Source organism: Lynx canadensis, chromosome D2 (genome assembly GCF_007474595.2).
Source record: "Lynx canadensis isolate LIC74 chromosome D2, mLynCan4.pri.v2, whole genome shotgun sequence".
Classification (NCBI taxonomy): Eukaryota; Metazoa; Chordata; class Mammalia; order Carnivora; family Felidae; genus Lynx; species Lynx canadensis.
In genome coordinates, this window is record NC_044313.2 from 10,611,294 (window position 1) to 10,755,472 (window position 144,179).

Genomic DNA, 144,179 nt, shown 5'->3' on the forward strand with positions numbered 1-144,179 from the left:
CTAAGTGAAAGAACCCAGACACGAATGGCCCTCCGATAGGAAATACCTAGCACAGACAAATCCATAGAGACAGAAGGAAGATTAGCGGCTGCTTAGGGCTCGGGGGTTAAGGGTCAGGAAATGGAGAATGACTGCTAATGGACACAGGTTTGTTTTTTTTTACTTGGGGTAAGAAAAATGTTCTCAGATTGATTGTTATGGTGATTGCACAACTCTGTGAATATACTGAAATCCAATGAATTGTAGATACAAAGTATACGGGCAAATTAATTGCATGATATGCATATTATATCTCAAGAAAGCTGTTAAAAAAAAAAATCATGCCACCGGTCAAGGGCAGAGCACAGAAGCCAGCCAGGGTTTTTCTGACTTCACAGCCACACTCCCCCTCAGTCAAAGAGGATCCCCAGCTTCATCGGGTGGAAGGATCACATGGAGAGCTTGTTAAAGCATATGGATTCCCGGGCCCACTTCCTGGATTGTGTAAAGGTTGTGACGTCAGCAATCCTGCTACCATTGGGCACTACTGGTCGGACTTCTGCGTCCCAGAGCTAAACGTGGGCATTAGTCAACGACGTCTGAGCGAGTGGATGGGTAGAGGGGAAGGAGAAAGAGACATAGAAGCTCATGGACTGGGTCACATGTTGGAGGGAGAGGCAGTGGAAGGCACGTCAGAGGTGCATCCAAGGGAGGGCACGGCAGAGGGCAAAGGGATGTCAAAGGCGTGTGGCAATTTCTCCGGAAGAGAGAGAGCACAAATACACCCTGGTCGAGTTTGCCACCTGCCTGGGGTTTCCGGGATGTGAACCCACGCGTAAACCTTGAAAGAGAATTTCAGTGAACTTGAGGTAGCCCGTTCTCTAGGCCTTCTTTTTGAAGAACTAATCTGAACAAGCTTGGAAAGCACCCAGCGGTGGTTAAATTTCAATCTTTTTTGTGCTGTCACATCTTTGTTCCCTTTACCTTCTCCTTGAAGTGGAAATGATTGATGCTTAAGTAACTTGGGCTGTTGAGTAATGTTTATTCAGACTGACGAGGAACAAGATAGGGCTTAAAAATGAGGTGGGCATTTTTCCTTTGAATGGCACAAGTTGAGCCTTTGAAAGTCAAGTGTATTCCCCATTGCGCAGTATAATAAAGAGAGAGGGGCCAGCGGGCAAAAGGTCTCCCTCGGATGATCAACGTCCAGAAGTTAAGTGGAGCTCAAGCAGACTCGTGAAGCCACTTGCGCCAAAGCCCCGGGTTATAAATGTTGACTGGGGCCTGGATCGTTTTGAGGACACCTCAGGTCTTGCGGTGAGTGCCTTTGACCCAGGAACTGGAGGGCTTTGTAAATAAACTTCCAAGGTTCTGAGGAAAGAAGCAAGTCTTGTTCCTGTATTTCAAACTCTCTGCAGATGATGGCGATCCTACCCCTACCCACCGCCTCAGAGGTAAACAGAGACCAGCCAGAAAACCTCCCCCCAACACCAGTGATGGTGGTGACGGCCTCCGGAAGAGCCGGAACCCCTCCATGTGTGGGCTTCTTCCTGTCCGTTGGCTCCAGTTGGCCCGTAGTAGCAGCCAACGGGGCTCAGACCATTCCAACACACATCCAAAGATTTGGCTTGGCACGCTATTATTTGATCTTAAAATCCAAAAATACACGAGCAAAAGCAGGAAAGAGAGTAATTGCTTGTTTTCGTTTTGCTAGGATAGCCTAACGATTGAATTGGGCATCTTCGGACCTACGGATGAAGACGGAGGGAGGGACCTACGTTCTCCTGGGAAGTGACGGGAAGGTAGAATTTTCTGAGCCCTGGGTGAGGGCTCCATTCATAACAAAACAGCCCTCTCCTTTTCAGGGGTGTGGCGGGCGGAAGGAAGAACTGAGGCCTCCAAGCATTCTCCCCTGGAGCTTCCAGGAGGAGCGCCACCCTGCAACACCTTGAGTTTAGCCCGAGATGGCCGTGTCGGACTTCTCACCCACAGAACTGTAAGATGGGTTGGTGTTGGGTCAGGCCACGACATTTGTGGTGATTTGCTGCATCATGAATAGAAAACTAATACACGGGTTAAAAGATCATGGATGTCCGAGTCCTTTGGGAAATGCTCTCTAGATGGAAATCGGAAGTGCTCAGAGGTCAGGAGGGGTGTGGACGGCGGCCGACTTGATATCACATCCCTGCAGGGGAATCTGTCAGACCCACCCACCCGACCTATTTGGGTCCCTCTATGGGTGGATAAAACTCTCAAAGACCTAGGTGTTCAAAATCTCCCCTCCTGTACCCACAGAGGCATGTGCCATCGCCCCTGGCAGAGGGGAAGGTCGCGGGTCAGAAACAAGGAGCCTGTCCCCTCTCCTCCCGGTCTGGGGACCTTGGCCTCAGCCAGTGGTTCTCAACCCTGTTGCCACATGAAAATCGCCTGGCGAAGCTGTAACTCAGAACTTGGTCTGTGGTGTGGCCCGGCCATCAGCATTTTTGAAACACTCCCCCAGGAGCGTCCAATCCGCAGCTAGAGCTGGGAGCGGCTGGCCGAGAGGGGCCACCTCGCGGTCTGCGGGAGAGTCGTCTCTCTCATTCACAGGGACGCTGGGCTCCAATTTCTCCCAGCCTCCGCAGTCTGCTCCTCCCAGACGGGCAGGCTCAACCATAAATTTTAATTCAAAACTTTTCCTTTTTCTTATTTTCAAGTGCCCAAGGCCCTAAAAGTGGCGAGAAGCTTCTCTCGTGCTGAGACCTGCAGAAAAGCAGCGTTCCTCTGCAACAAGGTGCGTCCTGTGTCGGCAGCCCCGCCCCCTTGCACACACACACGCGCAAGCCCCCGTGCACATACACACTCGACTGCTTATTCTTTGCATCCGCGGATACTGTTCTATCCAGTGCGAAGTCAGTGACTTCACTCTGCTAAACTCGTTGTGTGGCGGCTCCTCCTCTGGGGCCAAATGGAAAGAAAATCCAGATAATCGTGGATAATGTGAGCGCTGACAGGTACGGGCGCATGACTCCACCTGTACAGGCCGCCTCCCCGGTGAAACGCACATAACTTGTTACAGCACGAAGTCCTGCTGCTCTACGGCGGCATGAGCTCACCTGCATTCCCAGGGTGTTGTGTGTCTTGACTGGGCGCCTGACGCCGTGTGCCTGGGAGTGACCGAGCCCCCTTTTTCCGGCTGGCCTCCTGCCTGGAGTATTGGAAAACCTAAGCTGCAGCCTTGCTTAGCACCTGGAGAGAATGCGGGGTTTGGCCCCTGCCCTGCCCTGCGTGGCCTGAGCTTGGGAGTGGGAGGGTCCGTCCTCGAGGTCACATTGCCCCCAGGCAGTGGCCACTGTTGGCCCAGAAACCCCTCGGGAAGTCACATGGCTCCGGTGAGCCAGAGAAATCCGATGCGGTGGGTGTGGGGCAGGCCTGAGGTTCTGCGTTTCTAACAAGCTCTCTGGGGATGCTGATACTGCTGACTCCTGGACCACGCCTTGGGTAGCAAGTTCGGGGGGGCTGGGTTCCAGCTGGCTCTGGGTCTAGGTCCAAACCCAGCTAGAGCTTCTGTGGGAAGATCTCTATTTTACAGGCAGAAAGGTACAAAGAAAGGGAGCCCAAGGGCTCGGTGGAAGGATGCACAGCGGTGTGACCACTCATAGCTGTGGCCGACAGGTCGCCATGATGTTGCTGCCAAGTGGTCAGTGGAGGTGACCCTCCCTTCACCCTCCCCCCCTTCCAGCCTCCACTCTGCAGACTGGTCACCAAACACCGTTCCCTTGTTGGCTCCGTCTGTAGCTCCTGTGCACAGACGATCCCCTCCCAGTTGCTGGAGCGACATGCAGGCCCCCCCCCCCGCCCTGAGGTCACAGTCCACCTCTCCGGCCTCAGCCCCTGGCCCACAGTCCACTCTCTCTCAGGCCCGAGCCCAGGGACACGCCGTCATCCTCGAGCCCCAGCGGCAGTCACCTCCCCTGTGTGGTCTCCCCACTTTCGGCCGGAGTCATTCTCACGTTCTCCAGGCTCTGGGACACTTCGTACGCCCGCCCGCTCTGGAGCTTTCCTTGGGGTGCTGCAGCTGTCTCCCCTGCCAGCCTCTGAGCACCTCCGAAGTAGCACCCGCCAGGCATATGGCCGGCATGCAGTCAATGCCTGTTTATAAATATTGCGAGCATCTAGTCACTGTGGCTTCCGGCTGCGGGGACCTCTTTCCCTCACCAGACAGGGAAGTGCAGCCCGGCTCAGCGCTGGAGGACACACAAAGGGCATTCTCAGTCCAGGGGAGCAAGCAGGGCGGAGAATTCACTGCCCTGAGAGGAGAGGAAATGGGTATAGAGCTCTTTCGGTCACCCCAACACTCCCCCTAAGTCCCCTTTTCCTCAAAGAGAAAGTCCCAAGTCTGCGGCACAGGCCCGGCATACCTGGCAGGTGTGCGGACACCTGTGAGCTCAGAGGATCCCTTGACCATGAGGTGTATCCCCAGAGGCGAGGTCAGACCCTCACCTGTAATATCAAACAGGTTAAACACATCTCTGCCGATACTCGAACATGTATGTACATAAATACCGAAGTAGAGGGATGGTGAATTCTAGACGTGACAGGATGCTTCGTAGGCATTAAATTCAAGATGTATTCATTTCAGTTTTGTATTTCACTCCCTCTCTTTGAAGGAGGGGTGTGGCTTAAACCCTTTCAGAGGGTCTGGGTCCTAAGTAAGCCCCATGCCAAGAGAGCCTCTGCAGACACGCCCGGCTGAGGGGCCCGGGGGTGGGGGGGCGGTGGGCAGGGAGGCAACACTATTTTCTTCTGTCGTCTTAGACAGGCATCAGGGCCCAGCTAATGTCTTTTCTGCCTCCAAGGTGGATTCTTCTTCCAAGCTCCCTCCTCTCCGGGAGGGAAGAGAAGGTCTCTTTAAGGTAGAGTAATGTAGTTGAAGCCAGGAATTCGGTGACGGCCACCGGGAAGCCATGAGGACCAAGAAATTCAACTTACGGTGTGCACTTTGCTTTGACAGGGGCTCTCCGGAGGTGATGGTACAGAGGCTTCTTGGTGTCGCAAAGCCCGAAGCCCTTTCCAGAGGCCTGTGCTGTCCAGGGTGCTCACGCTCAGGGGCCGCCCCTCCCCCACCTCGCCCCAAGGGTAGGAGCCCCTCTAACCCCAGGTGTCTTCAATGCCCGGCCCCTGCCAGGCGCCCCAGGAAACACACCTGCAGCCTGCAGCCTCCTGACCTGGGCTGGGCCGGGCAGGTGCATGTTCCTGCAGCCTGCGCCGCTCCACATTCCACGGTGCCTCACCTCCGGGCTGGCTCAGACAAGCCGCAACCCCCACCCCCAGCTCCGGATGCCCAGACAGAGGCCTCTCCCTCTCCTCTAGGCTGGGCCTAATTGCAACCTGGATGTGAGCTTCAGGAGGGACCGGGGAGAGCGTGTTAACCAGCCAGGAGGCTCCTGCTCTGAATTCTTTGGCAGTCGGGACTCCTGCACCAAGCGTGAGGCCGAGAATCAGAGACGGTGCAGGGACGGGAGCTAATTAAGCTGTAAACCATCCCCAGAGCCCCAGTGCATTTGTAATTATGCTCTCTGATCTCAGAAGCGCCTCCGGCGCTCTGGGAGAGCTGGGGGGGGGGTGCGGGGGGACGGAGAGCAGATGATTGAGAAGTTCATCGGGGCTTTTAGAATGGATTTTCACGAAACTGACATTTACACCGTTCTTGGAGAATCTGCTCCCTGAAAAGAACCATAAACCGTGCCTAATTCTGCCACGTGATCTGAGGAGCTCCAATCGGCTGGCCCCAGGGGGTACTGACTTGTTTTATGTAGGTCGGGGGACCCCTGTGTCATATGATTTCGGAAGCCCCTCTCCCTTGCTCCTGCCTGCGGAAATACTCCAGCTAAATGCACTGGTGCTGAAAATCGCGTAGCTCTTTAATTCTGGTGCTTGCAACATGGCCCAAAAAAAAAAAAAAAAAAAAAAAAAATCCAAACATTGTGCTTGCCTTATTGGAGGCTGTACCTCAGTAGGAAGGGAAGATGGGACCTCATCGCTATATCCCCAACCTATACTTTTTTAAAACAGTCAACAGACCAAAACATGACCTAATATTTAGATCTAATTTTTCAAGTGGGCAAACTGAGGGCCAGAAAGAACCGGGGACTTCACTGTAGGTCACATAGGCAGAATGTGGCAGAGTAGGACTTGCATCCAAGTCTGGCTTCGGATCTAACAGACGCTGCAGTTCATAAGAAATGGAGGAAAAAGAAAAAAAAGCTGAGGGCTCGTCAAGCGTCCTATTCCAGAGGCCGGTACTGAGCAGGGGTGCCACGCACAAAACTGGAGCCCGAACTCGGTTCGCATTATCACCTTTGGTCATTTCTTGATTTGTTGACTGTTAGAAAAGTCCAGGTTGGGGACGTAGCCTCGCTCCAAAGGATAAATTACAAGCAGAAACGCTCACGCCCACGAGCTTGCATCTGTTAAGCACATCCCCGTGGGTCGATGGGCCCGGCTGACAATGGACTTGGGTCTGGGCTGAGCACACCCTCTCCCAGAAACCCCGTTCCCCAGACAGTCCCACATAACTAGCAGCAGCTCGTCCGTGCTCAGCCTTTGAAGAAAACCAGATAATACTGGGCTCAACCCAGTTTAGGCCGTGGCCATTTCTTTTAAAAACAAAGAGGGAGACAGGCAAAATGCCTGCTTGAATCCGTTCACCCTGCCCCTGCGGCCAAGCCCCAGGAATTCTGCCCTGGCCGGGAAGACTCAGGCCTCAGCACTTTTCCGAGCGGTGGGGACTTGGCCCAGAGTCTCCTCCCATGATTCTGGTTCCCAGAGTGGCAGCAAGGCATATCAGCGGGAGCCGGGCCTCCAGAGCCTTCCAAACGTGTGGAACGAAGCTAGGGAATCTTGAGACTTTTTTTCTATTTTTATTACAAATCATAAAATACAAACAACTGCTTTCTACGTAAAATTTTAATAAAAATTTTAGAGTTGAGGAACTCAGCCCAGTGCCTGGCATAGAGTAAGCACCCCCAAAATAGTCATTATAAAAATAATACCTTTCTGGTTATAAGGGTAGCTCTGAATTAGCAAATAAACAAATTTGTAAAATGCCGAGAAGAACAAAGAACATAATTAAATGCATCTATAACCCAAACTCTCAGACATGGCACCTGGTGGATATATATCTATATCCTTCCAGAATTTTTTCTACCCATAAACTCAGTATGTCTATAATATAAACTGGTTATGTCGATCTCACACATCATAAATGGGATATATCTATTCACACAAGTGGGGCCGTGGCCTATGTGTTGTTTGACTGTGTTTTCACTTTACGGCATTTCATGAACTTCTTTTCATAGTAACAGTAGTCGCCTAATTCATTATTCTTCACATCTGCAGGGTATTCTGTTACACCATAACAGCTCTCCGATAAGCATCCTTGCATCCTTCCCCCACCTGCCTGATGATTTTCTCTAGATAATTCCCAGAAGATGAACTCTCAGAGTTAAAGATTTTAGGGACACGTGGGGCTCCCCTCCAAAATGAGACACCAGTTTTCTTCCTAACATCTTTTCAGGCGTCACCAATACGTCGACACGCGTCCATTCTCACTATTCATGGATTCCATGTTTGCGACTTCACAAGAATTGTTCCAGAAAGTCTCTACAGAAAATACAATTCAATTGTTTTTTATCTTTTAACTTGCAATACCCCTCGTACATTGCAAGCACTCTCTAAAGACAGTGTGTGTTGAATGAGTGGGAAAAAAGTCAGAGGTTGTTATACAATTTGGACCCCAGGTCAGGATACTGTATTTTCTTTCTCTTTCTTTCTTTCTTTCTTTCTTTCTTTCTTTCTTTTCTTTTCTTTTCTTTTCTTTTCTTTCTTTTCTTTCTTTTCTTTCTTTCTTTATTCTTTCTTCTCTTTTAACATGTATTTATTTTTGAGAGATAGAGGGACAGAGTGTGAGTAGAGTAGGGGCAGAGAGAGGGAGACACAGAGTCTGAAGCAGGCTCTAGGCTCTGAGCTGTCAGCACAGAGCTTGACGTAGGGCTCGAACTCACAAACTGTGAGATCATGACCGAAGCCAAAGTTGGACGCTTAACTGACTGGGTCACCCAGGTGCCCCAGGACACTGTATTTTCTATTTCTTCTTTTTTTAACCAGTATCTCTCCCTGTCCTGCCTTTAGCTGGTTCTTAACAGGCACTTCTCTGAGGCACAAGCATCCCTCACAGAAAAGCAAACTCCAGATCTCACCCTTGATCTTTCACCACTCATTAAATTTGAAGGCCACCAATGGCCTTGAAAAAAGTGGTGATGTAGCACGGATAATCATATTTTCCCAACGAAAGAGTGGGAACCGAGGATGTTTTCTGATTTATAAATCTATTTATGTGGAAGAAGAAAAACATTTGCAGAAGAATAATATTTTGTGACACATGAAGATTATACAGAGTTCAAATTTCAGTGTCCATAAATAATTTTATTGGAACGTAGCCACGCCCATTTGGTACCCATCATCTATGGCAGATTCTGGTACATTACGGCGGAGTGGAGTAGTTGCTAAAATATTTACTCTCTGGCCCTTACAGGAAAGTTTTCCAACTTCTGGCCTGCAGGTAGGAAAGGATATTTGGTCACAACGTACTTTGAAGTCTATATGTGTGTGCACCCAGTCACCAGTGGTGCAAAAACTCTTTGGTTGATTTGCTCTCCAATTACTTGGCCTCAGAACCCTTTTTAATCTTGAAAATCACTGAGGACCTAAAAGAAGTTTGGATGAATGTGGGTTGTACGTGTTAATATTTGCCACATTTGAAAGTAAGCCTATGAAACATTAAAAAAATTCATTAACTCACTCACAATAACACCATAACCCCATTACATATTAACATGCCTAACATTTTTATGAACAAACAACTATGTTTTTCAAAACAAAAATGTCTGCTGAGAAGAGTGGCAGAGTTTTTACGTATTGGCAAACCTCTTTAAAAGCTGGGTTAAGAGAAGACAAGTAGAGTCTCATCATTGCTTCTGTGTTCACTCCAGTGCAATATTACACATAGCCTCTGGAAAACTCCACCATGAGGGCGAAAAAGACAAATAACATCTTAGCATTACTATGAAAATAGTTTTGACATAGTGGATCCTCGGAATGTTTCTTGGGGAACCCCAGGGGTTCCCAGGCCACACTTTGAGAACAGCTGGTTTAGAAACACAAGGGCATATATATGATAATAGTCGCAGGGTGAAGCCTCTAGGAGAGGACTGACTGACCTGGAGTAAAGAGGATCCCTTTGCCCCCGCTTCCAGAAAGATAACCAGAGTCTCAGACACGGAAAAGGTTAGGACAGCCCATCCTCTTTCCATCCTGCAAAGCTGGGAGACGACCGGCCACTTACTTGCAGTCCAGCAGCCAAAGCCACGGGAGAAGGAGGGGTGGCTTCAGAGATGGCAGTTCCTCCTCCCGTGGCCCCCGCCTTCCACGAGCCTCCTCTGTCTTCCTTCCCATTCCCTCTCCTTCCTCTACCCTCTCCAGGAGCTGCGGGAAGAGAAGTGAGGTGCAGTGTCACCCTGGGTGGCATTGGGAAGGACCGGGACAGTTCTCTTTTGCATTTCCCACAGACATGTCTGTCTGAGACCCTTCTGTTAGCTGGAGGAATCACTTCCCTGGAGCCTGCACCTCAAATCACTTCCCAGGGCACCCACACCACCCACTGTGCCAGCACCTTCGACACCCTTTGGGTGCAGCTATTTCCTCTCACAAGGAACACGAGATTCAGTCTTTTCCCGTGCTTGCTTTTGCTTTTCTCCCTTTTAAACTGTTGTCACTCCTCTGTGAAAACAGAATAGTCCCTATACTGAACCTGAGCGCAAAAGGGTTCTGAGCACGAAGGTGCGATCTATCGTGTGCTTGAAGCATGACCAACTTCTTCCAATATGGCGGCACTCTGGTAAGAGTATTAGTCTGCATTTCCCGTCCAGTCACGAAGCACCATGGAACTGGTTGGAGCCCTGGAGACACTCGAGACCACAGGCTGTACACCTTGACACTGCTCTTCCCCTTTCCTTGAATTCTAGAAACCATGGTTTTAAGTGAGGCACAAGGCTTCCCAGTTTAGAGACAACATCTGCAAGCCTTCCTTGCATCCGGGGGTGGCCACAGGACTAAGTTTTGGTTCATGAGATGCACAGAGTGTGCCCTTTGCCTCTCTTCCTCCTTCCTGCTAGCTGCAGTGAGGCTCTGAAGCACCAGTGGACCATCTCGGGTTGTGGAGTGGAAGCCACTTTTTGAAGAAGGTAGAGCGACAAGTTAGAAGGACCTGTGTCCCTGACACTGGGCGATATGCCAGCCTGGTCTGCCTCGCTTCCCAGGGCGCCCATGCCGCCCCCTGCGCCAGCCCCTATGGAAGGAAATAACGATCTTTCCTTTGTTTTAAGCCACCATTTTCTGTTACAGTTCAACACAATCCTAATACAGACATCTAAGAGCCATTACTTGTAATCCTTATGACAACAGTACGACATCACCATTTTCCAATTGAGGCAGATAGAGATTGTATAACTAACCCCAGGCCATATGCTGGATGAGGGAGGAAATGAAAATCTGAGCCCAGGCAGTCAGAGTTCAAATCTGGTGCTTTAGCAACTCTACTTGGCTCCCCAATAGTTCAATCAATGACTGGCCTTCTTCCTTGTGGCGTTGGTTTTCCGACTTCCTTCATTTACTGTTTACAAATATCTGTTATTGTTTGATACTAGCTTCTGGAGTAGAGCCACTGGGTTGCCAGCTACAACATGAAGAAATGATACCTCTAACGATTATATTCTCAACTCTCCTGTGAACTTACAGGTGTATAGGCACACGTGCACACACACACACACACACACACACGCACATGCAGGCACTACTGAGGATACATACCCATTGCAGGGCGAAAAGCCAGGTGTCCACCTAGCTCATCAGACATTGGCTTTTAGACTCTCTACACACTTATCATGATCCTGAGCCCAGAAATATATCCTGGTCGAGTATAAACTATATTTGCTGTACTTCTATTGTGTCCAAAGGAAACATCCTTTAGAGGCCACTGGCAGTCCCATGCTGATTTTCCCTAAATCAAAAGTTAGGTGGCATTCTTCCCACCAGCAGAGCAGTCTTGTACCCCTGTCCCCACGCCATGTGGTCCTCTGCTTAGAAAGGACCACTCAGCTAACCTTTCATGAGAACGTGGCTAGCTCCCAGTCCTATTCGTTAGGTTAGGCTATACTACGACAATTAATTAACCCTAAAAGTTGAGCGCCTTAATGTAACAAAGGTTTAGTCTGTTTCCAGTGTGGGGTGGCGAGAGACCAGGAAATATTCAAGGGTGGTAGTACTCCACATAGTCATGTAAAGACCCAGGCTAATGGTGGCCCCCTGTATCCTACAGCTATACTCTCTGGAACATCTCACCTCCACGATTACCATGGAAGGGGAAGAGACCACTTGGAAATCCGGCCCCCTCAGTTTCATGCTCCAACCCAGAAGTAACAGGCCACTTCCTCTCACAACCCATTGGGCAGAACTAGTCATGTGACCTGACCTCTGTACAAGAGGGCTGGAGGAGGGAACACGATAGATACATGAGGCGCTGGAAAGGTCTCTGCCATCCCATGTAAGCATCAACATGTCTACAATCCTCAGTCCTACTAAAAACATATTCTGAGTTCTTTCCTTAGTCTTTGGTGGGCACAGGTGAAACATGCTAAGCTCCAAATAATGAGAAAGCGCACATGCGTAAGGACTTCCATGGGCTTCTCTGCCCTAGTGACAGAATACGTTAGGATTTTAATATCTGATAGTTAAAGAGCAATTGACAAGTGGTGCCTGAGAATTAAAACAGGATACTTCGTGGCCCGAGGAGAGATAAGTCAATTGGTCCATCTGGCTCTGCCTTACAGGCCATGAGGAAACCTGGAGCACCACCTGTGGTGCTCACCCACTCTTCTACCCACTATGGTCCTCCAGTAAGGATGGGAAGAAATACAGACACAGATTTATGGACTTCGGAAAGAGATAAATCAAGAATATGGAGCAAGAGAAACGTACGTTATTATTTATACCCTGAGTTCTCCAGGACTAAACACATTAGATTTTTTTTTAAGTTTTATTTATTTTTGAGAGAGAGAGAGAGAGAGAGAGAGAGACAGAGCGTGAGCAGGGGAGGGGCAGAGAGGGAGACACAGAATCCAAAGCAGTTTCCAGGCTCTGAGCTTTCAGCACAGAACCTGACGCGGGGCTCGAACCCATGAATCAGGAGGTCATGACATGAACCAAAGTCAGATGCTTCACTGACTGAGCCATCTAGGCGCCCCAAACACATTAAATGATATTTAGAGGTCTGAAGAGGAATGGTCAGCTTCTCTTTTTTACGGTTGGCTCACTACAGCTGGTACCTGAGGCCCTAGCTGAACCAGGGGCGGGCTTGTTTTGGCTCTGGATCACGAATCAACCAGATATTTACTTTGACCCTACCATGGGTCTGGTACAATGCCTACTAATATTTTGATGGTTGCAAAAGGAAAGTAGGGTGTGCTACAAGGCAATAAGACGGGTTTTGTAGTAAAACATGCCACTTTTGTAATGTGTACAAATAGCCCAGAAGAACTCGCCTTTCACACGAGTCCTTTTAGAAGTTTGCACGCCTACGACTGAGAGCAGGTCATGGTGTCCTCTTTCGGAACTGTCTTCAGGCCCCGGGGAAGGACGCATATGAAAGCTGACCCCATTACCACTGTAACGTCTCCTTTTCTGGTACTATTGTTATCCAGCAGAGTTAGCTACTAGGTAGTTTACTAGAGTCGGCTTTCAATACCTTTTGTGTATCCTCAGAAATCAAATATGTGGCTCAACAGAGGAAGGGTAACCGTGCCAATAGAATATCTAGAAAAATGTGCTGTAGCCTCTGCAGGCAAATCCCTAGTCACATTTTAAAACTCCATGGCAGGGGAGCCTGGGTGGCTCAGTCAGTTAAGCATCCGACGCCGGCTCAGGTCACGATCTCACAGTTCGTGAGTTCGAGCCCCACGTCGGGCTCTGTGCTGACGGCTCAGAGCCTGGAGTCTGCTTTGGATTCTGTGTCTCCCTCTCTCTCTGCCCCTCCCCTGCTCATGCTTGCGCGCTCTCGCGCTCTCTCTCTCCCTTCTCTCAAAAATAAACATTAAAAAATTAATGTCTTAAAACTCTATGGCGAGTTACATTTTCCCAAAAGCAATATCTCTCATCCCATTTCTCATTCTGTATACCTTTCAAGAGATTTACTCACCCACCAGGAGGTGGAGTCTACTCTCCGTCCCCCTAAAAACCAGATGAGTTTTTGACTCACTTGTAACCAACAGAATGCAGACACGTGATACTCTCTGACGTCAGCGTGAGGCCATAGAAGGCACTTCGGCTCTGCCACGTTGAGTCGAACACCCTCGCGGGAGCCCGGAATCGCCATGTAAGCGCTCGACCGTTTCTGTGGTGTCAATAGTCCCAGAATGGCCAACCTTAAGCTACCAAAGTGGTGAATACAGAGTTGAAAAGAGATGCCCACCGCGGGTGTGCTGGCCATAGAGCTGGAACAGAGCCTGAATCAGGTCAGCTCTGCAGGGCCAACAGGTGCTGCTGAATGGGTTTCATTTTTATTGATTTTTAAATTTTTTTCAAAGCGTATTTATTTCGAGAGAGAGTGCGAGTGAGAGAGGGGCAGAGAGAAAGGAAGAGAGAGAGAGAGAGAGAGAGAGAATCCCAAACAGGCTCCATGTTTTCAGTGCAGAGCCGGACACGGGGCTCGAACCCACAAACCGTGAGATCACGACCCGAGCGGAAATCAAGAGTCAGACGCTTAACGGACTGAGCCACGCAGATGCCCCAAAGGTGTTTACAGTTCCTTCCCGTTTACGGGATGGGAGCCAGAACCAGGAAGACTGACATTTGTGGAGCTTTGTCTGCTCTTGCCTCTGGCCAAGATAGAGAATGAGAGTCTCTGGGTTCACGGTGGACAAACAGAACGGAAACCTCTGAGCAGCCCAAATGGACCCCTAATGTGACAGTATCTTTCCCCTGAGACAGAAGAATGTGGTGACGATCAGATCCCAGGGTAGATATGCAGATGGCTGTGGGGGGTTAGGTCACCCGCTGTTTGGGGTTTTGAAGGCCCTGCCCCCCTAAGGGGGCTGGGAAAATCCACCCTGAAGGATGTGGCTAGCCAGGAACAAGCTGTGAGGGGGCTGGGCCTGCTTTGTGAGAACACGGCCCCCCACCCCTACCTGGGAAAATACCCACCCCCCCAGCCAACACCAGAGTCTGCGTGAGGGGGTGAGACAGGGAAGGTCTTGCTATTTTCAACAACTTGTTTTCGATCTTAAATTAATCTCTTGTATTTTGGGGGAAAAAAACACATGAAAGGAGAACATTAACATGGTGCCCGGTCCCCCACTCTCCCCGCTGAACACGTGGCATTGTTTGCATGAATTTGCATTATTGGCTTCATTTCCATTTTTGATGACCGCTTGGAGACACTTGGCATGATTGTCGACCGTGTGTATTTTTGCCGTTTACGGGTGTTCTTTTTCCTCTTAACGCTTGGGTCATGTTTTGCAATAGCCTTTCACGTAAAAGTACAATCCAGTGTGATATTTAGCACACACCTCTTCACTGGGTTACTGAGAGCCACATGAGTTCGTGTTTCTGTGGTCAAACACAATCGTCTCCTACTTTTTAACTTCCATCTCAGCTTTTGTATCTCCAAAGTCCCTCCCTCAAGATCCAAAGTGTACCTACGTCTTCCAGGCTTACGTTGTCCTTGCATATAACTCTTGAAGGCATGTGGACTTTATTTTGAACTATAGGGAGAGGGGCGCCTGAGTGGCTCAGTCGGTTGGGCGTCCGACTTCGGCTCAGGTCATGATCTCATAGTTCGTGGGTTCGAGCCCCGCATCGGGCTCCGTGCTGAAAACTGGGAGCCCGGAGCCTGCTTCGCATTCTGTGTCTCCCTCTCTCTCTGCCCCTCCCCTGCTCATGCTGTCTCTCTCTCTCTCAAAAACAAACATGAAATGATTACTTTAATGAAATATGGGGAGAGCTAGGGATCATCTCTCATTTTTTCCACATGGTTGGTCCGAACATCATTTGTGGCGAACCTCCCTTTCCCCACGGATCTTAACCATGTGCTGATTTTCTATGTGCAAGTGTCTCTATTCGGGTCTGCGTGTGAGACGCTCTGTTATCCCCATCCATCTGCCGATGGTTTGATTTGGCCACTGAAGCTTTAGAATATCTTTGGTTCTCTTCTTTCCCCTCAACAATATAATACTTTGAAGCACGGGTTCCACCTGCATCTTTGTCACTAAATTATCTTGGGCACGCCGCTGCCACACTCTGGAATTCTGCCACACCATCTGTAACACGAGGGTTCCAAACTGGAGTCCCTTCCAGCTCTAACGCGGTGCAACCGGTTGGAGGCGACTGCATCCAAACCTCGCCGCCTTTGTTTCCCTGAAGCCCGCATCCGTCAGAACGTTCCACAAGCTCTGAGTTCGGACATCTTCACATTTTTCCTGAGCCTTCTGACTTTGTGAACAGGCCCTTTCAAGACCCAAGGAGTAAAAGCGCCCCCAAAGCAGGAAGCAGATAAAAAGCAACAGCTATGCCGGAGAAGAAGAAAGTTGGGCGTATGTTTTCTCCCTCTCGCTCTCATTAGGGTAACTTCTGACCGACTCAAACATTTGTTACACTTTTCCTGGAAACGTACAAGTTTAATTTGGAATACAGTCATGGAGAGAAAATTCTGCTCGGTGCAGAATGTAAAAATATGGTGGCTAATGAGTGGCACTGATTTCACAGGAAATAAGGAAGCAAAATACAAATTTTGGAAGAAAATAAGCAATTTCAAAATGTTTCCATTTGCTCCGAATCCAGCTTCATTGCTTCAAGGGGTAGTTTGGAAATTCTTCTCATGAAAGCGCAGTAAATATTACTGCAGACTGTCCTATTTTCTGGCCCGGAAGAAAGGGGTAGAAATGACAGATTTCCTAGAACAACTTCTGGGAAATTTGTGTTGATGGTACTTCTGATTTAAAAAACTTTTTTTAACGTTTATTTATTTTTTTGAGACAAGAGAGAGACAGACGCGAATGGGGGAGGGCCAGAGAGGGAGGGAGACACAGAACCCGAGAGACACAGAACCCGAAACAGGCTCCGAGCTGTCGACACAGAGCCTAACGCAGGGCTCGAACTCACAGACCGTGAGATCGTGACCTGAGCCGAAGTCGACGCTTCACCGCCTAAGCCACCCAGGCGCCCCCGCTGGTACTTCTGATTTTAAAATGCTTCGCTCTTTCCTCCAGCAAGACTACACCAAATCCTGCGACAACATGCGACAGAGTGGCAAATGCCCACTTCTTCAGTTACACAAAAAAAGGAACCTTTTTGTTCTTTGTGTCCGTACTGCTTGGGTGTGAGTGGCTGAGTGTGTGTTGTGTGTGACATAGATTTTGAGATCGTTTCGGGAGATATCACAAAAGAATCTCCTTCCTCCCTGTTAGAAATTCCGATTCTACACCATTAATTGGCATTTTCAAAACACCAAGCACCAGGTTTGAAGTCTACAAATAAAATACAAGCCCAGATGCTGTGTTTACGCTTGCGTGCATTAACACTTCATAAGCAGTTCATTAAACTGATAACACTTTAAACAGTAACACTGGCTCTTTCAGACCCTCTCAGCCTGTAATTGTCCTGAGGCACCAAATGAACCCTTTCGAGGCTGGGAACCACAGGAATTTACATTCTTGACGTGTGTCTCTTAATTATGGACACCCTGGGCCCCGGCTGACTCAGAGAGGGCCGGGCTCAAGCCTGCACGCCCCAGTGACTACACACACAGGGACAGACCCAGAGGACTTGTGTGCCGGGGACACGGCCCAGGGAAACGGGCCTCAGGACCGGTCCCGGCCGCAGGGGCAAGGCTGTCTCACTACTTTCCTGAAACACCTCGGCCAGGTTTGCGCTGAGCCTCTCGTTAGAAACCAGTTTTCCAAGAACAAATCTCCCTGTTGATAAAGATCTGGGGAATGAACAGTCACCACCCTCTTGAGTTTTCCTTTCTCACTGCCCTAGCACTCGATAGAAGTCGGAGAGCCTGGTGCAGTCTGGGACCCATCCCCCTGGCATAGACTTCTAGGCCCCTGGGGACTGTCTCATCAGAGGGGACATCTTGGCCGCCTTGACGTCCCCGTATCCGCGCACGGTACTCTTCCTTGAACAACGTAAGGGTTAACTGTCCTATTACCACTGTGCGAGCTCTCCGCACGCATTTCATTCAGTTCGACAACCCAGGGAGGCTCTACCTCTTTGGAATGATGACACCGAGGCCACAAAGGGATGATGGTATCAGTCCCCCTTGTACTCGAGCACAGGGCACTCTGCCCAGTAAGCCTTTCCTAGCATTGCCTCCCACATCCTACCAACTGGTGGGGACCTTATTACCCTCACGTTGCAAAAGAGAAAGGGGAGACAAAGGGGAGTGGGTACTGAACTGGAACTCAAGTCCACCCGGCTCCCACGACCGGGCCAAGGCCTCTACGAGACGGTCCTCTCTGAGGACCCGGGGTGTGCACAGCAACTTAGAGGCTCTCTAAGCCCAGCTCCTGGGGCTTCACCCCTGAGGGCAGTGAGAACCAGGCCCCTCTCGCCCCTCCTGCCAGGTCAGTGCGTGCCGCCCTGAGTTCCCACGCCTCCTACCCTGGGGATGACCTCCAGCCCCACGGAACTGATGGTAACTGATCTGATGAGCAACTGATGGGTAACTGATGCATAACTGACCGGCTGCTGATTAACCTCAGCAGGGGTTTCGCGAGCACCCTTTCCAGACCCGGAGGTCTACGGGCTTGGCTGCTCGGAGGCGGACACCTAACCGTGAGGCCCTACCCTGGAATCCTTGGTCCGGAGTCCGCAGCAAGCACGCTCGGGGACCTTGAAGCACGGATGTTCCGCGGCCGGGCGCACAGCGCCATCGCGTGGCCAGAGTGGGTAGCGCAGCTAGAACCTCCTGCTCAAACCTCCAGGACCAGGATGAGTTAGTTGGGCGATTCAGGATGGGGAAGGACCACTTCATCCTTCTGGGAACCTCCCCTAGTCTGCAGCTGTGGGCTCTGGCGGCTTGTGTGGCTGTAACAGCAGGGGGAACGGCCCCGTGGGGTCTTGCTCAGCAGAGACGCTGTGGTCTGTCCCAAAGCCTTCAGTGGGGGGAGCAAGGCACCCCCACCTCTCCTAGTGGGGCAATGGATTTCTTCCTCCTGAAAAAAGGAGCATGGATAGCAACGGCTCCCGAGAACCTTCTGCTCTTTCAAGGATATGTGGCTCTTCGAAACGGGCAAGGTCGTATTAAGGCCCACACCACTATTCATTCATTCGTTTTATGGTTCATTAAGTCAGCCAGCAAAAATGTAGTGAGCACTTCCCATGTGCCAGGACCCAAGATGCATGCCGAGAGTACAAAAGAGAACCCCAGGGTTGGCTTAGAATGTGGCGGGCCCTTTACCGGTCAGCGGAGGCCCCTGGGCTCCTTCTCAAACCATTTGAGAACACATAAGGAAAGATACACAGAATCACAAAGCAACCAATTATCCTAAAACACAGTCACCAAAGTACTTTTTTTTAATTGTGAAATAGTCGTGTTCTTTGTTAATATATGATGTAACAAGGTCTACGGACCAGAGTGCTAACGGCCGTCATTTCATATAGTGAGGAGCACAAGTGACATTTCAAGTCAATTGCACCAACTGTAACGTGATGGGAAAATAGCTGTGATTCCCGTTAGTGACAAAGTCACCAGCACTGCTAATACGCTGGGACGTATTGCCTGTATTCATAATTGAAGAAATGTTAAGTTGAAAACAAAGGTGTAAATGCTTCCTCATCCGAGTTCCCGGAGCCCCTGGATTTTACCCATGTGCGGCTTGGTTAAGAAGCTGGCGGGTGAGCAGATAATAGGTAAATAAACAGGGTGAGTGTGGATGGTGCTGAATGCTTTGCAGGAAATCAAGAGGAGGATTCTGGCGACAAAATTGAGGTGGGGGGAGTGGGTGCATGTCACATGCAATGGTCCCGGAAGGCCCGGAGAAGACAGCTGTGAAGAGGCTCTTATAGAGGCAGGAGATGGCCACCAGGGGGCGCACTTTAACCCATAACCTGCACAGTCCGCAAACTTGACTCTTGCCTGCGGCGCTGGTCTCCAACCTTTGCTCACAGTGCACTGCACCCCCGCCCCCTAAAGCCTGGTCATACTCGCACCCCTGCCTGGGCCCTGAAGGCACTTGATTTTGCAACTTTGCCCCCGGGGCAACCCAGCCGTGAGACAACAGTGATCTGCCCTGTGGAATTGAACCCCTCAGAACTGAACCTTGAAGAAAAAGCTCAGGATCTGAGTTGTATTTGGGAACCAGGCTCCTTAAGGCCTGGAGGTCCCCCGAGCCTTCCGGGTCTGTGATTCCTAAACCCCCTCAGCTCGCGGGTACGGAACCTCTGTTCTCATCCTCGGGGTCCAGGCCAGACGGTGTCTTGGGGAGTGGTTGGTGAGCTCGGGGCTGTGTCAGAGGCGGCCTTTGTAGTTGGTTACGAACCAGTGTGGCAGGCTTGCGGGGTGATGTCAGGGGCTGGCACCAGCAAAGAACAACTTTGTTGACAAGAAGATTAATTAGACAAATGTAGCGCCCATCAGTTACTGCCGCCCCCTCCTCAGGGGTCAGCTCTAGTCAAGCCTTTGCTGGAGGTTTTTTCTTCTCTCTCTCTCTCTCTCTCTTGTTTTCCGTCTTTTTAAAAGAAAGCTTAATCTTCTAACAAGGCAGCCAAAAAACAATTCAAGGCGTGCCAGAGGAACAAGTACATACAGGCAGGCTCTGAAGGGAAGGTTCCTGCCAGGCCTTGGGCTGGCCCAGCCTGGGAGCCGACTGGGGCCTCTTCCTCCTACCTGTACAGACCCGACCCCAGGAAGCGTGTTGAGCCCTGAATCCTTCCTCACGAGGGGGGACGCCCTGTTTGTGCGCTCTCTCGGTCTCTCTTCCTCTCTGCCTTTCATGGCCGCGTGTCCCCAGAGAGCGGGTCTGGCAGCCAGCCATGCTGGGTCTTGAGGACGCGAGGCTTCTGCCGTCTCCACCTCTCCTCGTTTCAAATGCCGTCTTTCTCCAGCGGGCACCCGTCCCATTGTCTCATTACGGGAAGCGACAATGAATCACCGAGTCGTGGTGGCCTCATTCATCATTCCACAAATATTCATCGAACCCGTTAAATGCCAGCATCGCTGGGGAGAGAGGGGTGATCTTGATACATCAGGCCCTCGCCTTGGGGGTGGGGGCCTTATATTCCTGAGAGGGAGATACAGCAATGAGTAAAATACACAAGTGAGCTAGTTGCTGCCTGTGGTAAAGGCCAAGAAGGAGCTAAATGACGGGATGCGGTGGAGAGGGCTTGGAGGTGGCAGCCATTTTGGGAAGGGCGCCCCTGAGGAGGTGAAATTGCAGTGGAGGCTCCAGGAGGGAGGGAATCTGCCTGGGGAGAGCTGGTTGTTTTTCAGCCACAGGAGACAAGAGTCTCCTATTTACGCTTTGTCAATACCTGACGGTTGGATGAATGAAAAAATATTTCCAAGCTGTGCTTCTCACACTGTTAGCGTACATTTGAATCTTCTGGAAGACTTGTTAAAATTCAGATGTCCAGCCCCACCGATTCAGAAACGGTGGTGTGGGGCCCAGGAAGCTGCACCTCAACGGCCCTCCCCTCCTGTGCACCCCGGCCGGGGAGATGGATGCGGGCTGCCGCAGGTCCCGGCCTGCCCAGAGGCTCTGCTCCCCGCCCAGCCGGTGGCCATGGCACAGCCCACGCCTTCGGCCTGAGCTGCAGTCCCTCCTCGGCCCCCTCCCCTGCTCAGCCCTGGATTGCTGCCATCTCTGTCCCGTCAGGCTCCCTGAGATTCGAGAAAGCCCTTGCACCGCTGTGGGTGCCCCAAACCAACCAGTGTAGCTTCAGCAGGCCTGTCCCGGGAGCTTTTGCTAACCCAGGGCCTTCACCTCCCACCCTGCCCACAGCACCCAGGCCCGGCCCGGGGTGAGGCCCGTGTCCCACTGTTAGCGAGGCCAAGACCCCTGAGGACACCCAAGGCTCATAGCAGATCTGGCCTCTTTAAGGGGCCTCTGAAAGCCTCCTAGGGTGGGGGGCAGAGCTGGATCGCCACTCAATTGTCCTGCCCAACTGTCACCCCTCCTAGAGACGCCCTAAAGCCCCCAGAGGGTCCCCAGAGCCTCCTGGGCCCCACATCCATTTTTTTCTCAGAAAGAGCTGAGGATCCCACCTGTGGGAATGAGCTTCGGTAGCAGACGGGAGCCCAGGGCCTGATGAGGACACGGCCACGCTGAGGGGCCCCTGGGAGTGCAGGAGAGAGGCCGGGCCTTTGAGGAGTGGGGCGTGGTGATCAGCGCGGAGCACTGGGTCGTCCAGGGAGGAGGAGCCCGCATGGCCACCCCTGAGGCTGTCTTGGCCTGAGGCCCCAGGGCAGGGGGGGTGCGACTGGGACCTGCTCTGGGGCCAGGCCCCTGTCTACTGGACAAGGAGCCCCGGGGCCAAGATGGGACCTTCGTCCTGACCTTCCAGAGTTCATCTTGGGTACCTGGTGCCCTGAGCCAACCCCGGGTCTGTGTGGCCCTCTCTCCCTCGGTTCGTTCTCCCGTGGGTAACAGAGCCAGGATGTGTGGGTGGTGGGGATGCGGGCACAGACAGGGCTTGGACATGTGGGACGTGCGTCTCACATGAGACAAAGAGCTGGGGCTGGGCTGAAGCCCAGCTCTCTGCCCTGCATGTTCTGATAGGCAACTCTTGAGATTTCTATTTTTTTTTTAATTTTTTTAATGTTTATTCTTTTTTTAAATTTTTTTTTTCACATATTTATTTTTGACAGAGAGACACAGAGCATGAGTGGGGGAGGGGCAGAGAGAGGGAGAATCCGAAGCAGGCTCCAGGCTCCGAGCTGTCAGCACAGAGCCCGACGTGGGGCTCGAACTCACGAACCACAAGACCATGACCTGAGCCGAAGTTGGAAGCTTAACCGACTGAGCCACCTGGGGGCCCTTAGATTCCTAAAGTCAAACCTGGCCTTCCAGATGAGGAGGAAGATTCATTTATCAAGGTAGAAGAATAACACGTCTTACCTAACAGCTTAGTTTAATAACCTGTCAGTAATCGGCACAGGGCACGGGGCCTCCACTTTTGCTCTTGTCCTGGGCATCTCAAACGTCAGGGAGCTCAGAGACAGTTGGAGGAAGTTGCCAGAACCAAGGAATGCTCCTCATGGAGGCTGGGTGATTCTGAGAACAGAGACAGGAAACTGCCAGTGTCGTCAGGCCTCTTTTCTTCTCTGCACCCTGGTTTCACCGCAGCGAGTCTCCCGGTGTGGCTGGGGAAGACCAGCCTGAGTCTCGTGGGGGCCTGTTTAACATGCAGATTCCAGGGCCACCTGCCCCCCGGCCCCCCACCCCCCCCCCACACGCCCAGACCTGATGAATAAATGGGGTCTGGTGACTCAAAGTCTCTGGGGATGGGAGAGCCACCGCCCCTCATGGGCCCACACCGGCAGATGCACACTTGGAGCATGGGGCTCTCTGAAGACCAGCCGGAGGGGTCTGATCCCAGACTGGGATCATCTGCTGTCTCAAATAGATGTTTGGGGACCCCCAGGGACCCGTGACAGGAAGCCGGCCCTCAGGCCACCTGGCCTGGTTCTTTTCTAGGAGGGAATGTAAAACTCACAATGGGATGGAGTGATAGGCCTGTGCGTTATCCTGAGTCTGACACAATGTGTGGCCCTTTCTCCCTCTCCAGGCCTCAGTTTCCCTGCGTGCAGGACTATAAAGGCAGTTTGATATCATCTGACTTGAATAAACTGCCATGTAAGGCATCAATTTACCGGTCCTAGTCACGAAAGAGAGCACACATGGACTGGGACATTTTTGGTTTCTTTGGCCAATGGCTTTTGGAGGGCTGAGGGGCCAGACAGATCTGATCAAACAGAAGGCACTTCAGAGTTCCGTGGAGGGGATGAGCCGCCCAAATAACGCCATTTCCGGATCTCTGCCGCCCTCTGCTGTCCAGTGCTGGCTAGGACATGCTGACAAGGCAGCCCGGAGCCACATTCCAAGGGGTTCTTGGAAGGGACAGCGGTGTCCTCCAGGGCTGCTGCCTCCCCATCAGCCGGGTAGAGTCCTCTGGCTCACGGAGGCTTTGCAGGTGGTGCCGGGACCAGCAGTGGCTGCAGCACCACCTGGGAACTGTCTAGAAATGCTTTTCAGGTGTCCCCCGAGACCCTGTGTATCAGAAACTGTGGACGGGACTCAGCACTCAGCATTCTGGTAAATTCCTCCCGATGATTCTGATGCACACGCTAAAGGAGAAGCTTCGCTTCTCTTTGGAAACAGAAGCCCAAAGGAGAAATGGGTGTATATGTATATATGAATTTATTTATATTTACATGTATTTTGTACTCATATCGTGCATCTTCAAAATTAAAATGAGACATGAAAATGTAGTTTGACTAGTTTGTTTTTATTTCGTATTTGGGTAGGTCAGTGCTGTGAGAACATTAGGATCCCCACATCACACAGGCGGGCTCAGTCTGAGCTTTTGCAGAGAATGAGCTTGTCCTGGGGGACAAGCATGTAGGAAGTTTTCTCTAATCTGGGTGATGCATGTGCCACTGCAGTGAGTGACAGAGAGCCTCTGCTGTCCAGCAGGATTTCTGGGTCTCAGCAAGACCCATCTGATGCCCGACATCATCAGCGACAGGGATATGGACTTTCAGAGACAGTCCTGATTTGAATGCATTCATTCCCTCGTTTAGTGACTGTTTATTGAGCACTAACCATGGATTCTAAAGACCGAGCCAGCTGTGTGGCATTGATTCCTGCCCTTGTTGACGCAGTCCCATGGGGAAGACCAGAACTAGCACAGAAGAATGAAGTCGCTGAAATTAATTGGTCACAGCTATACGAAGCACTGTGATGGAGACAGTCCGAGGGCGCCGCCTAGTGACAGGGAGAATTATAAGGCAGTGGGATTTTCAGAGGGAGGTGGCCCCAGCGCTGTGAGGGAACCTAGGACACCTCAGCCTCCGCCTTTCCCTCTGTGGGCTGCAGGGGGTGCCCCGAGGAAAGACATCGCAGAGGCTGGGGGTTGGTGGCCTGAATCTTTCTACCCCATCAGAATTAATTATTAGTCATTATGGGACAATTTGTATTGTTTAAAAACTTTAGAAAATGTGGATCATACAGAGAAGGTGAACATTTTATTTATTTTTTTTCAATGTTTATTTTTGAGACAGAGAGCATGAATGGGGGAGGGTCAGAGAGGGGGAGACACAGAATCTGAAGCAGGCTCCAGGCTCCGAGCTGTCAGCACAGAGCCCGACGCGGGGCCCAAACTCATGGACTGTGAGATCATGACCTGAGCCAAAGTCGGTCACTCAACGGACTGGGCCACCAGGCGCCCTGAGAAGGTGAACATTTTAAACCACCAATGATCCCACCACACAGACATAACCACTGATAAGAGTTTGTTGTAGAGGCTTTTTTTAAAGTTTATTTATTTCTTTTGAGAGAGAGAGAGTGAGAGAGAGAGAGAGTCAGTGGAGGAGGGCCAGAAAGACAAGAGAATCCTAAGCAGGCTCCACACTGTCAGTGCAGAGCCCATTGCGGGGCTCGATCCCACAAACTGGAATCGTGACCTGAGCCAAGATGGAGTTGGATGCTTAACCCACTGAGCCACCCATGTGCCCCAGCTTGACTTTATGTAAACATATGTGCTATTACATTGCATTATATCAATTATACTAGCCATCATGCTATATATTGTTTGGTACTTCACTTTTTTTTTTAATTTTTTGAGGGAGGAGGAGAGTGTGAGGGGGGAGGGGCAGAGAGAGAGAGGGAGAGAGAGAAAACCCCAAGCAGGCTCCGCACTGTTAGCTCAGAGCCCAACTTGGGGCTCGAACCCCACGAACCGTGAGATCATGACCTGGGCCGAAGTCGGACGCGTAACCAGCTGAGCCACCCAGGCGCCCCAGTAATTCGCTTTTCAAATGGCCAGTGTGGCCTGGTGTTCTTCCTCTCTGCCCTCCGTCCACCTGTGACTACCACGCTGTAGCACGTGGCCAGGCAAGGTGCCTCCAAGGCTCATTTCACTGTGACACCTGTCAGGTCGTCCTCCCACGGCTCCCAAGCATACCCTGGACTGAAGGGGCTTTTCTTACTGAAAAGTCACTTTAACAAGACGGTGGCCCTGTTCTGGGGCTTTTGTGTGAACGTGATCCTTAACTTTCAGAGGTAACTTTCAGAGATAACGATGCCCCGAGGGCCAGGAGAGCACAGACTTGGGACCTAGGAGGGCAGAGACCAGGCGAGGAGGGACAGGGAGACGGGGTCACACTGGGAGAACCAGAGCTGCCTGGAGCCTGGGAGGGGAGCCGAGAGGTGGTTTCGGCGTTCAAGGCCCAGTCGCCTCCGTGAGGGGCATTTAAGGCGTCATTGGTAATAAGGACCAAAACCTCCTTTCTGCAGGCTGTGCCCGTCATCAGTGAAGCCACGTGCCAGCCCTGCGCCCTGGCCCAGACACGGCCTCCCCCCAAGGCTCTGGTGACAGCAGGGCAGGAGCGAGGAAGGGCCTGTCGGAAGCCGCGCGGGAGCATTTGCTGGGGAGCCGCGCGGGAGCATTTGCTGGGGAGCCAGAGCGAGGACACACAGAAAGGCCTGGGGGCAGGAGGAAACTCAGAAAGCCCGCCTGGGGGTGTGCACCTCACTCCGCGGCCTACCAGCTGCTTGTGGAAATTCGCGTGTCGCCAGCAGCAGCCTCCCCGGCCTGGTGAACGCGGGGAGATGCAGATCTCGGGGCAAATTGCTGGATCCGGGCAACGCGGGGCAAGAAGGACAGCTCTCGGGGCGCCTGATGCCACATCTCATGCTCTTGCCCTGTCCCTGGGATGGGTCTGGAGAACGGGCCGAGAAGGCCGTGGAGGGACAGATGCACCCCTACGGTGGCAAGATGGCCCGTTCTCGGCCATCAGGGCCGCTGGGGTACGGAGGGGCCGTCACAGGCGCATCGGCTCTCAGCCACCGTCACTCCAACGGAGGGATAAGAGACGGATAAGGAAAGTAAGCTCGATCCCGACCGCACAGGGAAATGGCTGGGGGCTCTGGGCACAGCTCACGTGCTCAGGCGCCCTCTCGGTCCTCCAGCTGCACGACACTGTGTGTTCGTGCCTAGTTTTCAATTTGCTCGTACACTTCAGGCGACCAGGAATGAGGCAGAAACACCTGGGGCGCATGCTGGCGGCCCACATGTGCCCAGGTGGGGCCACAGGTCGTGCAGTGAGACCAAGGTGGTCCTAAGAGTTGAGCGTCTTTGCTTACGAACATAGCGAAACTACAAAATAAAGCACGGTGCTGGTTCTTTCTCGGTTTTATGATTACAAAAGTCAAAAACTGTCGGCACAAGAGTTGATTTTGGCCTGGGGTCGTATTTTGTCTGGCTTGGATTTTTTTTTTTTTTTTTTAATCAAGCCAACACTTAAAAATCTGGATATTCTATGAAGTGTTTGGCCTTTCAGCTTCTTCTGAAAGATCAGATCTGACGCTCAGGGCTGGGGTTCTTCTGCACCAACAGTCAGCTGGCGTCAGTGGCTGCTACTGATTTTCTTTCCGGAGCCTGCGGCCCCGGCACCCCCCGCACACAGGGTGGGCTCGAGCGCTGCACCCCATCTGTCTCCCTCACACTCATGACCGCCCCGCCTGGGCAGCGTTTGACTTTCTGACTTGTTCTAGAGCCTGTGGGTCCCCGTCACCCGTAAAATAAAAATGTTTTGGTGCCTCTGGACTTCCTCCGTATTAAAATCAAGCAACATAAATCAAGTTGTTCAGGGGCTCTTTGTGCATCTGATTCTAGCCCCTGAGTCAGCGACGCTATACGTTTTCATCTTGCAAATATGATAACCACAAGCAACTCTAGGGAAAAAGTTATGGATCGCAACACTATTGGTCATTTCCGAGCGCCCCGTTAGACACCGTACCTGTCCCTTTGCTCAGGAGCGGAAGGTGAGCATTGACGGAACGGAGGGGAGATCTGACCAGGACGTGGCTTCTTTGCTGAATGAGGAGGAAGGCGCCTTATCTGGCAGTTACGCCCAAGCTCGTGGTGGCCTGCAGCCCAGTCCGTGGAGGCACCAGGGTCACTGGAGTCTTACTGTCTTTTCCAAGAAGTGGCCAAAATGGTTTTTTTTCTGCGTTTAAAAGAGGCGACAGAGACGCTGTGAACCCAAGTGGAGGTTTCAGTGGACAGGCTGGGGGTCCTGAAAGGCTCACTACACTCTAAAAATAAGAGTCAACCAGAAGTAGACTTGCCCTCCCAAGGTTCAAAGCCCAGTTTGGGGTCACCTCATTTCCCAACTGGATTAAGTTCAGGTAAACTGGTTGGTGCGTCTCACCTGACTGCCTGCAAAAAAGCAAAAAGTAACCAACCCCCGGAGGAAGACAGCCCCATCCACAGCTCCAAGTTATACCAAAGTTTTTTTATACACAATGTCCGACAATCAAAAATTATCAGGCAGGGGCGCCTGGATGGCTCAGTGGGTTAAGCATCCAACTCTTGATTTTGGCTCACGTCATGATCTCACGGTTCGTGAGTTTGAGCCCCGCGTCAGGCTCTGCGCTGTCATTGCAGAGCCTGGTTGGGATTCTCTCTCTCTCTCTCTCTCTCTCAAAATAAGTAAATAAACTTTAAAAAAAACTATCCAAAAATGATCAGGCATGTTCAAAGGAGCATCGGTAAGACTGACGACTGGTTCCTCTGTAGAAATAGTGGATGCCGGAAGACGATGGAGTATGTTCAAAGCGTTGACAGAAAATCATCGCCAGGCTAGACTCCGCGGCAAAAATATCCTTAAAATGATGGAGCTGAGCAATGATTGTTTAAGCTGGGTTATGGGTACACAGAGGTTTATTTCATTGTTTTCTCTACTTCTGGAGGCTTGACATTCTCCAGAAAAGAAATGGAAGCAAAATGAAAGACAACGAAGATAAACAAAAGCTGAGAGACTGCCTTACCATTAGACACATACTAAAGAATAGAGTGGAAAATGTTCTTCAGGCAGAGGGAAAAGGATCCCAGATGGCAGCTGGCAATTCAGAAGGAGCAATAACGATGTAGGCAAGTCTGAATGGATATTGACCACATAAAATAATAATTATGTCGTGAGGAGGTTTGAAATATACATAGAATTAAACTACATGATAACAATAGCTCACGAGCCGGAAGAGGGATAAACGGAATTAGAATGTTCTAAGGTCCTTTTCACTGTCCGGAAGGTGGTAAAAGCATTCATTTATGTTAGACTTTAATAATGAGTCACGATGAATGCTGTAATCCCCCGGATAATAATGAAATGAGAAGAAGAGAATATATAAGTAACAAGTGGGGAAATGGAATATTAAAAAAATACTAATCCGAAAGAGCAGGGAGGAGAGGGAAAGGATATAAAACAAGTAGGGGAAAGGAGAAAACAAAGAATCAAGATAACAGATTTAAACTGCATTGCATTAAGAACGGGTGATATGTAAGTGGTCTAACACTCCAACTGAAGGAGTAAATAAAAACCCAGGGCGCCTGGGTGGCTCCGTTAGTTAAGCATTGACTTCAGCTCAGGTCACGATCTCGCAGTTCGTGAGTTCGAGCCCTGCGTCGGGCTCTGTGCTGACAGCTCGGAGCCTGGAGCCTGCTTCGGATTCTGTGTCTCCCTCTCTCTCTGCCCCTCCTCCGCTCATGTGCACACACATGCTCTCTCTCTCCCTCTCTCTCTCTCTCTCAAGAATAAATAAACATTTAAAAAAAGAAAACAAATCCCAACCCCATGGTACTTAGAAGGGATGCCCGGTGTATGTAGAGGCACAGAAGGCTAAACATCAAACAGTACAGGCCCAGGGAAGGAAAAACAACGTAGATGTGCCAACAGCAAGCCCGGAGGACCGTGAGGCAAGAAGCGGCGAGCAAAGACCCAGTGGCTACGTACCCGACAGCCTGTCATGGCGGTAACCTCACCCTCCAGTGAAACGTGGTTTGTGTCTGTCCCAGACCCCGACTCATCATGAAGAAGCAGGCGTATGGAAACCTGGACATGCCTGGCGCTGAAGAAAATGCCGGAGATGCTGGAGTGGGGGAGACCCGTCCCGCCTTCCCAGGGCCTACGGCCCAGTGGAGGAGACAGACTGAGGAATGGGGTGTTACGGGGGAGAGTGGCAGGTCTTGTGGTGAGCTCAGAGGTGTGAGACGGGGCAGGGGGCCCTCGGCTGTCAGGACAGGTAGACGGGCGAGGCAGGAAAGGCGTGTGAGACAGCAAGAGTGACGCCATGATGGCGTCGCACGGTCAGAAGCCACCAGTACGTCAGGCTGGTTGAATGTGTCATCGGGTGCAGGTGGCAGGTGCCGAGTGGCCCTGCCCTGGAGAGGAGAGGTGGCCTGGCCCTGGGTTAGGGAGGACCTTTCATGTCATCTGAAAGTGACCAGTCTGTGGAGAGAGACCTGGTGAAGGGTTCTGGGCTGGAAATCAGCATAGAACACTGATTTACGGGGAAGATGAGAGGGGCAGAGTTTTTTTTTTAAACTTGGAAGAGAAAGCCCTGGCAGGAAAGAAGGAAGGGAGGGACGTCCTCACTGCTGGAATGCAGGAGAGCACAATCAGCTAGCAGCAGGCAGAACACGGAAAGAACCTGTGATCAAATAGGATTCGGAATCCCAAAGTCCATATCCTTTGCCTAGAGGAGCACAACTTGCAGCTGGCATATCGAAGATCCTGAGAAGGTCTGCAATAAAAAGAACTTATTTAACCATATTCATTTTGGCATTTCCCAAACTTACTTCATTCTGATGCTTTTAAAAATGTTTATTAATATTTTGCAGGACATTACAGTTCCAAAAAACACAGACTGGGATACGTTGACAAAAAAAAAAAAAAAAAATCTTGACTCCAGAAGCCTGGAAAGCTAAAACCACAGAGATTCCTACCTCTGGAATCTTCCCCAAGCCACAATCGCGGGTCTGGATGGCTTTGACTGCCAAGCAGACTTTCCTGGGCTGTGGGTTTTGGAATCGCTGGTGCCCGAATCCTTGCGATCAGCAGCGGGCAGCAGAAAAAGCCAGCGACATGTGGCGGGAGCTGCTGCAAACAAGGGGGCGGACGCAGAAGGCAGAGAGCCTGGCCGTGCAGATCTGGTTGAAAACCAAATTTCTAGGTCCAGAGGTGCAACTGAAAGCCATTGCTTTTCTTTTTAGAAAGCAGACGCCGAGAGAAACACGCAAGCTCCAGGCCCTCCGCCAGGAGACTCGAGTCAGAATTCCTACTTTTCTAGGAAGGAGGGTGTGCCGGCCCTGTGACGTGAAGTCCCTGAGGAATTCTGGGTCCTCAGTCTTGGTCGAAGGCAGTGTAGTCATGTCCTAGGGCCACCGTAACAAGTCACCACACGCTTGGTGGCTGAAAGCAGGATTGTGTTTTCTCACAGTTCTGGAGGCTCCCTGGCTTCTGGTGGCTTCCAGGACTCCTTGGTGTCCCTCCACTGGCAGCTGCGTCTGTCCAGTCTCTTCCCAGGGCCATCGTCTCTGTCTCTGTGTTTCTGTGTCCTCTCCTCTCCTCCCCTCCCCTCCCAGAGACACCAGGCATGGGGTGATGATCTAATCACCAAGGACTACAAAGACCCTGTTCCCAAAAAAGGATACATTCTCAGGTTCCAGGTAGGCATGAATTTTGGGAGACACCATTGAGCCTCTGCAGGAGGGCTGGCGGTCCCACCAGCAGGCTGTGTGTGTGGCTCGGGGGCGGGAGGATGGCCGCAGGCTCTCTCTCTGCTGGGATCCGTTGGGTTCAATCACAGTCTGAAAGTCCGGGAGTCCAGGGGCCGGCTGCCCATGCTCCAGGCATGGCAACTACTTTGCAAAGAGCCACGGGCCGCTCACCTCCCAAATGTGGCCCCTCCATTTCCCTCCAACCCAACCACTCTATTACAATCGAGTTAGCACAGGGGCGCCTGGGGGGCTCAGTCGGTTAAGCGTCTGACTCTTGGTTTCGGCTCAGGTCGTATCTTACAGATCGTGTGATCGAGTCCCGTGTGGGGCTCTGTGCTAACGGTGTGGGGACTGCTTGGGATTCTCTCTCCCTCCTTCTCTTTCTCTGCCCCTCCCTGGCTCGCACTGTCTCTGCCGGGTTTGCTAACTGAACCCAGCCTGACCCCGGATGAGGAGAGCGTACAGGATTCCAGCTCAGCTGCGGATGGAACCCTCTAAGATCCCCTCATTCACTCGGCTGGCCCAGTGCACGCAGTGCAGCCTGAGCAGCAGACAGGCCTGTGTCTTACATCCCAGCTCTGTCGCTCACTAGTCGGGTCACCAAACTGTCCCATTCTGCACCATGCTGGCTTTAGCATCCAAAATCCAGTGTCTCAGAAAATTCCCCACTGGGGAACAGTCCAAGAGGGCCACCCAGTTGTCCTCAACATCTCTGATTCGTAGTTTGCCCTTCCGTGAAATGGGACGAGACTGTCAACCGTGAAGCCGTAGAATCGGACGGAGCATGGCGTGGCTCGTGCGTGCAGGTGGGAACTTGGCTTCCGGAAGCTGAGAGGCAGGGGCTCCCGGGAAGGCACTCATTCTCCAAAGCAGACCCACCAGGGCTGCCCAGACATTTACCATCCCCGACCCACGTGACCCAGTAACGAGACCCAACATTCGCCGTGCCGAGCTCTGTGCCAACAAGGGAAGTGCTGTCACGGTGCTCACTGCGCTGATGACGAAACTGAGGCACGGGAAGGCTAGATTAACGTGTTTAGGGGTCACACGACTGGCTGATGGCAGAGCTGGGATTCAGAGCTGGGGTGGGCTTGGGGGTGAGTGGGGCGGGTGCTGCCGAGAGGGGGCAGGGCAGACCCAGGTGGCCAGAGTTCAGGCCGTCCCCCCATTCCCGTAGAAACTGAAATATTGGCTTTTCAGGACAGAGGTGGCCTCTTGGTACCTACAGATTTCAGAAAATACAAAACAATGACACATCATTTTCCTTTCTCGAAAGCGCTTCTGTTTTGTATTCATTGACCAGAGGATGTCGTCAGACTAAACACTCCAGTCAGTTTTCAGGGAATTGCATTTAATTAAAACACCATGTGCATCTGCTAAAGGACATGAAATGTGACGAGAAAAAGGAGCCCTGCTGTATGTGCCGGGAAACATGGAAAGTTCCGGAATGTGATTACTCCACACCTGCCGGTAACCCTTCTAGAACACTCTGCAGAGTCTAGGGGGCTGCCCGAGGACACGGTCAGGTGGGGAGGCTCTGGAAGGCTGCCCTGAGCCCTCCTGGGGCCCACAGCTCCACAGCCGGATAGGGCTGCGTCCTCCCTGGGCCAGACCTTTCCTTGGGGACCTAAGTGTGTGTCTGTCCCCCCATCACATGGGCTGTCTCCACCTGGCACCAGCTTGGACTTCAATGCAGTCCCTTCTCTGGCTTTTCCCAAAAAGCCAGTCACATGGAGCATACAGTGGATTTCCTAATTTTAGATTCGTGAGGTCATGGGGTCAGGGCCGATTTCATAGGCTGTGGCATTTCTGAGAAAAATCTCTGCTTCATGTGTCTTCTCCCAGGGCAGCTGGATGACGTCACAGGCAGGGTGACGTGGGCCTGCGGTCACTAGACAAAGGCAGGGTGAGTGGGCCTGCGGTGCCCAGCAGCACGTGAGAGTGATATGTATGGAGTGACAACTGTCAGCAGCCCACGGCTTGGCCCTGCCCCGAGGCAGGGACTGCTGGAAATGAGCCCTCCAGACCAACTCCCTGTTGCTGCCGTGATGGAAGAGCAGCTCCTGGGCTCATCCCCTCAGGCGTTCGGAACTTCCTGTCCCCCTTGCGGGCTCGCTGGGCACTTGGGCCAGGAAGCCTCTGCATCTGTCCTCTCTGGGATGACGGACGTGGGGCCCCAGCATACTGTCATGCTCATTAAAGGCTCACTCACCTGAGAAAGAGTGTCGGAGTGAGTGCTTGGAGAAGGGGCAGAATCCCGACAAGCGGTGGCAGTCAGGTTCCCCTCCTCCTGGGCCTTGCTCCTCTGCCTGGTTTCGTCTGGAGCAGGACAGGGCAGGCCAGTCCCGGTCCTGAGTGCCTCGTGCCCAGGAAGGGGGGCAGGGCTCCCACTCAGATGGGCGGAGGCAGATCGTGTACCTCACATGGCCCCTCCTGGTCTGAGGCCCTACGACCCCGGCATGCGGTGCCACTAAGCACAGGATCCTGAGTAGGGGACACAGGGCAGGCACCCAAAGAGCACCTTAGGAAGGAGAAGACACCCGCTGTCAGCTCCTGCTAGGACGAAGGGGCACCTCCTTTTCCTCTACCTCCCTGCCGGGCTCCCTGTACTATGCATCCGTTCATTCAACATTTATTTATCGATGGTTCTCTGTGTGCTAGACCCTCTTCTGGGATCTGAGGACTCAGGAAAGAACAAGAGTAACCCCGCCTTGCCCTCATTGAGCCTGCAATCCAGTGAGCAAGCCGGGTCAAACGCACACAATGCTGGGGTTTCTGGAGATAAATGAAGCAGGTCAGGGAATAGAGAGAGATGGGGTGCTAGTTACAGGACCTGGCTCAGGGTCGGCCTTTCTCATAATGAGGTGATTTGAGTAGAGAGAGGAAGGAGGAGACAGAGAGCCATGCAAATGCCTGGGGAAGACAGCTCTGTGCCAAGGGCACAGCAACCACAAAGGCACAAAAGTGATGAGGCGGGGCCATGATTCCCGACTGGCACGGTCAAGGTCAGAGATGTGGACAGAGAGGTAGGAAGCCAGGGGCTAGATCAGGCAGCGCCTTTTAGAGTCAGGCCCTGGTAAGGACTTTGGATTTCACCCCAAGGGTAGCGGAAGCCCCTGGAGAGATGTGGCCAGGGCCGCATATGCTGAGAATACGTGTCCAGAGGGTCACTAGCTGCTTTGTGAACAGAAAGCGGGGCTACCGGTGAAGCAGGGAGCCGTCAAGGCTGCTGAGTCCCCCGCCTCCACACCTGAACTTCCTTCTCACGTGCAGTTGGCTGGGTCCCACTACCGCAGTCTGAGGACCCCAGCAGGTTCAGGAGGTCCTGCCCCTTCCTCCTGGCCCGTCTTTCCCTCTGTCCCTGGCTAGTGATGCCCGCAGCGTTCCCTGGGCCCCGACTCTGCCCACCCAGCCTGGGGGACCCGTTCCAGCACTCCTGAAAAATGGAACCAGCTGCTTGTGCTGGTTCCAGGGCCATTTTCACGACCACACCTTCTATGCTGTTCTATGTGCCTGGGCACTCCCGGCTCGTGCTTGCTGGTCCTAATTCTGCCCACCGTTCAGGGCCGTGCTGATACCACCTCATGGGAGCTTCCAGGGAGTCGGCCTGCTCCCCGTCACCCCTGGGCCCTCTGCACCCGCAGCGCACCGCCCCTGCTCTGTCTTCCGTTGCGGTATCGTGCCCTTTCATGGTCACTCCCCGTGGATTCTGTCCAGCCCCTCCCTGGTGAGGGTGAACTTGCCCTGCTGCCCAGTGCTGCCCTTCACCTCTCTGCCCCCTCCAGCCCAGCCTACCTAGTTTTCCAGAAGTATTGGTGGTGGCTGTGCCAGTACTCAGAGGGTGGCGGTTCCCACGGGGAGAGACAAGGCAGGGGCAGCAACAGAGGATGGGGACGTAGGAAGGGGCTTTGGAGTCTCAGGCAGACCTGTTGCGTGTGGATTTTCACAACTGCTAGAAGCTGGCAGAGGTTTCTAGAGATGCCTCAAGAGACAGAAGGCAACCCAGCGGGCACCACACGAAGTTCTTTCCACGAGTTTTCCACAATGCCAGAGTGGGTAAAGGCAGAGCTAAGTCAGGAATCCAGCCTTCCTTCTTTCCGTCTGAATCCCAGCTCCCACCCAGGCAGCGGGGCTCCGGACGGTGAGGGAGAGTGAGCCACGCCATCCATCCTCAGCGAGGTCAGGCAGCTACACAGCAGAGCATGCTGTCCCAAGCTCCACTGCCCCCTTTGCCCCCACATTCAGGTGCTGGGCACGATCACCGAGTGGGTTCAGAGGTAAAGAGGTTCGGCAGAGTTCCTCTGCCGGCCAGAGTGTGGCTCCAGCAGGCCCTCTGAAACGTGTCAGCATTTCTCAAAGCACAAACTTAGATTCTTACTATCACCTGAACTAACCTACTTTGGAGTCTTGCTAGAACATTACCCTCTGGGACGGCTTCCTAGCTGCTTGACAGGACACAGTCCATTGTCCTTGGCCTGCTCTTGGCAAAGACCGGCCACTTAAGACGAGAAAGGGCCTGTTGTTCGATTAAATTCCCCACTGACATGCACGCTGGAAGACCGCTAGGAAGCAAACGGTCTGTAGAACTGAATGTTGTTGTTGGACAGGTAGTTACCAAGAAAACTCTCCGTCATTCCCCACAAATCAGCCTGAGAAATCTCATTTCTTGGGCCTCCCTCCCTTCCATAACGTGTCTGTGCAAATTCCGATTTGCCGATTCCCTCCTGAGCTTTCCACTTGATTATATTGCAGACTCGTCCATTTTCCACTTCTGGTTACTGTCCCACTTCCCGGTTCATCCACGTGGATGGCAAGCCCTAGCCATCAGTCACTGCGACTCCCCTGACCCAGGACTCTCTCCCCAGCATGATCTTCATAAATGTGTGCACCCTATGAATTCACATCAGCAACAGCAGTACCTACCACTGGCTTAGGACAGAAGTATTTTTCATCTTCTACCCTGCCTCAAGTATTCTGGCTAAAAAATGATGGTGAATGTCAAAAGACTAGAGTGAAGTGAGGGTCTTCCTAGGGAAGGACACGTTGGGAGGTATCTGGAGTAAAACTGCGATTTGCTTTGAAATGCTGATAGGTCAGGGCGCCTGGGTGGCTCAGTCAGTTAAGCGGCCTACTTCGGCTCAGGTCATGATCTCGCCGTCCGTGAGTTCGAGCCCTGCATTGGGCTCTGTGCTGATAGCTCGGAGCCTGGAGCCTGTTTCAGATTCTGTGTCTCCTTCTCTCTGACCCTCCCCCATTCATGCTCTGTCTCTGTCTCAAAAATAAATAGACGTTAAAAAAAAATTAAAAAAAAAAATAAAATAAAATGCTGATAGGAAACGGCTCTTGGATTTAAACTTTTATATCTACGGACGCCTTTAGTCTCAGAATTGTCAGGAGTAAAACTAAGGTCACCCCAGGTGGTACATGTCGTATGTAGTTTCCCAGATCCACCACCATGGAGATCTGGGCCCGTAGAGGAGCCAGATGGGAGGGAGCCCAAACAGCTTTCTGTAAAGAGGTTGGTTCTCGTGCACCCGGTCACAGAAAAATCGCAAAGGGCTTCATACTGATCCGTGCCCAACAAGGCAGTGGGACACCTGAAATTCCATCACAAGGAAGCACTTGGGTCCCTGAGTAGGCATGGGCAAACTTTTGCCCATGAAGTGCCAGATATTTAAATATTTTAGGCTTTTCAGGCCGTATGGTCTCTGTAGCATCTACTCAACTCCACTGAATGAAAACGGCCACAGACAACAGATGGGCAGGACTGTGTTCCGATAAAACTTTATTTACAAAGCAGGCAGTGAGCAGGCTGGTCTGCAGACCCCTAACCTAGAGGAACAGTTCCAGGGAGAGGCCCCTTCCGGATGACCCTGCCTCCTCCCCCAGCCTCCACCATCAGCCCACTTTCCTGCAGGGTTAAGAATACCGTTAACTGCAAAGAGAAAACTGACCTGAGCTACATTTTGAAGGTAGTGACTGAGGAAGGTCTTTTTGTCCGATCTTAATTCTCCACTAGCAGTTGAAGCCCGTCTTTCTGAAGCAGTACATCACAGGGTTTTGAAGAGCCCTCTTCCCTAACTGCACTTGGCTGTGCTAAATATAAATATGGAAGCCGGGAAAGCTAAAAATCAACCCAAATTACCTGAAAAATGCAGAATGTCTTTCCTTCCCTGACATTTAGAACCGTTATCTTACCTGTCTGACTAGGTCTTTATTTCTCAATATCCCTTAAAAAAAAGAAGGGGGCTGCGATGGTGTTTATTTGGCCTTTTCAGGCGAGAGAGCCAAATGCTGAAGGTAAACGCTTCAAAGTGACAGAAGGGACTCCTGTGAGAGCTTCAGAACCACTGGAAATCCTGAGTGAGACAAAAGTGAGGCTTTCGTGGGGTTATTTTCAGTGGGTCCTGCATGGCTGAAAAGCAAACAAACCGAAGGACCCTCTGAGGACAGGAAAGACAGCGGACAATCTGCTCCCCAACGTGTCCTCCAGACCTGCCTGGCTACTTAGCTGCCAGCAGCTCTCAGAAGCGTGTTCCCAAGACTCAGCTTCTTCGCTCCCCTTCTTTTAAAACAGCAACACCTCGGGGCGTCCGGGTGGCTCAGTCGGTTAAGCGGCCGACCTCAGCTCAGGTCATGATCTCACGGCTCGTGAGTTCGAGCCCCGCGTCGGGCTCTGTGTTGACAGGTCAGAGCCTGGAGCCTGCTTTGTTCGGATTCTGTGTCTCCCCCCCTCTCTCTCTGCCTCTCCTCCGCTCACGTTCTGTCTCTGTCTCTCTCTCAAAAGTAAACATTAAAACAAACAAACAGTAACACCTTCAAGGGTCCTCAATCTCAAGTGCCGTTTCATTTTACTGAGTTCTTTCACTCACAAACCGTCTGGAGTCCGTCAAATCAGTTACAAGAACGTGACCCAGAGCCCTGCTGGCTGGAGGCCTCTCCCGGCCGTGCCTCTGCCCTGCAGGACCCCTTCTGCTGCACGGTGACAAGTTTGCGCCTCAGCCTGACGTGGGTCACGTACCGCCACTGAGAAGAACGAGCTATCATGGATGACCACAGAGCCCAGGAGTCCCCGAAACAGGACACTGTCCTCACGAGAGGTGGCGTTTCCGGGCAGTAACCAGCCGGGAGGGGAACTGGTTTCATACCAGCGTCTATTCTGTGGATTTCCGACCAGGAACGGCAGTGAGGGACGGGAGGCTCGTACAGATGCCACTCTGGTGTCGATTTCAGAAGAGCGAAATGTCCTGCTACCACTTGCAAAGCAATGGACGTACCTGCAGCAAGGCTGCGGGGAGGCCTACAGCATGCCACGGTCGGCAGAACATCAGCCACGGAGCAGGAAGAAGGGAAGGGTGAGCGGCAGGCAAGGGCCCTGCAGGGGCCAGCCGGGAGGCAGGGGTCACCCAGGGGCCTTCCTCCCGCCTCCGCCGGCCTAGCGGCCGAGGGGAGGGCCAAGGCCCAGACAGTGCTCCTGTGGGCACGGGAAAGGGAGGCGCCTGCAGCCCCGAAGCCACTGTCGCTCTCATCCCAATTCCGGCTGCGGGTTTCATCCTGGGAAGCCTCCCTCGTAAGGCCCCGGTAACACCATGCTCCTGAAGATCCTTCGTGAAAAGATAAGCAGAAGTGCAGGCTGACTATGAAGGTGATTCCTCCTCATCAGCTCTTGACCCTGAACGCACAGCAGAGGTGAGTGTAGCTAAGGGCCAGCTTCCAGCCCACAGGGTCACCAGGGAAAGGGGAGCCCAGGTTCTGTCTGGAATGGGACTTTCAGGTGGATCTTGACAGACCTGGTCTCCGTCTTGTGAGGAGTAATGACTGCCATTCTACCCAGCTGGACTGTGACAGACCTCGGGCCCTCGGCCGTCCCTGATTAACGGGTTCTCCCCGCGCTGCTGTGCCTGGCCATCCTCTCCTCCATCCCCACAGGCCAGCAGCGCCCCATTACTTAGTCACTGGCCTCGAATCCAAACCATATTTAATTTTCAAAAAGCCCCACTCTGGAGTACGATTTCTTATTTTTCCTCTTGGCTTAGTAAGGCCAGCATTCTTTTTCCCTTTAGCTAGCTGATGGCCGAATAAACACAATATATGGGGGCAATCATTTAACTAATAATATACAGAGAGTGGTGTTTGCCCACGGCCTTCAGGTATTCAGATGTAACCTGCCTACAGGACAAATGGATGGATCCTGTATTTCCTCTAGAACCTTCAGCCAAACTGCCAGTCTCGGAACAAGCATTCCTTTTGACAGGCCCGTCCTCCCCATGGATCCCAGTTCCTTGTCAGAGGGGCTCAGATTGACCTCTAAGGGCAGAGGCCATGATTCTATCTAAAAACCATATGCGGACATCCAGGAGGGATAACAGGAATGCCACCCCCTCTCCTCACCTCACCGAGAGCTGCACGCCGAGCCCTGCTCCCTCCGGAAATCAGAGCAGATCTGCCCAGGGGGCAAGGGCTTGGTCCAACCCTGCACCACACTCCCAGATTTCCTACTCCAGTTTCTCTGGACTCGGCCCGCAGCCTGGACTCTGCAGGGTAAGCACCTGGACTGACGCCCGAGAACCCAGCACAGCCCCTGGCCTCGTGCACCGCAGCTCGGGGAACACAAACGCCTGGCTGCAATCTCTTTTTTATTTATCATTTCTGTAAGTCACAGACAGCAATAATTTATAATTGTCACATCTCACGTATGTCAGTTATTGGACAAACACAAAGACAGAAAATTCGAGCACAGATACTTCAAAAAGGAGGTTAGTGTCATGCATCAGAGAAGGAGTTAAAATTCAAAATACCCAAGATTCCACATCCTAGAATAAAACATAAAGCTTAAAATTTCCCTGTGAGCCTATTAGCCTAAAATTACAAAATTTAGCAACTGCCTAAAGCAGAGAATCAACCGTTCTATGTTCTCAAGGTAAGAAACAAGGAATGCTTTGGTAAAGTCATCTTTACTGTTCAAATATTTCCGCTCTGTCCCTTGAATGACTGTGTATAAACACAGGCACAGCACATATTTGAGAATTAAGTCTCACAAACTTCTCTCACTATTAGATTTTCCAAACATCTTTACATTTAGTCAATGAGAAAAGCAATTCAGTCACTTGAATTTTAAGTTTAAAAAAATTAAAAGTATTTCCAGGGACTCTTAAGGCTGTCTCCAAAAGTATAAAATGTTATATACCCTTTCAAAATCTGAAGCGTTCGCATCTTTTTCTGAGATCAACACGGGACGTGGAAGTGGCCCCTAACAACACACATGCTCATTTGCTGCTGTGCACGTGAGCAGCTCCCGGGGACCCTGGCAGGGACGGGGTCCTCCGCAGTCTGGATCGTGACCGTGAGCACGGCCAGACCAACCTCCTGCCCCGCCCTGCTTACGAGGTCAGGTTCCCCAGCACAGATGGACTTGTCACTCTTCAGTCCGTTCTAGCTTGGGGGATTCCAGCTCCTTCAGTAAATCACTACCAGCTGCTCCAGCTTTTGAAGCAAAAAGAACCGCTCCCTGTTTGAAACCGAGGTTCTTCAAACTTCGGGCATAATCTGCATATATAGCAGAGATGAGTTTCTGTAAACCACAGTTAAGGAAAAGAAGGGCAGAAAAGGCTGTGATTATATTCCACCAAGCTCCCATGGGCAGGAAAGAAAGACCAGCTCCGTGGGGGGCTGCTCAGAAGGGACGAGGGTGCCCTCAGGAGGGCGCAAGTGCAGACACCTGCCTGGGGGAGGCGAAGTCTGAGTACAAAGCTATTCCTTCTAAGGAAGATCCAACTAAATCCTCCTAGACTCCCTCAAAGCCTAACGCAGCCAAAGACTAGAAAAAGAAAGGTAAGATGTAAGTGTACACCCTGTGGCATCTGAAAGGCCCAGAGGTGGGTGGTTTGGGGGCAGATCCAGCTTAGGAGAGAGGTTCTGATGATAAAGCCCGCCCTGAGGCAGGAGCTCTGGCTACCTGGGGCGGGGGGTGGGCGGGAGGAGGGGGGGGCGTTCAGACAGCCCTGTTTCATTGCGCTCTGACATTCCAAATGGCCCCTTCCAACTAGAGCCAAGTTCACCAATGCCTGGAGATAGGATAGTGAATAAGTTCAAGTTCAGTTTCATTGTCTGTAAAAAAAAACATATACGTATATATACACAGAAGACCAAGTATCTGGCAGAAATGAGGCCACGATGTAGTAACTCAAGAGGAGGTGTGATGAGAGCAAGCAGGGCTCAGCCAACACGAGCTCAAGCCCAATCTTTTCAAAGAAAAACAAGTGACTCATGTGAGGTCAGTAGTAAAAGTTCCTGCTAATACGTGGGCCACCGTGACTTGCCTGCATGACGCACATCTCTGAAGTGCCATCATGGTTTCCCATTAGAATGTTGCTTTGGGTAACAATATCTTTTTTTTACCTATTCCAGAATATATATTCCCAGGTAAATATACACGTTTTATTCCACGGAGTGCACTCTTTTCAACAGCACTACTTTAAAGTAGCACCACGGCTCCTGGACCTGTCCTCAAGTATTTCCTTTAAGTTCAAACAAGCCTTCACAGAATGTGGAGTCCCGTCCCTTTCCAGTCCTTCCTGCCTCCCCATCCATCTGACAGCTGATGCCAGCGACGCAGCCACCTTCTTCCTGACCCTTCCCTCCCATCCTTCCTCCTTCCTGACTTCGGTGGATCTGAGTACGGACCTTCGAGAAGCCCACTCAGCCACGTGCCTCCCCTCAGCATAATCCACGCAGTGAAGGATATCCGTGTCCTCGGTGACTTGGATCACACCATACTTGAGACAGGCTTCCACAAACAGCGCAGCTCTATCGAAGTATCTCATGCTGCTCAAGAGAACAAAGTGAGTTCAAGCTTTGGGATTTACGGCAGTTGGGGGCAGACCCACCCAAGGGTGTATTTCCGTACAAAGACTTGTTGTGCCCGTTCTCCCTGGAAACCTAAGTGCCAGTAGGTTATACTAGCACCTTCCAATCTCTGGCTCATAGAGGAAAGCAGGGGACAATACTCGTGTCCCCATCCCCAGGCTCTTTTTAATTAACATTTACAAAAACTGTGAAATAGTTGAAATACACACGAATCTACAGAGATAAGACAAGCATCCACGTATCCACTGACCAGATTTAACAAGGAATTTTTGGCCATATTTGCCTCAGCCTCCCTTAATTTTAAATGTCCTGGAAGGGATACATATTATTTTCGGATATTATTTTGGGACATCTCCCACCCACAACGCTGACACCCTTCCTGCTGCTCTCTGGCCTTCATTTTAGTTACACTATTCAAAGCTGAATTCTCTGAAGACTTCTTTTTTTTTTTTTTTTTTTTTTTTTTTTTTTTTTAAAGTTTTTTTCAACGTTTATTCATTTTTGGGACAGAGAGAGACAGAGCATGAACGGGGGAGGGGCAGAGAGAGAGGGAGACACAGAATCGGAAACAGGCTCCAGGCTCTGAGCCATCAGCCCAGAGCCCGACGCGGGGCTCGAACTCGTGGACCGCGAGATCGTGACCTGGCTGAAGTCGGACGCCTAACCGACTGCGCCACCCAGGTGCCCCTGAAGACTTCTTTTATATTGTTTTACTTTTTTTTTCGGTTTATGTATTTATTTTGAGAGAGAAAGCGCATGCATGAGTGGGTGGCGGCAGAGAGAAAGGAGAGACTGAATCCCAAGCAGGCTCCGCTCTGTCAGCACAAAGCCCGACTTGGGACTCGAACCCACGAATCGTGAGATCATGACCTGAGCTGAAATCAGGAGTTGGACGCTTAATGGACTGAGCCACCCAGGCGCCCCTTTTGTATTGTTTTTAAATACATGGTACCTGTTAGGTCTGGCTACTATACTGGCGGGAGCCCAGAGCTCCCAGGCCCAGTGAAGACGGGTAAGCATGGACTGTTCCATTCCTGCAGGGGTTCATAAACCTAACCCGTAAGCTTCTCCTTTCACCCCGCACGGCGAGTGCTCCACCCACACCGCAGAGCCTCAAAAGAGCACGAAGCAATCAGTCACCCCGACTTGCCACAAAGCACTCTGGGTGTACCTGTGAAGGGTCTCGGCCACGCTGTAGAAGCAGCCCAGGGAGAGGAGGACCAGGAGGGCCTTTGACTTCTGGTTGACTTGTGGAGAGCAAAGGTGGTCCACCCACCTCTTTAAAACATCGGCACACTCTTCGGAATTTAAACGCACCTGAGAAAGAGGCCCACGTGAAAAACAAAGACATCCTGCGCTACGTAGAGAAAACTGTCACGTGATCAAAAGGGGATCTGTTCCTAGGAAGCAAACTCGAGGCCCGGCTCTGCCAGCACGCCGCCCTGACGCTGCCGCTCGCCATCGACAGCGGTGGGAAGCCCAGCCTGAGGAGCGGAGGGCCCGGCAAGGTCCTGGGGCTGGGGGCTGGGCTCGCACCCCGGCGGGGAAAGGGGCCAGCTGCTTTCGCTTAACTGCTACCACAGCGATACATCTTTCATTAAGAAGCCACGGAATTCATACTCCTAAATAGGAGCACGGGAGTTGCAAGAAAACATTCGCACAGCAGCTCTGCAGCCAAAAACCGCTTCTAAATGACAAGGCCGAACTTTCTATCCCAAACGCTCAATGCACCTCCTGGGTTGACCTACTTTTGCAAGCCAGGCGGCCCGGTTCCACTCGCCATATGTCTGCAGGTAGCGGCAGGCGTCCGCGGCCTTGTCGATCAGGCAGAGCAGCTGCACGCCCTCTGGAAGACAGAACGGCAGCCGCCCCGGTGAGCCGGCGGCCCGTCCCCGACAAGCCACCACTGGACCTCATCTGGTCTCACGCATTTTATACCCACTGCAGACATTCTTCACTCACATTTCAACGCAAAATGCTAACGGAGAGTTTTACAACGTTACCACGCGAGGATGGGGGGGCGGCCAGTGCCAACACAGTGCAGGAAGCAAACGGGGAGAGTGCGGGGCTCCCGCCCTCACCTCCCCTGTGGCGGCCGGACCGCTGTCCCGGGAAGTGTTAGTGGTGCCCCTTTCCCACCTAAGACGTGTTCTGGTTCAGATGATTATGAGACACGGTCATCGTATAAAGAGCTAGCGATCACTGCCTATTTTTCTCCAGCTTATATCAAAAAGCAAGAACTGCCTTCAGAATCCAATGCTCTGCTGGGAACAGGCTGGATTTTCGGGAACTGACCACCACACCCCCACGGTGTGCCTTACCTGCCAACTTGCCGTTGGCAATCATGTTGGTCGCCACCAGCTTAATGGTGCTCTGGGAGGGGCCTGACGAGGTGACAGTTGTGACCAAACAGGCTTTCAGTGAGTCACAGTAATAGTGCTGGTTATCCGCACTTGTCTCCAATAGCAACTGCACAGCTCTGTCTGTCTAATGAGAGAAACCATTATTGTAACTATGAGACTGTTTTCTTCCAACATCATCTTACCGAATTTATAATCTGGAACACTAAAGTTTACAGCTTAAAGAAGACTTTTATTTTCAAAACTGGCTGGTCAATGCTGTGTTTATGCACAAAAACAACAAAGTCTCCCACTGCTTCTTTGAAATAAAGGCAAAACCACAGTCTGGCTTATGCAAACGCTCAAGAAACTGCTTACTTTAGCTTTGCATCTGTCAATTCTGAGACACAAAACCAGACCACACCCAAACAGTTAGGTCTCATCGGACATTTATAGAAGTCAACATTCCAAGCTGGTCAACTACAGATTTTTGCTTTCTCACAGGTTTTGTTGGTCTTATTTTGAAAGACAGCCTAAATTTACATGTATACTTTCAGAGAAATACTCTGATCTATCTACCCATTTGTATGTGTGCGTGTGATCTAACGTAATACTCTGAAATACTAATCAAAGAGCAGCTCCTTGAAACACGAACAAGTTATAAAAGTTGACGTACCTGACCCAAGAGAAGTAGCTGGTCTGTACATTTCCTTGTATGATCATAAGTTGACCGCTTTACTTCCTGGAGATTAACCCTTTCCAGCTGAAATTTCTAGAGTAGAAAAAAAAAAGAAAGAAAATTGAGCCTGGATTATAAGACTTGAATTAAATTTTACCATACTTAAAAAAATCATTTTATAAACCCTATTTTGACTTCTGACGTTATTAGATAATCAACTTCATAGAAATCCAACCATTTAATAAGAATTTGATTAGGAAAATTGTTGACATGAATTCTCATTTGTGTGCAAGTTTGCCCATTTACAGAAACCGGGCGTCGGGTGGAGCTGGGTGAAAGCCCTCTGAAGTACTGAGTACTGAAGTACTGAGTACCAAAGTACTCTACTGCAGTGAAAACATCATGAAACCACCTTTTTATACACAACACGGCAAATTCAAGTCAAGCGAAAGAAATATTTGTTATTTATAGAAAATAAAATGAGAGAAATTAAAAAGAGTCTTCTAAGTGAACAATTTTAAGAAAACAAAGGCTTAATAATAAAATTCTAATGTGTATTTAAAGACTCAGTAAGCATTTATGAGCTTTTCCAGGCTGGAGTCAGGCCTTTTTTAGGCAGGGGTGCCAATGGACGCATTTCTGTTACACGATTTCAACTTAGCTGGCATGTTTCTCGAGTTCAAGATACTCGCAAAGACATAAGCGATCAAGATGAGAGCGTCACAGAGTTTAACACATGAAACAGAATACCTGGAAATAGGCATTTTCACAGAGTATGTCATAACATATATCCAGCGGGTTGTTCACTTTGTCCCGAGGCGAGGCCTCTCCAACGGCTGGGCTGCGCGGGGACGAACTGTGCAGGTAGTGTGCGGCGACGGTCCAGAAGTGCAGCTCCGACTCGTCGCCGTACAGCCTGAGAAGGGGGACACCGAAGCCGCGCTGAGCCCACACGGCAGACGTGGGTGTGGCCAGGGGCTCCCCCAGTAGCCTGAGGAGCCAGGAGCCTGGCGCCGTCACGTGGAAAACCATCTAGGACACCGGCCTGGGCCGGGGAGAAAGAGGGAGCGGCGCCGTGTCCAGCCCCGTCACTGGGCCTCCCACAACGCAGGTGCCTGCGCACACGGCCCCTCTGTGCCCCAACCTCCCGCTGTGCCGCGGGAAGATCGGCGCCATGGTTCCGAAGCCTGGGCAATGGTTCACCCAGTTTGCCATTAGCACACGTTTTAATCTGGACCAGAGCTTCACATTAAAGAAATTAAAGAAATTCCTCTGGGAAAACTGGCTAAATAAGGTATGGAAATAGTTGCAATTTATTCTCTGGGGAATGGACGGAGGGGTATTTTTGTGCAAGTGACAACTCTGGTACAGTAAGGAAGTTACAGGTTACTGCTTCTAAATACAATTTATCAGCGTATTTGAGGACATACCCTTTGTGCCTGATACTTTAAAACATGTATTTTTTAAAAATTTTTTCATGTTTTTTATTTATTTTTGAGAAAGAGAGACAGCACGCGAGCAGGGGAGGGGCAGAGAGAGAGGGAGACACAGAATCTGAAAGCAGGCTCCAGGCTCTGAGCTGTCAGCACAGAGCCGGACACGGGGCTCGAACTCGTGAACCACAAGATCATGACCTGAGCCAAAGCCGGACGCTTAACCGAGTGAGCCACCCAGGCGCCCCTAAAACATGTATTTTAAAAAGCTGTCCATAGGAGGCAATCTTTTCAGTAGAGAAGGCCTAGATCTCATGTTAAAAATGTAATTGTTTTTCCTATTTGTATTACTTGTTTCAAAGTTAATTGTAAATCAAATCTAAAGGATGAACTGATATGCCGTTTTATAGTCTGAAAAGGTTTGGTCTGAAATAAAAACCCTTAATAAGAGAAATGAGTTAATCTGAAATACTCTTGTCTCTTACACAGAGCATTTCAGTGTTACCTTGAAACAAGCAGGCATCTCTGCAATAGAGTGAATTCCGGATCGAGCAAGAGTTTCTTTATGTCACTGCAAACAAAAATCCAGACAAAGGCAAGGTAAAATTTTTGAATCAAACAATAAAGGAGATAAATCACTATACTCTTGAAAGGGGAAATACACTCAGTACTGTTAATCTATTTAAAGTTTTGTTATTCCTTAAATTTTTTGTTCTTTTTGAACTAGGTAGTATGCCTAGAAGGAAGTTGCTTTGCCAGGACACTGAAGTTACAGATGCTTTAGAAGGCACAGAGTGTGTCTGGGCTTAGAGAACTAGAAGCTGTCAACCACAAGGGCGTGATCTCTGACTCTGGCTTACACCCTGGCAACAGGTCACCTCATGGTTTTGAAAACAAGAACAGATGTCTAACAATAGGAACGAGGTCACTGTTGATAAAATGGTTTGCTAATCATCAGAAACAGTATACACTTTAGGAAAGATACATTCAGAAACTGTTCCCAAAAAATACATAAGGAAAAAAAGCCAGGTTTTTGTAAGTTGGTTTTTCTAAAATAGCCATATATAGAATATTCATAAATCAGGGGAGGAAAAGAGGTTCTTTAAATCTTTTCTTTTCCACTGAAACACAAATGTTAACTTTTGGATGCAGAAAACAGTAATTACTTTGAATCTGGCGTCAATAAAACATGGTAAATTTATTACATGTGATAGATTCTAAGATTGCAAAAATGTATCATCTTTTACCAAGAACTCCTTGGCGGACCCATACTTTTCCACTTCCTTTGCAATGTTATTCCCAATGCCAATTAGAGGGTACTTCTAAATGCCCTCCCTCCAGGGAGCACATTAGTTTCTCAGAGTTGTACACGCGCAGCACTGGACACAGAGAACTTATTTTAGAAAAGGCAGCTGCTGCACAAGAACCACCCTGTGCATGGCCTCTAGCACGAGGCTTCGCAGGGCACTGCAGGTGGAGGTGGGTGGAGCCACAGAGGTGCTCAAGCCGTAGCCTCCACCCTGCCCTGACCTGAGACCACAGCAACCTGATGCTTATAGACTTGGCGAAGGTAGATGTTGTCCCTGTAACTATTGACTAACTATGTTTCTGCAAAACAAAGATCCTCAAGGGAGATAAACCTCTGTGAACAGAACGGTCTCACCTTGGGGCTACTATTTTCTAAACACAACTTACTTTAACTTCAAAAAGCCTAAATTATAATATTTTCCTTCTCCTAGTTTTATCTTTTCATAAAACGTAGCCGGAGTGCTTACTTTGACAATGAATTCAGCTGTTCTTGAAGGAGATTCTTTATTTCTTCATTTTCTGGATAATCACTGTACAGAAAAGATTGTGAGTCAGCTCATGCTGTTACACATGTAATACAACCATGTATTTCTTCACCAGAAAAAAAGTTGTGCCAATAAATACCCTTTGCAGTAGCTGGTTTAAAAAGCTGGTTTCAGACCAAACAGCAACTACTCAAGAACCTATCAGCCACCTTTCATGACTGCTTTTAGTTTTAGTTAAAACAGAACAAACAAACAAAAATGAGTAAAGAAAGTCTCATTGGCTTTCAAGAAACCAGAAAATTTATCAGTTGGCTCTAAAAACAATCATTTTAGATTCATGTTAATAAGGAACCTAGCAATGACTAAAGGAATTTGTTCTTTCTGCTCTGCAAAATGGACATTCATTTCTCCAAGGAGATACTTCTTGGAGAATAGATACCCATCACATTATTTTTTTTTTTTTTTTATTCCCCTAACCCCTGCCTACCTGTGCACTCGACATGGCAGAAGTCCAATAACACTCGCAGATTTAACTAATAACCATATTACTAGTTACCGTATGTTTCTGGAGTGAGGCAGGCGGGGACATTCATAAAACATACAACACCTCTGCAGTAAGCCCATTCTTGCTGCTTTTATTTTTTTTTTTTTATTATTTTTTTTTTCTTTCCACGTTTTTTATTTTTATTTTTGGGACAGAGAGAGACAGAGCATGAACGGGAGAGGGTCAGAGAGAGAGGGAGACACAGAATCGGAAACAGGCTCCAGGCTCCGAGCCATCAGCCCAGAGCCTGACGCGGGGCTCGAACTCACGGACCGAGAGATTGTGACCTGGCTGAAGTCGGACGCTTAACCGACTGCGCCACCCAGGCGCCCCTCTTGCTGCTTTTAAAGTGGATTTGAAGCCTGGCTTCAAATTCCTCTTGTACTAATTGGCCATCTTCACACTCATCATACATCCCACACTCCACATTTGGACCACAACCAGAGAGCTGCTCGTGTACCCAGCACCCCCCCCCCCCCGGTTCCCGGAGGGTGAGGACGAGAGGCACATCAGGGATTGTTCCGATGTGTCTGCCTCAGCTGGTCTTTACAGGCTCCCACTGTACTGATTTTCAGGGTGCCCTTCAACCCCAAGGAAATTAAGAAAGGAAAACAGCAAGTGGTAAAAACTTACACATGAGAAATGTCCAGAGAATACTGTCCATTCCACGGCTGGTGTAATAAGAAAGCTTTCAAGGCAAGAGAGGCCCTTGGAATAAGGAGATAGGGGCACCACACAGGCTCTAGACAAAAAAAAAAAAAAAAAAAAAAAATTAAAATTAAAAATAAATAATAATAAATAAAATAATAAAATTTCTTTCAATAAAATTTTGTAGTTCTGCTACGAAGCTTCAGCTACAGCAGCAGTTTACAGAGAAGTCAACAGAGAACAAAGTAGAAATGTGGTGGCAGCTGAGAGAGGGTACTCAGTGTAATCACTGCTTAAAGACAAGCAGGCTAGGAGTGGGGAGATTCTCTTCATTCAAATGATTAATATCTCTTTTTCCCCTTTTTAAAATGTAACTGTCCTTGTATGGTATGAAAACACTGATCTTAAGTGAATAAAAGATTCAATGTAACAAAACTCAACCGACATTAAGAAACCTCATTATTTTGAAATACTAAAAACAGCACTTACCTGTGTCATCTGATACCATTTGCCATCTTTGCTCTTCTGAGACTATTAGACAACATGGCCCATCAACCTTGAGCCTGTCACTAAAAGCCACCTCTGATCAAAGGCATTTTCAGGTCTCACTTGTAAGAGCAGCCCTTGAACAGAAGGATCATCTTCCTAGACCACGGGCCCTAGCATCCCCTACGGGCAACAGCTGGCTTACTTAGGACACAACAGAGATTTGCCTGTTGTTCAGCACGTTCTAGCCTAAAGAAGCAGAAGCCCCAGGGCCCGGTGTCTACGCAGCTGTGCGGCAGCTAACTTACACAGCCTGCTGGGTCGGACACTCGAGCGAATACAGTTCTTCGGGACTTCATTTCAACTTTAATGAATTAACCTTAATTAATTTCAACTAACTTAAATTTAAAAACTAATACTTGATTCGGTCATCGGATAACTTTTAAATCTATTAGGAAGAAGATGAATAGCTTCGTGGCCACTTTTTCAGTTGTAAATTTTATAGAATCTAAAAACAGCTTAAGTATTTCTGCTGACAATTTGTCCTCTGAATTAAGATAAGTTCTAATGTAAAATACATACTGGATTTTGAAAACTGAGCACTCAAAAATGTGAAGTATCTCATCAGTAATTTTTTTTTAATTTTTTTTTTTTAACATTTATTTATTTTTGAGACAGAGACAGAGCATGAACAGGGGAGGGGCAGAGAGAGAGGGAGACACAGAATCTGAAACAGGCTCCAGGCTCTGAGCGGTCAGCACAGAGCCCGATGCGGGGCTAGAACTCACGGACCGCGAGATCATGACCTGAGCCGAAGTCGGACGCTTAACCGACCAAGCCACCCAGGCACGCCTCATCAGTAATTTTTAATACTGACTATATGCTGAAAAAACTTTGGATATGCTAGGTTAAATAAAATTTTTATTAAAATTAATTTTATCTGTTTCTTTTTACTTTCGTTAAAGTGGGTACTTTAACATATGTGGCTCACATTACATTTCTACTAGTACTGCTTTAGAAAACTTCATTCTATGTTGTTAGCTAAGAATTAAATCAAAGATAAAATATCTTGTGTGGACTTTTCAAAGTCAGAACATGGTCAGAAATATTTCTTTATAAAAATTTTTTTAAGTTTATTTTTATTTATTTTGAGAGAGAGATAAAGAGCAAACGGGAGAGGGGCAGCGGGAGAGGGAGACAGAATCCCAAGCAGGCTCCATGCTGTTTGCGTAGAGCCCCACGCGGGGCTCAGATTCACAACTGTGAGATCACGACCTGAGCCGAAGTCAAGAGTCGGACACTTAACCAACTGAGCCACCCAGGAGCCTCTGGTCAGAAATATTTGTAATACTACTTTTTTTCAAACCCAAGAGTTTTAATATTGACTCATTAAAATCACTTAAACTGCAGTCCATATTCAGACGACCTCTGTGACTTCCTTATCCTGACAGGTATATTCCATGTCGGAAGCCCACCATCCATCCAAGGCTCCTGCCTGCACTGGCTTCTCATGTCTCCTGAGTCTCCCCTAATCTAGAACAGTCTTCTCATCTTTTTGTTTTTGGTCTTACACAATGTTTTCATTTTGGAAAAGTCCTGGCCCATTCATTGTCTTAGGAACTGGCCTCCATTGTGATTTGTGTGTTTTCTGAGCCTCAAACTCTGGTCAAACATTTTCGGCAAGAATGGGATACAAGGGATGTTGTATACTTCCCACCACATTCCATTGGAGGGAGCATGTTGGCTGGCCTCCTGTTAACGATGAATCTGATCATCTAGTTAAGGGGAACTCATGGGCTCTGTCGTAGTCAAGGCACGGTTTCCTCTTTACAATTAGTAGGTAACATGGCGGGTGGGGTGCAGCATGGGGAGATACTGTGAGACCGAATTTCCCATTCCCTTCCACCCAGTGGTCTGACACCCACTGATGACCCTGGCTTGAACCAACTATACATTAGGAAGGGGAATTGGTGATTTTCTAGTTCCATCATTCTGTTTACATTTATCAACCAGCATTCTTCTACAAATAGAAGCTTTCTCTTCTTGCCCACACCCGTTCCTCTTTCTCTTTGAATATTACTAGGAAATAACGGATTAAAAAAAAAACCAATACAGCTGTTATTCTTTGCAATGTTCAGACAGCCCCAGATTTGGTAGTGGAAGCCCCTAAATGCTAGTTTTTATATCTTTATGACAGGTTCTCATTAGTCTTTCAATTCCTTCCTTAGTTTCTGGCAACACACAATGTCCCAGACTCATCTTGTAGCTTTCTTGCCTCTGTCCTGGAATAAACTGTCCAAGGAGCCCTGGTTCTTTTTAGTTGGGAAATGGAATTTATAAACCAAATCTGGGTGCCAGGAACGCGCTCACTGACATCTAAATGTCATTGCTTCTAGGTGTGAGATCAGTATACAGAACCAGGATATGAGGAAATAAGGAAATAACATTAAAGTTAAGGAAATCACATTAAAAAAAGAAAAAAGTCACAAATTTATACTGGTATCTTCGATGCAGATCCACTCCTGGAGGGTTCTTCCTCCGCACCCCCCATTCCGTGTCTGTATCTCCCTTTTCCCTCAATAGGAACCCTGGTTCCCCTAAATTGCATTTACTGGCCTGTTCCAGCTGATAATATGCACAAAACAGTTTCAGAATGACTAGTGCCACTGTCAACGAGTGGACTGGTGCCACCACCCAGGGCAAATTCCTTTGCGGCTCTTTGTCCCCAGTATGAACCACTAAGGTGCACTGGGAGAGTTCTGGCTTTCAGTTATTTGAACTATTCTTACCAATTTGTCATATGGTTTGGTTGAATGGTTTGTGTTCAATTCTAGAGTTTGCTTTTTCTTTCACCCTTGTTTTCATTTTATGGTTGACCTTTGAACAGCATGGGTTTGAACCACACGGGTCCACTTACAGGTGAATTTTTTTCAATAAATACAGCACCATACTGCAAATGTATTTTCTCTCATGAGTTGACAAAATTATGATTTCATGAAAATCTCCTATGATTTTCTTAATAACATTTTCCTTTCTCTAGCTTACTTTATTATAAGAATACACATATAATACATATAACATACAAAGTATGTGTTAATCGACTGTTTAGGTCATTGGTAAGGATTCTGGCAACAGCAGGCTATCAGGAAAGTTTCTGGGGAGTGAAAAATTATACTTGGATTTTCAACTGCATGAGGGGCCGACAGCCCTAAGCCCCATGCTGCTCAACAGTCACTTGTATTTTCTGACTACGCACAACATTTACGTGATTCCGAACTTGAAACTATATAATATTAGTATATTCACTGAAGTCTCACCCATCCTGATTCTCTCCATCTTTCCATCTACCTCCTATTACTCCTTTTACTAATCATGTTCTTTAGATCTTGGATTATTCTGCATTGCTGTTGTTTCTGTAAAATAAGCAAGTGCAGAAGCAGACCGCACACACCTTTACCCTGGCACTGTTCACCTACCCATCCCCTATCACTCCACATCTGTTCACAGAGACAGCCCTCATTCTAGTTTACTGCTAGACTATCCCACTGTGCACATATTCCCAAATTTATTCTCTCCAGAATTTTCCTATGGTCACAGGTATGGATGGACACGTCCAGGTAAATTGTTAGTAGTGGAACTGCTGAGTAAAAAGGTAAATATACGTGCACTTTTGTGAACTACTGCCCAATCCCCTCCTCCAGGGAGTGCTCCGTGAGTACTGCACGAGTTCCTGGCTTCCTCAGATCTGCAGGAGCATGTTTTCAAGCTCTCAATTTTTATTGATCTGACAGTTGAGAAGCAGATTCTTAGTGTAATTTTAATTTGTATGTTTCTTATTAGGAATAAAGTTGAGCATATTTTCATATATTTAAGGGCCATTGGTATATATATTTTTTCTTCTCTGTGGATAGTCTATTAAGGACTTGGAAATAACTTCTAGAAATACCTTCTCCCAGGTTATCATTTGTATTTTGCTTTGCTGATGGTTTCTGTTGCTATGAAGTTTTTAAAATTTTTCCATTCGGTAAAATTTATCTTGTACACCCAGGTTATTAAGGGAGGAATGTACCTGGTAAGAGTGAGACTCACCTACATACCTATAGAACCATTAAAACCAGCACCGGAAGAGACGAGCGTGGGTTTACTTATTAGCACACTCTCTCTCTACTCATCCTTACTAGACATCCACGTAATCCTCCAGCTCTCAAGTCGGCCCCTGTCACTTTCAGACGGTAGTGGCTGCTGGCATTAGGTTACAAAATGTTTGGAAATAGTCCATGTGAGGACACAAAGACTTAACGGTACAAATTAAGCTTGGAAACAGACGAAGTTTCCAGGTTAAGTGGTAGTTTCTTAATCAATGGACAATGAAACGACACAAGAGAATATTCTTAAAAAGCAGCACTCCACAGTTTTTATGTAACGCGAGCAAGACAACCTTTACCAAGCCAGGGCAAACAGAGGGAAATGTCTGATTTTTAAAAACAAATGTGTCATTTCTCCGAAACGAAACATTGCTGATGGCATCCCAATGGGGGTGAACAAATTGCAAGTGAACTCCATTCCCTCCTACCTTTCTTCTCAAGGGCAAAGATCAGCCATGAGAACACAACAGGTGACCATCTCGCAGCTGGAGAAAGTCAGCTACAAGAGCTCGTTCACGTCTAGAAATGACAGCGTAGAATGAAAAGGCGGCTCGCCGCACAGATACTCTCCCTCACACGTTCTGCTTGGTCTGGGCTACAGCTATCGGGGTGTCAAACAGAAGCACGCCCAGACTCTTGGCTGCCTGTGTGACAGCGGTGCAGAAAACACTGAAGAGCTGAGAAGAAAAGCAGGAGAAAGATCGTTCCCCCGCCAAGCGGAGGTGGCAAATGGCAAGGCACGCAGGCGGTCTGGGAAGGAGAGGACCCTGCCCTGGTGACTTTTTCACTATGACGCAATGAGGGGGGGAAGAAGGGACACAAGAAACACTACTGACATTTTGGGCGGGACCATTCTTCATCGTCCAGACTGTTCCATGCACTGCATGCTGTTCGGTAACCCCAGACCTCCCCCCTGCCCCCGCAAGTCGTGACACATTTCCAAATACCCCAAAAGAAAACCACTGGAAATGACTGGAAAGCAGAGGCAGACGAAGAGGCAGGGTTTGGGCATAAATCTGACTGCAGAAAGCCTCCTTCTATGTGTGCTCCCTCGCAGAAAAGCGTGTCGTCCAGCAGTGGCCCGAGCAGCCGGGAGGAACCGGACTGCGGTCTCTAACACCACGCCGACGCCTTTCAGGGTGTGCGGAAACTGCATCCAACTGGAATGTCATTAAACAAGTCCCACACTCTTGGATTCCTTCTTGACGCCGCTAAAAAAATGTCTTACGATTTTTTTTTAATGCCATTTTATGACCCTGATAAATAAGGCAGCAAAGGTTCTCCAACTCAAAAACAGGGCCCCTCATCTTCTATGTTTGTCAGACCTTCTCGCTTATTGAGGTGGGGAGGGCTGAGACAAATGCAAACGGGGGGACAGGGGGAGAGGACTTTCTAAGCTGTTCTAAGAAAACCGACAAACCTGAACCAGTAGGATATTCTCTACTTGTTATTAAGGAGAATTAAAGAAAATTTATTAAGTATATCACTGCATATGACCTAAAATGATTTTTCATCCCATATTAAGAGCCCAAACTGTCTTTCTAATTCCCCAGAATAAGAATATATTAAACATAATTTTCCCAGACCATATCAGCATGTATCTGGAGGTAAACACAGAGGTCAATATTGACCTTTCCCCATTACTATTTTAAAGACTTTCCCTTTCTGGCTAAGGGTACATCACTAGAGATTGGATAGGAATGATTTAATGATGGGCTCTGATTCTGTAGTCACTTTAAGAGCTACCTTGGCTTTGGTAGACTCGAATTTTAAATTAATTGTGACTGAAAAGTTTTCAAACATTTGGATTATACTGGCGCACCTCTTTAACCTACAACTAGTAACTCAATTAGAAAGAAAACCATCTCGAAGTTCCCTCGATTTCCGCAAGAACTTGAGGTGTGTTACGGAAGGAAGGAGGGGATGGCCGCCCCTCTGCGGAGCTGGCAAACGTCTCAAGGACAGATGCGGGCATGCAGTCCTCAACCCCTGGCTTCAGCAGGTGGCCATCACAGTCACACAGAAGGAAGCGGCGGTACCGAATCCACCGGCAGGGGTGGGGAAGCGACAAAAACAAAGCACACCTAACAGAACTTCGAGGGAGCCCGGCCAGCATCCGCAGCACGCTGGGAGCACCTCAAGCAGGAACACAAGGTCCAAGGGCAGGTTTCAAAACACTGTCTCTGAATGTGCCAAAGACCGACCTTCCAGAGGTACAGACAGTTCCCAGAGCTGCCAGTTCTAGGCTGAAACTCAGCAAGTGACCAAACAAGTCTCTTAGGAAATGCTCTACAGATCAGCAGCCTGGAGGGCACACCGCAGGGATGCCTGGAGAATACATAATGCAGGAAGTTTCCTGCTTCGCTCCAATTAGGATCAGAAGGTGTTTCTCCCTCCAAAAGCACATTCCAAGGATGAACGCTGTATTTCATTGGACACAAGCTGCCTTTCAAACCGACAATCCCATTCTTTTTTCAAAGTCACAGAGGTTATAGTTACTAAAATATTCTTCATTCTGATAAAAACAAGCTAAAAATAGGTATGATAGAGCAATCATCTAATTTTATTTTGACTGGCCATTTAAGCTATCTTAAGATAGGTATCAAAATTCATGACAGAACACTGTCTGTCCTTACCAAAGTACCTTTTCTATGATACGCGCTCGCCCCTTTCTTTTCTAACATGGTTTGTTTTCTCCCTTCCTTTCTTCCTTCCTTCCTTCTCCCTTCCCTCCTTCCTTTTTCTTTCTTTTCTTTTCTTTCTTTCTTTCTTTCTTTCTTTCTTTCTTTCTTTCTTTCTTTCTTCTTTCTTTCTTTCTTTCTTTTCTTTCTCTCTCTCTCTCTCTCCCCCTCCCTCCCTCCCTCCCTCCCTCCGTCTCTCTCTGCCCAACATGGGCTCCAACTTGTGAGATTAAGAGTCACATGTTGTACCTACTGAGCCAGCCAGGCGCCCCCAGTGATATATGCTTGCAAAAGATATCAAGCTCATTAGGAAAAAGCCAGCAGCACTTTACCACTAGATTCACTTCCTCTGATGAGTTCTCCTGAATTCTAAGTGTATCATTTTTATGTAAACATCTTTGATCTTTTGACAAAGCACTCTGCAAAGGGTCAAAGAAGGGGCACTTGTCAAACCAGAGGCGGAGAATGACTGGCATCTGCAGTTACAGAGTCCAGCGCACTCAAGCTTGAAGTTAATATATTTCCTTAAACTCAGATGGTTAGAAAGCAAGACCGAAAAGAAACACAGGCAGCTCTGTCTTTGGAAGAGAGCAGCCTGGGCGAAATAAAGGCGTTCCATACCGGTTAGCTCTTGTTCATCCATTCTGAAACACGTGGACTTCATAGACATCTCCAGGACTCGGATACACCCATCATCTGATGCCAAGATCACTTTATCTGAAGTACACCAGTCCACATCCAATATCCGAAAGGTCACGTTTCTTCCGCTTCTTAAACTGCTCACCATCTGAACCTACAAGAGTGAATTTGGTTGTCATTTTCAGAAAGAAAAGGAAGATGTTTATCACAGACGGTGCCTGTGGCAAAGACCAGCGCGAGTTAAAACCGAACAGTCTTTGGCAATCTCCTTTCCACATGCAGGTTGCATTTTAAAGATTCCAAAGACAGTGATACCATTAAAAGTGACAAAATGGTTTTGAGAAGCTTGCTAAACCCATTACACAGGCTTCATTTCTACATCAGAAGGAGGGAGAAGAATACAGCTCCTGTGGCCAGCAGCTTGGTTGGAGGGCCCCTCCCGGGGCTGAGCCCACCTCTTTCGTGTCCCACACTTCCGCACCGTCGCTGTACATTGCTATTAGTTTTTGGTTTCCTTTACCAGGGGCAAAACGAATCTTCCTCACCCAGCTGCGGTGTGTAGGTATTCCTCTGAGGACACACAAAAACAAAATGCCAGTATGAAGCAGGGTAAGATCTCGTCACCAGAAACTATGTCCAATGACTCTTTCTAGGTCTGTTTTTGACAAGGTCTGGTGACGCGAGAACCACTTTGCTTTCTGGGACAGGGGTCCCATCCGACGGAAAGGGTCTGCCTTTTCACAACAACTCGAATAATGTCTCAGCAAGCACTTCTGCCTGCATACTAAATGTCTCCAATGAATGACCCAGAGCTTGGCTCAAGGCCCTTCCTCCCAAGTTCAGTGACAAGAGACCCAAGGGTGCAAGCGACACTGGGTCATGTTTAATGATCCTACTTAACATGTCACAAGCCTCCAAAGGAAACGTAACAAGAAGCTACTTTTTTTTTTTAATCAAATAATATTGCATTCTTGAATCATACCTGGATACTCTGCCTTTCAAGTCCCAAAAATTTAAATTTCCATCCATATCTCCAAGAACTAATGTGTCACCTTTCCAAGCGATGCAGGTAATACTACCCATACTTCCCTAGAAAACAACAGCAACAAATACACATGGTTTTCACTACTTAAGAGCCATCAAAACAGAGAAATGTTTTTACCTAATGTGATAAAATAATACAGGTATTTTAATTAAAACTTCACTATAAACGGTTTTGCTTTAGTATGAATGCCATCAAACACTAACAGACTTCGGACACTAAAAGTGCCACCCACCTAGTTCATCAATTTCAACTATGAAGAAACAGGAGATTTCAATTTGACAGACATTAAGTTATCCGAACTAAATTTATAGAGAAAAGATATCTTTTAAGGAAGAAATTCCTCATAGAAAGCAAATTAAAAGAAATAAAGAGAAAGAAGAAAACCTTTTCCAGAGAGCTCTTGTCTCCAACTTATCATTCACTGCAAAAGGATAAACCAATCTATTCCAGAGGAAACTACTCAAAGCTGTTTCATAACGGATTGTGCAGTTTTTCTACTGAAAAGGGGACCCAGAGCTTCACGGATACCTTCAGGAATAATGAAGGTAAAAAGATACTGTAGATTAAAGGCGTCTGCACAATCTGAATTCACAGAAAGCTTTGCAAAGAAGGTACACATGGAAACTCAAATATAAGAAGGTAACACTATTGTAGTAACTCCCAGGCGGGGGAGAAAGGAGCCTACTGCTCTAACAGACGCACAGAGGCAGTGTGACAGAGACCCTAGGAGTCCGGGCTCTGGAGTCAGCTGCCTGGGCTTGGATCTGAGCTTTATCACTCAAATCTGTTGTGTGCTTTCGGGCGCATTCACTTAATCTTCCTGCCTCTTGAATTTATTATGGATCAAGTAGGTTAAGCTCATGAAACTTGAGGAGTTCCTGTTACTATTAATGAATTTCTACAGGAAAGGGCTCAAAACAATGCCTGCTACACAGCAGTCAATACATGCTACTATTAAATCATATTATTGCTTATTTATTTCTCCACTTATTAAATCTGCTTTTACAGCTATAAAACAAAATAAAAATAAAAATCCACATGCTTAGTTCTCATGCTATCCATAGTAGGAAGTAGAAAGCTCAAGGTTTGCCAAATTGACTATTAATAGACTGGCCCACACGTCAAATACTGCACAAATCCTAGTGGTAGTCAAGAAATAAAAGAAAAAGACTGGATTAAAAATGAATTATTTTAGGGGCGCCTGGGTGAATCAGTCGGTTAGGCATCCAGCTCTTGATCTCAGCTCAGGTCTTGATCTCAGGGTCGTGAGTTCAAGCCCTGCATTAGGCTCCATACTGGGCATGGAGTGTACTTTAAAAAAAAAAAAAAAAAAAAGTATTTCAAAGAATTCAATAATAAAAAACTTAGAAAGTTATGTTAAATAAACAGAATTCTATATAGTATGAAGCAACACTGCAAGGTCTTATTAAACAATTTTTAATTAAGAATTTGCCTTTAGGGGCACCTGGGTGTCTTAGTTGATTAAGTGTCTAACTCCTGATTTCAGCTGAGGTCATGATCTCACGGTTCATGAATTTGAACACCACATCGGGCTCCACGCTAGCAGTGTAGAGCCTGCTTGGGATTCTCTCTCTCCCTCCCTCTCTCTCTGCCTCTCCCCCATGCTGTCTCTCAAAAATAAATAACTTTAAAAAAAAAAAAAAGAATTTGCCTTTACTATTTAGTTTTAAAAACTTTCACATTTTATAACTTTACTTCCTAAACTCTAAAAATTAAAACGTAAAAGTTTAAAATTTAAGCTCAGAAATCAAATTAGAATTATAAGTGAAGATATTAATACAACCATATAATTAAACAATCCAGATCTTTCTACCTAAGAGTTTGTTGGTGGGATACGAGCCATATGGAATACCAAGGTGCTTTCAGAGGATGTGGCATAAAGCTGCTTTGTGGCTCCAAATAATCCTGAGAGAACTAAATGTAAGATTAAAACTCAATAGAGTATTATTAGCTGACACTGTTATGTTCCTGTATATAAAATACGATGCTCCAAAGATCAGAAGTAAGGCTGGCCACAAAGCAGGGACACTCATTCTCTCCCACTGTTCCAGTTTTGTGAATAAAGACAATCAACTACAGACACTCCAGAATTTAAAATACGCCAAACTTTCCTTTTCTTTTTACCGTCTGTATATACACTATAGTTCTGGGGCCAACTCAAAGCAAATGTTTAATACTTCACATTTAGGAGGAAGGTAATAAATATTGGATTAAGACAAGCAAACAAAACCCTGCCTAAATTCTATATTAGTCCCTAGAAAATATTTAAATTCCAGAGAATAAAAATGATGAGCCAATTCCTCGTGTATTATTGAGAAGATGCTCAAATCCCTTTCCCTAACTGCTCTAAACTGCTCTAAACTACATACTCATTTCACCGGAGGCTGGTCATTCCATGAGAAAGTGGCTTCTAGCCATGGAATAGAAGGCTCTGGCAGGCAGATGGAGACTTGCTATACCCTTACTTTAGACCTCCACAAAAGGAGACAGAATCTTACAAGTCCTGAGGCACAATTATCATCCTGAAAGGAATACTTTTAAGAGGGAAACTTGGGTCTAATGTCCAAAAGTTTTAAACTTTTTCTGGGGTAAGGAGGAACTGGCATCTCAATTACTGCATCGTTTCTATATCCTCATCGCAAGCGTGGAGCAGATTAGCAGCAGACGGAACTGCCTGCGAGTGGCACTAGAAGCGCTGAGATGGGGCCTTCTCTGGGCTTCTGGAGGAGGAACCTCCTATTTTCTAAGACAGCAAACAGATTCCACAGGACAGCTACATGACACTGCAAGTCTTCCGTCTGCACTCCTTAGTGGTCTTTCATTCTATACGCTTAAAGTAAGTTACCTTTCTGTTATGACTACCAAATATCAATCTTTCACACTCTCATTACCACTTCCATCCTTTCAAAGTAGTGACAATTGGAAAAAGTTCAAAATAGGCATTACTAAGTCTCAGGTATGACCTGTTCTATATAACAGTAAAAATGAAACTGGTTTGAAAAGTACTTTCACATGTTAGTTTCCATTTCTAGGAGAGAAGGTTGTTTGGCCTCAACTCTTCTGTTGTTTACAAGGAAGATGTGGCAGCAGCCTCTAAGAGGTCCCACTAACCCTGCCTTGAGGACTCATGTCCCTTGGCAGTCACCTCCCATGATGAACAGGACAGCACACTGAGGAAATGATGGAGTGTGATCGCCCAAGGTCCTAAACACTGCAGCTTTCTCTGTGTTCTCTCTTGGATCACTCGCTCTGGAGGAAGGCACTCAACCCTATGGAGAGGTCCACGTGAGGAAGAACAGAGGCCACTCGTCAACAGCCTGCATTATTTTGCAATGGCCCTGTGAGTTAGCCATCTGGAAATGGACCTTCCACCCTGGCCGCCATCCTGACTACAACCCATGAGACTCTGAGTCACCTGCAAAATATGAGGGTTGGCATTCAACTAAAACATTACATTTTTAGACAACAATTTTAAATGAATAGATGTATTTTATGCCATCATCTCATCCCTCCACTTAACCATTATAATAGTATTAGTTAACAAAAACATTCTCTTATCTATTCATTAAGAACAACCTATGGGGCGCCTGGGTGGTGCAGTCGGTTAAGTGTCCGACTTCAGCCAGGTCACTATCTCGCGGTCCGGGAGTTCGAGCCCCGCGTCGGGCTCTGGGCTGATGGCTCAGAGCCTGGAGCCTGTTTCCGATTCTGTGTCTCCCTCTCTCTCTGCCCCTCCCCCGTTCATGCTCTGTCTCTCTCTGTCCCAAAAATAAATAAACGTTGAAAAAAAAAAAAATTAAAAAAAAAAAAAAAAGAACAACCTATGAGATGCATGCGGACATAAACTGTGAACTACAGAACCTCTGAGGATCTCACAAGGTCATAGAAGGATATACATAAATTAGTAAATATTAATAATACTATTGCACTTCCAACCTGATTTCTATTACCCCAAAATAATGCTAGACTGTAAGTCAAATCCTTCAGGGTAATGCCTGAAATGGAAAGAGGAGAGATACTGGAGTCAGACGACAGACCTGAGTTTAGAACTGCCATGTCGCTAAGCTGGGTAATGTTGGGAAAGTTACTTATTCTCCCTCAGTTTTGTCACAGATAAAATGGAAATAATTCCTCATGGATTATTAAAGGGATAAAAAGTAAGTAACACGTAGTAAGTATTTATGCTAAGTAGTTACAATGTTATTCTCTAGCAGTATGGGACAAGTTTATTATCAATGATACTATCTCCTTAAACAGTGACGTTTATTATTTACATTAAACTTTTCTGAAATAGTTTCACAACTTAACTATGGCTTCCCTGGATATGGAATCAACAGAATCTTTGATCAGAACTCTCAATGAAGATTTAACCAGGAGTTGGACTCACATCCGGTGGAATCCGAGCACTATCTTTCACGGAGTTTCCTTCAACCGTGAGATGATAAACTTGGCCGTCATTATCAGTAAACACAAAATGTTCTCGGGCAGAGATGTTCTGGCTGAGTTCAGATTTACTTTCTGCCTCCTGCAACAAGCTTTGGAATAGAGAGAAGTAAGATAAAGGTATTTCTTTTCCCTAGAGTGACAGTTAATTAACTTGCCCAAAATATAGATGCATTAACAAGAGGTCCAAAATGATTTCAAAGAAACAAACAAACCAACAAACCACAAGAAACAAAAAAACAAAACAAAAGGCTGAAACGGATCTTTGCCCAGCTAATAATATAGAAAACACAAATTAGGGGTGCCTGGGTAGCTCCTGATTTCAGCTCAGGTCATGATCCCAGGGTTGTGGGACTGAGCCCTGCTTTGGGATCTCTGCTTAAGATTCTCTCTCTCCCTCTCCCTCTGCCCCTCCCCCACACTCACAGGCTTACTCTCCTCTCTTTAAAAAAAAAGAAAAAAAAAAAAAAAAAAAAAAAAAAGAAACCCAAAACAACAAAAAAACACAAATGACTCCCAACTGGTCACACTATGAGAGAACACTTACCCCCCCCCCCCCCCACCAGAGGCATGCGGTCATCCAGACCTCACACAAGGAACTTCTTCACCATTTCTGCTGCAGAACACTCCTCAGCAGAAGAGAGGCCTTCCCTCGACCCATCATTCTTTCTGAAGTTTTTTATTTGTAAAATTGATGGGAATGGGGATGGGGACAGTCCATAAATCTAGAATTCTCTCTGTATTTTCTTTGGTGTACATAAAATGAAAATATGATGTATCTAGATGTTCATGCTACACTCATTTGAATTTCAGCAGCTGAAGTTTATGGAACACATTCGCTAATGGATGCTGACACGTGGATATTACTGGCTACGTTACTGACCGCACTAAGAAATGAAATAATAGAATTCACTCAGTTTTCCAGGTATGCACTGAAGCACAACAAAGTATGTTCAAAAGCAGACTGCACCTTGCTGCTAGAGATGCCTTTGGGTGACACTTGTCAAGTTCCCGAGCATGACACTGGTATCCCAAATGACCAAGGCAGGAAACAGCACACCGCACCTGATCACGGATGATTCGACGACACTCAGCTCTGTATCTGAGACCACAGTCTGGCGGGCCATGGCCTCTCGGGTGGCCAACTGTTTCTTTCTCAGGCTCTTCAAGTTGTGAGATGGTGACCACTCCTGGGAAGCAAAGACAGGCACACCTAGAAATGCTCAGTTTACTTCAGTCAAAGAATCCTTCCAGAACAGCTGGGCATGCTCGCCACTGCCTGGCATCACTTCTTATTACTGCACATGAATTCACAATTTGTTCTGAGGTTTTATCTGTTTACACAAAGGTTGAATGAATGCATTTTAATTAGTGCTTAAGGCAGATTTTAATAGTCTACCTCTTACCTCCTTCTACCTCTAATCTTTAATGAGAGCTTAAGGTTGAAGAGTTTAATGGCAAACTTCCGAAAGGTCTAACTTTTTGGTGCTTTCTTTTTCTTACAAAATGAAAATAATAAATATAATTATGGGATTTCCTCTTCCCTACTTCTACCTCTCCCCTGCAGGTGCACAGGGCGAGATTCGTGTTCCTCCAATCATGGCCCACTGTCATCCACAGATCTACCTCAAATCTCTGATTTTATTTACTTATTCTTTTGCATTCCCACCTATTCTAATGCATTCAATCTAATATCCTCTCATGTGCACAGATTCTTCATGGTAGTCATTTTCCATGCATGTATTTGTACCTTAGATAAATAGGACTGTGTCCTATCCTGCCCTGTTCCTAACTCTTCTCATTTAGCACAATCTAAGTCCCACCTCTGTGTCTTCTGCATGCTATACGATACTCCATGAGTGCATCCGCCGATTTTTAGTCTCTCTGTTCTCTCAGCAAAGGATACCCAGACTGCCTCCAAACTCTCACGACAAATAACACTGCAGTCAGTACCCTCACAGAAGCTTCTTTGTGATCAGGGGCTGAAGAGCTGGCACACAGGGGATGTCTGTCTGCCCAGGGACAGTCGGTCTGCTCTGCAGAGCGCCTCACTGATCTGCTTTCCCACCAATAGTTGCATAAGGATTCCTGTGTCCCATACCACACCCGCATCTGGTTTCCCAGTTTTTGCTAGTCTAAGAGTTATACCATGGTTATTTTATTTTGCCCATCTTTAAAAACAGATGAGTTTGAATCTTTCTTCATATGCTTCTTGGCCTTTTAGGTTTCTCCACCAACCGCTCCCGTCCTGCGGCCATCTTTCCACGGGGGTTCCTGTCCTGTCACTGTATAAGTGCAGGACTTCCCACGATCCCAACCCCCTACAGGGATTAGTTGGTCCTTTGTTGGTTGCAGACACCGGTAAATTTCTTTTTCCAACTGGTCTTCTATATTTAACTTTGACATTAGTGTCCTTCATTGAATAGAAAGCATCAATCTTGACATAATTAAATGCATGAATTTTTCTTTTTTTGCCTTTTGGTTTGAGCTTCTATTGTCCTTTCCTGCTTCCAGGACACAAAAATATTCTTCTTTGTTTGACTATATTAATTTTACAGCTTTACATTTTTACATTTAGGTCTTTAATCCTGGAGAGCCCACTTCTGAATAGAGTATCAGGTAGAGATCCAGTATTTTTCTCCATAAAGTGAGACCACTTTCCCAATACTGTCCTCCACTTTTTTCAAGGCTGAGTTAGCTGTTATGATTTTTATCCTTTCATAAATCTTTTGGAGTATGTTTATCATGTTCCTCAAAACATCTAAGTAAAATTGTAATTGGAATTCCACCAACGTAATATTATCTTAACCGAACCAAGAAAGTAAGAGTTATCTCCAGGTATTTAGATCATCTTCTCTTGAACACACATTTTTAACAAGAAAATACATGGCAGTAATGACTTCAATTCGAGCTAAAGAAAAATACCCACCACACACACACACGCCTATGTCCTTCACGCATGAAGAACATTTAGTTCTTCAGCTGGAACTTACCAAAGCAGTCACTGCAGGGAAGTTTTTGGACATCTCTCTCAGAATGGTACAAGTCCTAACATCCCATAACTCCAGGGGTTTATCTTTGAATACAACTGCCAAATACTGCCTAAAATAAACAAAATTACTAAATAAGCCCCTTATTAAGCAAGATTTTCACCATAATACATATAAAAAGTTGAGTAAATCAGAAAACTCACATGACACATTCTAAATACAGACAATATAAATTAACATTTAGTTCTCATGGTTAATAGTCATAAGAAGGTAAAACCCTAAGATGACCTTTGAGAGCCATACAGCCAAACTTACGTAAGGAGCCCAGCTCAGAAGACAGAATAAAAAAAGGCACAAGTTCATATCCTGGTGAAACAGTTTATGGTAATATGGTAACCCTCCCAAGATTTAATTTTCTGGCACGTGACATGAGAATACCCCTACCTAACCCAATGAATTGGTATGAGGATTATGGTAAAAATTAAATGAAAAAGTAAAGGTTTTCATAAAGTTTCTATCATGCTGACACTGAGGAAATGTGAGAGTAGAAAGATCCCTACATTCAGTGCATCCAAAGACTTATGTTCTCTTGCTCAGGACAAAGTTTGCCACTTGATAATTATGTGGCCTCAGACAAACCATGTAATCTTTTGGAGTTTTAGTCTACTTATCTTTGTAATGGTGTTAATAACACCTGTCTTACCTCCCTCACTGAATGCTCTAAGAATAAAAAGGGGGAGGGGAGGGGAGAGCGCACACGAATTAATTTTATAAACCATGATGGACTATACAAATGAAATATGTTACACTTTTTACTATGTCTAACATAAAGGCATCTAATGGCTTGTATGTAAATAACTAATATAAGACAAAATCTGGTGAATGCTATAAAGATTCACTACGAAAGAAGAGATTTACTTTGACAATCAGGAAATGGCATTCCAGGCAGAGTTACAAATGTGACAAATGGCCAAGACAAGAAAGGACACAGAGCGGGGGAACATGCTACCTGAGATGCAGAACGTGCGACAGCAATCATGGTGAGAAAGACTAAAGTGTGAATTTTGGATCACATTACAAAAGACTTAAAACACTTGAATATGTCAGACTAGGTTATAAAGAGATTTATCTTGCAGAGAATAGTTGATCACTGAAAGCTTTAGGATAGGAGGGATAAAGTGATCAGTTGTTTTAGGTGTATTAACTTAGCAGGTGTATATAGAGTCAAGACTGGCTGGAAACAGGAGAGACTGGAGTCTAAATAGTTTAACTGAACAATTCTGAAAACTTTCAGTCTCAGGACTCCTTTACATTTTTAAAAGTTATTGAGGACCTCCCACAAAGAACTTTTATGTGGTTTATAACAATTGACATTTTGCATATTAGAAATGAAATCTAAGAAATTAAAAACTATCCTTATTAACTCATTTTAAAGTAAAAAAATAGAAAATAGCAAGGTGGTAGATTTCAACATAAGTCACATTGATGATTACATTAAATAGGAATAATTTAAACACTGTCATCTGAAACACAAATTACCAAATAGAAAAACAAGCCCGGACTAAATGCTTTCTAGAAGAAATCAACTTTAAATGTAAAGACATAGGTAAGACACAAGTAAAAGGAAGAAAAAGATACACCATGCAAACTTTAGTCAAAAGAAAGCAGGAGTGGCTATACTAATCAGACAAATCCGATTCTGAATAAAGAATAGGACCAAAATAAAGAGGATATTTCATAATGATAAAGAAGTCAATTAATCAAAAGGACATAATAGCAATACCAAATATGCATGTACCCAAGAGCAGAGCTTTAAAATATCTAAAGCAAGAACTCAAGTTCTTCAAAAGAAGAATAAATCCAGAACAAAGTTCATTTCAACACTCACCTCTCAGTAATAGAGAGAAAAGCTGGCAGAAAATCTGTATGAATGTGAGACTTGAATAACCACAAACCAATCTTTTCAAGTGCATATGGAACATTCACTAAGACAGACCACATTCTGGGCCACATAATAATCACATTAAATTTATAAGGACTAAAATAATATAAAATATGCTCTCTGACTCTAATCGAAATCATAAATTAACAGAAAGATATCTGGCAAACCCCTAAATATTTTGAAATTAAACAATGTATCTCTAAATACCCACAGAAATGTTAAACTATAAGGGCGCCTGGGTGGCTCAGTTGGTTAAGCGTCCAACTTCAGCTCAGGTCATGATCTCGCAGTTTGTGAGTTGCAGCCCTGCATCGGGCTCTGTGCTGACATGACAGCTCAGGGCCTGCTTCAGATTCTGTGTCTCCTTCTCTCTCTGCCCCTCCCCCCGCTCAATCTGTCTCTCAAAAATAGACATTAAAAAAATTATTATACAGTGAATTAAAAGAAAACTCATCACATCAAAAAGTGTAAGGTACAGAAAAAGTAGTGCTTATGTAACATTAAATGCTTATATTAAATTTTAAAGAAAAACCTTAATTCAATCATCTACAGTTCCATCTCAAAAGGGTGAAAGATTTATACGATCTGAAGAGAAACCAGAGTATACAGTTCTATCCTAAGAAACTAGAGAAAGAACATACTAAGCCCAAAGTAAGCAGGCAAAAAAAAGATACCTATGGCATTCGATGAAACAAAAACTAGAAAACCATAGAGAAAAATTAAAGAAACTAAACGAGTTTTTTTGAAAATATCAACAAAACTGATCACTGTAATTCACTAATATCAGAAATGAAAGAGCCATCATTCAGGTGAAACAGACATTAAAAGAATATCATGAACAAGTTTGAATCAATAAATTCAACAATTTGATTGAAATGGACAGATTTCTTGAAAGCCACTACCAGAGTTCATTGGGGAAAAACAAAAAAAAACAAACCCTAAATAGTTATATATTGATGAAAGAACTGAGTATGTATTTAAAAGCTTTTCCACAAAGAAAGCTCTAGGTCCAGGTGGGTTCCCTGGTGAAATCTTCCTATTTAAGTAAGGAATAATACCAATTCTACACAAATTCATCCAGAAAAAAAGAAGAGGAGGAAATATTTCACAACTTGTTTTACAAGGTCAACGTTACCCTGATTCTAAAACCAGACAAGGATATTACATGAAAACTAGGTCAGTATCTTTCATGAGCACAGATGCAAAAAATCCTTAATAAAACATTAGCAAATCAAACCCAGGAATATACCAGAATATTAGCAAATCAAATGCAATAATATATCATGACCAAGAAAAATTTATCCTAGGGATGTAAAGTTGGTTTAACATGAAAGAGAGGTCCATGTAATTCACCATATTAGCTGACCTAAAACAAAAACCACCATCATGGTGATGTCCATAAATGCAGAAAAAGCATCTGACAAAATCCATCACCTACTCAATACAAAGTTTCAGCAGACTAGGAATAGAAAACTTCCTCAATCTAATAAAGGGCACCTACAAAACATCTACAACTAACATTTTACTTAATGTTGAAAGACTGAACACTTTCTCCGTAAAATCCAAAAACAGAACAAAGATGTCAGTTCTCATCATTTCTATTCAACATTGTACTGGAGGTCCTACTCAGTACAGCAAAGCAAGGGGGCGGGGGGAAAGGCCCATACTCCAGAAAATAGAGATATAGAAGTGTCCTTACTGGCAAATGACAGTGAAGTATGTCTATATAGAAAATAGTATGGAATCAACAAAAATGCTACTAGAAATATTACTGAAAGATATTAAAGCTGTAAATAAGTGGAGAGAGACACCATGTTCATGAATCCCAAAACCTATTAAGATGTCGATTCTTCCCCACATTGATCTATGGATTCAATGCAATCCCAATCAAAATCCCAGGAAGCTTTTTTGGGTAAAATTGATAAGCTAATTCTAAAATTTATATGGAAATGCAAAGATCCTCATAAAGCTAAAGCAATTTTGTTTTTGTTTTTTTTTTTTTAACGTTTATTTATTTTTGAGACAGAGAGAGACAGAGCATGAACGGCGGAGGGGCAGAGAGAGAGGGAGACACAGAATCGGAAGCAGACTCCAGGCTCTGAGCCATCAGCCCAGAGCCCGACGCGGGGCTCGAACTCACGGACCGCGAGATCGTGACCTGAGCTGAAGTCGGACGCCCAACCAACTGAGCCACCCAGGCGCCCCAAGCTAAAGCAATTTTGAAAACTATTGTGGACAGCTTACTCTTTCTTTTTTTGTTCTTCTGATTGGTTTTCATTCAGTCTCTATGTTTAATAATCTTGCTTAACATGTATTTTCTCTTGGAATGAAAAACTCAAAACTTACGAAAATTAAAATTATAAAGAAAGAAAATCAGTTCTTTCACTCAACAAACCCATGCTGAGATAGAAATGCATAAGAATTTCATTAGGTAACAAATAACGTTTTCTTAGTGGGTGGTAGGTATTTACAACAGAGCTATAGCAGAACAAACAGATCACTGGTTTTACCAATCTAATGAAATGTTATCTCATCTTTTTAAGTAGAAATTAAAAGCAATAGGGGTGCCTGAGTGGCTCAGTTGGTTGAGTGTCCAACTCTTGATTTCAGCACAGGTCATGATCTCACAGTTCATGGGATAGAGACACGCGTCAGGCTCTACATTGACAGCACAGAGCCTGCTTAGGATTCTCTATTGGTCTCTCAAAATAAATAAGTAAACATTAAAAAAAAAAGAAATTAAAAGAAATAGCAATTTAATTTTGTGATCAAAATATTTTCTTGGATAGAGCTGCATAGCACCATTTATTATCATTAAGAAATTCTATACGTACACTTTCTTCAAGATTAAAATAAATTTTTAAGATTCCATTGTGATAACATTAGATTTTTTTTTGGTTCATACTTACTTCAAATGAGATACTTTAATCATTTCGATGGGTGACTCATCATTGCCTCGTTCACCGCGAAAAGCAATGCTCCTACCTTTATTGCAAATATTAAAGAAAACGTAAAAAACCAGATAAAACATGTAAGACACAAGAACTTATCCACACCAATGGAATCTGATCTGGGCTGCCTCTACTCTCCCATTCGTAGTTCCACTTGCTTCTAAGTTGTTTCAATTACTCTAAATTTAAAACATATTCTTAGAAGTATTACAAGTTAAAGACAAATTAATATATTACTTGTATTCAAATATCTATTTTATACAAATATATTTTCCTTTGTTGTAGAGTTTTTTGAATACCTTCGGTGGTTTCTTACAGTTATATTTTAGAAATTAAGAAATCAATTTCTAAAGTTTCAACGCATTTACGGTAAAGGAATTGTCTACTATAAAAACTACTGGTATATTTAAAGTAATATAAATATTTTCATGCTCACAAAACTAACTAGTGGGGAAAACACTCTCTAAATTGGTACTTAAGTTTCCTTGTCTCATGAACAAAGCTCAACTGAAAGACTTTGACATGTTCCTGTCAAAAGCTCTCTACGCACTGAAATTGGGGAATGATAAGAATTAGTTAACTGCCAAAGAAGCTAAGTGGTATTCTGTAATTAAAAAATGCAAATTCTACTTTATGTCGGAACAAATATATTTTAATAACTTTCTCACATTTGTATTTACATTAAACAAAAGACAGAAAGTAGTCAAAGACAAGTGAACGCCTGCATGCCTCCCTCCTCCCCAGTGCCATCAAATGAGATCTCCCTCTTCTTATTTGCCAAACACCCCACATCCTTTCCTGACTCTGCTGGTCTGCTGCCCTCCTTTAGAAGACAAGACTAAAAAAGTTAATCATCTACGAAGTCAAATATCCCACTTAAGCAAGTCAGTAACTATGACTTAGAAATTTGTTCGTGAAAAATAAATACGTGAAAGAAAGATTTTAAGTTAACTAACAGTCTTGAACTTGAGCTGACTGGGGGGAAAAAATGGGAAAAAATGAATGACACTAGAAAACAGCATTTCACCCCCAGGCTACCATGTAATTAGAGAAACCCCAATCTGGGGGCAGGGTTTACTAGGCAGGCCACTTCCAATGAGACCAGAACACTGAACTGATTCCAGTGCGGCTAATTCCCTGAGGTTTAGTAACATACTCTGATAAGTAAGAACAACCATACCCTGGAGATACATACGGAGAATACAAGGAAACAACCATATACTTGATTTACCGCACACACGTGTACACACACACGTATCTTAGGGTTAAACCATCTACATATATATTCTCATTGCCACACCATTTTAAAGAAACTCAGGACTATTTTGTTAAGAATTCTATTTGAAATCATGCATGTGCCATAACATGCATTTGAAACTCTCACCTTGTTCTTTCTTCAAGTTCTTCATTTTGAGATTCACTGGGTTGTAGGTTTTTAAACAATTCTGAACAAGTTACTTTACTGGAATGTTTCCTATTGTAGTCTTTAAACTCCCAAATTTCCCTATTCAGTCAGCCAGAGACTACCAAAAGTTTTAAATATGAGCACTTAACAACAATCCTTACCTACAAATTTATAAAGGTTTTCCTACAAAGGCCAAAAGTTATAAAAGAGAATCTAATAAAGCCTAATACAAAGATTTATTTTAAAACTGTACTTCTGGGGGCGCCTGGGTGGCTCAGTCGGTTGAGCGTCCGACTTTGGCTCAGGTCACGATCTTGCAGTCTGTGAATTCAAGCCCCAAGTTGGGCTCTGTGCTGACAGCTCGGAGCCTGGAGCCTGCTTCAGATTCTGTCTGTCTATCTCTGTCTCTGTCTCTCTGTCTCTCTCTCTGCCCCTCCCCCACTCATACTCTGTCTCTCCTTCAAAAATAAATAAAACATTAAAAAAATTAAAAAAAAATAAAACTGTATTTCTGGTTATCTATAACAATGTACTTAAAAGTATAACTGATACCGTATTTAATTATGAATTTGTCTGTTCAGGCTAATGGTATGCCATTTACCATGCATTTATGTTAACATAATTTGCATACAAACAAGTCTTTCTAGGGCAATTACTACAGACAAAACAACAAAATGAATATACAAATACAGAATACAAGAAAAAAACTCCAAGTTGAAAGAAACTTTTTTGGAACATGTTTTATAAATAGCAACATCTTTGATCAGTATGAAAAACCATTTTCAATCCTTTAATAGACTAAATACACAAACCTGTTGGAAGATCAACCAGCTGAAGTTCATTTCTCACTAATCCCATATTGTTCGGTGTTGAAGTAGCAAAGGAAAGAAAACCAGTCAAACTTGTCCATTCGATACCCCTAAAGTGAGAAATTAAATAAAGTTTAGTGAAATAACCTTTTTTGTTCCTAAGACCTAAATTTTCAAGTTAATTAAAAAATAATAATATTACGGGCACCTGGGTGGGTCACTTGGTTCATCTCAGGTCAGTTGGTTCACCTCACAGTTCGTGAGCCTGAGCCCCAGGTCAGGCTCTGTCTGTGCTAACAGCTCAGAGCCTGGAGCCTGCTTCGGATTTTGTGTCACCCTCTCTCTCTGCCTGTTCCCCCAGCCCCCCACCCTGCTTTCGCTCTCTCTCTCAAAAATAAATAAACGTTAAAAAATAAAAAAGAATAATATTAACATGACCTTTCATTTGAGCCTAATTACCATACATTTCCAATATATGTGAAATTATTTCCAATTAAAACTTTATCTCCAAATGAAATAAGATAGTTCAGTTACCAGGATTCATAGCAGCATTAAAATGACTATTAAAATGTGGCAAAGGAGAGAGTCACTTATCACAGTAATTTGCAAGAATTCCACTGCTTAAGAAAGAGTGGTATGGAAATATTCTGAGCAATCTCTATCAAAGTTAACACCAGCATTCTTTCACAGGGCTAGAACAAACAATCCTAAAATTTGTATGGAATCAGAAAGACCCCAAATAGCCAAAGCAATCCTGAAAAAGAAAACCAAAGCCTAAGGCATCACAACTTCGGACTTCAAGCTGTATTACAACACTGTAATCATCAAGACAGCATGGTACTGGTACAAAAACAGACACATAGATCAATGGAACAGAACAGAGAACCCAGAAATGGATCCACAAACATATGGCCAACTAATCTCTGACAAAGCAGGGAAGAATATCCAATGGAAAAAAGGACAGCGTCTTCAGTAAATGGTGTTGCGAAAACTGGACAGCGACATGCAGAAGAATGAAACTGGACCACTTTTTTACACCATACACAAAAATAAACTCAAAATGGATGAAAGACCTAAACATAAGACAGGAAGCCATCAACATACTAGAGGAGAAAACAGGCAACAACCTCTCTGACCTCGGCTGCAGCAATTTCTTACTTGACATGTCTCCAGAGGTAAGAGAAATAAAAGCAAAAATGAACTACTGGGACCCCAAGATAAAAAGCTTCTGCACAGCAAGGGAAACAATCAGCGAAGCTGAGAGGCAATTGACAGAAGGGGAGAATATATTTGCAAATGGGTTAGTATCTAAAAATCTATAGGGGCGCCTGGGTGGCGCATTCGGTTAAGCGTCCGACTTCAGCCAGGTCACGATCTCGCGGTCCGTGAGTTCGAGCCCCGCGTCAGGCTCTGGGCTGATGGCTCAGAGCCTGGAGCCTGTTTCCGATTCTGTGTCTCCCTCTCTCTCTGCCCCTCCCCCGTTCATGCTCTGTCTCTCTCTGTCCCAAAAATAAATTAAAAAACGTTGAAAAAAAAATTTAAAAATCTATAAAGAACTTATCAAACTCAATACCTAAAAGACAAATAATCCAGTGAAGAAATGGGCAAAACACATGAATAGACAGTTTTCCAAAGAAGACATCCAGATGGCTAACAGACACATGAAAAAATGCTCAACATCACTCACCATCAGGGAAATACAAATCAAAACCACAATGAGATACCACCTCACACCCGTCAGAATGGCTAAAATTAACAATTCAGGAAAAAACAGGTGTTGGCAAGGATGCAAAGAAAAAGGAACACTTTTGCACCACTGGTGGGAATGCAAACTGGTGCAGCCACTCTGGAAAACAGTATGGAGGTTCCTCAAAAAATTAAAAATAGAACTACCCTACGACCCAGCAATTGCACTACTAGGTATTTATCCAAAGGATACAGGTGTGCTGATTCAAAGGGGCACATGCACCCCCATGTTTATAGCAGCACTATCGACAATAGCCAAAGTATGGAAAGAGCCCAAATGTCCATCAACTGATGAATGGATAAAGAAGATGTGGTATATATACACAATGGAATATTACTCGGTGATCAAAGAGAATGAAACCTTGCCATTTGCAACTATGTGGATGGAACAGAGTGTATTATGCTAAATAAAATAAGACAATAAAATAAAATTAAAATAAAATAAAATAAAATAAGAAATAAAAAGATCGTTATGATTTCACTCATATGTGGAGTTTAAGATACAAAACAGATGAACATAAGGAAAGGGAAGCAAAAATAATATAAAAACAGAGAGGAAGACAAACCATAAGAGATTCTTAAATACAGAGAACAAACTGAAGGTTGCTGGCGGGGTGATGGGTGGGGGGATGGGCTAAAAGGGCAGGGGGCATTAAGGAGGACACTTGTTGGGACAAGCACTGGGTGTTATATGTAAGTGATGAAGCACTAAATTCTATTCCTAAAATCATTACTACACTATATGTCAACTAACTCGGATTTAAATTTTAAAAAATTTTAAAAAATTGTAAAAAAAACAAATATTCTCAGCCAGACTGCTTTTAAAGTTGGGTACACTGAAGAATTTCATCAAATTTCCTAGTTGGCTAGGAGGCAGAAATTCCTGAAGCAAACAATTTGAACTTAGCTGTTAGATTTGGAAGCGGCTTACAGTTCCAAATGGTTTATTAATTAGAGAAAAGCACAAAAGAAAAATCTCAAAGAAATGAGAAGACAGCAACCTGTCAACCAGAGGCCTGGAAGTCTCCTTTATGGGGACTGACAGGAGGTGAATCCACAGTTTCTCCCACTGACATCATCTGCAGAGTGCTACCACCATGGCTTATAGAGAATGGAGGTGGGGGCAGGTGGGGAGCCACAGGACAAGTGCACGGTCAGAATCATAAGAAGGAGAAGGAGAAATTTTGCACTACTGCCCTACCTTGGTTACAAGGTCATAGAGGCTGGCTGGGAGGGACGTCTAACCTTTGTCCTATATGCAACTGCTCATCAGCATTTATGGGACAATTGTTGTTTAACAACATATCATCTATGACTGCTTTCCTGATATAATGACAAAATTGACTAGCTGTGGTAGAAATTTTATGGCCTGCAAAGCCTAAAATATTTACTATCTGGTCCTTTAGAAAAAATGCATGCTAACCCCGATCAAGTTTATCCATATCTTCTCCAATTCGAAAGCTATTGTTAGATTTAGCATTACATGCTGTTTCGAACAGGTCTCTCATTTGCGCATGAAGATATGATGGCTTCCTGCATCATATCCAAACTCCTATGTAACTTTCGAGGCCGTCCAGCCATTTGCTCATCCTACCAAATTTATCTCTCAATCCTCTGAATCTTGTCTGCTACTTTAATTACAGTAACTTTCCTCACTGACCCCTGTGTATCCACCGATTTGCCCTCCTCAGAGGGGCAAAGATGGTCCCAAAGGAGCTGAAAATAATATTTGTTAAACCAAGGAACTGCCATAGTTATCAAAGATTATAACTCTTTAAGTGTACAATTGTGCTGAAACACTCAAATCAGGCGCTTAAAACTGAGTGCCCTTGGGGCGCCTGGGTGGCGCAGTTGGTTACGCGTCCGACTTCAGCCAGGTCACGATCTCGCGGTCCGTGAGTTCGAGCCCCGCGTCAGGCTCTGGGCTGATGGCTCAGAGCCTGGAGCCTGTTTCCGATTCTGTGTCTCCCTCTTTCTCTGCCCCTCCCCCGTTCATGCTCTGTCTCTCTCTGTCCCCAAAATAAATAAACGTTGAAAAAAAAAAAATAAAAAAATTAAAAAAAACTGAGTGCCCTTAAGAACTTCTGTGCCTTGGGGCGCCTGGGTGGCTCAGTCGGTTAAGCATCCGACTTCAACCCAGGTCATGATCTCACGGTCCGTGAGTTCGAGCCCCGCGTCAGGCTCTGGGCTGATGGCTCAGAGCCTGGAGCCTGTTTCCGATTCTGTGTCTCCCTCTTTCTCTGCCCCTCCCCCGTTCATGCTCTGTCTCTCTCTGTCCCCAAAATAAATAAACGTTGAAAAAAAAAAATAAAAAAATTAAAAAAAACTGAGTGCCCTTAAGAACTTCTGTGCCTTGGGGCGCCTGGGTGGCTCAGTCGGTTAAGCATCCGACTTCAACCCAGGTCATGATCTCACGGTCCGTGAGTTCGAGCCCCGCGTCGGGCTCTGTGCTGACAGCTCAGAACCTGGAGCCTGTTTCAGATTCTGTGTCTCCCCCTCTCTCTGGCCCTCCCCCGTTCATGCTCTGTCTCTCACTGTCTCAAAAATAAATAAACGTTGAAAAAAAAAAAAAAAAAAAAAAAAAAGAACTTCTGTGCCTTGAGGGCACCTGGGTGGCTCAGTCGGTTAAAAGTCCAACTTCGGCTCAGGTCATGATTTCACTGATTTCTGAGTTGGAGCCCCAGTCAGGCTGTCAGCACAAAGTCTGCTTTGGATCCTCTGTCCCCTTCTCTCTCTGCTCCTCCCCCTCTCATGCACACGCTTCTCCCTCTCTCTCAAAAATAAACATTAAAAAAAAAAAAAAAATGGGGCACCTGGGTGGCTCAGTTGGTCAAGCGTCTGATTTCGGCTCAGGTCATGATCTCACAGTTCGTGAATTCGAGCCCTACATCGGGCTCTGTGCTGACAGCTCGGAGACTGGAGCCTGCTTTGGATTCTGTGTCTTCCTCTCTCTGACCCTCCCCCATTCATGCTCTGTCTCTCTCTTATTTCTGTCTCTCAAAAATAAGTAAATGTTAAAAAAAAAATAAAATTAAAAAAATGTCCATGCTTGGCCTGAAAAGACCTCTCTCCTTCCCTCTTCAAATACTACTTGAGTTCAAATCCTGGCTTCAGCACTTCCAGCTCTGTGCTCTCTCTACACCTTACCTGTTATTACTGCAGGAATAATAACACTGTGTACATAAAGAATGCCTGGCACACAGTAAGCGCTGCATGTATTAGCAATTACCATTATTATCATTACTATTCTTATTTCCAGATCTAAGTCAAGCCCTATTTTCTTTGTGAATCCTCCTCATTTACTAAACTCAAACCACACCTATACTGAATACAATATAAATTTGGTTAATCATTCACTGAAAAGCCTCATTGTCTCATGCTTCTCTTTCCCTTCTCTAACACGTCACAGTACTCATTAAGTTTCTACTTAGAGTGAACAAAAGAAGTGAGAAATCATCTTGGACTTACGGTGCTTTGTAAGTCTGGCAGCTTTGAGCAGATCTGTTCACCGACAAACCTAAGACACACTCTCCAAGGCTCGTTGCTGGCTATCTGAACACCTATGCTCCAGCAGTGATGCCACGACCTCTGGATACCAAGAATCCCGGTCCCCCTTCTTCATTCATTATTTTTACAGAGGTACCTGTGAAGTACCCAGTGTGTACCCGTGACTGTGCTAGGTGCTGAGAGTACCGCTGTGACATGAGTCGGGCCTTCTGGAGCTTATGATCTAGCGGAAAAAAAGACATTACATAAGTGTGTTCTCGATTCCTTATTACAAAAGACAGTGGGACGGAGTTCCACAGAAGCTTGTAAGAATCACACAGAATCTGGTCTCTGGGGCCTGCCGAGACCCAGAGGGCAAACAGGGTGCTGCCTGAAAGTCTAAACAACTTGAGGAAATAGTGCCACTGGCTGAGAGACACTGCCCCGGGTTGTACTCTTTGAAGGGAGGCACCACACCATGCCCCTCCATGTGACAGGCACTCAGTCTGTTCTGTCGGATTAAATGAAGGATATCCGAGGAAAGCCAGCGTTCCTCCTTATGACTGTACCACACGCATTCGGCCTGTTTTCCCCACTGTTTACAAGACATCCCAGTGCTGAGCGTAGAAGAGAACACGGAGTGGCTGCTTACTCGTAATCAAGCACTGTGAGCTTGTTGCCTTTGAGCAGAGTCCAGCAGCAGCTTTTCTATCTGATTCCTACTGATCAACTGAAGAAAATAAAAATCAAGTTGGACTTCAAAGAAAACTAGATAAGGGCGGGATTATTTCTCAACAGAAAAGAATGAAAACTCTTGTCAAACAATAGCGAGCACCACACTGCTCTCAGGATTAGAAAGTTGCTGTCTGGGTTTAATTACACACTGAGCTCTATTAAAAACTCCTAAGAAGAGCAGTTCACTTTCTGACTCAATCTAGGATGGTTCTGCTGGGATTAACCAGCGAACAACTGTAACCGTAGACTCTGTCACTAGGGCCTGCTGCAGAGGCTACTTCTTGACACTTAGGTGACTGGCAGTCATGGGGGTGGGGGACGCCCACCTCGGGAAGGCCTTGAACTTCTACAATGCCAAGAAACTAACTTGTGCAAAATTACAGACAAAACAGAGATGATTATTTTACTTTCCAAAAATCACTCAATTTGCTCAAAGTAATAGTCAGTCAACGTTCTGAAAGTCATATAAACCGCTGTTGTAGTAAGTTTTGACACTGAAAATGGTATTGTGCTTTATTATTATAAATGTAGCCTACTGGACAAAAAGGCACAAACCAGTAATCTAAAAAAACTTGCATGTACTACTTATTTACTCCTAGGTTTCCTCCCCTGGACATAAGCATCAAGGTTTTGTTTACAGGAATACAGAAGATGCTCAGTACCTATCAGTAAAGCATAACTGGCTAAAACATCATGGCTTTAATTTTTTTTTATGTTTATTCATTTTTGAAAGACAGAGAGAGAACACAAGCAGGGGTGGGGCAGAGAGAGAGGGGGACACAGAATCTGAAGCAGGCTCCAGGCTTCAAGCTGTCAACACAGAGCCTGATGCGGGGTTTGAACTCACGAACCGTGAGATCATGACCTGAGCTGAAGTCGGATGCTTAACCGACTGAGCCACCCAGGCGTCCCAAACATCATGGCTTTAAAACAGCACACAAACAACTACCTGCAGTTAGGCAGTCCCTCCCTGCCCGTGTGTGTGCGTAAGATTCAAGTTTTGTAAGAGCAAATGGTTTTTAAAACACGTTTAGTACAAAGTAAAAACAACTTTCTACAAGTTGGCCTAAATGTGCATATGAATATCTAGAATTATTAGGTTTATTGCTAATAAGTTCAGCAATTTTTGTAACACATGTGTGAAATTTTCATAATGGTTTTTAACTGTAATACTATAATTGCATTAATAGAAACACAAAGATGGAAGGATTTTAGCATCCTCCTGCACGTGATCTCCGGATATAAAATGTGAGTTATTTTCAAAATGGCAATTAAAAAGGAAAATTCATATTAAAAAATGGAGGGGTGTCTGGGTGGCTCAGTCAGTTAAGCGACCGACTCTTGATTTCGGCTGAGATTATGATCTTACAGTTTGTGGGACTGAGCCCCACATGGGGGCTCTGCACTGACAGCATGGAGCCTACTCGGGATTTTCTCTCTCCCTCTCTCTCTGCCCCTCCCATGCTCGAGCTCTCTCTCTCAAAATAAATAAACTTAAAAAAAATGGAGCACATTTGTGTGATCATTCACAAATCAGCCTGAGTAGCACATCCATTATTTGGTATTCCAAGTAACACTTTATAATTCAGCATCACTCAATAACAAACATTATCACAGCATGTGTAAGTCATGTACTTAGTGACATATACCACATGACTAATCCAGGATAACAAATCTCGTTTAAAACTAATAGCTTGATCCCTCCGACGGGTCTGCCTCCCTCCTGGTGCCGCAGGGCCCCTCCCGCAGCGGACCACCAAAGGCAAAGCGAGCTGAGCCTGCCCCTCCTGCCCCTGTGCACCTTGCAGATCCACCCCGGCTAATACGCCAGATCCCATCCAAGCAGCACCACAAGCCTGGCAGTGTGCAAGTAGCCCAGACAGGGGCCACACCACTCCACAGTGAGTCCTGTCTCTGGGAGAGGGGAAGCTAAGGTACACACCAGTCGGACTGTGGCCCCAGCAGTGGGCTGGGGACAGACATCAGGTCTGATTGCGGCCCCGCCCACCAACGCAAGTAACTGCAGACAGCATAGAGGAAGAGCCCTGCAGTTCCGCGCCACTCCAGGGCCTATCCAAAATGACGAAACAGAAGAATTCTCCTCAAAAGAAACTCCAGGAAGTAGCGACAGCTAACGAACTGATCAAAAACGATTTAAGCAATGTAACAGAAAATGAATTTAAAATAATAGTCATAAAATTAATCGCTGGGCTTGAAAAAAGTATAGAGGACAGCAGAGAATCTATTGCTACAGAGATCAAGGGACTAAGAAACAGAAAGGAGGAGCTAAAAATGCTATAAATGAGCTGCAAAATAAAATGGAGGCGACCACAGCTCGGATTGAAGAGGCAGAGGAGAGAACAGGTGAATTAGAAGATAAAATTATGGAAAAAGAGGAAGGTGAGAAAAGGAGAGATAAAAAAAATCCAGGAGTATGAGGGGAGAATTAGAGAACTAAATGATGTGATAAAATGCAATAATATACGCATAATTGGGATTCCAGAGGAGGAAGAGAGAGAGAAAGGTGCTGAAGGTGTACTTGAAGAAATCATAGCTGAGAACTTCCCTAATCTGGGAAGGAAAAAGGCACTGAAATTCAAGAGGCACAGAGAACTCCCTTCAGACTTGACTTGAATCGATCTTCTGCACGACATATCATAGTGAAAATGGCAAAATACAAGGATAAAGAGAAAATTCTCAAAGCAGCTTGGGATAAACATGCTCTAACATATAAAGGGAGACCAATGAGACTAGTGATGGATCTATCTACTGAAACTTGGCAGGCCAGAAAGGAATGGCAAGAAATCTTCAATGTGATGAACAGAAAAAATATGCAGCCAAGAATCCTTTATCCAGCAAGTCTGTCATTTAGAATAGAAGGAGAGATAAAGGTCTTCCCAAACAAACAAAAACTGAAGGAATTCATCACCACTAAACCAGCCCTATAAGAGATCCTAAGGGGGATCCTGTGAGACAAAGTACCAGAGACATCACTACAAGCATGAAACCTACAGACATCACAATGACTCTAAATCCGTATCTTTCTATAATGACACTGAATGTAAACGGACTAAATGCTCCAACCAAAAGACATAGGGTATCAGAATGGATAAAAAAACAAGACCCATCTATTTGCTGTCTACAAGAGACTCATTTTAGACCTGAGGGCACCTTAAGATTGAAAGTGAGGGGATGGAGAACTATCTATCATGCTACTGGAAGTCAAAAGAAAGCTGGAGTAGCTTATATCATATACTTATATCAGACAAACTAGACTTTCAATTAAAGGCTGTAACAAGAGATGAAGAAGGGCATTATATAATAATTACAGGGTCTATCCATCAGGAAGAGCTAACAATTATAAACGTCTATGCGCTGAATACAGGAGCCCCCAAATATATAAAACAATTAATCACAAACAAAAGCAACCTTATTGATAAGAATGTGATAATTGCAGGGAACTTTAATACCCCACTTACAACAATGGACAGATCATCTAGACACAGGATCAATAAAGAAACAAGGGCCCTGAATGATACATTGGATCAGATGGATTTGACAGATTATTTAGAACTCTGCATCCCAAAGCAACAGAAAATACTTTCTTCTCGAGTGCACATGGAACATTCTCCAAGATACATCACATACTGGGTCACAAAACAGCCCTTCATAAGTATACAAGAATTGAGATCATACCATGCATACTTTCAGACCACAATGCTATGAAGCTTGAAATCAACCACAGGAAAAAGTCTGGAAAACCTCCAAAAGCATGGAGGTTAAAGAACACCCTACTAAAGAATGAATGGGTCAACCAGGCAATTAGAGAAGAAATTAAAAAATATATGGAAACAAAAGAAAATGAAAATACAACAATCCAAACGCTTTGGGAGGCAGCAAAGGCAGTCCTGAGAGGAAAATACATTGCAATCCAGGCCTATCTCAAGAAACAAGAAAAATCCCAAATACAAAATCTAACAGCACACCTAAAGGAAATAGAAGCAGAACAGCAGAGACACCCCAAACCCAGCAGAAGAAGAGAAATAATAAAGATCAGAGCAGAAATAAACAATATAGAATCTAAAAAAACTGTAGAACAGATCAATGAAACCAAGAGTTGGTTTTTTGAAAAAATAAATAAAATTGATAAACCTCTAGCCAGGCTTCTCAAAAAGAAAAGGGAGATGACCCAAAAAGATAAAATCATGAATGAAAATGGAATTATTACAACCAATCACTCAGAAATACAAGCAATTATCTGGGAATACTATGAAAAACTATATGCCAACAAACTAGACAACCTGGAAGAAATGGACAAATTCCTAAACACCCACACACTTCCAAAACTCACACAGGAAGAAACAGAAAGCTTAAACAGACCCATAACCAGCGAAGAAATTGAATCAGTTATCAAAAATCTCCCAACAAGAGTCCAGGACCAGATGGCTTCCCAGGGGAATTCTACCAGACATTTAAAGCAGAGATAATACCTATCCTTCTCAAGCTGTTCCAAAAAATAGAAAGAGAAGGAAAACTTCCAGACTCATTCTATGAAGCCAGTATTACTCTAATTCCTAAACCAGACAGAGACCCAGCAAAAAAAGAGAACTACAGGCCAATATCCCTGATGAATACGGATGCAAAAATTCTCAAGATACTAGCAAATCGAATTCAACAGCATATAGAATGAATTATTCACCATGATCAAGTGGGATTCATTCCTGCGCTGCAGGGCTGGTTCAACATTCGCAAATCAATCAGTGCAATACATCACATTAATAAAAGAAAAGATAAGAACCATATGATCCTGTCAATCGATGCAGAAAAAGCATTTGACAAAATTCAGCATCCTTTCTTAATAAAAACCCTCGAGAAAGTTGGGGTAGAAGGAACATACTTAAACATCATAAAAGTCATTTAAGAAAAGCCCACAGCTAATATCATCCTCAATAGGGAAAAACTGAGAGCTTTCTCCCTGAGATCAGGAACACGACAGGGATGTCCACTCTCACTGCTGTTGTTTAACATAGTGTTGGAAGTTCTAACATCAGCAATCAGACAACAAAAGGAAATCAAAGGCATCAAAATTGGCAAAGATGAAGTTAAGCTGTCACTTTTTGCAGATGACATGATATTATACATGGAAAATCCAATAGACTCCACCAAAAGTCTGCTAGAACTGATACATGAATTCAGCAAAGTCGCAGGATACAAAATCAATGTAAAGAAATCAGTTGCATTCTCATACACTAATAATGAAGCAACAGAAACACAAATAAAGAAACTGATCCCATTCACAATTGCACCAAGAAGCATAAAATACCTAGGAATAAACCTAACCAAAGATGTGAAAGATCTGTATGCTGAAAACTATAGAAAGCTCATGAAGGAAATTGAAGAAGATATAAAGAAATGGAAAAACATTCCGTGCTCATGGATTGGAAGAATAAATATTGCTAAAATGTCAATACTACCCAAAGCTATCTACACATTCAATGCAATCCCAATCAAACTTGCACCAGCATTTTTCTCCAAGCTAGAACAAGCAATCCTAAAATTTGTATGGAACCACAAAAGGCCCCAAATAGCCAAAGTAATTTTGAAGAAGACCAAAGCAGGAGGCATCACAATCCCAGACTTTAGCCTCTACTACAAAGCTGTAAACATCAAGACAGCATGGTATTAGCACAAAAAACAGACACACAGACCAATGGAATAGAATAGTAAACCCCAGAACTAGACCCACAAAAGTATGGCCAACTCATCTTTGACAAAGCAGGAAAGAATATCCAATGGAAAAAAGATAGTCTCTTTAACAAATCGTGCTGGGAGAAATGGACAGCAACATGCAGAAGGATGAAACGAGACCACTTTCTTACACCATTCACAAAACAAACTCAAAATGGATAAAGGACCTGAATGTGAGACAGGAAACCATCAAAACCCTAGAGGAGAAAGCAGGAACAAACCTCTCTGACCTCAGCCACAGCAATTTCTTACTTGACACATCCCCAAAAGCAAGGGAATTAAAAGCAAAAATGAACTATTGGGACCTCATGAAGATAAAAAGCTTCTGCACAGCAAAGGAAACAATCAACAAAACTAAAAGGCAGCCAGTGGAATGGGAAAAGATACTTGCAAATGAGTTATTGGACAAAGGGCTAGTATCCAAAATCTACAAAGAGCCCACCAAACTCCACACCTGAAAAACAAATAATCCAGTGAAGAAATGGGCAGAAAACATGAATAGACACTTCTCTAAAGAAGACATCTGGATGGCCAACAGGCACATGAAAAGATGCTCAACATCGCTCCTCATCAGGGAAATACAAATCAAAACCACACTGCAATACCACCTCACGCCAGTCAGAGTGGCTAAAATGAACAAATCAGGAGACTATAGATGCTGGAAGGATGTGGAGAAACGGGAACCCTCTTGCACTGTTGGTGGGAATGCAAACTGGTGTAGCCACTCTGGAAAACAGTGTGGAGGTTCCTCAAAAAATTAAAAATAGACCTGCTCTATGACCCAGCAGTAGCACTGCTAGGAATTTACCCAAGGGATACAGGAGTGCTGATGCACAGGGGCACTTGTACCCCAATGTTTATAGCAGCACTCTCAACAATAGCCAACTTATGGAAAGAGCCTAAATGTCCATCAACTGATGAATGGATAAAGAAATTGTGGTTTATATACACAATGGAATACTACGTGGCAATGAGAAAGAACGAAATCTGGCCTTTTGTGGCAACGCGGATGGAACTGGAGAGTGCTATGCTAAGTGAAATAAGCCATACAGAGAAAGACAGATACCATATGTTTTCACTCTTATGTGGATCCTGAGAAACTTAACAGAAGACCATGGGGGCGGGGAAGGGAAAATAATGTTAGAGAGGGAGGGAGCCAAACCACAAGAGACTCTTAAAAACTGAGAATGAACTGAGGGTTGATGGGGGGTGGGAGGGAGGGGAGGGTGGGTGATGGGTACTGAGGAGGGCACCTGTTGGGATGAGCACTGGGTGTTGTATGGAAACCAATTTGACAATAAATTTCATATTAAAAAAAAAGAAAATAAATAAACATTAAAATAAATAAATAAATAAATAAATAAATAAATAAATAAAATGAGATAAAATTAGTTTCCCATGGCTTTATAAAAAAAAAAAACTAATAGCTTGCTGATAAACTAGCTATTGAGTCTTTATTAAAGATTTCAGTGTTCAGAAAAAAATGAAAATGACCTGATTTTCCAGAAGCAGGTATATGAATCCCAGATCAGTCAACATTTTTATCTTGTTGCCAAAATGTGTGCTACATGCATTTTTTTAGCTGGAGATGTAGCCCATGTACTATAAATAAAGGTCAGTTCTGAAGCCTGAAACGCCCAGGTTAAATTCCATCTACTGTTTCACACATTACAATACTGAGTTTTTTCTGTAAAATGGGAATAAAAATAGTGCCTACCACATAAAGTTGTAGTGGGGATACAATGAAATGGTCATGCAAAATATTAGCACTTAACACAATCCTCAGAACACGTTGTGATTAAATGGAGAGTCTGACTGGCTGGTGTCACTCACAGAAGGAAACACTACACAAAGGCAAGGGTGAAAGGGAATGTCAAGAGAAGAAATGCAGACAAGAAAGGGAGAGAGCAGGTATTAGCAGTGGCAGAAAGGTCTACCAGAAGAAAAGACGAACAAGAGCCTGAAATGGGCCAAACTCAGACCTGTGTCACTGCACCCGACACCCTAGTGATTTCTAAAGACATTACGGCTCCACGGAAAGGTATTTAAGGGGCTGCTGGAGGGCACAGCATAAGGTGGCAACCAACAGTCATTTGGGCTGCACCACAAACAACACTTGAAGGCAATGTAAGCTTTTCTGGAACTTCCATCACAATCAGAAGTTGTGATACTTAAAGGGTTAACCCTTCCCCATTCGGAAAACACAATTAGTCAGAATAACGTGTTCACTAAGGGATCATATGAATTTTAACATACGCGTGAGACCTATAATTATATAAAGTACAAAGGACAGAAAACAGCCTTTCTTATGTTTGTTAAAAGATCAAAAATGGTAGAAATGTGATAAATTTATATTATACATGCATAACTTCACAATCCATCTTTGCTGGGGCAAAGAAAAGCAGTCATGCCATCAACAAAAGAAGCTATCTGGGCGCCTGGGTGGCTCAGTCGGTTGAGTGACAATCTCACGGTTCGTGAGTTCGAGCCCTGCATCAGGGTCTGTGCTGACAGCTCAGAGCCTGAAGCCTGCTTCAGATTCTGTGTCTTCCTCTCTCTCTGCCCCTCCCCCACTCATGCTCTGTCTGTCTCTGTCTCAGAAATAAACATTTCCAAAAAAATTAAAAAAAAATAAAGCTACGGAGCAGATAATGTGCGCACATTAAAACAGGAAGCAACCTTCTTCCCTCAGACATCTCTGAATGCACAGAACTCATAAAACACATCACCTCTCAAAATGAAAGAAGAAATGCCATACAGTTTGGTCCTTTCCTCATGGTGTTGAAACAAAAAACAAATCAGATTTGTTAATAGTTAAAACAACTTGATTCAAATTTTTCAGGAATAGTCTTACTGATGGATCTCTATAGACATGAAAAACAAATAATAGAAATATGAACAAGGAAACGCAGTGATATCTAGTGAGAAAATATCCTAGACTGTAGAAATAAGATGCAGCCATAAAAGGTAGAAAGAAAATTTCCCACTGCATAATACCCTTTCACAAAGCAACAATTAGTGCTCAGCCTTGATTAACATAACCATTACTCTAAACCTGAATAATCACTGTTCAAAGTTTGCAGCCAAATAATCACCTCTGCAGAGGATTCAATGTAGAAAATTCTACCAGGACTTTTTTCCAGTATTCTTATATTTGTGATGTCAATGTCACAACGACATACTCACTTGACTTCACATGAGTGGACGCTTAACTCTTTGTGCAGCAGCCCACTGGTGAGATGGTACACCAGGACAGAACCATTACCTGTACCTATCGAAATGATGTAAAAGAAGGGTATTAATCTAATGGGAGTTCCAGATCTTTCCAACAAGTCTTTTCTCAAGATTTTCATCATTTTATAAATTTACCTTTTCTAAAAGGAACCCAAGCGATGAGTGAAGAAAGAGTTAATTTCTCTGTCTTCTCTCTTCTCAAAAAATCTTACGTGGTCTGAATCTTACCTAAATCCAGGGATAGGTTTTTACAGAAAGACTTCAAAACTCTAACTCAATACACACAGGATTTGAAGAAGCATTTTGCTGAGCTTTTTTATACATGAGAACTCATACTTTCTGAGATTTGGAGTGTTTACTATATAGCTGGTCCTCAAAAAGGCAACCTAGCAGAACTCATTAAGCAGGACTTTTGCATTCTTCTTTACAAAGATTTTTTTGTTTTGTCTTTTACATTACATAAATCATAGAGATGGTCAAGTATGGCGGTTCACTGTGGATTATAAGCCTGAGGTCAAGCTCTGGCTCTGTCTTACAGTCTTACAAATCACCTACCTATACTAATCTGTGTTCTTATTCCCATAGAAAATCTATGTGCTGGAGAGTAAATTAGAAGACATATTTTAAACACTTAGTATAGTACCTAGCACAAACTAAGTACTATTTCTGTTATCAGTGTAATTTTGGTTTATAGTTATTATTATGCCTAATGCTTTTCATGGTCTCAGGTAGTGTGTGTGTCTAAAATTTAATTTGAAGGGACATGGCCATACTTAAAAAAGTAAAGTTTCAGTCCTTAAAATGTTTTTATAAATGAAGCCAGAAAAGTCAACAGTATAACTTGTTGGCCAATCACTTTCTCACTGCACATGACTTAAAAAAATGAATGGATTCATGCAAAGTAATCGACTGTAGAAATAACAGAATAATAATAATAAAAGAAGTAAAAATGCTAGGTAAGCTCCAATTTTAGCTCACCTGCTGAATAAAGCTTCATTAAATATTTTATAAAACTATTTTAGGAAAATACACTATCATACTTGGGTGCATTTATCATCTATTCCACAATAATTAGTCACTTCTAGTGCTGAGACAATATCTAAAAAATTACTAAAATCTTTCAATTAACAGATCTTCATAATAATCAAATGATTTCTATATTCTGCAAGTTTTGATGATGCTGAACCTATGATCTAATCTTCTAGGAGTGCTATAGGAGGAAGAATTCCACAGTGGAACTCTGCCTCTTTTCCCCTAGTGACTCTACAAAAGCTTAGGCACTTCTTTACGTTTTTTCCTTTTACTTTGTGATTGTATTAAACTCAATAAATGACTTGACTGTCACAACATACCAGTACAATAGAGCTTCTTCTACAATAGAAATCTCAGATCCTGGGGCGCCTGGGTGTCTCAGTCGGTTAAGCATCCAAATCTTGATTTCAGCCCAGGTCATGATCTCACGGGTTTGTGAGTTCGAGCCCCACATCAGGCTCTGTGGTGACAGTGTAGCGTCTGCTTGAGATTCTGTCTCCCTCTCTCTCTGCCCTCGCCCTCTCCCCCCCACCCCCTTGCTCACTCGCTCTCCCAAAATAAATAAAAATAAACTTAAAAGAAGTTGTAAAAAAAAATTTTTAAAAATAGAGAAATCTCAGATCCCGACTCAGCTCTTATTATTTAGCTGTGCCAAGAAGTAATTTTCTCCAAGAAATTGACCAAATCCTATTTCACAAATTAGGTATACTGACACTGTACATGCACGTCCATATAATGTACACTGACAAATTCCAATTAAAATTTCTATAAGAGGCTTAATAGTTTCTGAAGCAAAAACTAAATATTTGATTTACATAAATGTGGACACATGTACACACAGACTACCAAACCTTAAAACGCAAACCACTTTTGGAAGACAGTGATAGGAAAAATGGGAAAATCAGAACACTGACAAATAGAATTACTCCAGTGAGCCTTCAGTACTCACAAGTCAACTGTTAGCTGAGACGCTGAGACATCCTAGCAACAAAATAACTGTGGGTCAGGTTTTCATTTTAGGATAAAAAAAAAAAAATCACAAATCGTGTTACAGGCCCAGAGTGAAAGCCAGAAGCCAACCAACAGCCTCTGAAGAAAAAATGTTGACAATTTCAAATGAATATACTTTTTGAAATTAAAGAGAAATGGACTTTAACCTTATATACTTAATAGCAAATTAAAATTTGCTTTCCTCTATAAAGGAAGTTAGGTTACTCACATTACTATAAGTTAATGTGACAGCAAGTTGAAACCCAGACCAATTTTCTATCTATACTACAAAACTTTGCAATTTCAACCCAAAAGGCAAATCTTATTTTAGAGAGACCACAGTCACTTTAAACAACATTTCATACACAATTCATACCAGATGAAGAGCACTGCTATCATTAAAATACTAGCTGTGATTATGTTATTCATTAACAAAAACCCAAAACAAAACGACATGCACAGAATAAGCCTTGGGTAGTCCAAAAGAAGACAAGGAATCTGGATTCAGCATCACACAGGGATTATCCTCTTAACATTTCAGAAAGATACCCATTGTGTCAGGGGCTCTATCACCCAGGGTCAGGTGGAGGAGTGAACACTGCGATCAAAATGAATGAATAGGGGCGCCTGGATGGCTTGGCAGGTTCTTGGTTTGGGCTCAGGTCATGATCTCACAATTCATGAGTTCTAGCCCTACATTGGGCTCCACACTAACAGTGCAGGGCCTTCTCGGGATTCTCTCTCTCTGCCCCTACCCTGTGCTCACACTCTCTCTCTCAAAATAAATAAACTTAAAAAATTTTTAAATTAAATTAAATGACTAAAAAGGGTGGCTTAAAAGGACAGAAAAAAGAAAAAAAATGTTAAGTTTATTTTTATTTTGAGAAGAGATAGAGAGCAAGCAGGGAAGGGGCACAGAGAGAGGGAGACAGAATCCCAAGCAGACCCCACGCTGTCAGCAGAGCCTGATGAGGGGCTCAGACTCACACAGTGAGAGATCATGACCTGAGTCGAAGTCAAGAGTTGGACTCTTAACTGACCGAGCCACCCACGCGCCCCAAGAAGCAAAATACTTTAAGATGTGTATATACGTGATTTCACTGGGCCTCTTCGTCCTTATCCTCAAAGAAAGGATTTTCCAGTAACCAGCAAACTTAAATGTCTTATAAACGAAAGGAGGCACGAAGGACTAAAAAAAGAACAGGTCCAATACGCACCAACAGCAAGCAGTGGCTGATACACCTTGATGTTTTTTGTGGTCAGCGGCGGGCACATGCGGATGGCGAACTGAGGTGAGGGCAGCCCTGAAAGCAGTCCCGTCAGCAGGAACCTGAGGTGCACTTCCTGCAGAACGGGGCTTTTAGGATGCTCCTCCCCGGCGATGGCGCTTTGTCCTGATCGGTAATCAAAAATACAAACATATTCATTATAACGTATGCTGAAAGGTAAAGAAACTTTTCAGTGGAAATACTCTTCAGACCTACAGGGTATCGCGCAGCACCCGAGGGGCTACAGCTGAACAGTGGTTCTGTACTTGGCTATGGGACTTAAACCGCACCGTCTACCATCTCAGAGGACAGACCACTCCGGAGTACTGCTGTCCGGACTTCGGGGACCTGTCATCTAAGAAGCATGATTTCAGCCTGAGTTCCGGGTACGAGGACACCAAACAAAGCCAATGAGGGAACCTGGGTTCGAGAGCAGCTTCTACGGAGTGGGATATTGCAGTACATTCCCACCTTACCTCCTGCCTTTTTAAAGGGTTGCTTTTCAAACTGATGCACTTGCTCAAGTATACATAAAATAGTAATCGCCAACTGCAGGTTCAAAGAACCCATCTAGATTTCTAATGGGAAATCTTAGTGTGTCAATGTAATTATAAAATTTAAGCCTTATAATTAAATACTTCATATATAAACATATAAAATAACATATATGAATAAGTTATATATGTTACATACAAACATGAGAATATATGTTAATATATGGTATAAATAATGTGTAAACTGTCATGGTTGACAGTTAGATGGGCATTATTTTCAGATATAGCATTTATACTTAGGTTATTAAGTCTCAAACTAAATAGATTCGGTAAAACCATTTTAACAAAACGTGAATATGAAGAGTACAACAAAATCAAGACCACTCACTAAAAAGAGTATAATATACAAATTTTCTTCCTATAAACCACTACTGAATACCGGGACATAGTCGTCAAGAACACATAATAAAGGATACATGAGTGTGGGTGTGTGTAGACACATACACATACATATGTATGCACACACCACACATACACTGTGAAAGGGGAAAATGTAAATAATTACTGTAAGTGGATGATGGGACTCTGAATGTTGACTATAACTTTCTGAAGCTATAAAGTCGTTTTAATAAAGCGACACTTTAAAATTCATAAGACGTACAGGAAAAATGGCCATCAATTTAATCCAAATAAAATGATCCCTTAAGATCAGTGATACAATTGATATCAGCCTTTGGTAACAAAAAACAGAGTCTAAAGGAATGTGAAGTTCAACATATAGGTACCATGTTTACCAACCCTCTGTAGCTTGGAGTTGACTTCTGAGAATGGCCATATTTTTCTTCAAACTTCTCCCATAGAGGCAATTCACAAGGTAGGGCAGATTAGGTCTTAAAAAGCAGCAGGCTTTACCCAATGAATATAAATCAGGCCTCTGTATTTAAATGAATTGCTTTCAATTATCACTAAGGACATAGTGAATTTCAAATTAAAAGTTTAATTAAAAGTTTTAATTAAAATGTTTTCAAGTAACAAAGCTTTATTTATTTAATGCTTTTAAATCAACTACATTGTCAGGAATTGTATACAATCCGTATCCTTTTGTCTCTTAAAAAAATGTAATTTATATCACTTAGATACCTAAACAGCATGAAATTTCAGCCTCCTGTGGGCTTCATATTACTGATTAGTTCTATGCATGAGTGTTTATAATTCTTTTCACTTTAATATTTTATATTAAGTGAAGACAAGGTCAATTAACTCAGCAAACTGTGTTACTGACAAAATGAATTCTGCAAAACAAGTATGTGTCTAAACTTCCTCATATGGATTATGTTTGGAAGATGAGGAGAAAGAATTTTAAATATACAAGTTAGTGTCATTGAGCAAAAGGATTTTGCAAGTGGGAAGAATCGTGAGAAAAGCAAGGCCTGGAGAAGTCAGGTCTTGCCTAAGATCACAGTAGAGCAGCCAGGACTGGAGGTCATGGCCAAGGAGCAGATTCCAGACCGGGTGACTGGGCTCACATGGGGGCTCTTCCACTTACTGGCTGTGTGGTTTGGGACAAGTTTTTTAAATCTCTCTGGGTCTCAGTTCCCACTAACATAAAATAGAAATAAGAATAGTATTACCCACCTTGCAGGGTTATTAAGGTAACATGCAGGGCATTTAGCACAGCACCAATAAATGTCATCTCTGATTTAAAAAAAAAATTTTTTTTAAACTTTTATTCATTTTTGAGAGACAGAGCACAAGTGGGGGAGGGGCAGAGAGAGAGTGAGACACAAAATTCGAAGCAGGCTCCAGGCTCCCAGCTGTCAGCACAGAGCCCAACGTGGGGCTCGAACCCACAGACCGTGAGATCATGACCTGAGCTGGGTGTCAGATGCTTAACCAACTGAGCCACTCAGGTGCCCCAAATGTCATCTCTGATTAAAAAGATTAATAAAGGAGGAGTGCCTGGGTAGCTCAGTTGGTTAAGCATCTGACACCCAGCTCAGGTCATGATCTGATGGTCCGTGGGTTCCCCTGCTTGCGCTCTGTCCCTCTCTCTCTCTCTCTCTCTCTCTCTCTCTCTCAAAAATAAATAAATGTTAAAAAAAAATTTTTTTAAAGATTAATATGGTAATGTTCTTTCTAGTATAATCATCATCAGCATTAAAAAAAAAACCTACTAAATAATATCAATTTTACAAATAACGGTACAGAAAATCCTTTATGAGCCAGAGCCACAATTTTCAAAGAATTAGACATCAAAACTCCTTGGCATAGTTATAATTTCTAGTTGTACAATATTTGAAATCATAAATCCTCATTCTTCCTCTAGTATATACTGACCCTATAATACTTAAATAACTCTGAAACAATATTTTATCTGTAATTAAATATTTGTTGAAAGAATCCCCAACATGAAAATTTTAAAATGTACATCAAAATGTTTAAAACAACCTTTTTCTAAAACTGCTCACTTTGTTCCTTCAACAAATGTATACTGCACATCTTGAATGTACAAGGCTCTTTGCTGAGTGCTCAGGATACAAAGTGGAATCAAACACTGACCCAAACTTACAGGGTTTATAATTTACGGGAGGAAACAAAATCACTACAATCAACCGACCACTGTTAGGGACCACAAATGAAGACCATTTAGGTCAGGCTAGGGAGACTAAAGAAAGCAACACTCGAGCTGAATCTTGAATTAGGAGTAGCAGAAAGGGAGAGAAAGAAAGTATGTGTTCAGAGTGAAGGGACCAGCCAGCATGAAGGCCCTGGGGAGGTAGGGCAGGACTCAGCACAGACTACATCTGGCATTCGGGGGCCTAATGTCATCCCCTTCATTTAAATCAGAATCTCTCATGAATGAACATTTTCTAATTCTAATAACTGTAATGCTCATCTAGGCTTTTATGCTTAAATATTTCATACTCTCGGATTTATTGAGGGAAGAATGATTCCACATTTTAGTTTTCTCAAGTATTAACTTTGACTTTATAATAATTGCAAACCAGAGACTATTAATTTTGCCCTTCAAGAAGAATACCTAACCTAAACGTTAGAGGAAAGAAAATAGCTTACCAATCATGTTGTCTAAGGAGAGGTCTGGGAGTTTATTCTGTAGCACTCCTACAGGAATTCCACAGAAAGACACTGGTGAATATAAAGGTGACACACCAGAACTACTGCAAAGACATAACAATTACATGATTTCACATATTTAAAACCGACGTCACATTTCAGTAACTCAAATTACCATTTTCGGATCATGGCATTCTCCCCACTTTTACAGTACTTATTAATCTTACCCATAGGCAAATTTCCCTGGCAGATTTACACAATTCCCTGATAATCTAAAGTCTGAATTCTCACTTTAAAAATATTTTCTGTAGGAATGAAAGTCCCTGCTATTTTCATATGATTCTGGTAATCTTTCAAAAAGAGGAAACAAACCAGAAAATGATCCCGTTGATTCATTTACCTGTTCCGTGAGCTTCGGTTACAAACAGCAGACTTCAGCTCCCATATCATGACCCTGCCGTCACTCACAACGAGGGCAGCTGCATTCTCATTGATAGGACAACACACCATACTGAAGGGACGCACGGTTTTTGTCACCCTGATGGCATCGCATTGGCTTCGTAAATCATAGGTAAGTTCCTGGACAGGATCTGGATCTTAACACAGTATTGTTTTCTTTTAAATGGCAGAAAACAACCGCAGCAGTATCACTACTATTTAGTTCAAATCAAACCTCAACTAAAAAGAACATCATTCCTTCACTAGTGCAGAGTCTGTCACACATGCCTTCTCTCTTTACAATTACTACTAATTTCAGAATACAAATATAATTCATTTAACGACGGTCTACGCCAAGTTTAATTTCCAAAATAAAAACTATAATCAATATGGCTTGTTTTTTAATATTTTTAAAAAAGAAAATAACTTTGAAAAAGGATCAACAGTGATATGATTAAGTAACGTACAGTACACTATAGAGCATCATAATTTACAGTGGTCTATATAATGAGCCCGAAAATAATGGCTCTCTACAAAAGATGTGAAAGTCACCTTTGCCTTTATGTAGTACATCACTTTACAAAACACCGCTTTCATTCCCCAGGAGAAGACTGAAAATGACAACTGAGTACCCTGGTGACTTATTAACCCATGTCATTTTACAATGGAAATGCCTAAAGCAGAGGTGAAGTCAGGGAGTGTAATAACAAAGGTATTTTACTGGGTCTACTTGTGCTGAAGAAAAATTCACAAAGATAATACCTACTTGGTTCATGGATACAACTGAGAAGGAATTACAAATCATTACTTTCTTTGCTGTGTAGGACGAACACTATTGTAACACCAAGAGATGAATCTTGGGCTTGCGCTTTTTTATGCCCCATATTGTGACCATATTCTACTTTTTTTTTTTTTTAAGTTTATTTATTTCGAGACAGAGACAGCATGAATGGGAGAGGGGCACAAGAGAGAGAGAGAGACAGAGAGACAGAGAGAGAGACAGAGACAGAGACAGAGAATCCCAAGCAGGTTCTGTGTTGTCAGTATGGAGCCCGATCCAGGGCACAACCATATACTACCTTCTCAAGGCCAGGATTACCATTAACTCTATGCTTTGGCTGGCATCTGCCACATGAAGGTTTATGAAATTCTAAAGAAAAATACATTAATATTATTCTGAGATATAAACTCACCTGGCTCCTCATTTGAAGTGGTAAAAATGCTGTTATAAGATCTTCGAACACGTAAAGTTATGCAACCATTTTCATGTAGGCAAAATAAACCATCTCGTTGAAAGCAGGGTATTACCTTTAAAAAGATAATATAATCATTTTTAAAACACAATAGATTAAAGAGTATATACTGGGAAGCTCAGAACTCATATTTAGAGAATATGTGCAAAAGAAAAATAAAAGGAAAACAAAAATACACACATAATCTCCAAGCTTTAAACTAAATGAACATTCAAAAACTCCACTTGTATACATAAAAAATTTGTCTTTGTCTAGGTAACTTAAATAGTTCAATACTTATCTCCAGACCAGTCAGAAGAATTTCTAGGGTAAATCAAACCAATTGAAAGTGTAGAAAAATCGGAATATACGACAACATTGTTAATTTCTAAATAAACAGAAAAGAGAAGGTGGAACTAAGGACATTGCTACGATTATGTTTTTTCTTTCTATAACATTCATAATCAACTTTTGGGGATGTAATTTATAAATCACAGATACCTGCAGAAATGGAACTCCCGTTCGTTCTATTGCAATCACACCCACTGTTTGATTCACCTCAAGGTCAAGGATTAAAATCTCTCGAGGATAGAGTAACAACATGTGATTTCTTTTGGAAGGCAGATATGCCAACTGAAGGCAGTCATTGAGAGTTATAAATTCAGCACTGCAAAAAGTAAATGTATTTTAGGCATCAAGAAATGAGTCAAAGACTTTATTCATATCAGAAAAAGCTAATAAAATACTGAATTTTGTCCTTTCCACAGAACTGTCAATGTGAATGTACAATTGTTTCCTGAAATGACCAACAGGGACTAGCATCTAAAATTATTTCTCTACTACGTGCCAAAATCCAAATTTATGACAACAATATTGCATAGATTAGAGACATTTCTAAATTTCTGAAAAATTTAAAGTACGAAGTCTGTAAGACGGTAGGTGACAAAACTGTACTGGCATTCATAAGAGAGTTTTATTCACTTATTTAAAAGTTTTAAATTTTGTTTACTTTAGAGAGAAAGAGAGCATGAGTGAGGGGAGAGGGGCAGAGAAGGGGAAGAGAATCCCAAGCAGGCTCCATGCTCAGTGTGGAGCACCACACAGGGCTCGACCCCACGACTCTGGGATCACAACCTGAGCCGAAACCGAGTCAGATGCTCAACCGACTGAGCCACCCAGCCGCCCCAGTAGTTTTATTTTTATTTTGCAATTAGAAGCACCAAACAGGGGCACCTGGGTGGCTCAGTCAGTTAAGCATCCGACTCTTGACTTTGGCTCAGGTCATGATCTCACGGTCCGTGGGCTAGGGCCCCACGTCGGGCCCCGAGCTGAGAGTGAAGCCCGCTTGGGATTCTCTCCTCTCTCCCCAGCTCGTGTGCTCTCTCTCAAATATTAAAACAGAAAAAAAAAAGGTACCAGACAGATTGCTGAAATCAAGACTCAGCATCAAAACAAAAATAATTCGGCCAATGAGGGCCCCTGGATCAGGAGTCAATGAACTATCTGTATGGCCTTGGGCAAGTCACTTCCCCTCTGCCTTCATTCACTTTTAAGTGGTCTTAAATCTTTTTTGAAACAAAGTAGGGCATCATATTCACTTATCACAGCATTTTCTTCTGTGTAAATAAAATCAATAAAACTATATAATGATTGCAGAAGACTGTTCAAGAGACTCAAGAATCATTTTAGTCGTTTGTGACTTGCATATATTTAATCACAACTTTTCATATTAAACATATTTAAATAGGAATAAACATATAATTATGTGCTATTTTCCTTTTCTATAATGATTAAAACGTTTTAAATTAAAATAAAGTTAGACTAGAGGACTAGAAGAGGGACACAGCTTGCATTAAAATCCTGGCTCTGCCATTTCCTAGTTGGGCAAGCTTGAGGAACATATTTCAAACAATGTGGAAGTCAATTTCCTCACTTATAAAATAGGCACCGTAATGCTGCCCAGAACTGTAGTTGGATATGTAATGATGGATGTGAATGCACCTGGAGTGGTTCTATTCGAAGGGACTAGGAATTCATTTCCCCAAATCATAACATAAAACAATTCAGACTTCAAAAGATGTATTTACAACACAGAATCAAACAAAAAAAAATAGAAAATTCTCTTAAGGCATTTAAGGAACAATCTTAAATTATTTCGGCACAGGGTGGGGGATAAATTAGTGAACGTAATCAGCCTATGGCTGAATACATAAAAATGATACTTATATATATAAATTCAGAATATATTTGTAGAGCTATTTGTATTTTAGCATATATTTTTCAGGTAATTAACCATAAAATCTAGAGAGAATAATTTTAGCACATTAAAAATAAGAGCCTTTTTAAAATGAATGCCAAAAAACTGCCAAAGCAATAAAAATATAAGAACGATCATAGCTCTCTAGGGGAAAAAAGGACTAAAATCTATTTCTAATGCATAAAATTAGCTACTTAAAATAAAATTTTATTCCGTTCCAATTTCTGAGATAAACAACAGGTAGTATTTACCAAATAAATGCTTGCTAAGTATCAGCCACTACATTAAGTACTTAAGTTATTGTATCTATTAATCCTTACAACGACCATCTAAAATCCTTTAGAACACTGTTTTAGAGATTGGGAGACTGAAATCTGAGCAACATTAAAGAATTTTCTGAGTCACACAGCTATACTGTTCCCTAGAATCCTGGCCCTTTACCAGTATAGGAAACATCTTCACATGTGTAAGAGAAACACACATATTTTAGCAGCTAATGAGACTGCACGGCATTTAAGTCAGGAAAATATATTTAAAATGAAAATCCAGCTTTTTCCCCCAAATTTTTAATGTACTCAACAGCCAACTTTAAAATCTTCATCTTATACTTTCAGAGATAAAAAAAACTGAAGTCAAAAACTGTGATCTGTAAAAATTAGTGGGGGAGAGGTTAGCACAATGAATAGAAATGAAGGAACCATGTTTAATGCAGAATCTCCTCTTTGGGGAAGAGACAGAACATTCTCCTCCTGTAAATTCAAAACCAGAAATAAGAAAGGGGGAGGTAAAGAAGAAAACCAGTATAAGTACATCTTCAAAAATGATGCTGCATGAATGGATGGCAGATACACGGTGAATAGATGGTTATTAGTTTTACACTTGTAACTTACCTAGGTTTCTCTTGAGTAATTAAGATTTTTACTTTATTAAGAGCCTTCTTGGCCCCTGTGGCTGCAGCCAGCTTGTTATGAGCTGGACTGGAGTGTGGGCTGGATATGTAAACTTTTTTCCCAGGGCCCGAGGGAGGCTTGGCTGGAGAGAAGTCTGAGATGAATACAATACCCTCGCTGGTGAGTACTATATTGAGAGAAGCAAAACTCTGATTAAAGTTTAATCAAGTTTAGCGCAGAGTTTTATTCCAATACAAGCCTGAAAGCAAGGTAATGATAATTTTAGTAATATAGAACTGGCAGTGTAATGTAGTCATAACATAACTGGAATGTTCTCCAAGTTGAAGTCAAACAGGTGGTCCATTACAATTCATCGGAGGCCTCCAAGCTCAGTGTTTTAAATTAATGTTTTATATTAAAACGATACCAGACGGTTGCCGGCAGAAAGAACAAATGTTTGTTCTTCCAAATAAATTCAGTGCACGGACTTTCATTAAAAACCTTTCTTCATTATATCCGTTAACTTCAAAATCCAAAGACTTTTCAGAATATAAAATTCACAGACGAAAAAAAAAATCCCATATATAAGAGACTCTACATATCACACGTAGCTAAGTTCAAATATTTGATGTGTTATTAATTTTTTATGATTATCACGAGCTACTCAATCTAAATATATTTCTTTTTTCTTCTGGAGCATCGGACTGAACCTCAGGAAATATGAAAGAGTATTCTTTTTCTCCTTATATCTAGAGTAAAAATAGAGTGCCAACAATGGCTTACTAAATGAATGTACAGGAAACAGAAGTATTCAAGAAGGCAGCACCACATTTACCAACACAAATTATGCCTTTTTATACTGAAAAATAATCTCCCTCCAAAACTGGGGCCGTTACAAGGATATCTTAACAGAGAAATCTTGTCTACCCTGGCTTCCTGCAGACAGTGAGGCTGCCTTAAGCACAGAGAGCAAAGAAGTATTCAAGAGTTATGACAGCCTTAGCACATTCAATAGGAGTAAATCAAAGATGTTGGGTGAACTGAAGCTTTGAAATATACAGTGCTTTTATCAACCAAATTACAGAGATGCAGTAAGTTAGCCTGAGGCCTTATCTCCTTTTCAGATGACAGAACTCACTTTCCAAGGTCTCATTCATTCCCCATTTTTATGATGCCCTCCCTCCCCGAGTCGACCAGCTAACGCAGCCCTCCCCTGCGTCCCCACGGCACCACACAAACTAGGCAGAGAGTTCGTGTAGGCACATGATCATATACACAGATAGAAACATGCAAAGCCTAACCACACACTACTGGAGCTCCATGGCCACACTGCCCATTTGTTTCTGTTTGTACACCCTTCTCTTCCTTCTCCGACACACAAATATACACTCAGTAAGAACACACGCCAATAGATAAAAGTCAGAACTCCGAGTCATTCAAATTCAGGGAAAACATTCTTTACCGCAGCTAATTCCCTTACCTCTCCAGTTTTTGATCAAATATCAAAATGAAGTCTATTCTGACCACTTTGTCTAATCTGACAACCTGCCCATCCCACCCCCCCTTCCCCTTCATTTCCTTTATGCCTGGCATGTAGTGATAACTCAAGAAATACCTGTCAGATACTGAATAAGGAATCTCTCCTAAATCATTTAGTTACAAAAATACATGTCTGACAACAACTCTAGTTTTTAGATCAGCAGCTCAGTGAATTATCAAAAGCGCACTGGCAAAAACAACCTCTGCAAGAAAAAATCCCCTTGGGCTTATTCTGTTCCTCACATGCGTCTGTTTACGGCACTCAAGACACATTGGCATGAATTTAAACGGTTTTTTTAAAAGAGGAACTGAATTTGGCCACATACTAAATGAAACTCTTGACTCAGGTTCTTTAAATGTTCCTAGAAAAACAAATTTAATTAAGCCTGAATTAGCATAGCCCAGCAACTCCCTCTCCCTGGCTAATCTAATTCTATTTACGAATTCAACACAGTGAAGGTACAGCTTGCTGATTTAAATTTCTAACCATCAAAATACTTGCAAATGATACGAGATTATGATTTAGTGTCTGTATTAGGAGCTGCAGATATATGGACTTCTCCGCTTTGCTCAGTTGTTTTCACTTTATAGATGTACGATGCGGGTTGTGCATATTTTACGTATATAGTATTAACTATATTATGAAGAACTCATTTTCCACCAGAGACTACTACTCACAAGTTAAATGTGAGGGATCAAAAGGGTCAAAAGAAAAAGAAAGAATGTTATCTGCATAGCTCTTCTTCCACAGTTTGGTGCCGGTATCTGCGTTCCAAAGCACAATATAATTTGGTGGATGGATAGCAAGTAGTAAATCTCGGGAAGCATCTTGATTCCACAACCACTGAACATCTGTAAAGACCGGATAAAGGCAAAATTCAGAAATCACTTCAGAACTCTTGGCTAATGTATTCTTGACATTTACTTTGTTTTGTTTTGTTTTGTTTTTCATAATCCTTAAAATCCCAACTTCCCTTCTCCCTATGTTGCATATATGGGTATTTATGCGAAGAATGAACAGAGAAAGTGCAATTTTATATAAAAATGAGCTGTCTGGACAGTAGAACCTCAAGGTCAACATTTTCAAATTACTTCAAAGAAAATACAAGACAGTTTTCACTAGTCATTACTTAAAACTTTGTGTCTTAGACTGTGCTGGCCATGATCAAGGTCATATTCTCCTAACATTTTTGTGGAATTACTTAATAGAACTTTGCAGAGTTTCAGGTTTATTCTCACAATAATAAACAATAAACATCTAGTTCAGCACCTAGTACAAAACACTCGACAAAATATTTTTAAATGAATTTTTAAAAAATTCATTCAGTCAGGAAAGCCACTCAGTCAAAGCCTGGAATCTAAAGAATACCATATTGGTTTTAAGTCAGTAACATAAACAAACAAATGATCTATAGGCAAATGAAAATAAAATGTGGATAATCTCTATTAATAGAAAGTAAGCACTGAGGGCTAATTCAAAATAGCAGTTCAGCCAAGTTTACGTCTGTTATAGCTTAGATTACAATATTGTTTATAGCAGCTTCATTTTTCTCATCATGCTTGACTGAAGTCAATGTTAAAATCAGCACAATTTACAGAAGCACAGATCAGCTGAGATTTGAGGAAACGTACAGAAATACACTGATAAGGAAAAGAAAGCTAGATTCAGGTCAATAGAACAGGCTAAACACAATCAAGCGTTAACTGGAAAGTGATGGAATTAAAGGGGGAAAAACCATTCTAAGAGTAAGTGTATTAACACAAACACAGCGGAGCACAGACTTTCCTCACCCTGAATAGGTTTGGCATGCTCTTGGATCTCACACTGAGCTACTCCCGCTGCTACATCCCAAACGATGATCTTTCCATTGACATCAGCAGAAGCTAAGCGCAAGGAATATGGTGAGCCAATGTTATGGTGATAGTTTTCCCTGGCCCATTTAACCTAGTATCAAGAAGAAATCAAATCAAGTAAATACTTGTACTGGATGAAACTAAACACAATTTTCATAGAACATCAACCAGAACCCCAACTACAGTCTGCACTATGTTACAAAAATATTTAGAAAGAATAAACAGGAAACTGGTTTCTGTCTCAAAAATCAGACTTATTATTTGTGATGTTTTTTAAGTTGCATTGCAATCATAAGATCTAATCATGACAAGACATCTAAAATCCTAAACTGCTAAGCAGAATGGTTTTCCACATTCTCCTCTCCTAATTAAAAGGAGAAAACTTAGAAAGACCAAAGCCTTGCAGAGAAAAAAATAGGAAAAAATAAAAGCAAGCAAAAAACCTCTAACTGTCCTTTTTCTAAAATTGGGGAAAAAAATGTTAATTTTTCCTCTTTAAGAAAAAAAAAAAAAAAGAAAGAAATGCTTCATACCTCAAGCAACATCTTAAGAGAGGAATTTTTAAAATAAAAACCACAAGAATTCTGGCACAAATCAGGTTAATCCTGAGCATTAAATACCGATGGTTAGAGACAGGAATAAAACATATGGTCTTCATTTTGCCCGAAGCCATGGCCTTCCAAGGCCACGATCTCTCCACTGTCCTAGCTCAGCATCCAGCTTGTTTTCTTCAAAGGATTTTCCAAACAACAATTGGTAATTGCTTTATTTACCCTGTTCTGACCTATATCACCAACCCATGAATTGTAAGCTCCACGGGGCAGGATCACACAGGGCTCAGTCATATTGCTATCCCCAGACCTTAACACAGTGCCAAAGCTAGTGCTCAGCAAGTATGTGTTTAATAAATGAACCCAAATGCCACAGAATCTTCCAATATATACATACATAAACATATGCATATAGATACTTGTGCGTATATATACGTAAACACACGTTTATGCCTAATGCTAAGGCAGGGAAGTATGAAACCAATTCCTACAGCATTCACGAAAAAGATAGCAACATTTCCTGAACTTTAGTGTCGAGAAGGCTTAAAATTCTATTGTAATACATCTTTTCCTCAGACCAGAATTTTTTTTAATAAAACATATCTGTATAAATGTGTACGAGCATACATGTTTGAATGTGCATTTATGTGTATATTTTTGTGTGTATACAGTCAGGACTCATTATTTGCAGATGCTGTGTGAGTTTGCCTCCTCACTGAAATTGATGCTTTTATTTAAAAAAATCAGTATTTGCAGGGCTTTCACTGTCATTCACAGACACATGCACAGGGGTGAAAATTCCCACATAAAATGTGCTTGTTTCAGCTCTCATAACGCAAACAAGCGTTTTTTTTTTTTTTAATTTACTTTTTAATTTACATCAAAGTTAGTTAGCATATGTGATATAATGATTTCAGGAGTAGATTCCAGGGATTCATCCCCTCTGTATAACACCCAGTGCTCACCCCAACAAGTGTCTTCCTAATGCCCCTTACCCATTTAGCCCATCCCCCCTCCCACCACCCCTCCTTCAACCCTCTGTTTGTTCTCTATAGGTAAGAGTCTTTAACGTTTTGTGCTTTTTCTTGAGGATTTCATTGTTCAAATTCAAAATGGTCCCCAAGCACAGTGCCCAAGTGCTATCTAGTGGTCCCAAGCCCAAGAAGCTGTGATGTGCCTTCTGGAAAAAACACGAGATAAGCTCTGTTCAGGCATGAGCTTTACTGCTGCTGGCTGTGAGCTCAATGTTAATGAATCAACAAAAACACATATGAAACAAGGTTATATACTGATCAGTTGATGAAAATGTTATGACAGGAGGCTCACAGGAACCTAACCTGTATTTCCTCTAGAAGTAATCAACATTTCAGTATTCACCAATTTCAGCGTTTGCATCAACTTTACAGAATAAAACTATCATAGATAAGAATTGACCTTATGCATGTATTTAAGTGCTTGAATTCCATTTATGTAAATGCCAAGCAGTGTGTGTGTGTGTGTGTGTGTGTGTGTGTGTGTGTGTTTAAAATCACCTAGATATATCCTAATCTAACTGCTAAAACTAAGGATAAGGAGAAAATCTTGAAGGCAGCCAAATGAGAAAACATACATTGCATGAAGAGAAATAAAGATAAGAATTTCTCTCAGAAGTTATGCAACGCTGTGTGTTTGAGTTTGCACATACAGTGTAATATCTTTAAAGCATTATAAGAGAAAAAAACTGATGAAATACCTTTATAGACAAATAAAAGCCAAGAGAATCATCCTATATTAGACATATACCTCAAGAACTTGAAGGAATTTCTTCAAGCAAAGGGAGTATAATACCAGACTGAAACACGGATCCACACAAAGAAGTGAAAACTCCAGAAATGCCAAAAAGATTGGAGAGTAGGTGAGAGAGAGAACCTATTTTTCTCAAAATAAAACCCTGTACCTAACCTCAGACTTAACAGTGAAAGACTGAATGCCCTCCCCCTGGGCTCAGGAACAAGAGTATTTTCTCACCATTCCTATTCATTATAGTAGAGGTCCTAGCCAATGCAATATGAATATGACGAGAAAAAAAATAGAAGACATAATAGATTATCAATGAAAAAACTAAACTGTTATCTGCAGATAACATGACTATGTAAAAAGTGTCCCCAGAGCTACTAGGTCTAATGAGTTTAATAACAAGATCACAGGATACAAGGCATCTGAATTTTCCCTACTTCACATTATATATAAAAATTAATTCAAAATGGATTATGAATCTAAATCTAAGAGCTAAAACTTTAGAATTTCTTAGAGGAAAACAAAGGTGTAAATTTTAATAACAGAAAAAACAAGAAAAAATGGACATATTGGACATCAAAATTAAAAACTTTCAGGTTTGGGGCACCAGGGTGGCTCAATCGGTTGAGTGTCCAACTTCGGTTCAGGTCATGATCCAGTTTGTTCGTGAGTTCAAGCCCTGCACTGGAGCCTGGAGCCTGCTTCAGATTCTGTGTCTCCCTCTCTCTGCCCCTTCCCTGCTCATTCTCTGTCTCTCAAAAATGAATAAACGTTAAAATAATAATAATAATAAAAAAACTTTCATGTTTTATGGGACACCATCAAGAGAGTGAAAGACAACTTACAGAACGAGGGAAAATATTTACTAACCATATGTCTCCTAAGAGACATCAGCTGATGAACACACCTGTAGAATATATAAAGAATTCTAATAACTCCATAAGAAGATAATACAATTTTAAAATGGGCAAAGGACTAAAATAGACACTTCTCAAAGAAGATATACAAATGGCCAATTAACACAGGAAAAGATGAAAAGTTGTCCAACATCGTTAGTCACTAGGGAAATGCACGCCAAAACCACAATGAGAACCACTTCATACCCAGGAGGATGGCTACAATCAAAAGGACAGAGACAAACCAACATCGCTGAGGACGTAGAGAAACTGGAATCCTCATATACTGCTAATAGGAATGTAAAATGGTGCAGCCTCTTTGGAAATAGTCTGGAAGTTCCTATACAAGTTAAACACAGAGCTACCATATGAGTCAGCAATTCCACTCCCCAGTATGCACCCAAGAGAAATGAAAACACATGTTTGCATGAAAACTTATACATACATGTTCATAGCAGCATTATTCCTAATACCTAAAAAGTGGGAAATACCCATATGTCCATCAATACATGTGGTATACTCAGAGTGGAATACTCTTCAGCAATAAAAAGGAACGGAGTACTGAAACGTGCTAAAACATGGATGAACCTTGAGTGAGAGGTGAAAGAAGCTAGGCACAAAAGTCCACATATTGTTATTACTTCATTTATATGAAATGTCTAGAATAGGCAAATCTACAGAAACTATTTTACTGGATGCCTAGGGATGAGGAAACGAAAGATTAGAGGCAGCTACTAATAGGTACTGGGTTTCTATTCAGTGATGAAACTGCAGCGATGGCTACACAATTCTATGAACATATTAAAGACCATGGATATTGTACACCATAAGTGGGTGAATTTTATGGTAGGAGTATCTCAATAAAGCTATTACCAAAAACAAACAAACTAAAACCCCCAAACCTCTAGCTCTAATCTTCTCCCCCAAAATTTCAGGTCACTAGAATTCAAAAGTCAAGTGCACCAGGCATCTGAGACTTTGCATGTTGAAAATTTAACTCACTGATTTCATACCTACTCACCTTGTCATAGCAACATCATTCACTTATTCAGAGAGAACTTGGAATCATTCTATAGCTTCGACTCTCCTTAAACTGACTACTATAAAGGCTATCAAGTTGGTTTTTTTTTGGGGGGGGGGGGGTTGGAGAAAATCCCAAGCAGGCTCCACGTTCATGCAGAGTCCCACACGGGGCTCAATCCCACGACCCTGAGATCATAACCTGAGCTGAAATCAAGAGTCAGACACTTAAACCGACTGAGCCACCCAGGCACCCCTATCAAGTTTACTTCTTAAGCAGCTCCTGAATAGGACTCCTTCGTGCCTTGGCTTAATTTTAGGCCCTTCGAATTTCCTGCTAAAATTACAGCAAAACTCTCCTAAACGATCTCCCTGCCCCATCTTGCTTTTTCTCCAAGAAATCCTGCACTGCTGCCAGAGTAAGTTTTCCCAAGATGCCAATAGGACCTTATCAACTGCCTACTTAAAAATCCTAATTCCTTGAGAACCTTGAAACACTTGCAGGAAGGATGAATTTCTCTGGCTGCCTCCTCTTCGATCACCCCTTTAAGCATATCCCCACTTTTAGCCATCTTTACACCCTACTTACCTTTGTGCCTATCCTTCCTTTTTCCTGGGGTGCCTCTCCCCCAATTCCTCACTTGCTAACCACGGGTGACCAGTCCCTAAACTGGAAAGACTTCTGTGACTCTCCCCAGATCCCAAAACTAGGTGATAGGTAGCTCCTTTGTCTTTCCAGAGTTCACTTATCAAACTGTATTTGTGTTTTCATTGTTCCTCATTAGACAATGAATTGCTTGAGGGCTTTCATCTGTAAATGCTTAGCATATGTTAAGTGCTCAAATCTTGGCATATACTAAGTATTCTGGTAAACGGTAGAATTGGTGTTGACTATTAGCTTCAAAATCACCTAAGAGCTAGTATCTAAAAGCTCATCTTGGATTGCCATTAAATCATACATACCCTAGCCTACACCAGAATACCCCGATAAATTATCATATTTAAAAGCTATTCAACATTTATACATATGACTTCATGAGAATCCAGTGGTATTTAAAACTTCTGAATAGACAATACGTTATAGGGTGAAAGCGGAATTTGACTTACCTTGACCACATCAGCTTTATGTTTTTCTAAAACTTGAAGAGTTTGCGCAGTATTGGAATCGATCACTACTACAAGCGAGTGACATCCATAAGCAATTAAACCTTGCCAGCCCCTAACAAAACAGTGACATGAAAACTTAAGTACAAAACACTTAAGTTCTCTCTTGCCAAGAGACATGCTAAAATAAATCGCAAATCTAATATATACTACCATTAACAAATTATTTAAGCATAAAGGTCAGTATTTTACCGTATCTCATTTAAATAAAACATCTAGCTAACTTGAAAATGTTGACATTTGTTTTTCACTTGGATAAAAAAAAAGTTTCTAAGAGACATGCGTATACAGCCGTAAGCATGTGTAAGGCAACACTGGACAGACAGGAGGTTTCAGTCCTCTGGCTAACGTGCCGTACAGAATTTTGCTTTATGCCTCAGGGTTCACGGTCGGAGTTGCGGTGCTGGTTTACAGTGAAAAGGTAAAGGTGAGATGACAGGTAAGGAAACAGGCGCCTCGTCTGGCAAAGCTGTTGAATAGCTACAGGTAAGAAAAAGGTATAAGACACAGAAGGAAGGCACAAATTGGGGAAGAGAAAGTGGGCAGGGGAATTGATGGCGGAGGGAGACCAGCTGGAGGTCGGCGGCGAGGGAAAGAAACGAGAAGGGGATGGGGGCGAAGGTGCGGGGCGAAAGAGCAAAAAGCAAGAACTTGGGAGAAACGGGGCAACTCTGTTTGCACAGGGAGGGTTCGCCCGTGGGGCATTTACTCCTTTTATAGGAACAACAAAAACCCAGCATGAAAAGAAAGTCTCTAGCGTGAAGGCAGCCCCCCCCCCGACTTGGCGAGGCCAAATGAACCAGGGGGGTGAAATCTCTCGTTCTTTCCCCTTCCCCTACACACTCCTGGCCGAGCCCGGCCGCCTCGGAGCGCGGCGCCCTCACCAGTCCACCGCCGCCTTGTTGTGAGCATTGAGGGCCCCGGTGAGGGTGCGCGCAGACACCTTGAAGTTCACCGTGAAGGGCAACATCGCCTCGGCGAAACCCCGGCCCTCGGCGCCCACCCGCAACCCGGAAGCGGCGGCCGCTGCGCTTCCGTTCCAAGCAGAGTCCGGGTGGCTCCTTGAGCGCCGCCGTTTGGTTCCGTCGGATGCAAGGTCCCACCACCTTGGATTTCGCGGTTCAGCCTCCTTCAGGGTCCGGCCGCCCAGGTCCGGGCTGCCTATCCCTGTGGGGGCGGGGCTGCTTTCCATGACGTCTGTTTGCTTTGCCGTGGGGGCAGCATTGGCCTCTGTGCCCTGCTGGAAATCGTGAAAAGCAAGGGCTGAAAGCCCCACTTAGCCTTTCTGACTTTGATCTGTTGATTTAGAATTGCTACCAAATGCCAAGCCCTGTCCTAGGCATCTGCAGTGTAGCCAAGAAGAAACCGTCCCCGCTCTCAAGAAGTTTATAGGACAAACATAGGAATAGGACTGGGATATAGGAATATAAAATGGATAGAATGGATGAGATGAGGGGCGCCTAGATGGCTCAGTCGGCTCAGGTCATGATCTCGCGGTTTGTGAGTTCGAGCCCCACGTCAGGCTCTGTGCTGACAGAGCCTGGAGCCTGCTTCGGATTCTGTGTCTCCTTCTCTCTCTGCCCCTTCCCTAGCCATGCTCTGTCTCTCTCTGTCTCTCAAAAATGAATAAACGTTAAAAAAATTTTTTTTAATAAAAATAAAAAAAGAATGGATGAGATGAATGGCTCTAATATACACAATTTCTAAATATGGAGAACACTGCGTGTCTGGTCTTGAAAATATTTGAAACAATACATTACCCCTGAGGCCACCTGTCAATTTGCGGGCTTGTTGGGGTGGCTTTCATTGTGCAGTTTTTCCTCTGCGGCTCTCCTTTAAATCAAACTCCATTTCTCTCTCTCTCCTCTGTGCTCGGCACATCATCTGCACTGTTGATCAGTAAGAAGAGGTTTGTAAAGCAACTAAAGCATTTATTTGGGGTTTTAGGGATTGTAATCCATGGAACATAGGATCCACTCAAATAAAAAATATGCTCTAAATTGCGAGGGAGCCGGAGTGCACTCTTATAAAGGGGAAAACAGCAAGATTCCATAGCTTGTTTTGAAAGAATTAAAATTGGTGCTGGCAGAGTTTACACTGATCATCTGATACACGATCGGCTATGTAGCTAACAAGTGTTGCATTCTTTTTATTTTGGCTCAAAATAGAAGGATGTATTCCCGGAGGTGGTGAAGTTGCGACTGACAAAAGTCAAAAGTTCCTGGTATTCTGAGGATTCAAACAGGAGAGGTACCCAGGTCTTACCACTTACCATTCCATTACCTTTTCCACTCTGTTCAGAGCGACTCTCTTAACAGCACTGACTTTATTTTGAGTCTTTGCGATGCCCTTTACTGTAAGATTCGACATGATTTCTTTCCAGGAATAATTTTTGTAGATGTCTCTTTTTTCCCCAATGCATTCAACACAAGGTACAAAACCATTGGTAATTTTTGTGTCCATCTTATCGCTCTTAGAAAACAGTGTTGTCAAAGATCACCTCCAATACCATCTCAGCTGTTAAAGCCAATGAACTCCTTTTTCCTTCTAGTTGCTCTCTGGCAAGTGTTGCTGCTTCCCTTCCCGCCCCACATCCTTCCCTACTGATGCTTTTGGGGGCATGCAGAGGTGCCAATTCCCATAGGTCTACGTTTATCACCCCCTTATTGCACATCTTTGATGTTTCCTATGACAGAGATTGCTACTTGTCTCCCAAAATTCATTCTCCTGTTCTTTCATAGAAACAGAACCACAATTTGCATCTGAGCACATTTTCACTCCATTCAATGAATATATATCCCAGCTTCCCTGACAACTAGATCCAGCCATGAGGCTAAATTCTGGCCAATGTGATGTAAGTCGACGTATTGTGTAGTGACCTCTGAGAAACCACTCTTCTGTGTTATTTCAATATATATACTCCACGTGATTTTTATCCCTGTACACTTCTGTCTAGCAGGGAAAGTAACACGTTTTTAGGCAACTGTAATACAGGGGAATAAATTCGTCCTCGTAGACTTAGAACTCCTTTGAGAAAGGGACCAAATTCCAATCTTTCTTTCTCTCCAATGCCAAACACTTCTCAGGCATGCAGTTGGTCCTCAATAAATGACCAAGGGAGCAGGAGTTTTAAATGGCCATAAGCATAAGGCCAATCAGGTTTCAGGTGACAATGAGGAGTCAGTGATGGCACTCACAGACAGAGAGGTGCAGCAAGTGACCCTCTTGGAGGAAGAGGGATTCACTAGTTTAAATCTGTAAGCTACCTTGAGGACATGAACGTTGAATATTCAGGGCCAGGGTGGATGACCAGCCGGGGCTAGGATAGCAATACGTCTCCCATGGTACAAAGTGTGAATTAAATATGTTAATGGGTTTCTATGGCCTTCTCTGAAGCATCTGTCTTGGCCAGTGTGGCGACAGAATATTGGACACACTGGACTATTGATCTCTTCAATAGGACAGAACCTGTGCTCCTCTCCCATGCCTGAAAAAGTACTTATTTCACCCCATGCCCATGCCAGAGGACATCAGCTCCAAAGCGTGGTAATAGGGCCCAGAGCATCCTTCCACTGCTATATCATTTGCATCCCTGAACTAGAACAATTTTTCTCTCTTTCGTTTAAAGCTGGTGGAGATAAGAGTACAGATGACCCTTGAACAACACAAGTTTGATGCAGATTTTTTTTTTCCAGCAGATATAGTACTATAAATGTATTTTCTCTTCCTCGTGATTTTCTTAATATTTTCTTTGCTTGGGGCACCTAAGTGGTTCAGTCGGTTGAGTGTCCTACTCTTGATTTCAGCTCAGGTCATGATCCGAGGGTCCTGGGATCGAGCCCCATGTCAGGCTCCAGGCTGAGCATGGAGCCTGCTTAAGATTGTCTCTCTCAGGGCACCTAAGTGGCTCAGTAGGTTGAGCAACTGACTTCGGCTCAGGTCATGATCTCATGGTTCGTGGGTTCGAGCCCTGCATCGGGCTCTGTGCTGACTGCTCAGAGCCTGGAGCCTGCTTCGGATTCTGTGTCTCCCTCTTTTTCTGCCCCCCCCCCCACTTGTGCTCTGTGTCTCTCTCTCAAAAATACATGAAATGTCAAAAAAAAATTTAAAAAAAGATTGTCTCTCTCTCCCTCTGCCGCTCTCCCCTGCTTATGCTCTCTTGCTCTCAAAATAATAATAATAATAATAATAATAATAATAATAAACTATTATTTTTTAATTATTTTCTTTTCTCTGGCTTACTTTATTGTAAGAATACAGTACAGAATTCATACAAATACACACATTTGTATTAATCAACTGTTTATGTTATTGGTAAGGCTTCTGGTCAACAGTGGGCAATTAGCAATGAAGTTTGGGGGATCCAAAACTTATATGCAGCTTTTCAACTGCATAGGGGGTTGGCCCCCAAGCCCCTCATTGTTCAAGGGTCAAGTGTATATTGCTGATATCTCTGATAGCTATTCCGCTCAGGTCGGGGGAAGCAGAGAAAAGTGATGAAGATGGAAATCATAGATAACTGAACACTTATCTCATAAACTTTCCAAAGTCACATCAGAAAGAGCGCTGCGGTGGCACCTGGGTGCCTCAGTCAGGTAAGCATCCAACTTGTGACTTCGGCTCAGGTCATGATCTCACGGTTCGCGAGTTCAAGCCCCACATTGGGCTCCGCACTAACAGTGAGGGGCCTGCTTGGGATTCTCGCTCTCTCTCCTCCCTCTGCCCCCCTTTCAAAATAAATAAATAAACTTTTAAAGTAACTTTTTTGAAAAAAAGAAAAAGAAAAAGAAAGAGCACTGGGTAAATAGATCTGAGCACGGATGGAGATGTTGATGATGAAGTTGCAGCCAATACCTTACTGCTGACACTCATAATGTGTCAGATACGATGATCTACCTTTTACCTGTATCATCTCACTTAATCATCTCAAAGTCACAAGATTAGGATCACCAGCGTCCTATGGATGACAAAATTAAGACTCACAGAGTTATTTGAAGTTACACGGCCAACAGAAAGCAGAGCCAGCATTGGAACCCAGGTGAGTCTGATTCCAAAACTCATGCTTTTGACTACTGGCGGTACCATGCTGCCCCCCCCCCCCCACCCCATGCCACAACCCATTCCACAGCCCAGGTGCAACGAATTCTAGCTGCCTGGGAAGCACCGGATTAAGCAACAACAACACAGATTTATACAGATAGAATGCATATGCCCTACAATTCATTTCTTTAACTTGCACAATTTGCCGATGTTCCCAGAGCTTTGCAACCATCACCACAATTAGTTTCAGGATGTTTTCATCACCTCATAAAGGAAACCTGTACCCATTAACAGTCACTCCCCATGTTTCCCCAACCTGCCTGCCCCTCTTCCCATCCCTAGGCCACTACATGTCTCCATAAACATGTCTCTTCTGGACATTTCATATAAATGGGATCATATACCACGTGGCCGTTTGTGCCTAACTTCTTCTTGGCATCATGTTTCCAGGATTTGTTTAGGTTGAAGCACGTGTCAGTACTTTATTCCTTTGCATTCTCGAAAAACATTTCATAGTTCCAATGTACCACTTTTTATTTATGCATTCATCTGTTGATGACCAGTTGTGTTGTTTCCACTTTCCAGCTGCTATGAACATTCCTGTACACTTTTTTGTGTGAACGTGTCTTCATTTCTCTCGTGTGTATACTGAGGAGTGGAGTTGCTGACTCATGTCGTAACTCTATGTTTAACTTCTTGAGGAACTGAATGACTGTTTCCCAAAGAGGAAACATTCTCATCAGCACTATAAAAATTCCAATTTCTCATCATCTTTACCAACATTAGTTATCTCTGTCTTTTTTTTTAAATTATTATAGTCATTCTAGTAGATGTGAAGTGGTTTTGATTTGTATTTCCCTAATGGTTAATGCTGTTGAGCATCTTTTTATGTGCTTATTGGCTGTTTATGCATGGTCTTTGGAGAAATGTCTATTCCCATCCTTTGCTCAGTTTTAAATTTGGTTATTTGTCTTTTTACTACTGAGTTATAAAAGTTCTTATATACACTAGACACAGTCTCTTATTAGACTTGAAAAAAATTCTCCTGTTCTGTAGGTGACAACATAGACTCTGAGCCACTTGGTTGAGCAAATATTGCCAATAAGTTTAAGGACTGTCGCCAAGATCTTATTTCCAAAACTAAGAAAGATAGTGGTGGCCTGGTTCTGGCGTAATTGTGGAAAGGGAAAGGAACATAATTTCGGTGCTAAAACAAAGTGTATAAGAACACGATACACTTCCAGGAATAATGAAATTAACTGAAGGGAAAATTGGTGGATAGTTTTTTATTTCCTTTTTTTTTCCTTTTATATTTCACCATTTGTGCAGCTTTAACTTGTGTTTTTGTTTTTACTTATTCCACTCAAAATGGCAGGATAATGGACAACTTCAGGAACACTGTTGGCAGTCCTGCTCAATTCCTGACCTTCACCCTTGATCAAATGTCTTCTAGCACTTCTGTGTGCACAAGTCTGTGGAAACCATGCCCTGTATGTAATCCTTTGCAGATCTTTTTTAATGCCTTTCTATTACTTATACCGGGTCCCATTTGTTGAGGTTTGAACCACGTGTTAGACGGTGAGCTAAGGACTTTCCATGTTAGCTAAGCCTTTTCCAGTCTTTAACTCTCAAGCTGGATTTTCTTCTCCTGGCCCTCCTCTCCTGGGAGAGTCATGGACAGTTATCATCAGTAATAGAAGGGCCTTTGTTGTGACCCTGGACAGATTACTTGACCTCATTAAACTTCCTTTTTTTTTCTTCTATTATTTACAGGGAGAGGAGTAACTGTTCTTAGATGATTAAAAGCATTACCTTAGACAACATATTTTAAAAGCCCAACATAACACTTAGATTCCTAAGCACGTCACAGAGTTTGGGGAATAAATCTAGGCCTCCTGTTTTCATTGACGGCACTGGCCCATCGAAGCTGTAACACCTTGCATTTGAAGAAAGCTCTTCTCTCTTTAAGGTGCACCTGGCAAGAGAAGTAGCAATAAGAATTTGGATGAAAGTGGAGTTGAATTTGCTGTCAGTCATCAGGACACCAAAACCACAGTGGCCAGCTTTAAACAAAGCCTTACTGGGTCCCCACAGTGAATACATCAGACAGTGTTTGGAAATCACAGCTCTGGACAAACCATGCTGAAGTTGGCTACAGGAGCCAAATCAACACTTTCTAAAAGGTGAGGGTGTCCTGACACAGCCAAAGACATAGGCTGTTTGAGCTGTCAGGCAAGCCCTGACCTGTGCTCCCCACCAGGAGCCATAGGTAGGGACAGCAGTCCTGTAAACCACATCCTGCCTACTGCACCAAATGCTGCTTGGGTCTCACCTCTGGTGGTCACAGGTATTGGCTTTATTATTTATTTTTTCTTAACACCTATTTACTTATTTTGAGAGAGAGAGAGAGAGCACAGGGGAGGGGCAGAGAGAGAGGGAGACAGAATCCCAAGCAGGCTCTGAGCTTTCAGTGCAGAGCCTGATGCAGGACTTGGATCCATGAACTGTGAGATCATGACCTGAGCCAAAATCAAGAGTCACTTAGCCCACTGAACCACCCAGCCCCCCGCCCCACCAGGGATTGGCTTCTAAATGAGGGGGGTCTACAGCCTGAATGCCTTTCAGAATGATGTTACCTAGTGTCTCTTCCAGGCCTAGATCCCTTGAGTGCCGTTCTCAGGCTGTGTCCTCACTCAAAACCTTCTCTGGACATTGGTTGCTCAGCCCCCCACCAACTATGGCACCAATATGTGCCAAGACTTTTACTGCACTTGTTATTTTCCTTATAACATTGGTATTTTAAAGTGTATTTCTTTTGAGAGACAGAGAGTTGGGGGAGGGGCAGAGAGCAAGAGCGAGAGAGAAAGCGAGAGAGAGCGAGAGAGAGCGAGAGAGAGAGAGAGAGAGAATTCCAAGCAGGTTCCACACTGTCAACACGAAGCTCGATGTGGGGCTCAAACTCATGAACCATGAGATCATTACCTGAGCCAAAGTTGGATGCTTAACCAACAGAGCCAACCAGGTGCCCCTAGAACATTGATATTCTAACTTGATCATTTCTTTATTATTTAAACAAAAGCACTTGAATTCCAAACTAAACCTGTTTTGTTAGTGGTGGGTATCACCAACCCCATGTTCTAGACGAAGGAACTTGGCCTCAAACAGGATCAGTGACTTACCCAAGATCACACTTCCGGCCAGTGGCATAGGGGAACCTCCACCAGGTCTTATCACTCCAAACCCTGGCATCTTCCAGGATACAGAGCTGCTCCACATCAAATGTAGGGATGGTTGTGAAATTCTCCAGGGGATGGAATGAGGCCTGGGAGTGCACACTTAGCACAGTCAAAACATTTGAAAAGAAAGGCACCCAGTTATGTGGGCAAAGTCAGAAGGGGAGTGGGTGACTGGCCAAATGGGAGAGAATTCCGGGCTGATAGCCTAGACTTGGTATCTATTCAACTTTCCTCGGATTTTTCCTTAAACACCTTCTGCCCACCCCTTACTTTGTTGAGAAGGATCATCAATCTGATTATTTGGCTACTGTCCTTACTGATCACCTTTCATGTATACATACTACAGGTACGGGGAGCTTGGGTGGCTCAGTTGGTTAAGCTTCTGACTCTTGGTTTCAGCTCAGGTCATGATCTCATGGTTCCTGAGTTCAAGCCCCACGCGGGCTCCACGCTGACAGTTTATTTGAGGTTTACTTGACTAAAGGATGTTTCTGAGAAGCGCAGTCCTGATGAAATGGATTTCTTCCAGGTAGGTCATGTGAGGGATGTGCTTCTCTTACACGGTCAGCACAGGAGGGGTGGTTGGATGCTCAGATCAGGAGTGCTTTACAGTTAGACAGTCAGGCAGGCGAGAGCTCTGGTCTGGCCCTGCCACCCTGAGCCCTGTGACTGTGGGTGATTTTAGGGCATAAAAATACTGCATGTAAGATTCTCCAATGTAATATTGGCTGTCCTGGCTATTAAGGATGAGGACCCTTGTCGCCCTTTGCCTCTCAGTGGCCCATTCTGGCCTTTTATCTCTTTCCAGCTGGTCTCCATAATTGACCTGCCAGCATATCTCATTCCGAGGCCGCTTGGGTTCTGTCAGTGTGTTCATCCAGTTATTGGCTGTTTTTTGAAAGGAAGAATAAACTAGAGAGGGCTTTCTTATTTGATTTCTTCATCAATTTTATTAGTCCAAGTAAACAGTGCCTTTAACAATGTGGTCATAGAACAGCATTTCATAAACTAGATTAACCTAACAAGATTGTATCTGGTATATGACCATGATTTCTGGGGGGAAAAATGATTCTATTGATTTCTTCTCTTAACGAGCTTGAACTTTGGCGGAAGTGGAGTGTGAGATGCTCTGACAGGTTTAAGGACTTTTTGAGTCGTCTGGTCTTTCACAGAATCCACTAATTGTTGCAATTAAAAATAAATGCCAGTTTTCTTCTGTGAACTTTGAATCTGAGTGTTATACTTGTGTTTCTGCCCAGGGCAGATGAACGACTTATAATTCAAATCTACCCTGTAATGAAGCTTGAGTGTGGACAGGCTGAATCAAGAGGCTGAGATGACAGCAGAAAACCAAGGGGGCTCACAGCACTCAGACCTGTACCAAAAGTGTTTGTTCAGAACTATCTTGTTTTACTCTTTTGAAATATGAAGAACAATATAATTTTTAGAAATGTATCTGTAACTTTCATTTGCTAATGTTTTTATTTTTATTTACATATTTTCTCCCAGTTGTTCAAATGAAGATGTATTTTACATAGTTGTGTAATACACATACATCTTGTCAATCTTTTCCTTTGAATATTCTATCAAAATTATATTTATAATATTTATGTAGTCATCATTATCATTTGAACGATTTCACAATATTTGGTAGAGTGGATTTATTTAGCTAGTCTACCCTTCCTTGCCTGATACATAAGTTATTTCCATTTTGTTAAATGTTTATTTTTGAGAGGAGGGAGGGGCAGAGAGAGAGGGGGACAGAGAATCTGAAGCAGGCTCTGCACGGACAGCACAGAGCCCAACACGGGGCTCGAACTCACGAACTGCGAGATCATGACCTGAGCCGAAGTCGGATGCTCAACTGACTGAGCCCCCTATTTCCAATTTTTTAAATAATGAAGATAAAAAAACTACAGTAAATATATTTATGCTCATAGTTGGTCTTAATTCTATTATTCGCAGGAGGGAGTATAACTATCTTCGTTTTACTAAAAATTTCTAAATCATAAAACAAATAAATGCTTATTGTAGAAAGCATGGAAGTTTCAGAAAAGCATAAAGACAAAAAAAATTAAGTATATGGTCACTGGTAGGATTGGCTTCTTGTAAGTGACTATGTCTTCCTATTAAAATGCATACGTTTTATTTTTCAGAAAATTGAGATCATACTATAGGTGATATTTTTACTCTTCTCTTTCCCACTCAATAACCAGATACAATCATTTGTAAATATTTTCCCCTCAGTAACCAGATACGATCATTTGCAAATATTTTCCTAATTTAATCTGCCCTTTATTTTGTGATTTTTTTTGTAATACAGAAATTTAACAGTTTTTAATGGAATAGAACGCGCTGCCCACTGTATGCCCCTTTCATATGATAAAAGCATTTCTTTCATTGCTTGACTGCCCCATTTCCATTTGACAACGCGGTGTTGTAGATCGGTCGCGGCATCGCTGCGTCTAGGCCTGATGTCAGTCACAGAAGCTAATGAAAAGGAGCCATTTTTGAAGTCCTCAGGTGATGAGCCAGGTGCCAGCCCTGGGAGGTGCCAGCCCTCCTCCCCTCTCACCCTGCTTCTCTCAGTGGTCCGCTCAAGTTCCCAAGAGGGCTTTGGTATAGTAGGAGCTGAATCCCAGAGTCTGCACTCACTGTCTACATGGACCCTGCAGGGAGCCTGGGCTTCACAGCCTCACCTAGATGTCAGTCATTCAGCCCCACAGCTGGGAGACTGGTTCAGGTAGCCAGGGACGGCCACCAGACCCACGCATCTGCCTCAAGACGCACCTAGCTGGGTGCTTGCCAAACAAGCCAATTAATGACAACTTGGCCCCTTCCTCTGAAGGATGCTCTCTTGAGGGCCAAGTTAATGCTCAGGGGTTTCCAACCAAGGAAAGTCACATCTGACTTCGCTATGTGTCACATCTGTCTCATTTGCATGAAGGGTTTCAACAGACAGTAGAGAAGGAAGACGGTCATTAATCTTCTCATGGCAGAATGTAGCAGTTATAAAAGTCAATTCTCTGCAGGATCGGGCTGAAATTTCACTTAAAACATTTTTAAAAGGGAGAACCACTAGGATTCTTGGATAATTGTAGAAAGGAGCATTCTATAAAGCTTGATGAGCTAAATAATGCGGTTTATTGAGAAGCAGTTTGGTAAATGGAAATTCGTGCTTCTGATTAGATATGTTATATATATATATGTATATGTATAAAATCACAAAAATATATATATAAAATGTTTTAGCTCCGACCATAACTTGCCATGTGGTAAATGGCAGTGATATTAAAATGTTCTCATTTTAAGTCTTGCCTTTCCTAGCTGAGCGCTCTCTGGGGGCTCTGGCAGTGGGGGATGTGAGTTACTGCTGAGAGCCCGAACAGAGAGGGTGAATAGAGCAACCATTATCGAAGACGTTTATGGTGTCTATGATTGAGGAATCCATCGCTTCCCTGCTTTAGTTAGCCCATAAGAACAGTCTTTACATGGTACTATGTTCGTGTCGGGGTTATACTGCCATTGCAGAATTTGCATTAGGGCTCATTAATCTACAACAGGAGGTAGTAGGTGCTTTACTATGAAATTTAATGATTCAAGGAAGTGATAATAACACAACATCAGATTTTAAACTGTAGGGGAAATTCTCCATCCCTGAACAGTACCTTTTCTTCTAAAACAGTGTTTCTTCTAAAACAGTGTTTCTTCTAAAACATTTCCCTTATGCTCTGAAAACTGTATCCCGATGCTCACCTCCATCAAGTCTATCCTCCAGGGCAATGCTCTCCCTTGACCACTGCCCTTCTCCCCCTTCCCTCCCTCATCCATCCTCATTCAATGTCACACGTGTTCGCAAAGCATTTGCCAGGGCTGGTGCTACGGGGCCAGCTGGTGGCCATCTTACTTGTCCATCATTGCTGGGGCTACAGCAGTGAGGTGCTTCGTGGATCTCACTGTCAACCAAGGTCATGTCTCTTGTCTCCCACTGCTGGGTCTTTGCTTACCCTGTTCCTTCTGTCTGAGACACCGAGTCGTCTTTCTTTGACTGGCTCTTCCTCCTCTCTTGAAAAATCAGATCTGGTATCCTCCTCTCGGGGAGGTCTTTCTGGAATCTTCAGATTCACCATTTTCACGCTGCCGTATTTTTTCTTTTAAAAAAGGGTATTTCCTATGTTCTTCTCATTATATAAGTAGCATGTGTTCATGAGTGAGATATTGGTAAATTTTTAAAATGTATCATTGAAATATTGGTAAATACAAACACGCATACAAGAGACAAAAGTTTCTATTAATCGCATCTAATGATAATATTCATATCATTTTAAAAGTTTCTTTTAATATGCCTGTTCCCTTCCCCTGACCTCTTGGGGACACATATTCATGTCTTATTCATATTATGCCTTTTTCTACCTAGCTCTCTGCCCGTCACATAGCAGCTCTCAATACATGCTTATTGAGTGGATACAGATTCATTCACCTCTTATGGCTACAAAAAGAGAGAGAGAGAGAGAGAGAGAGAGAGCGAGAGAGAGGGAGAGAAATGAGCAAATTAAGCATTCTATTTGGGGCATTAGGAAAGAAACATAAACTCTTTCCACCAAACAGAAGGATATAATAAAGACAAAAGAGAAATAGAGTAGAAAAAGAGTATAATTAATAAATCAAAGCAATCTTCTTTTGAAAAAAAAGTATACGGATTACTCTTTAGCAAATCTTGAAGACAAAACAGTGAAGAAAAAATACAAATAATAGAAGAACAGGACTGAACTGTAGGTATGGAAATATTAAAAAAATTTTAAGTACCATATATATGTGTATATATAACTTGAAAGGCTAAATTAAATGGATAGTTCTGAAAAACACACATTGATACCATAGCAAATTTCTTTTCTAGATCAGAAAAGATAAATAAGAAGAAATGAATCAAAGAAGTGAGGCCTCTTCTTTAGAGCCCACTGCTGACCTGGGCTACTTGACAGGTGAGTTCTTATACTGTCAAGACATTGATAAAATCCATTATCTAGAAGCCATTTGCAAAACATATGGCCCAAGACGTAGATTTGTTAACATGTTGACTTGCAAGGAACAAAACCGACCGCGTGGCTTACCAGAAAAGAGACTGTTCCAAGAGTATCGGAAAACTAGCACACTCGCTAGGAAACAGGAAAACCAGGTTTGACTAGGAATGTGAAGGAGGAGCAGCTTACCCCAAAGCATGCCAGCAATCTGCCCAGGACCGCACTGCTCCCCAGCTGGCCCCACGCCACCGCTGGTGCCACCAGCTCTAGACGTCTCTCTCTCTGCCACAAGACTCCCTCCGCACGGTGGACTCTGGTCCACAGCAACCACCACGAAGAACATTCTCTGACTGACGCACCCTGCTCGGTTATGCTGGGTGCCCGTGCACACTTCCTCCTCTACTTATGCTTACGAATAATGGCTCCTGGCAAGTAGGTCCACTCCCTGTCATAACTCCAAGTAGAACAGCGCCCACCCACAGGGAGGGTTCATCCAAAGCCCACCAGTTTCTGGACTGAATCATATGGAAGTGCCATTCTTCTTGATCAACAAATGGTCGCATCTGATCATTTTCTTGTGGTTCACACTGACATTATACTCAGCTCCCGTTTCTCCAAACTAGCAGAACCCTGGGTTGCAGATGGGACAATGGCCCCTAAGACTGGTATCTCCCAAGGGCACTTCTCTCACCAAGAAGGGAGCTCCTTGAACACAAGTTATGCCGCATGGGCTGCCAAAATGCATCTGGTAAGACATGGAGTTTGGCCCTGGCAGAAGCCTGCTGGGCCAGGAGAGCAACTCCAAGTTCAGCAAGAGGCCTGTTCCAGGGAGGGAAAAGCTCTGCTCTTCCATGATGGAACGAACCTGGTGTAGTTAACCTACTGCCGGCTTGTTATCCCCTAGTGGCTTTTTAGGTTTGGTTACTGCTGATATCAGATTGTGCCGGCGGCACCAGCGGTGTCACGGTCAACACCAGAGAGAGGAAGTTCACGTTATTGAGCCCAAACAGAGCCTCTGCTTCACGAGCAGGCTCTGGGCTCGCTGAGGAAGGAAGTCAGCTGACATCCTTAGGGCCCTTTCCCCATTACCTCCCTCTACCTCCAAGAGCCTCTGTCACAGAGGGTAACTTTTGATGAGGCACAAATATTCTCATATTCCGGGTCCAGTCATAGATGTCTACCCATATATCTCTCCCCAATACTCCTGTGATGCCATCTCAATATTCATTAACTGATTGAGTCAACTGCATTTTCTCCCATATGCTAGCAATACAGCCTTCAACACAGAGCAAGAGGAGGCCTAGATGATACCAGAACTGAACTTGTATGAACTCTCACATGCTGTTGCCTCCTTCCCTCATTCTTCTGCCTAGTTCTATCAGTCCTTCCGCACTTAACCAGAAGAGACACTTCTCCTGGAAGCCTTCATTGATGTCTGCTGCACATCGGGTCTTCCTAAAGCAGACGCCGTGACAGAGTTTGGCCAACGAGATATTTATCAGAGATCAACACCTGTGTAAAGGGGTGAGCAGAAGCAGGATGAGGCCGATGTTGAGCTGTGCTGGAGACCCAACAGTGACCTAGTCCGAGGCCCATAGGTTGCCCAACATCTCAGATCCCTTCCAGGGCTGAACAGACGTTTAAGAAGTAGCCTGACTCCAAGAAAAGACAGTTTCTTCCCAGAGGGAGGAGATGTGGGCTGTCCCCAGGTTTCGGAGATTCCACAGGGCAAAACAGAGTAGCAAGTTGCCAAGCCTGGGGCTCAGGAAGAAGAGAAAGCACACGGGGTTTCTGCTGAGCTGCAGTCACAGGCGGGGGCCCTTATACTAGAGTTTTATGAACATGATCCCTAGTTCTTGAAAAGAGCCTTCCTTCCCAAAGAGATGTGTATAATCTCTACCCTAAAACCTCAACCCAAACCGGCAAGTGGCAGACACACAAAGTTGTTCAAATGTGTACCACTCAGTTATTTCTTGACTAATCTTTGCATAGTTCAGAACAACTAGGAATATAAGGCGGAGGGCACCTGTCAAGTTTGCTCTCGGTCCAGGTCTTCCTGGCATGATCTAAGACACTCTGAATCTAAAATAGAATTGTTTCTACCAGCCTGGTTGGAGGACACTGCCGACCTCATGGTGCTCATTTGCAGCATATGGTAAGCACAGCCCACAAAATTCAAGTCAGCTTTCAGAAAATTCGACACAGTTCAACCCCCCTCTACCTGCACTGACACCAACTCTCAGTCCCTCAGAGATAACTTCTGAGCATCTTTTACATAAAGGCTGTGCCTAGTAAATCACTATGGCCCCTCATAATGCTGACCAACAAAGCCTGGGCATAAGGCATAACTAAACACTTCCACAGTAGTGTAGGAGAGGGAGGGGGGGGGTGGCGAGAGAGAATATGAGATGTGGAAGATTTAATGCAATATGTTTTATACTTTGCTGTAAACAGGAGTATGGTGGAGCAGTTAAGGATGTGGGTTTTAGAGCCTGGAAGACCTAGGTTTGACAGTCTGCTCTAGCTACCTAGAAAGTTCTGCTCCTCAGAGGCCCCTCCCAGCACTGAGAAGATGAGCCCTTCATGTTTGACTCCCCTACCTGCCATGTTCCCTCCAGAGCTCCCATCACTACTGACACCATAGCGCATGTTCATCGTTTTTATTGTTCCTATCTTTATCAAGTGCCTTCCCACCCAGTTGTAAGGGAATCTATCTCTTAATTTATTCAAGGACTAGATCAGTGACAGACATAATGCATAACTCTTTGCGGGTGGATGAATGAATAAAATTGTAAGGACAGAAACCAGCCTTATGCATCTTTCGATCTTCAGCCTCCAGTGGGCACCCATGATTTGTTGAACTCATTACGTGAGTACCTTTATAAACATATATTTCTTAATTGCCCTGCACTTCAAGTTCTCTTATCTGTAAATAGGGATCAGCTTCCTCTTAAAATTGTTGTGAAGACTGAATGGGTTCATACCTGCTTAGAACATGTGGCATATGGAAAGCTCCATAAAAGTGTTAGATGTTCTACTTATTATACATACTGTATATATTAATTATAATACGGTTTCAACATTATCAAAATGACATGTTAATTGATGTTACTCTCATGGGATATACCTAAAATTAATCCATTTTCTGCCTTGCGCATTTTGACACGTAGATAGAAGCACCCAATGACGGCCAGCCTGGTGTGGAGCCAGGAGTCAGGAGGACCTATAGCGCCTCTAGGACCCCTCACCCTCAAAGCCTAGCATGGGATCCCCACTGTGTGGTCCTTGTTGATGAGGAAGATTCCACAAAGGACGCTCTAAGTAACAAGCATCCCCTTCAGATTTTCTTTTCTAGTTCACTCCATCTGAGGAAAAAAGAATCAACCTAGTGTGTCAAGACCTCTGAGGCCGAGAGGATGAGCCGGGATAACATTACAGCCTGAGGTTAGCATGACAGGATACTGGTGCAAGGGCTCAAGGTGAGGGGCAGTCCTATGGTCTGTTTGCTTATGTGCCCCCCTCATTCATATGTTGGAAACTTAACCCCCAATGTGATGGTATTAGTAGTAGGTGGGTCCCTTGGGAGGTGATCTGGTCATGAGGGTGGACGCTTCATCAATGGGATTGTACCTTATAAAAAAGACCTCAGAGAGCTAGCTCCCCCCCCCTGCCATGTTGAACACACAGCAAGAAATCTACAACTCAGAAGAAGGCCTTCAACTCACCTCACCAAGCTGGCACCCTGACCTCAGAGTTCCCACCCAGAACTGGAGGAATAAATCCTGTTGTTTATAAGCCACCTGGTCTCTGGTATTTTGTTACAGCTGTGTCAACAGGCAGGAAGTAAAAGGGAGGGGAGGCAGTCCACACAGTGAGCATGCGCATAGGCTTCCTCAGTCACTGATTAGGTACGTGACCTTGGGCCCATCTGCGCCTCTGATTCCTCATCTATAGATATGAAATAATGATAGTGCCCAAAGAATAGGGCTACCATGAAGATTAAAGGGGATGATGTATGTGAAGTATTTAGGATGGTGTCGGGCATGTTGTAAGCTTTCAATAAATGTTGTTTTCCCACTGCTCAAAGGCCTTAAAGCCTGGCTGAGGAAACAAGACACAAACTTAAGTGGGCTTCAAAAAATGATTAAAAAAAAACAAAACCCAACTCTGTACATGGATCCCAAACAATGGACTGGAATTATACTCACCAAATTCACAGTAGTACTCGGTCTGGGAAGAAGGAATGGGAAAGGAAGCCTCAATGTTATCCATCACCATTTATTTTTCTGATCAAAGGAAAAGATCTGAACTAGTACTTAGAAAACTCTAAATGGTGGTATGTGAGTGCTTGTTGTATTATCCTGCATACTTTCTGATACCTGTATGAAAAAAAAATCTTTAGAAGTAATAAGAGAGAGAAAGGGCAAACTCTCCCATGTGTCTTCTAGAGCATTCCACCCTCATGACCTAAGCACCTCCCAAAGGTTCCGCCCCCTAATACCATCACACTGGAGGTTAAGATTTCAATATAAGAATTTTGGAGAAGCACAAACATTCCATCCACAACAGACAGAGAGGTGGGACTTGAAGAATTGAAAAAGAAAGATATTTGTAATGAAATGCCAACCTAGAAAGGAAAATGAGTGATTCGAACTTCTGGCTGGTTATCATTAGCTAAATATATGACTGCCTAGCTATGTATTTTTCCTGTGTTCTTTTCTAATAGCACTCAGACTTGATTCAGCTATCTACCCCTTCCCAAATAATCCTAATAAGTCAGGATAAACTGCCTTTACCACCTTTGGGTCTAGGCATGTGCCTGACTGGTCCAAGTGGGGTTCCTTCCTCCTCACCAGGAGGTAGTTAGGAAGGAGCATGTGATATGCTTCTGGTTAATGAAATATGATAATTTTTTTTGCTGGAAATTTCTGGTAACATTCTTCTTTGCTCCTCTGAAAGGAGCTCCTCTGAAAGGCTTCCAGAAGCTGCTCTCTCTTTGTCCTGTGGATATGAACAGGGAGAACATAGCCTGGTTGTTGCTAGAAGCCACCTTATCATGAGGAGGAAATCCAGCTTTAGGACACAGTTGACTATAAACAACAGAGCAGAATCACAGAGAGAGCCTGGGTCTCAATTATATTATGAGCCTGATTACGTCAACCCACCCAAAGCCCACCCGTCTTTGGACATCTCTAGTTTAATCCAGTTTGAGTTGATTTTCTGTTACTGCAGCCTAATGCATTCAAATTGACATGTTTTGACCTTGGAAAGAAGACACACTTCAAAAGTTAAACTATAGCATAAAATACTGGTACAAGCAGCTCCTGAAAGCATTCTTTGAAAAGAGCCAATGAGCAGTCCACACTCTCTGCTAGAATGGCATGAAATGCAGAAAGCACACTGCCTCCTACCTGGAAGCATCCGGCTCCTGTGAAGGCAGTGTGTGCTTCTATAGTATTTGGGTTTGGCAGACCCTCTTCTGACCAGTGTTATAGCCACTCGGCTATACTGTGGACACTTAGCTTTGAGTTGCACCATTGATATTTTTTAAGACCTTGTTCTATTTTTTTCTTTTTCCAGTGCTATCTCAACAGGCAGAGTGGGGTGGCAGTCACTTACCTTGAGAAACACTTTCATTTATATTCATGATTAATTTGTGGGGAACCAGCTAAAGGACAGCAATAGCTGTTGCCTGGGAAACAAGAGTCTTCTTGGCATTTTTTGAGAAACGTTGGGTCTTTGATGCTTCACAAAACACTCAACTTAATCTAATCTAAGAGCTGAGCAACCAGGGAAACCCTGCCCACCCATGCTAGAATGCAGAACTCCAGAGCCAAGAGTCATTGTTGACTTTGAACTCTGCCCAAATGTTTTCAAACTAGCTGAAGGAGAAATTCATACTCTTTTCTTACAAAGTTAGGTCCACTTTGTAATAAATTCTGCACTTACAGACAATAACTGAAAGCAGCAAATTCTGAGAAATTCCAGACAGTTAGGACTCTGCGCCTGCTGGGCTGTTGGTGACTTTCTAATATTCTTCTTTTTCAGACCCGAACAGAGAGGGTGTCTTTTCACCCAGAGATGTTAGGATTATGTGCCCCTGAGAGACTTTCAGTTTTTTCTGAGGGTAACCGCATATTGCAACAAAAGTGAATTCCAAGGGTAACATAACAGTAGGTTTAACAAAATGCTAAAAACCATGCCACCCAACGGTGTACAAGGATTCTAATTCTCTACATTTTCACTAACATTTGCTGTCTTTTTTTTTTCTTTTGAGAATAGCCATCGTAACAAGTGGGAGAATGATAACTCATTGTGGTTTTGATTTGCAATTCCCTGATGATTAGTGACATTGAGCATCTTTTCATGTACTTGCTGGCCATTTCTAAGTCCTGTTTGGAGAAATGTCTGTTCAAGTCCTTAGCCCATTTTAAAAATTGAGTTATTAGGGTTTTTGTTGTTGTTGTTGTTACTGAGTTGTAGGAGTTCCTCATATTTTGGGAACTAAACACTTTTGGGAACTAAACACTTACCAGATAGTTGGTTTACAAATATTTCCTACCATCCTGTTGGTAGACTTTCCACTCTGTTGGTTGTTTCCTTTGCTGTGCAGAAGCTTTTTAGTTCAATGTAATCCCATGTGAGACTATTTTTGCTTTGGTGTCATATCCATGAGATCGTTGACAAGACCAGTGTCATGAAGATGATACCCTGTTTTCTTCTAGGAATTTTATGGTTTCAGGCCTTATGTTTAAGTCTTTAATGAATTTTGGTGTGCACGATGGTTTGGTGTTGATCTGGCTGCATTTTAGGGACGAGAGACGCAAAAAAACTTCCATGCTGTTCTACCATTTTAGCCCCTTCCTGTTGTCTCAAGTCTTTAACCAATTTTGAATTGAGTTTTATGTATGGTGTAGGATAAGTGTCCAGCTTCATTCTTTGCAAGAGAATATCCAGTTTTCCCGAAACTATTTATTGAAGAGACTCTTTTCCCCATTGTGTATGCTTAGCACCCTCGTCAAAGATCGGTTGGTCATTTATGCATGGATTGATTTCTGGGCTCTTTGTTCTGTTCCACTGGCAGATGTGTCTGTCTTTATGCCAGCATCATACTGTTTTTACTTACTGTAGATTTGTAATATACTTTGAAATCAGGAAAGGTGATACCTCCAAATTTGTTCTTCTTTCTCGAGACAGATTTGGCTTTTCGGGGTCTTTTGTGGTTTCATATGGATTTTAGAATTTCTATTTCTGAAAAAAAAAAGCCATAGGGATTTTAAAAGGGATTGCACTGAGTCTATAAATCACTTTGAGTGGTATGGACATTTCAACGATATTAATTCTCCCCATCCACGAACAGAGGATGCCTTTCCATTTGTTTGTGCCTTTAATTTCTTTCAGCAAATGTTTTGTAGTCTGCAGTATACACACCTTTCATGTCTTCAGTTAAATTTATTCCTGAGTATTGTATTCTTTTTGGTGCTATTTTAAACAGAAATATTTTCCTAATTTCCTTTTCAGGTGGTTCATTGTTACTATAGAGAAACAGAAGTAATTTTTATGTGTTGCTTTTGTATCCAGCAACTATAAAATCCACAGGAGGACAAATCCTTCATGAGTCCACTTATACGAAGTATCTGAAGTAGTCAAACCAAGGTACTCAAAGAATAAAATGGTGGTTGCTGGGGCCTCGGTATGGGGAAATGGGGAGCTGCCGGTCAATGGGCATACATTTTAGTTGTACAAGATGAATAGTTCAAAAGTTCTTCTGTACAACACTGTGCCCGTAGTTAACAATACTGTACTGCATGCGTGAAGATTTTCTAACAAGGTAGATCTCATGTTAGATGTTCTTACAATAATTAAACAAAATAAAGATGACCACGCCATCCCAAATAAGCATGAAGAGTATTTGGATCAAATAAAAAAAAAATGCTCCAAGTGAGGGTTTTTAGTTGTAAGTGACAACAAGAGAATTCTTTGGCTGAAAGAATCCAAGGAAGGAAATATCCAAATGGTAGGAAGGAGAGGGGTGCAGGGGGCATCTACGACATTGGAATAAGAAAGTCGGGTACTGACTAGACTGGACTCTCCCTGGGTCTTTGTTCTCTGCTTCTCTCTGTGTGTTGGCTTTTTTTCTCTCATTGTGGCCTGTTTTCCACCAAATGGCTGACGAGATGGCTGTCAACAGATTTTGAGCTGTATTTCATTGCTTCTCATTGCTCTTCCCCAATTCCAGAACAACTCATGGAGAAGAACACTGATTCACCCACTTTGGTCAGGTGCCTGTTAGAGCTACTTCGGGCCCAGGGAAGCTAGGCCGCGTAATAACAAAAAATGCTGTATAGCTGTGTAGAGGAGGGCACATTTTTTTAAAAAGTTTATTTATTTTGAAATAAAGAGAGCAAGCAGGGAAAGGGCAGAGGGAGAGGGCGAGGGAGAGCGAGAATCAAGCGGGCTCCATGCTCAGTGCTGAGCCCAACACGGGGCTCGATCCCACGACTGCGAGATCATGACTTGAGCCGGAACCAAGAGTTGGACATTCAACCTACTGAGCCGCCCAGGCACCCCTGGGACGCATTTCTGGAAATAGAAGGCATTCCGCCAAAAATCCCTGAAAGGTCCACCACTCTACAGGGCCCCAGCCGCCTAAGAGGATCGGTATCTTCCAACAACAGAGCTGGAAGTCGCTGTGAGGACGAAGTCGTCCGGGTAACCAGGGGTCAGACCAACCAGGAGCCTTCTCAAAAGTCACAGAGAAAATCAGAGGCAAGAAGCATTGAGTGTGGTTCTCTTCAAAAGAATCATACTTCTCAGCTTCTCATAAACCCGCAACAGTGTGCGGTAGATTGTTGGTGCTGTTTAAAAAGGAATTGAGAATTCCCTCCTTCGTCTATGTTAGAAGGCAGGAGAGGGCCGGGGGACAACTGTCAGGAGGCATGCACTGTTCTCCGTGCTTCAGGTACCTCGTGTCATTGGATCTTCAGAGCACCCATGCCTAGGCCTCCCCATTTTACAGATGCGGAAAGTGAGGATCGGTAAAACAAGGTAACTAGCCTAAGGTCTCCCAGTGGGGAAGGGATAGTGCTCGCTGGCAGGCACCAGGTTAGAGACCCTCTCTGTGGACCTCTGTGGACGCTGTGTGTAAAGTGTGGGAATGGATGGAGCTGACTGAGAATCTTCTTGGCCCCGATGTGGCGAAAGCAGACTCCTTTCTGCCACCCCTGGGAGAGATCCCTACTTTATCTCTGGAGGATATTTACAGATTAGGAGTAATTGCCCCCTGTCTTTCCTACCTGCCCCACCAGGAAAGACAGCAGGCTTGTCCAGGAGATAAAAACTCAGATTTCCGCATCCCTTGCCCAGAAATCTGGAAGCTACCATCAGCCCTAGACCACGGAATCGGCCTGAGACGACTCTAACCAAGCCCACCACATTGCCTGGGCCTTGAGGTCAGCAGCACCTATACAAACCATAGTTTGGAAAGTTATATGTATTTTTTTTCTCTTTGATAATAACCAGGACATATTTTTTTCAGAGACAGAGACAGAGAGAGACACACAGAGAGAGACAGAGACAGAGCATGCCCGGGGGAGGGGCAGAGACAGAGAGGGAGACACAGAATCCGAAGCAGGCTCCAGGCTCTGAGCTGGCAGCACAGAGCCCCACGCGGGGCTCGAACTTACAGACTGCGAGATCATGACCTGAGCCGAAGTCGGATGCTTAACCGACTGAGCCACCCAGGCGCCCTGGGACTATTATTATTTTTTTAGATATTTGACTTTCAACCACAAGCACATCACAATGACAGTAGTGGCTTGTCCATGCTGGGCCTTATTGCCGTGGCTTACAAATTATATTAAAATATTTATTTATTCCCTTAATAGTCTCCAGGGTTGCTAATTCCCTTCATAACGTCACCTTGTGCCAAAGCTGACAAAGCTAATGAAATTATCCTCCCTCCTTCCCCCTCCCCCAAAGCAATCATATCTTATAATCATATCTCAGAAACTCTTCGCACAAAGTCATTTGAAGTACTTTCTGGGACCGTATTATAAAGATGGATGTGTGCTGTGAGTGTGGAATTCAATTTCTATGTTTTCAGCTGGTTGTCCAAGTATAAGAAGGCTTTCCTAGTCTTTAAGGGAGCCGTTTGTCTCCAGAAATAAGCACTAATGCGATGTGACACGTACAGCCCTGGAGCTCTGCCTTGTCCCTCTGGCATGAGCACCCAGTGGGGGAGAGAGGCTCTGGTATCACTGAGAATCACGAAGGGTCACTTTTCTCAGACAGAGACTGCATGACTCTCCAGGGAACTGCAGGAATGGCCAGGCTGTGCATTCTCTTTGTCGAGGCACTTAGATTCCTGATCTAGAACATTCTCTTCGGTGTGGTTCTGGATTCTGATTGTAGGGCTGCTTGAAAACGAAGAATGTCTGGAATGGAGATTTAGGAGAGAGGCTGGCCGGGATTAGAGCTCTCCCCTACCAATCTTACTGCGATTCCTGGGGCTGTTATTATTATTACTGCAATCTTCGGTAGAAACTTGCCAACTGTTTATAGTTATTTTATGCAGAAAAACAAGAGCAGACTGAGTATTGCTAAAGCACATTCAAAAATCGCTGATAACTAAAGAAAGACCCAGTCTATGGAGGAAGTACACAACCTGACTGTAGAAGTTGAAATGATTAGATGAAATAGAAGTTGAAATGATAGAAATGATTAACTCATTTAATCCTTACAACCACCTGGGTAGACAGGTATTACCATCATTCTTAGATGAGGAAACTAAGGCACAGAGACTTAAAAAAAACAAACAAACAGAGTCAGTTACTCAACCTCTGTTATTTTTGCCCAGTCAATACCCACACCTGCTTCTGGCCACAGGACTCCATTTATCCTTGGGGAGCCACCTCCCCGTCCCCCCACTCTTGAGCCCACGATTTGCTCGAGGTTTGCTAACTCCCTGTGCCCCATCCCCCCACCAAGGAACTCGGGCCTAGGCCAATCAGCACATTCCATGCCCCTGACCACAATGTCCGGTTCAGGGATGACCACGGACAGTCCAACTGGAAACTTCCATGCAGTGTTAAGAAAGGAGAACTTCCCTCTGCACTCCCCGAAGCCGAAGCCGGGAGGAGGTAAGCGGGGAGCCGCAGGAGGCGACTGGAGGCTGGGGCCACCCAAAGCCAGGCAGAACTGCAGGTGGAGAGAGATGGGCCAGATGATCTGTGAGGCCCTGCATCCAGTCACTCCCAAGGCCTGTGCTGGATTCTTCTCACTCTTGTTTTTGTTTTTTACTCCACTTTTGTTTCCAAAGACCATTGCAAGGTTGCATAACCATTGCCACCAATTCCAGAAAGTGTTCGCCGTCCTGAAAAGAAACTCACTAGCCGTCACTCCCCGTGCTCTGTGCCCACCAGACTCTGCAGCCGGCATCGGGGCCCTGGCTGCCCCAGGTTTAAAACAGAAGTGACACCTTCCAAGAGGTGGAAGGCGACGGAGTGGCTGTGACCTGTGGGCTCCCCCGATGACTGGGACATTGCCACCCCCTGTGGTCTATGCAAGATTGTCATTGAATCCCCCCGATTCAAAGCCTTTCCCACAAAAAGGGAAATCACTGATGGGCTCAGGGTCCCCAGGTTGCCACCCCTGTGACGAGGCTCCTGCTTCTGGGCGTGCAGATTGCATACCGTTTGCATCGACATAGAACTTGCCTCCTCTTTGACTTTTGTTTCTGCTTAAACTCCATTTGCACAAAATTTACTAGTAGAATCGACTTGACTGAGAAGCTGAGTTGGGGGAGATAAGGGAGGGAAGATACACACAGCTCCAAAATGAACAACAACCTTCCCTGCTCTCACCACAGCCACCATTCTCAGAGACTCCTCAGGTTTTCCTTTCACTTGGGGCAGCCCCATGCCACCCGCTGACTACTCTCCCTACGCACACTCCTCTCCCTGTCTCTCTCTCCGCCTTCCGTTCCTCGGCATCCCCTGCCCCTCCCCCACAGAGCCCAAAGAGACTAATTCAGCTGCTCTTGAAGAAAAGCTTACCACCCATTTTGTTCCTCAGGCACCTGACCTCAGGGTCCCGTGTTCTTCCCGGAAGAGCATCTTCCTGTTTGCCCCAACAGCAGTTCCCTTCCAAAGACCCACACACCGCATAGCTGTAGGGCAGGGTCACATCATGACTTTGGTGGGCCCCGTGCACTTTATCTTCCTGGGCCACTTCCTCCATAAATATAAATATAAATATAAATATAAATATAAATATAAATATAAATATAAATATAAATATAAATATAAATATATAAATATAAATATATAAAAGGTTATATTTATGACCGCATTGGTATAAGAAAAATATAATTCCAGCTGGGTTCTATTAATTAAAAAAAAAATCTGATCTGAAGAGAAATAAAACTTGTTCATGGGTCCCCAAAAAGTATCCTGGGCCCTGGGTGCCAGTCCCGTGGTTCCTGCTGCCTAAGTTGACCCTGCTGTTAAAACAATATGTTCTTTTCATCCTGCTTCGTGTCCGAGTGAGGTCGGATCTCCCATCAGTGAAGAGGGGCTCCCAATACTGAGACCTCCCTCACAAAGTGACTTCTTGGTGCCCAGTGCCCGCATACATGCAGGCTGGGGCCATGGGGAGTCTCCGTCTGCCGTGCCTCTTCTGTTCCCAGCAAGGAGACAGTACAGGGTCTGGCTCCCCTGTGCTGACGGAGGAAACCATTAGAAAGCTCAGTGCAGGCACCCTGCACTCCCCAGCAAAGTCCTCGCTGAGGTTATCAGAGGAAGGAGGACCAAATTACGGCAGAAGTGGGAAGGCGCCGAAGGGGGTATGTGAGCTTATTGGGACGTGGTGGGCAAGCCGCCAAGCATGCCTTCATTTAATTTGCATGAGTGTCTGAAAGGTGGTCAGACATAAATATGTGTAGGGTCTTTTAAGGTGTCCTGGAACTATGCTGAGCACACTAATTAGTTTATTCAATATTTGTAGTCAATAAGAAGTAGGCATTATTTTTGTTTCTATCTTACAGGCGAGGATGCTGACGTTCAGAAAGAGCGAAGTAAAGATTTATAAGCGCAGTCAGGGGTAGAGGCAAAGCTCAGGACTGAGTTTCAGGGAACATTCCAGGACCAGGAATGGCTCATGTTCTCTTAGCATATCACTGTCTGGAGAAGATTTTGACACAGAGGGACCATCAGCTGGAGCATGGGCCATCACGTCTGACCAAGGGTTCACACGTTCTAGTCCTGGGCTCATGGGCTATGCAGTACCCACGTCCCCGGTTGGGGCTTAGGTTAGATTTGGGGAGAGATGGGGTTGTGTCAGAGAGGTCAAGCTATGTGTTATTTTGGAAACTCCCTATGTCATGAGTTTCAAGCATCTTTTAATATGATCAACATGTACCTTTTTGATTATCAAATCAGGTACCAAAGAGGCAGGCTTCCAGTAGAACTACACGGCACCTCCAAGTATTTATAGGCAAAGTCTATGTATTTTTCTTTTAAAGGGTCCATTCCCAAGAAACCTGACTTGCCTTCAGTGCCTTCCAAATACAGCCGCCTATTCAACCATCACATGCCTCTGTCCAAGGCCTAGTAACAATAGCATCGCTCATCATCACTGATGCCCTGTTACTGCTGTTTATTGCATGCCTCAAATGCATTAAATGCTTTACATGTCATGTCCCTTCTAGTCTTTGTAACTGCCTTGGGAGAGAGGGATATTTTTTACCCACACACACATGAGAACACAAGCTCAGAAAGGTTGAATAACATAAGGCTACATAGTTAGTATGTGGCAAAGCCACATTCAAATCAGTCTGACTCTAAATCTGGAGCTCATGACCACCAGTATATTCTTCCAGACCCAAAGGGAAAGGCTTCAAATTTCCTGACTTTGGGTGCTATTTCAGGTACCATGACTGTCTGAGGCTGAACCCACTCAGATTTGTACATCAAATTTTACTGTAAGACGTACTACCTTGGTGCTCCTCAAAGAGGGTCGGTTTTACCTTCCAGAAGATATCCAACAATGTCCAGAGATACGTTTGGCTGTCACAAATGGGGGCGGGGAAGAGGAGGAGGTCTACCAGCATCTATCACATCTATCAGGTAGAGGCCAGGGATGCTGCTAAACATCTCACGACACACAGGACAGCCCCACAACAAAGAATTATCCAGCCCCAAATATCAACAGTGCCGAGGCTGAGAACCCCTGTGCTACATAAGCTACCGTTGGATTCTAAGTCAAAACGGGAAAAAATCATACCATTTTCTCCCTCTTGATGCAGTGTGTTATTTGCCAGGGATGCAAAGTACAGTCTTCGTACCAGCCCCTGGATGCCAACTCTGAAATGAATGGCTTCTCAAGGGTCCCACTGGGTAGGGAGACCAGATATTTTATCATACAAACCAGACGCTGACTGCAAACGGAGACATGATTCCACGAGAACAAGCCTAAACCTGGATGAACAACCCCGGTGCTGTTGAGTTCACTGGCAAACACATGCTCATGGCAGAGGCTAGTGCAGTGGTAAAGACGAAAGCCTGCCATGTAAATCTTGGCAATGACTTCAAACCCTTCCAACTTCAAGGCACGTTTTTCTTGTGAGAGCCATATGGACACCTTAGATTCCCAAAGGCTGTTCCTGGGTTCCTCTGTCCTCCACACGAGTGATACCTAGCTAGCTGCATCTGTTGGTATCAGGCAGAGCTGAAAAGACTTTCTCGACAGCTAGTTTTCGTGCTATTTCTAAGAGCTCATCATTGGAACTTTGGCAAGTTGAGGATCTCCTGTAGTTCATTTTACCTTGGCAAGCAACCCGTGAGGGAGGTCATGTGTCATGGTCAGTTTTTCTCTTTACTTTTTTTTTTTAATTTTTAATGTTTATTTATTTATTTATTTATTTATTTATTTATTTATTGAGAGACACACACGGGGTGCAAGCGGGGGAGGGGCAGAGAGAGAGGGAGACGCAGAATCTGAAGCAGGCTCCAGGCTCTGAGCTGTCAGCACAGAGCCTGATGTGGGGCTCAAACTCAAGAACTGTAAAATCATGACCTGAGCAGAAGTCGGACACTTAACCAACTGAGCCACCCGGTCGCCCCTCATCGTTAAGAAGTGTCAACCGAGACATGGAGAAGCTGGTGCCTCTGGGGAGCAAAGCAGGTTGGTAGATCTAGGGTCTGTGTTTCTAAGGCATTCAAGCCCAGGGACTGTTTCTGTCATAAGACAGGAGTCATGTGATGTCACATTCTTAATATACCCCCATGGGTATAACCAGACTTCACCCCTGTCAAGCCACCATAATTGCTAACGGGATATCAATAAAGGTGCATCCTGAGCCGTGGAAGAATCCAAAGTGGTCAAATCTTCTGGGTGTGCCGTCTGCACTTTACCCCCCTTTCTTGCACTCACGAGACTTTGTCAGAGTGTGAGTGAGTGAAAGTAATTTCATTATACGAATAACCTTGGATACGCCCTATTCTCTTAAAAGACCTGCATCCAGAGACGTTAGTTAGTAGCGGTAGTAGCCTGTGAGCCATCTCACAATCCACCACGACTCACCCGTGTGCTGGGCACCCTGCCTGAGAGAGGGGCTCCCGTCCACAGTGCCCCGTCTCTGGGGAAATGAACAGAGACACCAAAACACCATCACTAGTTTTGTTCTCAGGATGGTTTTTCTTGATTTCTCTTCCGAACTCAAACTCAAATCTAAAGCTCATGGGTTTTAGGAGATACTCGGACAGTAGAGAGGTATAAGGAGTCTGGCCGTGCGGAGACTAACGACGGAAGGGTGGCCTGGCAGACGGAACATACTAGTGAAACATACAGAGGCTACAGCTTGGGGGTGAGGTCTTATGAAAAGACGTGAGCTCTCCCCCAAAAATAAAAGATTAAAGACAACCAGGAGAGGAAGGTGGATGATCCTGGCTCCTTGGAGAGTTTGTAACAGAGTTTTCTCCTTCACCGCGTTCCATTTTTCCTTGCCACAGACCCTAAGTCCTTCCTCCCCACCCCCCGCCCCCGCCAATGAAATACACTCCCTTCTGTTTGCAGATGGCAGATGTGACAGTGCAGTGAGCTGTGGGCTGTAATCCAATCTGATGGGCACCCTGGTCTGTGAGTGGAGGCCAGAAATAGCTGGGGCGGAAATGAGAACCTTGGAGTTGAGGTGGCCTCTAGGGGCGCTAGAGAGGCCCCGGAGGATTCTGGAGGGCGAGCTTGCAAATCAGTCTTCTTCCTCTAGCCTCCCATTCCCCAGGTGACTCTTGTCTCCTTTTTACCCGCCGCCCCTCTCCTTCATCGCAGGCTACCCTCTCCTTCAAGTTCAGAGCGCAGCTGTAGCACTGCAGGAGTCCCTCTAAACTGACTTCTGTTTGGGGTTTATGGGGAGAAGTGTCTGTCTCCACAGGACCTGCTGCTCAGCTGAGGCAAGGAAGCTGAGAGAAGGAACGGGCCCTGGGACATCAGCCAGTCGGGCCTCAGCTTGCAGAAATTGAAAGCACATCCTATCACAAGCACCATGAATGTGCGTTGGATATGAATATTCCTCTACATCTGTGCACATAAGAAATGTCACAGTGTTTTTATTTTTCTAAATCACCTTTAATCGGCTCTGAGCTCCCCCCAGCCAAAGTGGCAGGAAATTCAGTCTTGGTTATGGAATAGGAGACCCTTTTCCCTTCCTCTGAGTTGTACCCAGGACTTGAAGATATGGCAGAGTCCAGAACATTCAGCAAACGCTCCTCTGGTCTTTGGCTCATATTCCTTATTCAAAGAGTACAATGGGATGCCCTTGAAATTGGTAGCTTCCTCGGCAGGCATCGCATGTAGACATTTGCTGGGATGGGGAGGCTCATTCCTGACTCAATCCCATGGGAAGTTCTGCCAAAGCCCCACCCACAGCCCCAATCCCAGTGCTCCAGCTGGGAACAGGACTTGGGTTGCTCTTACCCACGCAATCCTCAAAAGCCCCCAGCTCCTCGTAGAGCCCGGTGAAGCTCTAAGTGACTTCATTCCCTCTGTGGCGTCACCGTCCCCCAACCGCTTAAATTTCACCCACCCCTTCCCTTGCCTGCAACCATCTAGCATGATTTCTCTGCGAGCCCAGACTTTTGTAAACGAGCAACATGCTGGCAGTGTCGGTTCCTCCTGAGGTCTGTGAGGGAGAATCTTCCAGGACTCTCTTCTTGCTTCTGGTGGATTGCTGGTGATGTTTAGGTCCTTGGCTTCTGCTGTAATCACCCTGGTCCCTGCTTTCATCTTTACATGGTACTCTTCTGGTGTGCATTCCTGTCTCCAAATTTCCCCCTTTTATAAGGACATCAGTCACATTGGATTCGGGGCTCAACATACTCCAGAATGATGTCATCTAATTATTAATTAATTACAGTTGCAATGGCCCTGTTTCCAAATAAAGTCACTTTCTCAGGTACTGAGAGTTAGGGCTCCAACATTTTTTTGGGGGGTGGGGTGCAACTGAATCGATAACAGTCGCCAATTTGCCTCAATTTGTCGGAGACTCTCCTGGTTTCAAAGCTGAAAGTTCCTTGTCCCAGAAGCGTCTTCAGTCCGGGACAAACCTGGTGACAATTGGTCACTCTAGTTGCGGACGATGCTGAAAAAGCGTCCAGTACATATTTTCTGCTACCTGTATTTCTCAGGACACCACAAGGAAAGGTTGGCTAAGTGGCAGACAAATTTGGGTGCTCCTAGGTTCATTGGATGAATGTCACATAACTCGACACAAAGCCTTCACCAAGTGTTGATGGAAATGGAAAGGTGATGAGCCCAGAGGGGTGGGCTTTGGGACAGGGTGGGCCGCAAAGGAGGAGATGGAGGCTAGAGTCGGGTGAGAGGAGTCATTCTTGGAAAGGAAGGGTCTGAGGGAGGGCTAAGGTGAGGCAGCTGAGATGCTGGTTTGCGTACACTTAAGGCCCCGCTTCTCTAAGGGCGGGAAATCCTCAGCTGTTGAGAGAGAGCCATCATGCCCAGGAAGCTCAGCGTCCAGCTGTTCTAATGGCTGCCATGTTTTCAGGTTGCTCTCACTTCCGAAGAGTGGGAACAACTTCAATTCTCTCACAAATTGAAGATAATGACTATAGTGTGTTTAGAAGGTTATATTTATTTTATTTTTAAACATTTTTTAATGTTAATTTATTTTTGAGAGAGAGAGAGAGAGAGAGACAGCGTGAGCAGGGGAGGGGCAGAGAGAGAGGGAGACACAGAATCCGAAGCAGGCTCCAGGCTCTGAGCTGTCAGCACAGAGCCCGATGCGGGGCTTGAACTTATGAACCACGAGATCATGACCTGAGCCAAAGTTGGACGCTTAACTGACTGAGCCGCCCAGGTGCCCCTAGAAGGTCATATTTAAATTTTTTTTTCAACTTTTATTTATTTTTGGGACAGAGAGAGACAGAGCATGAACGGGCGAGGGGCAGAGAGAGAGGGAGACACAGAATCGGAAGCAGGCTCCAGGCTCTGAGCCGTCAGCCCAGAGCCCGACGCGGGGCTCGAACTCGCGGACCGCGAGATCGTGACCTGGCTGAAGTCGGACGCTTAACCGACTGCGCCACCCAGGCGCCCCTAGAAGGTCATATTTAAATCATGCTTAGGACACATCTGTTTTGCAGAGTGGCTGGGTACAAGTCTCCACCAGGACACGTCTCAGTGAAAGCAGGGAGAACTGAACTTCCCGTAGACAACCCATTCGAGTGGCTGTAACGAGAAGCGTCCCCCTGCCTCTGCCGTGATCAGCTGTTGCTGCTGTTTACAAGTTAGGTTTCAGGAAGCTTATGCAAATGCCTCCCACAGGATCCTTGTGTTATTTGACAAGATCTTGAAATAATCCCTCAAAGCAAGTTTTCTGATTACTGATCCAGCTAACAGAGAAATAAAAATAAACTCGTTTCATAAACACCGCTACTGGGGGGATGCAAAAATGTTGTGAGCACAGAAATAATTTCAGGAAAGAAAAAAAAGATGTGATTTTGACAAACTATGGCAACTGCTCTTGTTAAATAAACATTCTCCTTTCATAAGACCAGAGATAAATCATAGTTTAGGTGAGCCACAGTTGATTAAAGCAGCATATTTTCTTGTTTACAGTCTATCGATAACACTATTCTCAAGCAACTATTAGGTACAGAGTAAGATTTTTAGAGGTTCCAGATACTTTGCCCAGAGTGGATTTTTCCTCCATTACCCAGAAACTTATGCCACTGCCCATATTACTAATAGCCCAGTCCTAAAAGACAGCCTCCCTGGTTTAATGAAAACATCATCTAGATTGGTCTGTGGCGATCAACAAACCTATTTTATAGATGGAACGACTGGGGTACTCAATGCCTTGTAGAAGTATGATTAGAGAACCGGAAGAAAAAAAGTTGTCTCTGATCTCAGCCTTAGAGGCTAGGGGGTGCTGTATGTAAATTTCTATAGAACAGGTGAATAGTCTAATAATACTTGAAAATACTCTGGGATGAGTTTAGGAAGTAGAGCAGATACACAGACTTCACTTGATTTTGTTTTGGAGAATATAGTATTTTTCTTTGCATTAAAAAATTATTTTTAATCTTTATTTATTTTTGAGAGAGAGACAGAGTATGAGCGGGAGAGGGGCAGAGAGAGAGGGAGACACAGAATCCAAAGCAGGCCCCAGGCTCTGAGCTGTCAGCACAGAGCCCGATGTAAGGCTTGAACTCACGGACCGTGAGATTATGACCTGAGCCGAAGTCGGACGCTTAACCGACAGAGCCACCCAGGCGCCCCAGAATATGGTATTTTTCATACAAAATTATATCACTTATCTTAACGTGGATTGGGCTTATGGTTGTTTTAAAATGAATCAATCATTTTTTAAAATTTCTTAGTTTTCACTTCTAACATGATAAATATTGATATACAACCCACAAAAACAAACACTCCTTGCAGTCTTCAGTCTTTTTTATGAGTGCAAAATGATGCTGACACCAACAAATTTGAGAACAACCTTCAAAAGAATGGGTCATCCAAGTTTCATTATGTTCCAGGAGCTGACTCGAATCCATCACCCAAGTAAGCTACTGCACTAATTCTCAAATGTCAAATAAAAAAGAAAGAATAAAATTAAAAGTTCAACATTCATTTTTTTTTCAATGTTTATTTATTTTTGGGACAGAGAGAGACAGAGCATGAACGGGGGAGGGGCAGAGAGAGAGGGAGACACAGAATCGGAAACAGGCTCCAGGCTCTGAGCCATCAGCCCAGAGCCTGACGCGGGGCTCGAACTCACGGACCGTGAGATCGTGACCTGACTGAAGTCGGACGCTCAACCGACTGCGCCACCCAGGCGCCCCTCAACATTCATTTTTTTTAAGTAGAAATCTAGGAATAGGAGAGAACGTTATTACCTGATAAAGAGTCTGCCTAATATAGGCATAAATATACCTAAAGTGTGGGGCATTTCACATATTCCCTTTGAAGTAAGAATAACACCTGTGTTGCTTCAAGCACTGCTTCTACTCAACATTGCATAAAAGGTTTTAGGTCAGTGCAGTAAGGAAAACCGGAAAAGGAAAGGAAAAGAAATAAAATGTATAAGGACTACAAAGGCAGAAGCAAAGTTGCCATTATTCACAGATAAAATTTCTGTTGACATCCCATTCTAAGTGGATGTACAGAAAAGTAACTAGAACAAAAAAGACAACTCTATATTGTTGTTGGACAGAAAATTGCTCTGAAAAAAATGCATAGCATTCTTAAGTCCCAGGGACAATTAAGTAGAAAATGTCATTTAAAAAAACCCTGAAACTTATTCATATTCATAATAGGCATTTGTAGGAAAAGCAAAATTGAACAAAAACTTTATTGTAAGGTGAAAACCTGACTGCCTCAGTCAGCAGAGCATGAGACTCTTGATCTCGGGGTTGTGAGTTAGAGCCCCACGTTGGGTACAGAGATTACTTAAAAAAATGAAATCTTGTGTGTGCTAGTCTCAGCAATCAGCAAGAAAAAGAAGTAAAAGGCATCCAAACCAGCAAGGAAGAAGTCCAACTTTCACTCTTTGCAGATGACATGATACTCTACATGGAAAACCTGAAAGACTACACCGAAAACTTTTAGAGCCGATACATGAATTCAGCAAAGTCACAGGATATAAAATCAATGTATAGAAATCAGTTACATTTCTATATAGCAATAATGAAGCAGCAGAAAGAGAAATCAAGGAATTGATCCCTTTTACACTTGCACCAAAAACCATAAGATACCTAGGAATAAACATAAGCAAAGAGGTAAAAGATCTATATGCTGAACACGATAGAAAGCCTATGAAAGAAATGGAAGAAGACACAAAGGAATGGAAAACCATTCCGTGCTATGGATTGGAAGAATAAAAATTGTTAAAACGTCAATACTACTCAAAGAAATCTACACATTCAATGCAATCCCTATCAAAATAACACCAGAATTCTTCACAGAGCTAGAACAAACAATCCTAAAATTTGTATGGCACAATGAAAGACCCCCAAAAGCCAAAGTAATGTTGAAAAAGAAAACCAAAGTTGGAGGCATCACAATTCGGGACTCTAAGCTGTATTACAAAGCTGTAATCATCAGGATAGTATGGTATTGGCACATAAACAGACACATAGATCAATGGAATAGGATAGAGAACCCAGAAATGGACCCACCAATGTATGGCCAACTGATCCTCATCAAAGCCAGAAAGAGTATCCGATGGAAAAAAGACAGTCTCTTTAGGAAATGGTGGGAGAACTGGACTGTGACATGCAGAAGAATGAAACTGGACCACTTTCTTATACCATACACAAAAATAAATTCAAAATGGATGGAAGACCTAAATGTGAGACAGGAAACCATCACATCCTATAGGAGAACACAGGCAGCAACCTCTTTGACCCAGGCTGCAGCAGCTTCTTACTTGACATGGCTCTGGACGTAAGGGAAATAAAAGCAAAAATGAACTATTGGGATCTCATTCAGATAAAAAGCTTCTGCACACTGAAGGAAACAATCAACAAAACTAAAAGGCAACCGATGGAATGGGAGAAGATATTTGCAAATGATATATTGGATAAAAGGTTAGTATCCAAAATCTATAAAGATCTTACCAAACTCAACACCCAAAAAACAAATAATGCAGTGAAGAAATGGGCAGAAGACGTGAATAGACACTTTTCCAAAGACAAGAGCCACATCCAGATGGCTAATAGACACAATGAAAAGATGCTCAACATCACTCATCAGGGAAAAACAAAACAGAACCACAAGGAGTTATCACTTCACACCTGTCAGAATGGCTCACATTAACAACTCAGGAAACAACAGATATCGGAGAGGATGCAGAGAAAGGGGAACCCTTTTGCACTGTTGGTGGGAATGCAAACGGGTGCAGCCACTCTGGAAAACAGTATGGAAGTTCCTCAACAAATTAAAAATAGAACTACTCTACAACCCAGCAATTGCACTACTAGGTATTTATCCAAAGGATATAGGAACGCTGATTCGAAGTGGCACATGCACCCCAATGTTTATAGCAGCACTATCAACAATAGCCAAAGTATGGAAAGAGTTCAATTGTCCATCCACTGATGACTGGATAAAGAAGATGTGATATACATACATACATACATACATACATACAATGGAATACTACTCAGCAATGAAAAGAATGAAATCTTGCCATTTGCAACGATGTGGATGGAACAGAGAGTATTATGCTAA

The 144,179-nt window shown here is 44.3% G+C and overlaps 1 protein-coding gene across 2 annotated transcripts; it reads right to left on the reverse strand.

Moving 5' to 3' along the window:
* Positions 1-39,472: 39,472 nt before the first annotated feature.
* Positions 39,473-109,140, reverse strand: WDR11 (WD repeat domain 11). Of its 2 annotated transcripts, XM_030334538.2 has the most exons (29): positions 109,024-109,140; positions 108,083-108,194; positions 102,670-102,823; positions 101,557-101,730; positions 99,340-99,526; positions 96,694-96,859; positions 96,154-96,268; positions 94,923-95,118; positions 94,523-94,626; positions 90,903-91,079; positions 87,616-87,700; positions 72,718-72,824; positions 70,459-70,534; positions 65,611-65,719; positions 63,683-63,807; positions 62,562-62,709; positions 58,091-58,197; positions 57,564-57,678; positions 57,091-57,262; positions 49,143-49,251; positions 47,948-48,010; positions 46,678-46,743; positions 45,490-45,655; positions 44,737-44,832; positions 44,043-44,208; positions 43,470-43,567; positions 42,893-43,038; positions 41,600-41,679; positions 39,473-40,428 (listed from the first exon to the last, which is right to left on the reverse strand). In XM_030334538.2, the coding sequence occupies exons 1-29, from the start codon at positions 109,107-109,109 to the stop codon at positions 40,271-40,273; spliced, it is 3,663 nt and encodes a 1,220-aa protein (XP_030190398.1). In that variant the 5' UTR covers positions 109,110-109,140; the 3' UTR covers positions 39,473-40,270. The 2 variants fall into 2 exon arrangements, with proteins under 2 accessions (XP_030190398.1, XP_030190399.1); XM_030334539.1 differs by lacking the exons at positions 39,473-40,428; positions 41,600-41,679; positions 42,893-43,038; positions 43,470-43,567 and having other exon boundaries at positions 44,049-44,204.
* Positions 109,141-144,179: the final 35,039 nt, after the last annotated feature.

Bases quoted from the DNA above. Each gene is read 5' to 3' on its own strand.
- WDR11 (XM_030334538.2), bottom strand. From the start codon at position 109,109: ATGTTGCCCTTCACGGTGAACTTCAAGGTGTCTGCGCGCACCCTCACC. The intron at 57,263-57,563 runs GTGGGCTCAGCC...TCACTCTTGTAG, and splicing joins AAGTGTGGGACACGAAAGAG to GTTCAGATGGTGAGCAGTTT. The intron at 48,011-49,142 runs GTAAGTTTTTAC...TTTTCTGTACAG, and splicing joins TCTCTGGACATTTCTCATGT to TGATTATCCAGAAAATGAAG.